Source organism: Cervus elaphus, chromosome 33 (genome assembly GCF_910594005.1).
Source record: "Cervus elaphus chromosome 33, mCerEla1.1, whole genome shotgun sequence".
NCBI lineage: Eukaryota > Metazoa > Chordata > Mammalia > Artiodactyla > Cervidae > Cervus > Cervus elaphus.
Window position 1 is genome coordinate 37,750,861 of NC_057847.1, and position 144,179 is coordinate 37,895,039.

At 35.3% G+C, this 144,179-nt stretch overlaps 1 protein-coding gene and 1 non-coding gene across 3 annotated transcripts; both read right to left on the reverse strand.

The window, feature by feature from the left end:
* Positions 1–2,914: 2,914 nt before the first annotated feature.
* On the reverse strand, positions 2,915–102,560 carry PSMD14 (proteasome 26S subunit, non-ATPase 14). 2 transcript variants are annotated; one of them, XM_043894240.1, is made up of 12 exons: positions 102,268–102,560; positions 94,010–94,139; positions 91,695–91,746; positions 46,290–46,361; positions 45,951–46,070; positions 43,874–43,944; positions 42,735–42,885; positions 28,651–28,758; positions 22,290–22,364; positions 16,138–16,263; positions 5,774–5,836; positions 2,915–3,330 (listed from the first exon to the last, which is right to left on the reverse strand). In XM_043894240.1, exons 3-12 carry the CDS (start codon positions 91,740–91,742, stop codon positions 3,232–3,234), a joined length of 933 nt encoding a protein of 310 aa, XP_043750175.1. In that variant the 5' UTR covers positions 91,743–91,746; positions 94,010–94,139; positions 102,268–102,560; the 3' UTR covers positions 2,915–3,231. The 2 variants fall into 2 exon arrangements, with proteins under 2 accessions (XP_043750175.1, XP_043750176.1); XM_043894241.1 differs by lacking the exons at positions 91,695–91,746; positions 94,010–94,139; positions 102,268–102,560 and adding an exon at positions 65,570–65,602.
* Positions 102,561–121,915: 19,355 nt separating this feature from the next.
* Positions 121,916–121,997, reverse strand: TRNAL-CAA. Its single transcript has one exon. It is a non-coding gene; the product is annotated as a tRNA-Leu (tRNA).
* Between the last annotated feature and the right edge of the window lie 22,182 nt (positions 121,998–144,179).

The window sequence follows — 144,179 nt, forward strand, 5'->3', positions numbered from 1 at the left end:
CTCGTGCCTTCCTCCCAGAGTGTATCTGCCTTCCCCTCGCCCCCGCCGCTCCCGGAGGGAAAGGGCACCCGGGACACTGGGTGGGTCCTGCGCTTGATAGCGAGGGGTTGCCAGACGCGACCTGTGCCTATGCGGGCGCATTTGGAGAGCGCCGCCTGGGTGGGCCCAGCGGTCAGCGTCCAGACCGGACTGCGCCCCCGTGGCGGTTCGGGCGCCTCGGCCGCCGTGGGCATCAGCTGTGGCCTCCACCACGGCGCCGCAAGCAAGGTCCGATGCGGGCGGCCCAGGGCTGGAAGGGTTGATGACCAGATGTCCCAGACTCAAGCCGAGATAGTTTTCTAGGAGAAAAATACAGCCAGACCCCATTTTCCTTTAAAAAGCTTCATAAACAAGCAGGGGCTTAATTACTAAGGTGTTGGGAGGTGGGGGAAGGAACCGTGGCTATGACATTATTGATGCTTTTTTTCCCCCCTCTTACCTCTATCGCCATTTCTCCTGAGAGCCTTTTGCCCTGTTTTGCCTACTGTTGCTTTCTCCTTTCATTAACTTCTTTGTCCCCGAATGCCTTTCTTTCCACTGTTTCCAAGGTTGCCCACCTCTCACTCCCTCAGTGGGACAGAGCCTTAAGTGTGTAGCAAAAAAGGAGAGACTCTACCTGGGCTCTTAATCAGGTTTTTTTTTATTCCTAGTACCCTGAGTTGGCTTTTTTAAAAAATGAAGAATGCGAAAATGACATGTTAAAGTTCAGAAGAGGGAGAGTGCACCTTTCTCGGTTTTTAAGGCATTGGATTAGAAGATAAAACAGGAACACTCACTCAGATAATCAGGACTGCATTCAGTGATTCCTCAATACAGGTTTATGCCTTTAATATGCATAATCAAGAAGGAAAACTAAGGTTTTTCTCAGGACCAGCACATCTGCTCTTGCCTCATACTTCTGTAGAGCTGGGCTTCTCGAACTTTAAAAGTTGCATACGATCCACACCAGGATTCTTGATTCTGATTCAGTAGGTCTGTATGTATGATGAGCTCCCAGAAGACCCAGGTGCTCCCGGTCCAAGCAGATCACACTGAATAGTAAGGCTGGAGTTTTTGATGCCCCCATACTAGTCTAAGAGGAAAGCAGGACATCTGAGGCAAGTTTTGGTTCTAGCGCAGCAAAATCCATAAATGTGCTCATATAAGCACACATGTACACACACACACCTGAAGTGGCTTATAGAGCTTGTGGTTAAGTAAGTTGTTTCAACGCCTGCTTAGGCTATCAGGCTGCTGCTGCTGCTAAAACAGATGTGCATTCCAAGACAAAGGTGTTCACAAAGCCTCTTTGGGCATCCTCCTTTTGATGGACTCCAAATCTATAAAAAGTTAGGGTTTTTTCTAGAAGGGATTTTGGTAAGGTTTTGAAATTGGGACTGTCTCCAACATGAATCAAGTGGGAGAACATGGTATGTGACTGTGGGAAGTCCAGGAAGATGAAGTGACCAAGAACAAAAGGCAGGCCTTGTATAATAAGCCTTCTCAGTCATTTTATTCACTTAGGAGCTGTTTTTCAGGGGGGACTTAAGTGAAAGAGAAAGAAAAAAAAGTTTCCAATGGAATGTTGAGAACAGCCCCTCGATTACTGAGACCTTCTTCTGAGGGCATATTGTACCATAAAAATCTTTACTAGCTTTCATGAACAGTATCTGTGAAAGAAGTCACAGAACCTTATTTATGTATGGGGGAAAATCATGTATGAAAAAAAAACCCAGCTTGCACACGAGTTTAAAGCAGGCAAAAGGAAAACTTCTACTAACTTCAACTCTTATATTTTAATTGTAAATGGTTAGCTGTTATAATCCCAACAATTAATACATATTACATGTCCTACATAAAATATACCATCACTGTCTTTAAAAGAAGAAACCACAGGACAATCAAGAAATGCTCAAAACACCTCTTATTCCACCAAAAATGAGACTGTGAAACATACTGGGATTTTAAGCCATTTCCACTTAAGTTTCTAGCAACTTATCATTAGGCTACCAAGGAAAGCCTAGGATTATTCAAATGGGACAGTAATTTGGTTCATCATATTATTCATACCACCTCCAGCAGAGGCTAAGTCTCAGTTCTAAATCCCCAAGTAAACGCCCTTTAATGAAGCCTTAGAAACATTTTTAGCGTATTTTCACAAAGGGAGAGACAGAATGAAATGTTATTTGTCTCCACCCTTTTTGCACACTTCTTGGAGCACCTGGTGAGGTGATGCCCCATGAATGAGCACTAATGAGAACAATCACTTATCAAGTCAGAAACTGGTTGCAATCTCTCTGCAAACTGCCATTGGTCAAAGTTTTGTCTTTATCAGGAAACTGGGTCCATCTCAGTTAATTTGAGATGAGAGAGAACAATGACAAACTTATTGCTTATGTACCCAAGATATTAAATTCACATGATGGCTTCATTTCTCCTTTTGCTTTGAAGACATTACACACCTTCTACAGCTGTCTCAGCTAAAGTCTAGCGAAGTATGCAGCAGGCAACTAACTCCCAGACAATCTCAACAATGTTGGTGGAATGTACCCTTTAAAAAGAAAATCACAGAAGTCTAAATTTAAATTGCCTCCCTTTTCTTCTTGTATTACTTATCTGAAATACTGGAAGTATAATGTGTTAACAAGATATTGAGTATACAATATTAACTTGTGACAAATACTTTTAATATGTCAACATTTTTCTGGGTTACTCACTTATGAGGTAGCCACTCATTAATGGCAGTCATTTTACCTTTGTGAAGTTTTGTTAGCATACTGATATTTTGTGTTATCTTAAATTGCAAAGGGAAACGTATCTTTGTGTGAGATATCTAGAGCACTGTCAAATGTTATTCTGTCAATTCCACCCAGTGCCAAAAAGACCTCAGGAGACATAGATTGTAAATGTATTTTATTTTGTAAGCAACAATCAAAATATATTTGTGTTACTGATTTCTTCAAATATTAAACGGGATCTTAACAAAATTTGTCCACTTTGATGTATTCTTATACAACTTTGGAATCTGCAAAGACCCTGACTAAAGAAACAGAAGTAATTGCACAAAGGAGACTGAAGGTGTTACAGTGCTGCAAATGATGCCAGATGTCTTACTGTTAACCAAACACACCTTCGGAGGTCCCTTGATTTTCAGCATCAGGAACAACAGAGGACTATACACTGAAAGTATCACTAAAAGCTTTTTCCATTACTTTATTTAAATACAACAGTATCCAACATAGCTGCTAAACACTGGACAATATTTGAAGTCATAAGTACATCCACATGTTCCTCCAAATGACGTTTGGGGTCCTAGAAGAAAAAAGGAAGAAGGAAAGGAAAAAAAAAAAGACAAGAACCATATTACTGGTAGATGAATTGCTTAGATTTTTTTTCAGTAGCTGATGAAATCGGTAAAGAAAGCCAAACTTAAATGTATATATATATATTTTAAAATTTTCTTTTCCTAATATGCTATTACATTTTCAGGATTACTAAATCTGTTAAAATGTTAAGGAGCTGATAAAATAAATGAAAGGCTGATTTACACAATGTTATGATTGCAGCAGAAATTATAAAGAGTCACAAGGAATTCTATACAGTTTGAAATCATCTGATAAAAAATATTAAGAGTATTTTATATGTATGTATAAGCTTGATTATAGGTGTGTATTTTCTGCCATTCACATATATTCAATGTCTGAGAGGGTACTTTGCTCAAAGCAGACACATACCAATAGGTAAGAGTTCAATGTGAATCTCATCACTTCCTCTATAATTTTAATTTAATTTCTATATGACTTTAATATTTCACAAATAGTACTTTAAATCAGAAATACTCTTGGATCAAAAGTCACTATTAGTAACTTAAAAATTTAAATACAAATTGGATCAATTCTAAAATGTTAAGAATATTTCATGTAGCTATTTTGAAAAAATGTATCACAGAAAAGAATATAGGTACAATCCGTTAACGTAAACCTGATCAAATCTGATTTTGAAATATGAGTTAAAAATAAGGCTTAAGGTTGCACTGTAATAAAGGAAGTTAAATTAAAATGCTTAATATACATTTATGTTTAAGGCAGACCTGATTGAAATATTTCAGCTAAAAACTTGAAAGCTTTGAAATAAAGGGTATACATTGTACAAAATAAAAAATTCTCAATTAAAGCATTATTTTCTTATATGCATTGCTAAAATACCAAGAATCCTAACTTAAAAAAAATGTTCACCACTGAAATTACTTCTTGGCTGTTGCTTTCTGAACTACAATTTCAATACGTTGATTTCTCTAAAACACCCAGAGGTACACCACGCTACAGACAATTTCAAATAAGTAGACCATAATACTAAATTTTCTTTAGTTAAAAAAAGCAAGCCTTAGGGCATTTTAGGTGAATGAGTCTAACACTGGCGAGAGAAAAAGACACTGGTCTGATTATATTATAGCCAGTTTTGCCTTTGCCACGCACTAGGCCAAACTAGTGAAGTATGATATTTTAAAAAATGATTGTGATGATTATTAAACTTTGCAATTATATATATTTTCAGTTTCATTTTTGATTTACTCCTTTTATTTGCTGCTAACTGTTAAACTGAATCTACATCAAGAAACTACAGCATCAGAGTCATTTATTCAAGAAATAGTTACTGAATGCTAGGTTCCAAGGTGGTGATCTAATATTACATATTAAAATAAAATATGTAGTGGGAAAAGACAACAAGGGTGACTGTTATCACACAGGATGAAAGAATAAGATGAATTATATCTCATTTTGGTTTTGGAGGGTTTCTACTGTTATTTAAACCATGATATTCAGAATGCAGTGGGATTTGACTTCGTCAATTATGATATTTAAGTTAGAACCTTTGCCCCTACTGCTCTATTGGAGTAACTGGTTTTGCGGCAAATTGGTAACACACTTCCCGCAGTTATCTACATTACTTCTTGTGGCAGCTGGGTGATTCTTAGAGATTTCCCATCCAAGAATGGTCCTGGCCCAAACCTACATAGCTTGTGAGATGTGATGGGATCAGAGCATATGGTAGGATGGCTGAAAGCAAAGACAGCTTAGTGTCTTGCATCTGAAATATCAAGATTCTGCCAACATCAGCAATATGATAACCATGTTCCATGAAATGAAAAAATGTAATCAACATTCTTTAAAAAACAGTCTAATTAATCTGTAGATTCTTTTAATTGGTTGGTGTGTTCCCCCCAAACCTTCAGAAAAATAGGAACTAAAATATATATTTCATCTTGGTAAAGTGAAAGAGCAAATACTTGAAACCCTTTCTCTTCACTCAGTAAAATCCAACAGGGCTTTAAGCTTTCTCAAGAATATTACCTATAAATTGAAGTCTACATATTGACAAATTATATATCATTTAAAAAACTGTTATGTATGAAATAAACCCACCATTCTATTATCTTCAAGGATAATATTATTTTAGATAAAAACAATACTTGGAAAATTAACTCAGGATGCAAGCTTCCTAATTTATTTCTACTATTTTCACTAAAGATAATCTCTCATAGGTATATATTTGTGATTTACTTCTCTATAGATGGCAAAAAGACTCTGACATCAAATAATTCAGTGACCTTTAAAATTAGCATCACATTTACATGACAGAAGAAAAATGCAGAGTGAAAACAGGGGAGGAAAAAAATCATACAGGCTCCAAAATAGTTTTAACTCTCAAGAACATGTTATTCTGTGACTACATAACCTATTACAGTACACCTTACCTGCTTGCCAACATTCTTTATTGCCAGCTGTTCAGGGGTCATCTTATCTTCTTCTTCTACAGCCTGTGAAGGAAACACAAAGGACAGAGTTTCAAATTCTAAATGTGCTTTTCCCACTGCAAAATAATCAAAGATGATGATGATCATTAATTTTCATTCACGACTCTTTTATTCAAGCAATTTATTGGGCAAAAAAGCAGTTCTGCTAATCCTTCAGGGTAATGAAAACTATCACCACCATCATTTTGAAAACAGACTTAAGAAATTTGTCCAAAAAAACCCCCCAAAAACTGAAAATATCAAATTGGATCACCAAATGGAAGTGTTAACCATTTGAAAACTGTTATGGAATTATCTGATGGATGGCTAAATGGGAGGAAGGAAGAACCTAAGGCAGCTGCTTGTGGCACTGGGGTACTAACTAGTTTGTCTTCTTTTCCTACTTTCTCTATGTTTCTCCCACAATTTCCTATTATTTTTGTCTCTTTTTTCTTGTTGGCCAAACCCCCGCATACCCAGTATCTATTAGGAGGCTTCCCAGGTGGCACTAGTGGTAAAGAACCTGTCTATCAATGCAGGAGACATAAGACACACAAGTTCAATCCCTGGGTTGGAAAGATCCCCTGGAGGAGGGCATGGCAGCCCACTCCAGTATTCTTGCCTGGAGAATTCCATGGACAGAGGAGCCTGGCAGGCTACAGCCCATGGGGTCACAAACAGTCAGACACGACTGAGCGACTAAGCACAGCACAGCAAAGCACTTAGGATCAAAGGACCTGCTGCTGACTTTTGATCCACACCTAACAGATCATATAGTATCTTCCCTTAATACTTTCACATATTTACATCTCTAAAAGTAAAATATGTACTCAGAAAAAATTCTCATTTCTCCATATGATTTTTCATAATCATGAAGAAATAGAGTAATCTGAGGTGTTCAACACCAAAAAATTACTTGAATTAAATGCCAAATCAAGAAAAAATTAAATCAATCAAACCATATAAACAAATCACTTTCTACTATTTTCATAGTCAGCTACAAACTTTTATGTGTATGATCATAAATTCTCTAGAATAATTTTGAAATAATTACAGCATTTATATTAGCTACCTCTCTTGCCCTCTACCCTAATAGTGGCACCACCACATAAACTATTGAGAATTCTAAGTTTAAGGAACCTCCTTCTTAACAGTTTTGAGTATGCCACTGCCTGATACTAGGACTCTGCATCAGGTGAACTCCTAATCTATGATTTATTCATAGCATTTTAATAAATGGAAAATGAAGAAAATTTAAGTATCATCAATCTTAAGAAATAATACCACAGCACTTAATATGGTTACAAAGCATGGGGGGTGGGCAGTGAGAAGGTAGGGGTAGAAAGCAGGAAACCAAAATCCCAGTGAGGGTTAGATTTGGATACTCTAAACTTAATAATCTCACAGCTGCCAAATTTCTTCATGTGTGAACAATGAACATGTAGGAAATGCAATCATCAGACATTTCCCATAAACTGGGAAGTTTGGCTGCATTTCACACCTTCTTAATAGTTTTGTAAACAGAGAACTTGAAAATGAGCAAAGATGGCAAGTATCTAATTTTATAAATGGACAAACTATCTGGAGAATTTTCCCCAGTAGAACCAGCCTAAAGAGAAAAGATGGTGAATAAGTACTGTATCTATCTACTGATTATTACAGGATCCTTATTTACAACACATCATTAGGAAATATATTTATGACTCATAAGACTGAAAGAAGAGAAAATAAGTTAATAACACTCCAAATCCAGAATTCCCTAGACAGAGAATATGTTCATTTTCAGAGTCAGATGTCACTCATTATTCTCAGCTAGCTAAAAAAAGGATCTCCAAAACTGTGTCTCCCATTATCTTAGTGTTTTACATACATGCAAACACTGGCAACACATAAAAAGTTTGTCTTTCTAAATTACCTTTACAAATCATGACACTGTATCTTACCAATCTGAAAACATTAGATGAATGGAACAATTCACATAAGTTTGTACTCTATATCCATTCAGTGTTAGTTGTTCCATGCCAACAATAGTACTTTACAGTATTGGAAGGAGGTAAGGGTTTTGGAATTTGGCTCAAAATACCAATCCATGTACAAAACAGTTATTATGCAGTATTCTGGAGTGTTGCAAATATCAAAGATGGCAGACATGCAAAGATGAAAGTAAAAAACCACTTAAAGCATTGATCTTATTTGAAAGGTTAAACAGAATATAAAAATAAAAAGAATATAAAAAGCTCTCACTCAGTTTTTAAAATCTTTTATATCATTTAACCACTTTACCAATTAGTTTTTCCATTTCCAATAATTAAAAGAGAGAGTTCACAAACTCTTTGAGAAGTGCAGATGGTAAAAAGTACTCCCAGCCATAGATGCCATCTGGAAAATGAGGAGCAGCTGTAGATTTAGGCATATACGAAGGTTGCAAACCCCCATGACAAAAGAGTAAGCACATCTCTTACATTCTGAGATAGATCAGATCATCACAACAAACCCCTAAATATTTTCTCCATCTACCTAAGTTACCTTTATCACTTTACCATTCTGGGCAAGACCAGTTCGTCTTCATTCTGGCTAGTCACCAGGAAAAATTAAGAAATGGTACCAGCAGAAACAAATGAAATTCAGGCACAGGCAATGTCCTCACTAGGGGAACTTCTGTGTTTATGGCAACTTCTGTGATTTGGCATCAAATTTTGCTTTTGCATTCGTGCTCTTCGGTTTACTCAACCAACAAAAAAGCACTGAAAATGTTTGTGGCTATTCACACTTGAAACGTTTTTAACAGTTTATCAACAAAGACCCCCAGATGGCTATCCCATCATGCACGGTCTGCACAGTTCTAAGAAATTCCTGGAATTTGGTCTGTAATGTTATCACAATCCCCTCAGATGTACCCCTATCTTAAAGAGGCTTTTACCAAACCCATTAATCTCACTGTCTTTTTTCTGGTAATGGTCAAATTTCTCAAATGGAAAACCTCTGTTTTAAATTTGACCATTTTAATTTTCCCTTTGACAAACATGGATTGGATCCTGGGCACTTCATTAATATGATTTTAAGGATCTCTCCACCTTGTAAATTCCAATAGATTCCATTTACCTGGACTTTCTGAAGACCTTTTCTAACACACCCTCTTCTTTTTTAATTCTTTAACCTCTGCTTTTATGACATATGTCTCTTATTTCACTTTATTGTTGTTCAGTCACTAAGTCGTGTCTGATTCTTTGCGACCCCATGGACTGGAGCATGCCAGGCTTCCTTGCTTTCACTTTCTCCCAGAGTTTGCTCAAACTTGTGTCTATTAAGTTGGTGATACCAACCAATCATTCCACCCAAGCCCATTTCTTGGGCTTCTTTTTTTCCCGTTGACATGTTTGCTGTATTCACTCTATAACATGCCATGCTCACATTTAAGCACATGCTTTATAAAAAATCACGTGTATGGTATATTATTTCATCATTAAACAATCTCTGCATAACTGCCAGTGAACATAACATTGTACTTTTTTCTTGATTTTTATACAGTCAATGAATTGACTATTTAACTGAATTAACTATTTAACTATTATGGGTTATGAGGATTGAGAGTAAGTTTAAAGAAATGGCTTTTAGAAAACATACTTGGGAAAGCAAAATTAACAAACATGAAACAATTAGAAAACTCTCTGAGAAAGTATTACAGATGCGAATATGGAAAACAAAAAAGTGGGTTTCCTACAGTCACTAGTAATTAAACATTAACATATACATAGTAATTTACAAAATCCTTAAAACAGTCCAGTGAAATAATCAATCTACATTTTACATAAAGAAATTAGGCACTATCTCCTTCCTATATGTTAATTACATCAATATTTATACTATAAATTTTCTTTCTAACTCTCCTTTTGAAAATGCTTTCATGCATGTCCTCAAAAGTAGAATTTTCAATATTTTATATATTAGTAAATAACTATTAAGTACTCACTACAAGTAAGACAGTTCTTCAAGAAGGTCACATTTGAGATTTACTCTACCTGCCTATAAATCACAAATTATAATACAGTATGAAATAAACAAAAAAGGAGTATACTCAGTGAATGATGGGGACACACAGTCAATAATAAGCCACAATAAAACTGTGACTTAAATATAGTCCTATCTATCTTCAAAGACCTCAAAGCAACATTCATGGCAATTTGGGAAATAATTAGTTTTTAATGACACAGTCTGAATAAAGCAAACCCATGATTTGTTAAATGACCCCGAACAGTGTAAATTCTTTCTAAAAATACTAGAAGGAATCCAACTTTAAAATGTAATTATATAAAACATATAAAATAAAGAGCACATGTGTGTGCCCATACAAGTGTTGTATACATAATAGAAACTGTAGTTTAGCTTGTAGAAAAAAATTTCTATGGCAGACTCTACTACTAGTTACATACCCAATATATGTCTTTTCCTTCTTTTGTAATATAGCCTTGATTTCATTAAACGCAGCTATGTTCCCAGGTAAAAGACTGTATTGTAGAGCCTTTCTCAAAGCAAAGTATGTCCACTTGACTAAGTTCTGCCAATGAGATATAATCAGAAGTGCTGTGTGGGACTTATAGAAGAAAAGGATCCTGAAAAGGAACTGATTTATCTGAGAAATATCCTTTTTGCCCCTGCATTTCTTCCTGTTGCTTGAAACTCAGATGGGATGGCTAAAGCTTTAGCAACCCAGGAATCATGACGAAATACAAAGGACAAAAGCCAATACAGGGAAAGTGGAGCAAAAGATGGAGATATCTGGGTTTGCAGTAATTTCAAAGTTTCACATGGCCTTGAACTGCAAGAGATATACACTCCTATCTTGTTTAAGCCATTGTTACTTCAAGCTAACACAATCTTAGTAATAAATAAAACATACTTGGTGCAAAAACTGAAAAAAACCCAGGATTTACATTAAGTATAAAATTCCCCTACCATCCACCTTAGAGGTAACACTGTTAACAGTATAATACACTGAGATATATGAGAGATAGGGAGGTATCACTGAAAAATGGAGGGAAGGTAACATAGCACGAACTTTTAATATTGTTACACAATTTCGTTTTATATACATAAGAGCAAGTTTTAAATATTTCTTTAAGTTAGTACTTATAAATTTCATTCTTCATAATAAATCCTTAAAAGAGAACATGTTGGCTTAAAGAGCTACATGCACTTAAAAGTGAAAGATAAAATGGGAGATGGCCTTCAACAATGTTATATATCACTTTATTTTCCCACTAGTGGCACATTCTCCCAAACCACTTTTTTTTCTATTTGAAAAGAAAAAAGAAACTACTTATATTATTAACTTTTTCTTTGAATACTTTATAATAAAGTTGAACTTTTTTTCATGTTTATATGCCACTTGTCTTCAGTGAGTTTGCCAGTTTTGTTATCAATTTATTATTGCTTTTTAAAATTATTTTGTAGGATTTATGTGTCTATTATGTACTCTTTGGATACTAGCCTTTTCTGTGTTATAGGTCTAAATACTTTCTGCTGGTCGGACTCATAACAAGCATTCAATAAATGTCATTTTTATTGGAGACAAACTTTATTGTTATCAAAATTTTAAAAGCTCACTGACATTTTTACTAACACTAAAGTAACCTTTGGGAAGCTTGACCACATCTTTACAAATATTGAGTCTTCCCTTACAGAAACAAGGGAATTTATTCACAAATTTTTTTTTTACTGTATTTCAAAAAAGTCATATATATTTATACATTTACATTTTTATGGTAGTTATTCCTAAGTATTTTGTAATTTTGGATGCTACTGTGAATTGATTTGCCTTTTATAACTCGTTTCACCATATGCAACTGCATGGTTACTGTAACCTATATAATTCTCAGTCATAATAGTTCTAATAGCATTCTAGCTTAGTTTCATATATTTCTATGTTTGATTGCAAACATATCTTATCATACTTAAATAATGATAATCTGGCCTGATTTCCTAATATTTATATATTATTTTGTTTTTCTTATCTTATTGCACTAGCACAAAACAAGACTTTCTTATTTAATACAGCTACTTTAGTAAACCAATGTAATCATATAATTACTTATTTTATGTTACATAAAAGTTGCATCCAAACTTTCTTTCCGGTTACTAAGCAGTAAGTTTTTCTACCCAAAATGTAAACTATCAAATCTCTAAATTTATAGGGCCACATGTTTGAAAACAAAGTAAATTTTTATGTTTTTATGCTATTCTTAAAAATGCCTTCTACAATTCCTTTTTTCACTGGCATACTTATTTACAAATATCTAATCAAATATTATCAGTTTTAAAATACTGATGCATCTTGGCATGAATAAACTAGTAGATTTGGAATGAAAGAGTTGTGGGTGTTGAAGTTCAGTAATTACAGAGAAATCAACGATTAACAGTCAAGCAGACTCTCAGCGTGGACTTCAGACCTGAAATCAAAAACTTGATACAAAAGAATTTAATTATTTTCTAACCTTCTTTCACTTTCAGAGCTAACTGGCACCTAACTATAATTACCTTAGTTTAAAACGCCAACCAATTAAAAAGAATACTATGAGGAACTAGTTGTATGGGCCTTTCTTTTTATATTTTAAGTGTTACTAAAAACTCCACCACATTCTCTTTCAATCACAGAGGGAATTACAGCCCCAAATTTGGACTCCTTCATATCACAGCTTACACATTGTTTTCATTTTATAACCAAACCTTACAAGTTTTTGAGTACTACAGAGATTTTTTAAAACTGTAAAATAGGAAAAACTTCTGTGGATGGGCAGCAGTAACCATAAATAGGTTATTTCCTGGCAGTGATACCAATAAGAATTTACTTAAACTTGTAATGTTACAGAGAAATGAAAACCATTCCTACAGTCTGCTGAATAATAACTTAAGTCTTAACTTTTTAATGTATAAAAGTTAACTGTTTTAAATACAATAAACAATTTCTTCTCTTTAATCTCTACAACATATACTAGAAACATTATATATATATTTCCCTATAATCTAGAACCAATGGAGATTTCTAGCTGGAACACTACATATAAATCAGGGCAATGTTCTTCAAAGCCAACCCTAATTCTGCTGGATTTTAGCTTGTATGGGCTCATCAACATTTTTTCCAAAGCTCTCCATTCTCTCAAAAGACTGGTTGTTAACTCTCGGCAAATCTTACACACTATCTCTTGGCTAATATTTTGTAAGATGTCTTTAAATTAAAAAGAAAAAAATTAATTTTTTTTTTTTGCTGTGACAACTAATACCAATTTTAACTGTGACAACTAATATCAATTTTACCTGTCTCCAAAAGCTCTAGCCCTTGCTGTCAATTTTTAGTCCCACTTAGTGAATTGTTCATTTAAATTCTATTTTTCTTTTTTGCCACACTGTGGCTTGTGGGATCTTAGTTCCCTGACCAAGGATTAAACCTGTACCCTCAGCAGTTAAAGTGTGGAATCCTAACTAATGGACTGCCAGGGAATTCCTTACTTGTTTAATCTCTTCATATCCTTTCTCAGTCTTTCAGTGCATGCATATGTGTTAAGTCGCTTCAGTGGTGTCTGACTCTGTGCAACCCTATGAATGATAGCCCACCAGGTTCCTCTGTCCATGAGTTTCGCCAGGCAAGAATACTGGAGTAGGTTGCCACGCTCTCCTCCAGGGGATCCTCCTGACCCAGGGATCAAACCCGCATCTCCTGCACTGCAGATGGATTCTTTACCAGGGAAGCCCCTCAATCTTTCTACTTCTACTTAAACTGGAAATGTTAACAGTATTAACATACTTCAAGTTACCTAGGCAGGAGAACTTTAATTCATTTTTTATTCCTTCTTCTTTCACTTTATCTATCCAACTGGCACATTTTATTTTACTAATCTGTTGATACCTCTGTTCCTACTACCACTGCTATAATCCACATAGACACTTACTACGTTTGTTTGGGTAACAGGAAGTTCCTCCTAAGAAGAATCTCCATTTCAAATCTCCTCTTACAATACTTTCTTCTATACTCTTGTTAAATTATGTTTCTAAAGTCAGGTTCTGGGTATATCATGCCCCTAATCAAAAAATAAACTATCCTGATTTTCCAGACTGTTATTTGACTTCAGTAATTTAAAAATCTCTATTAGCCCACTATTTAGCCTTTCATGTACACGCTTCTTATGTACTCTACCCAAACACAGTTTCCTAAAGATGCCCTTGCCTATTTTGTCTCCGAGTCTTTGCTCATGATATGTAGCTGGCTTGGGGTAACATTTCTTTGTATATCCAAATCTTACTCATGCTTTAAGGCCTAGTTCAAATGTTATTATTCTCTAAAAAAGCATCCTGGGTCTCTCCCAGCTGAAAACAAAAAGCTTTGAACTACAGGACTTCACCTGGACTTCTCTATGGCAGTGTTCTCTAAGTTCTAACTTGAATGGGTATACAAATTTCTTGGAAATCTTGTTAAAATGTAGATTCTGATTTAGTAGGTCAAAGAGCCTGCATTGATTACAAGTGAAACTGATGCAGCTGGTCTGTGGACAATTTGAATACTAAGGTGTTATCAAACACACCAGTTATGGTCTAGTACTCTGGTACTGAACTTTTCTTACTGCCTTTATTTTCCTAAAGATGAAGGAAGAATCCCTGTTTTCACTGAAAATTGCACAGAAGATATTCGATAAATATTTGTAACCATAACACTGTACATACAGTGTGTATATATGTTTTACAAATCGCAGGTTTTTGATCCTTTAATAGATCACAAGCTATATGTCCATGTACATAATATGTATATATATAACTGAAACAGAATGAAATCAAGTCAAATTGAGAAAGACAATAGAATGTATCACTTGTAAAAGAGTAAATATTGTTTCACAGAACTTCTGTTGTAATCCCTGGAGAAGGGAAAGGCTACCCACTCCAGTATTCTGGCCTGGAAAATTCCATGAACTATATAGTCCCATGGGTTTGCAAAGAGTTGGACACAACTGAGTGACTTTCACTTCACTTATATACACATACATACAAATACATTCCATGTATTGGGTCGAAATGTAAAATCTATTCTTTATATGGATTTTGGTCAAAAAAGTAGAAAAACATACGTTATGAGTTGAATCATGTCCACCCTAAAAGGATACACTGAAATCATAACCTTGGTTATAGTTTAGGATTATGCTGCCACAAGCCAAAGAATACCTGGGGACCAACAGAAGCGGAAAAACAAACAGAAGGATCCTCCCCTGCTAGAGGCCACACAGGGAGCAAGGCCCTGCCAATACCTTGACTGTGGACCTCTAGCTTCAAATCGTGAAGAACAGAAATCTGTGAATAAAATGTTACCACGACCACGTATATCTCTGTGTGTGTGCATGTGCTCAGCCTTTCGGTCACATCCGACTTTTTGCAACCCTGTGGACTGTACCCTGCCAGGCTCTTCTGACCATGAGATTTCCCAGGCAAGAATGCCAGAGCGGTTTGCCATTTCCTGTTCCAGGGGACCTTCCCGAACCAGGAATCGAGTCCAAGTCTCCTGTGTCTCCTGCGTTGGCAGGTGGATTCTTTACCACTGAGCTACCTGGAAAGCCCCATATATACTTTAGCGTACAATAAACATTTTTAGGAGATTCTCAAAATTATAACTTTTCTCACATCCTCATATGAAGTGGTCTCCCTTTGCTCTTCTTCTTTATATCATCCTGTTTACTGTCTTCACAGCATTAATTATAATGTATTGTGTTGTGTTTATTTGTTGACTTTGTTTCCTCGGCCAGAAAATGAATTCCAGGAGGATAGGTCTTATTTTTTACTATATCCCCAGAGCCTGGCATCTAACAGGTTTTCAATAAATACTTATTTAATGAAAAACAGGAAATTTCATAAGTTACATGTTATGAAGCACTAAATGCTATTGTTGTTCACATCTCCTCGTTCCTCCTTCCCTTCCAAGAAAAAGTCCTCTGAATAATGGAGAGATTTCAAATGTAAAAGACCATTTTACATGGTCTACAACAGGGGCTGGCTAACTACAGGCCATGGGTCAAATCTCGCTGGATGCCAGTCTTAGTAAATGTTTTACTAAGACACAGCTTCACTCATTCCTTTATGTATTTATTGTCTGTGGCTACTTTTACACTGTAACGGCAGAGTTGAGTAGTTGCAACAGACTGGATGGCCGGGATGGCCTGTTGAGCCTAAAATATTTACTATTTGATCTATGAAATAGGCCACTCTGCCCTTAACTGTTTATATAATGCCTGATATCTAATCGCACATATTCCAAAGGTTATAAGAAATAAATGTTGAAAATAAGTTTTTACCTTATTGTAATTTTTTGCTAATTCCAACATCTCTTTTACCACTGATTCATTATGTTTACAGTGTTCACTGTAGTCCTGAAGTGTCAAACCTTCCATCCAACTCTTCTTATGCAAATTTAACAACATCTAAAAAACATAAAGAAAAATTAATTATGCTTCTATACTGAAGAAATTTCCTTTATGTCTTGAAAAACAACTTCACAAACAACTTTTGGAATTAATGAATTTAAATTTAATTTTATTAATTTAAATAAACCCTAAAGAGCATCCTCCTAAATTTATATTAATGAAACTCTAAGGAATACTCCAACCCCACGGCCTTTGCATTTGCTGTCCCTCTGCCTCAAAGGCTATTTTCTTTATCTTTGTATAGCTTACCTTTCTCACTTCCTTAGGGATAGATGCCACTTCTCACCACCTTATAAAAAAGCCACTCCACCCTATCCTAAACATCTTTCTTTCCTTAACCTGTTTTATTATTTTTATAACACTATAAACAGCTGAAACTTGTGTTTTCTTGTTTAGTGCATTTCTCTCTCACTAAAGAGAAATCAACAGGGCAAGGACTTTAATTCAAAATCACCACGGTCTAGATTCTGGAATCTAGATCATAATCTGATCATAGCAAATACTCAATAAGTATATACTGAATGAATGAAACTACTATGTTATGCAAAGGATTTCTAACAGTTCATATAGTCCAGCTTTCAAATACCAAGATAAGGAGGTAAACGCTCTCATTTACTGAATGACTTTGTGTCTGTCTTTCTGAGCCTTTGTTTACACTACCTATGAATTGAAGGCTTGTAGATAATCTCCAAGTTTCCTTCAAATTCCAACAGTCTGTCTATAATTTTTTAAATTTAAATTTTATATCAGAATGAAAAGTCATAAAACTGCAAAGAAAATCAGATTCATCCAGTTTGCAATCACATCAGCAAACTAGGATCAGATCCTATTAGTGATCACAGAACTAAACACCTTAGCTCATTATTTCTCAAACTGGACTCCTAGTTCTGAATTCTTAGAAATTCGTCAATTTTCAAGTTCAAATTCCTAAGACAGTTTTTCTTGAAGTCCTGTTCTATAAATAATGTCCTTCAGTTGAGGAGTATCAGTGAATAAGAAGAGTTTTCTAAATGATTGATAAAATTACACAATACCAAAAAAATGGTAGCTACAAAATGATTGTTGTTTTCTTGCTATGAGAACCAGTATACTTTATTTAACTTTTTATTTTGTATTGGGGTATACCGATTAACAAAGTGATAGCTTCAGGGGAACGGCAAATAAGACTCAGCCATACTTACACATATAACCATTCTCCCCCAAAGTCCCCTCCCATCCAGGCTGTCATACACCATTAAACAGAGTTCCCTGTGCTATACAGTAGGTCCTAGAAGCAGTATACTTTAAGTGAGATCCACAAGGCACGAGGCTCTAAAGACACAGTCAGAAGTGAGTTTAATTCAAAAGAACTGTTTGCAGCTAAAATCAGTTCAAAGTTTTCCTTATGCTGAAGAATAAGCTACAAGTCAAAATCACCTATGAGCATTTTTAAGACACAAAAACTCCAAATTCCCTGATTCCTCCCCTAGGGCTCATGGAGGCAAGAGTAGTTTGAAAAAACCTGGAAAACTCCTGCATATGTAGCCGCAATTTCTTTCAGTGCTTCCCATCTTCGCCATGGATAATGTTTTAGAAAATACATCTTCGGGAAATTTTGGTGCAGTTGCAACTACCAATGTTATAAGACAGTGAAAGTGTTATTCGCTCAGTTGTGTCCAGCTCTTTGCGACCCCATGGACTGTAGCCCACCAGGTTCCTCTGTCCATGGAATTCTCCAAGCAAGAATACTGGAGTGAGGTGCTGTTTCCTTCTCCAGGGGATCTTCCCAACCCAGGGAATGCTATAAAGCTATATATACCAATGTTATAAAGCTACCTTTAATTAAGTGTTGAGAACAGGATTTTTGGACACTTCGAAAGCAAACCAAAAAAGTTCCCACAGAGCAGAATAATAATCCCACCCTGCCTGGACAAGGATTGCACTGGGCCCCTCAGGTAAGACTTGGAGTTAAGTATACAAGTTGGTGGGATAAGAATAAAGGCAGGGCTTTTGACATTAAGAAAGCACCTGAACTGAGCTATGCCAGGAACATAAATATACTATTAATTAATTATTTATATGTGTGCTTTTTTAATACCAAGGATGGTAGCTAAGTTTATAGGATACTATAAAAGGAAGAAGAAAAAGAAAAGTCTGATGTAATTAGATGGATATTTCCAAACAGTTAGGTGTCAGATATAAGACTGACAACATATTTATAATATATTTATGTATCTGAATGAATTTTTCAGTTTGTGTCTGAGTGGTACCCTTTTTACCCACGGCCTGTACCTAGTCTACATAAAATTAAAATAAGTGTTGAAAATGTTCTTTCAGTTATCAACTAAATCTACCAAAGCTGCTATGAACTTTGGAACAAAAGCAAACAGATGGAAGAGAGTTTTATGGTTCTGTGTCTCCCCTCAGGTCAAGGAAGAACTGGCCCCCTGCAGCACCTCACTCAAAACCATGGACCTTTGAGGGAGTTTATTGGTGGCTTAGAAGTTTTAAATCAACAGATTATCAAACTTCAGAAAATCTTACATGGCACATGCTCCCCACAAAATATAAATGAGCCAGAAAATGGAAGTGATCTGGTTGAAAAAGGGAGTATTATAGGGAGCCCTCCTATTCTACCTCTAATACACCATATGCACTAGAATCCCTTCTAAGGTAATTCTGTGGGGAACACTTTCAACTAGTAAGAAGATCTTGTTTACTACTGATTACTTATCACGTTTGAACTTCAGAGTGTATGTAGTATGCAAAGCTTACTGACTGTCAACAGTACTCCTGCTCTTTAAGACTTTTTTAAGTCTTTCTCAGAGAGAAACGCAAGAAGATTATTTGGAGGATGACCAATTGCAGTAATAAAGAAAGAAAAAAGAAGTTCAGATTATAATTTCAAAAAGCAATAGGCAGAATATTTCTAACTAGTTGACAGAAAAACTGTACTCAAGATAACCCTAAAATAGTAGAAGCTAAAGAATGGTAATTCATCAAGATGCTAGGTAATTTTTAAAGTATCAAATTTTACCCAAAAAAGATGTCCTTTTCATTATAGGGGACTGGAATGCAAAAGCAGGAAGTCAAGAAACACCTGGAGTAACAGGCAAAATTGGCCTTGGTGTACAGAATGAAGCAGGGCAAAGGCTAATAGAGTTTTGCCAAGAGAATGCACTGGTCATAGTAAACACCCTCTTCCAACAACACAAGAGAAGACTCTACACATGGACATCACCAGATGGCCAACACAGAAATCAGACTGATTATATTCTTTGCAGCCAAAGATGGAGAAGCTCTATACAGTCAGCAAAAACAAGACCGGGAGCTGACTGTGGCTCAGATCATTAACTTCTTATTGCCAAACTCAGACTGAAATTGAAGAAAGTAGGGAAAACCACTAGACCATTCAGGTTATGACCTAAATCAAATCCCTTATGACTATACAGTGGAAGTGAGAAATAGATTTAAGGGACTAGATCTGATAGAGTGCCTGATGAATTATGGATGGAGATTTATGACATTATACAGGAGACAGGGATCAAGACCATCTTCATGAAAAAAAATGCAAAAAGGCAAAATGGCTGCCTGAGGAGGCCTTACAAATAGCTGTGAAAAGAAGGGAAGTGAAAAACAAAGGAGAAAAGGAAAGACAAGCATCTGAATGCAGAGTTCCAAAAAACAGCAAGGAGAGATAAGAAAGCCTTCCTCAGCGATCAATGCAAAGAAATAGAGGAAAAATAGAATGGGAAAGACTAGAGGTCTCTTCAAGAAGATTAGAGATACCAAGGGAACATTTCACGCAAAGATGGGCTCAATAAAGGACAGAAATGGTAGGGACCTAACAGAAGCAGAAGATAGTAAGAAGAGGTGGCAAGAATACACAGAAGAACTGTACAAAAAAGATCTTCATGACCCAGATAATCACGATGGTGTGATCACTCATCTAGAGCCAGACACCCTGGAATGTGAAGTCAAGTGGGCCTTAGGAAGCATCACTACAAACAAAGCTAGTGGAGGTGATGGAATTCTAGCTATTTCAAATCCTGAAAGATGATGCTGTGAAAGTGCTGCACTCATTATATCAGTAAATTTGGAAAACTCAGCAGTGGCCACAGCACTGGAAAAGGTCAGTTTTCATTTCAATTCCCAAGAAAGGCAATTCTAAAGAATTCTCAAACTACCGCACATTTGCACTCATTTCATACACCAGTGAAGTAATGCTCCAAATTCTCCAAGCCAGGCTTCAGCAATACGGGAACCGTGAACTTCCAGATGTTCAAGCTGGTTTTAGAAAAGGCAGAGGAACCAGAGGTCAAATTGCCAACATCTGCTGGATCATAGAAAAAGCAAGAGAGTTCCAGAAAAACATCTATGTCTGCTTTATTGACTATGCCAAAGCCTTTGACTGTGTGGATCACAACAAAATGTGGAAAATTCTTAAAGAGATGGGAATACCAGACCACCTGACCTGCCTCTTGAGAAATCTGTATGCAGGTCAGGAAGCAACAGTTAGAACTGGACATGGAACAACAGACTGGTTCCAAATCAATAAAGAAGTACATTAAGGCTGTATATTGTCACCCTGCTTATTTAACTTATATGAAGTACATCACGAGAAACACTGGGCTGGAAGAAGCACAAGCTGGAATCAAGATTGCTGGGAGAAATATCAATAACCTCAGATATGCAGATGACACCACCCTTATGGCAGAAAGTGAAGAAGAACTAAAGAGCCTCTTGATGAAAGTGAAAGAGGAGAATGCAAAAGTTGGCTTAAAGCTCAACCTTCAGAAAACTAAGATCATGGCATCCGGTCCCATCACTTCATGGCAAACAGATGGGCAAACAGGGGAAACAGTGGCTGACTTTATTTTTTTGGGCTCCAAAATCACTGCAGATGGTGATTGCAGCTATGAAATTAAAAGACGCTTACTCCTTGGAAGGAAAGTTATCACCAACCTAGACAGCACATTAAAAAGCAGAGACATTACTTTGCCAACAAGGGTCCGTCTAGTCAAGACTATGGTTTTTCCAGTAGTCATGTATGGATGTGAGAGTTGGACTATAAATAAAGCTGAGCACCGAAGAATTGATGCTTTTGAAGAAGTTTTTGGAGATGCTTTTGGAGAAGACTCGAGAGTCCCTTGGACTGCAAGGAGAACCAACCAGTCCACCCTAAAGGAGATTAGTCCTGGATGTTCACTGGAAGGACTGATGTTGAAGCTGAGACTCCAATATTTTGGCCACCTGATAAAAACAGCTGACTCATTGGAAAAGACCCTGATGCTAGGAAAGATTGAGGGCAGGAGAAGGGGACAACAGAGGATGAGATGGTTGGATGGCATCACTGACTCAATGGACATGAGTTTGGGTAAACTCATGGAGTTGGTGATAGACAGGAAGGCCTGGCGCACTGCGGTTTGTGGGGTCGCAAAGAGTCAGACACGACTGAGTGACTTGACTGAACTGAACTGAAAAAAATCTTAATTCATCAAGATGCTAGGCAGTTTTTAAAGTATCAAATTTTACTACTATAAAAAGGTGTACAAATTTAACTCTGAATATCTGAAAATCCTTAAAATGCATTTCCCTTTTGACTCACCTTTATCCTAAGTTTATCCTAAGTAACATGGTACTTTTTAAAAAACACAATACAAATACAATCTAATTTATTCCTTTCAAATCTGGAAAGTTATCTAGCAATTTAGTGACAAAAGGTTATTTTATTGGAGAAGATAAATTAATCATAAAAATCACAGACCTAGAAGAAAGATTTTTCTAATTTATCATAAAACCAAGCTGGAATGTTTGTTTCCTACTTCTTCCTCTGCTTTAGCACATACCAAGAAGGTAAAACTGTCTTTCAATTTGTCCAATAAAATATTCCTTTGTTTTATGCTGCAATTCAAGAGGAATGAAAAAACTTTTGACTACAATAAATGAAAGAGGTCAACAATTTAAATTCAAATAAACCAGGTAACAGTTATATTGTTGAAATAGACATTTTTCCTCCTCAAAGGTAAAAAAGTAAAGCTCACCTTCTGTTCCAATTCGTTTTTCCGATAGTTAATAGTAATGGAGTAATAATGTCTGTTTAGTCCATGAATTAATGCCTATATAAATGATTAGAAAAAGGACAAATTAGTATTTTTCATCTAATAAAATAAATACAGCTGTTTGAAACTACTGACTCATCTGGTAGACAATATCTTTATATCTTCCTAAAAATGACTGTTTATCCAAAATAAATATTAAACTATTTTTTTTTCAGCTAAAGTTTAGGAGTGAGGTTCTGAGGTATGGGGCACACATTCTTTAAAGCATGATATAGCAGCACAAAGTCAACAGTTTTAGTAGCCTTGCTCGGAGTCAGAAACAGTTTGACTTCATCAAAATCTAACTTAGAAATTAACTATTCATAATTTATAAATAGCACATAATTTATTAAGTCTAATTTTATGATCATCTAGGCAGGGGCTCTTTCTTACTTAGAGAAAAGTCTAAAAAGCTGTAATAAAATAATTATTCCTTCACCCACAACATTAATCTGGAGTTTCCCTTTTTAATTCAGTTCTAATATATTAAAAATAACTGTCTGCACATGTCTCTAAATTAATAAAATGGAATCTGTTCTGTACTGGGTCTAGTGACAGGCACTCTCACTAAGCAGTACTTATAGATATCATTTGGATTAAATTTATATTTATTATTGTCCCTGTTAATCTTTCATACTGCTTGTGTTAGTTTTACTACTTTTATCTAAATACTGTAATTGAAAATCAGGTAGGTAGCGCCTTTAAGTTCAAAACTGGGAATTTCAGCAGAAAAGTTAATCTCTAAAATATAGACCTGTCTGTGTGCCCATTTGGCTAAGTACTTTCCACTGTACTCGATCACTGAGAAAAACAGGGAGACCATAACAAAAAATTAAGCTAATGGCATGGTTTTATTAAGAAACAATAACCCTGCATGTGCTGGAAATGTTTCACAATTGCTTAAATAACTTAGCAGCAGAGGTTCAAATGAGGTCCAGAACAGTTTCTATGGACTCCTCAATCAGCCTTCTAAAACATTAAAGCTCAGAAATGTACATTGGATATATTTTCAAGTACAAAAACAAAAAGGGCTTTGGGGTTAACACTCAGGAATCTAAAGATAAACTATATAGTTAGATTTGTATAGTGTAGTCTTAAGGTGTTGATGTAAAAAAAAGGGGGTAGACAGAAAACATTTGATGAGCACCTGGCATCTGCTTCTGGCATCTGTCTTCTAATCTTCACAGCAACCTAGTAAGGTAGGCTGGTTCTGTGTGTATTTCTGACAGATGAGGAAATAAGACACTAATCTCAATTTGTACTAGTTTCTACCTAATAAAAGGCAAAACTAGGATCTGAGCCTAAGACTTTTTGACTCCAAAGCCCATGTTTTTTCTACCATACTATGATGCTACAATGTATCTCAGAAATTCTTCAATTCTTTGTACTCTTAAGAATGAGAATGAAAACAAAGCAGAGTCTTATTATTAAATTTTGCTAGCAAAATCACCCCACCAAATACTAACCCATTTTAGATTATGTACTGCAAAAATCCATTCTCATATTTCTAACATCTGCTATAATAAAATGGTTGACATGTGCAATTAAAGTACTAAGAGGATCTATTAAATCCTTATTCATTTCAATAATCAAGAACAGTGAGTTAAATTTCAGTGCATAATATGTGTACTACTGTGAGGGTCAAACAGTGGGGCTAATCAGTGCCTTCCTTAAACGGTACTCACCTTTATGCAAATTAGGAAGTACATCCTCTCGGTGGAAGAATTTAAAAAAAGGTGGCAGACACAGCCTGGCTAGAGAGTGAAGCTTAGGCTAGATTTCAGGTGCCAACTAACCTCTCATACAAATGCTTTTATGCGCTCCAACTGTGTAATTTTACACAGTGGCCACAGAGCTAGTAATGGTATAGCCAATAGATACAGAAGTCAGCCAAATGGGCACACAGACAGGTCCACATTTTGGAGATCAACTGTACTGCTGAAACACAGTTTAGAACTTGAAGGCACTACCTACTTGATTTTCAATTACGTTATTCAGATAAAAGTAGTAAAACTAACACAGGTAGTATGAAAGATTAGCAGGGACAATAATAAACAAATATAAATTTAATCCAAATGATACCCTCAAACTATCTTCTAATTTCACTTACTCACCTGCTGCGTCCCCCCATTACATTCATCCCAAATCATAAGTAAACTGGCTCCGTTGAGTCCTTATTCCATATAAGCCCAAAAGGTGTGGGCTCTTTTATTTAGCTTAGTGAAAAATAATTTTTTTCAAATTCACCAATCTAGTTGACACTGAATTACAAGTTGTGGCAGCATACACCAAATATAAGATTAGCTTTACCAAGGGGGAGACTAGCCTCTTTCTTGAAAGGGCCAAGTTGAAAATGCCGTAGTATATCAGGCCAACAAAGAAGTTTCATAACCAGGAAATTTTGGAAAACATCAATACCTAATTTATAAATCTACACTTAACAAAACATATGATGGATTTAGGAAAATTTAGGCAATTCTTCAGTAAAACAGGATTTTGTCGTGAAACTCATTCATTCATTATTTGAAACCTGCAACAATTTCTCACAGAAGCACTATTAAAAAGCAAGGTACTGTTCTATACTGTTTATATTGTGGGCTGTAAGCTTTCAGTGGCTGACCTGGGAAGCAAATCACCTTTTAGAGCACTGTTTCTAGGACAATACATTTTAGAATTACTAGTAGCACTTAGCTTATTTGCTTCGTGGCTATGCTGACCCTTGTTTTCTTTGCTCTAAGGTTGTCAAACTTTCAAAGAAGGGAGTTCTTCCTAGGTTGATACTCAATATCAGTCTAAGATGCTATTTATTTTAGACAAAGAGTAATCTAGAGAAGTAACTAGACAAAGAGGAGTTCTGAGATCCCACTGATTTGACTTTCAGGTTATTTCTATATTTAAGTTAATCTTAAGAGTAGAGCTTTATAATTTTGTTGGTATGATAGATCTGAAGAAAAGTACACCAATAATCATTATGGTGAAATCATACTTTCTGGCAATGTCCAGACTACTCAGGAGAAATGAGAAGTTCTAACTTCATTTGCTCACTGTGTGGAAAACAGGCATATTATAAAACACACAGCTTATGAAATGCGTAATAACCTATTTATAGGTTCTTGATAGGTTAAAAAAAAGTTTCATGCTGTTAAGGCATATTTATTTAGATCTAAAGATGAATCTGTTTGCCTTATTTTACATTGATAAACTGAGAGTGTGCTGCTAAATATCATCCATTAAATCATACCTTAAAATGAAGCTTTCTTTATATAAATATAATAACTGAAAACAAACAAAACATGCACTTTGTTCCCTGCTGGGTGAACTAGGCTGCAAATGGCAAATGCAGAAGGGAGAATCTTTGCTAAATACTTTTTTGTAAGTTTTGAATTTTGAGCTGTATATGTATATTAGCTATGCCAAAATGAATGAATCTTCTAAATATAGTATAAAAGAAGAAGCTCTGCTTACAGTTCCTACAACTCACTAGGTAACCTAGGCAAACCACAAATATGCGGGGCTTCAAGTCTCCTCATCTACAAAATGACCACGATGGTTCTTTCTAGAGCAACTGATTTACAACTGCTTAACTACTGAAAATAATGTTTTTCAAAGAGTTTAATTCTGTTAAGACAATGCAGTTGTACTCAGAGCTACACTTAAGGGGCTCACAATCCTAGTACAATGCATCTATGCATCAATAGTCAGTTAACTTCCATGCAGCTGACAACCAATCTTCATACAAACTGACCTTAAGGACTTGAAATGTTGAACAATTTTTAGTGAAATAGGTTTAATAAAATAAATGTTTGCTAATTCTCAATTCTATACATTTTGACAGTATTAGTCAAATGTTACACATACAAAATAGTATTACAGTTACAAACATTAATAGAAAACTCTACATACAGTACAGGCATTAAACTTTTCCCTCTCTATTGGAAATGACTCTGTTAATGACTTCTCTTATTTAAAACATGAAAGTTCATATAAACTTTGTCTATTAGCCTTGTGTTGTCCAACATTGCTATTAACATTGCTATTAGTGCTTAAAAGTAACATCTTCTAAAAGCAGTATGTTTCACTGCAAAAAGTTTAAGAAATAGAGAAGGAAAAACAAGAAAAAAATCCATAATCCTATTACCCAAAGGCAATCAATACTAACATTGTGGTGTAAATACATACGCACAGTTTTTAATATATATTTTTTCAAAGAGGAGAACTTGTATATGTGATTTCATAATCTTTACCTTAACGTATTTTGAACTTTCCTCAATATATTAAATAGTAGTTTACAATATAACCCTAATATTCCCCCACTACTTTAAGTATGATAGTAAAAAAATCAGCAAAGCATTAGCAAAAGCATTAGCAAACACCAGCATGAGGGCTAATGGTACCTGTCAGGTTCCTATTCCTACTACTTATAAGTTGGTTTAGGAACAAGATCCCTCTAAACACAAACTAATTTTCCTCCAAAATAAGAGGCATGGCCTTTCTGAAACGTTTCTGATCCCTGAGGTACAGATTCTGCCAAAACATCTTAAAATTCTATTATGAATATCACCATTCACGTCAAGTTCTTCTAGGTTGCCTTCCTTCCACCTTGTCTTAGAAAACTAAGAAACTGTATTAAGGTGTGCCCTTCTTCTGTCACTTTTTGGCTTGATCCCATTTGAGTGTTTTAGTACTGGAATTGTCTCAAAACTGCAAAGCACCCAGATAGATATTTTCCTGATGGGTGCTATATAAACTGTGAAATAAATATATTTACAGATTTTAATTGGAAGGCAAAACAAACTAAGAAGAAATGAAAAACAATGATGCTATAGCTGTTATATACACAGATCCCTTTAACTTCAGTTTGGAAAGCTTCATAAGGTTCACCTTAAATTACAGACTATCAGGTAAAAAAATACAAACTGGATTGATGTAAAAATAACGAGATTTTAATTATTTAATTACACTCAATTTTTTAAGGTTAAACAGCAGCATTTAAATTTAAAAGACAGTATCTGCAACAGGTGGCTGTTGACTTGCAATTAGTAGAAACTTCTGGCAGACACACACTATGCAGTAATCACAATGATCTTAGACTGTGAGATGCTACTTAACCTTTTGCAAAAAATAATGAAGCAGTATGATACTATGGGGGTTTACAAGAAAGGTCATTAGCACAGGCTAAACTGGTCCAATAATATATTCTCTTGTAACATGCAAGCATGGGCTTGTCTGTACTCAATCAAAAACACGAGTAGCTTATTTCATACTCATTGTATGTGTAGTTTTCGCTGACGTCTAAAATAATTTTTTCAAAAGCAACACACCTCAATCCTTTGGGAAAAAAAATTTTTCACTCTGATGAAGGCTTCAAATGAGTGACTGCTGAAAACTAAGCATCTGAAAGTATAAAGTTATCGAAGTATAGCCAAGCTTAACCATGGCTAACTGTCAAAACCACAACTCCCCAAAGACAACCACATCTCAGAGCAAGGCTTCAGAAGCGGAGCAGCAATAGCTACTATAATGTCTCTGTCCTGTGTGTTCTATTTAACCAAACATGGTATTTGTGTCCTTTTAATTAATCTTCAGAGAAGCAATTAACTATACAGACACAGGTTGTGGTGCATTTAAAAACATATTAAAATAATTTTTGCAGACAATAAAGATTTGTGTAAAAACAATGAGGTATGTGAACGATACAAAGAAAACACTAATCACTCAGGAGGATATTAAGTGTCTAAATAACTTTAATAATGTGGCTGACATCACTAGAAAGAACAAGATACAAACTAATCAAAAGCAGTATGTAGCTGTCTTATATGAATTGTTTTAAAAGAAGGGATTAGGCAAAAAAAAAAAAAAGAAATATTTAGTACTATTTAGGAACTGCTTCTGGGAACCCCTTAAAGTATACAGCAATTTACCACTAGGTACTAAGAGAAAAGTCTACTAACCAATCAATAATGGTACTATGATACCTAACACACTCCACTTAAACCCCATCAGCCCTTTACTACACTATTAAGCAACAAAACTGTAAGGTACTCTCAAGATTAAGGATCTACTCTGCCCCCCACAAGGATGTCCTCAAACTATGTTAGCAAAGTTTAAAGACATCACTAAAAGCAGACTCATATACAACGAATCTAACTTTTTCAACACTATTTTCATAATCTCCTTTTAAAGCACAAGAAAAATTAATTGCAAAACAAATTAAAAGACTAAGTTTTGGATCTTAAACTGGTCATTTATAACAGACTTTTAAAATGTAAAACAGTTTTAACACATAATCAAATACAGGCATTACCTGAATAGATGGCTTGTTTAGGTGACCCAGATTTGAGGTTGTTTGTCTTGGTTCATGTCCTAAGACCATCATATTAGCATTGATCAATCTGAAGGCATCGATAACAACCTGTAAAAACAAGGTGTCAGGTCATTTCTTTTTTAAAAAGCAAGTGATGATGCCAAGCAACAGTGGACAAGGCATGATCAACTTGCATCTGTTTCTGGCCTATTTCCAGAAAATCATTTAATTATAATATTAATAAAAAAGAACCCCTGCTGACTGTGCCATCAGCACACCACCCTCTATCTTGTAATGTAAGGTGACACCAATTATTGCAATTTTCATGAAGCAGTAAAGGAAAATATTAACTTTGCATCTTTATTATTGAAACACGTCATTACTAAACTTATACCAAACAGCCTTCATTGGTGTGCATGTCTGTCACCTAAATTTTACCTAATCAAAATGAATGACAAAGAGAAACTGAAACTGAAAGTGAGCACAAGCTAAGGGACCACATCGAAAGCCCAGCCCTGTCACATCATTGTACTACCGCAATACTTGAAATGACAACAAAATTACAACCAGCAAGGCAGGTGCTCCACGTATTCTCTTCTAGTCAGATACCTTTTACTTCTTGTGACTATAAAAAACTTTATACCTTGTCTGATGGCCTTAAATGTCCAAACCGCTCTCAAGAATAAGAGGCACAATACAAGAAAACCAAGGTCATCTATGCTTTAAGTTAGGAGCATGGTACAGAATGATACAGTTTTAAGTTCAAAGTAAACAAATAACGATGGGTATTCTCTTTTTGCTGGATTCAATATTTTTATAGAGAAAAACTTCCAATCCTGATATGATACAAATCATCAATTAGCTCTTACACAATAAGAGATTTAACAAGAATCACCTATAATCTGAATGCTTTTCTCTTATCTGAATGCTTTTCTCTGTTCATTATCATGGATTTAAAAGAACTTGTTAAAGGTTTTAAATATTGTTAAGCTTTATGCAAAGAACCTGGGATCTCAAGACACATGTCTCTTTTAGAGAACGTAAATCAATCACCTAGAGAATAAACTCAATACATTCTTCATATAAAAATATCTTAAAGCAGGATACAATAGTATTTCTAGGTTTGCCTTTCAAGGTGCTAAACAACTGAGATTTATCAATATTTCAAAAGCTGTTGTCAACTAGACTGTTTCTCATTTGTATAATTATTGTTTGAGGATATTGAGTAAAAAAAAAACAAAACAAAAATTTCCAAAATAAGTCAATTGGAATGTAATGGAAGTCTGAAAATTCAAGAAAGTATATTACGAAATGCTATATGCCAAGAACAAGACCGAAAGAGTCACTCTTTCTAAAAAGCTGCCACGAAGGTACAAAAGTACAAACTTAGATCAAAGCACTCTGACAAGCGACACAATCTAAGGCCTCTGTCTATTCCAGCAGCCAAATAAATAAATAAATAAATAATCAACCTTGCCTTTTGCTTTTATTTCTAACAGTTTGAATTTCCCCAAAGATTCTTCTTGCCTTAAAATAAAACCTAGTATCCCCAGAACATGCATGATTTAAAAGTTTGTGAAAACTTTTTTCTTTTTATACAATAACTGTAATTCAGCCTTAATGTTTACATTTATGTATAAATAAATATGGCCTAGGTTTATACCTCTTGCTTACACTTGATTTTTTTAATCATATTTTTCATAAAGCAATAATAAGTACTACTATCAAGCATGCTTTAATCAGATATGATCAGTCAGTTGTTTAAAAACATATCAAAGAAAAATTTTCTAACATTTTCTACTAAAAAGCACATAAAAATAAGATAAAATGTAGGCCAAAGAAGGGAAAAGAGACTATTCTGACAGAGAGAAGTACAACTTAAATAAATACAAAATTAAGAATTGACTCCCTAACCAATAGCAGTAAGTGTTTAAGAGCAAAGCATCGCTTTGGTCCAATTGTTTTTTAAAATAATTTGACTCCATTTAAAGATTTCGGTACAATTTATAGAAAAAGAACACTCCTACAAAACTATGAAAATTCCATTATTTATCACAAGATGCATTTTTATATAAAATGCCTTCAAACCAAAGCAACAAACCAGGTATTTTACAGGAAAAAGTCTCTAATATTTCTCTGGAATATTATAAACAGGTATGAAACTTCATAAAAAGGAAATGGAAATACCAGTTAAATAGATATTGTGACCAGTTAAAAACAATCTGAAATTTAAATTTTTTAATTCTTTTTAAAATTAAGAGAAAAATTCAAGAATTTAATATGCTGTTCCAACCTATGTGAAATTAAATGCTTAGACTGACAATTTCTGACTGACAATATGATAGCCAATGGAAAATGAATAACTACACCAAGATCAAAGGAATTTGCTGCCATCACTATAGCAACTGTCTTAAGGAAACTAACATGTTCAACAACCTGCAGACTAAAATTAGATTTAGTATGCAATAAAAATATAAATACGGCAATATAGTCTACATTTTAATTTCTATACAATTTTATAATTGCTTTTTTGCACTGTGAGAATAAGTTTTTCCTTCAGAAAAACTATCAAAATAGACTCATTATTAATGTCCAGTGAACTAACGAGCAATGGGTGAGGAAGGTGTTAATTATGCCACACAAAGATTCAAGGAAAAGCCCTAGTGAGCACTTGGAGGTGTGTATAAGCTGAAGGCGCTTCTCCATGTTTATGTATTTACAGCATGATGCAACAGAATGACAGCAAAGTGGTCACTCCATGGATGAGGATGGAAATCTTAGACACAATATACTGAACAAAGAACCCCCTAGGATTAATTAAGGTATGGGAGGGGGGCAGGGGCAAAATCCATTTTTTCGAGCTATATGAATTTTCTGAACGGTATTTTTTAATGTATATATACATTAAACCAGTTCAGCCTATGTTGTAAGCTTATAAATCCAAAAAGTAATTTAGCCAAAAAACTTTGCCCAAAAACTCTCTCTTTAATATGTACCAACAAAAACTTCCAAGTGAAAGTATGACATTTATTTTCAGGAATATGAGGCTAGACTTTCATAATTCCTTTCCATGCTACAGTCCTACGCACATTGAATCTCTGTTCACCAGCCTGACCACTTAATTTTTTCTGGTACAAGTGCCTTGAGACTTTTCAGAGGTCACTGCAACAGTAGACAGCTTATAACAAAACCATTAGCAGTTTGGCTAGCTTAGGGAAACCTCTTACTTTCCTTTTTTGTTTATTATCACTGCATGAATCTGCAGCATATGATAGTTTATAATTTCTCAGGCTTGTTAAATTCATGTTAAAGGTCTGTTTTCTTGTTGAATAAATTTTGTTCATATAATGCTGCCTATTTCATACACTCAGTCTTTAATAGCACCTTTGGTCTATGCGCAACTCACAGATCAAAACAGAGGACTAAAATAGGGGTTGATGATGCTATTTACATGTGTGATTCCTGCTGTCTTCTTGTTAGTAGCTTTAATATAATAGAAGACCTTGTCTGTTTTGTAATTAACACATCTTTACTGGAGAGATATTTGGAAGTGATTGCTGTGAATATACTGGTTAGTAAAATAAACACAATCACACACCACTTTCTGTTATCAGACAAATTTGTGAATTGTACACATTATACTCCAGATCAACAAACTGTGATATAACAGCCAAGTAGAAGACACATATTTATATAACCCTTTATTTTTCTGAAAATATGTATTCACTCTGACCTTGCAAATATAATTAGCTTGTGGGATGTGCAGATTTCAGTACCATGGTAGCTTTACTAATTGCAACTCTTGGAAATAGATACTAAATATTTGGAAGCTGCCAATACAAAATAAAAACTGCATCTTTTTTGTACATCTGTCTTAGCTTATAAAAGCAAAATAGTTTTAAAAACAATACCGTGTTCCATATTTATTCCAAGCACACCCAAGGGTCAAGGACCTATCATTTCATTTTAAAAACGAATCTGGTTTAGGACACAAAACAGTAATTATTTCCAGATTCAGTTTAATCCATAATTTTTTGGCTTCTTTCATGAGTATAGTACAGTTTAGCCAATATGCTATTTATTTTTAAATTCATGTTTTCATATCAACTATTAGGTCACTGAAAGACGAGACTAAATTTCTAAAGCATCAATCTATAGTTTCCCAATTTTTACATTCAAAGGAGACTATTTTTTAAGTAAAGCTTGTAAAATTATTTAATACAAAGGTGTCTGAAAGAAAAATACCTAAGTACTTCTGGCAGTACATACTATAATCCACAGTTTCTCTCCTTCTCTCTTTTGTTTTTTCAACAGTAGCTGCATTTGGCATTCCCAACTGCCCTTATTTTGAAGTCAATGACTATGGGAAGTGTTTATATATAAAATGAGTCTGGGGAAAAAAGCTTGAAAAAAAAAATTCAGACCTCAAAATCAATGCCAAACATCAAGAAAAGAAGAAAAGAGTTACAATTCAATTACCAGTTAGGTTACATATTTAAACACATATAAACCCACCACCATGTAAAGTAGGTCTCTAAATCACTATAAAAATGCTAGGTGTGGAAAGAAAAGCAACATCCCATATCAAATATCCTTTATCACCTAGAAATGACCTGTTATCAACTGCTTAGGTTGTTTCTAGATTCTTTAAAAATTAAGGATGCATGTGACTTGGGAAGTACTGCTGGGGTTTGTGACCATTTCGTTACTTCTGCTGCCATGCACTGCCAGACATCTATAAGAGAAAAACATCTTATGTCTCTTGTAAGCCCACAGCATAAAAAATTCAAAGAAATCTTACATTTTATGCCATTTCCAATGAAAAGCACTAAGAACTAAAACTGACTCATGCCAAATGCATATCACTGAATTGCTGTGATTTCTTAGTCTCAACTTTGCAACACGGAAATTATTTATAAAACGTCAATTTTAGTTCTGGAAAAGAAATTCCTGTGTGTATGTACATTTTCTTTCTTCATCCTTGGAGAATTGCTTATTGTAGCTAGAGATTTGTAGTACAACTTCAATATATTGGGAGAAAAGGGGGATGGAGTGTAACTAGCATAATGTACTTTTTTTTGACAAGTGAAGACATGCATCAAAATTCAAACAGTAAAGCCACAGCTCTGAATATATATACTTTAATGAAAACAAATCGATCTCTGGAAACTAGTATGGTGAAAGGTAATTAGACATTTTTAGATTCATGAAACTTTCTAAAAAGAATATAGTTAAGTCACGAAATAAAGTTTAGCAGAATTTTTATAGTCTATGCATGTACTCAGTATGGTATAGGTATTTAAATGCTTAAGACACTGGGGAGTCAGAAACCTGCCTAAGTTAGAGTTCTGGTTCTCTCACCTGTGAATTAAGTGAGCCAAGTTAACCGCTATTTGACTTTCCAGTATCACCATGTGCTCATGAATGATGCCATTTGATAAAATTAAATAAAACAATGTTTGTGTACCTACCACTATGGTTCTTAGTGCTACTAACTGTGGCAGTCACGGACTTGCCCAGGCTGGATCTCCTTTCAGCAGAACCTACTGCAGAGAGCATAGCTGACTCACAAACTCCAGATGCTACACTTTTGCATCCTCTGGGGGTTCCCCAGGACACATCTCCCTAGGGCTATTCCCAGTCAATGACTGGGCACACTAAAGGTACTACAAACATAGCCATTCCTACCAAATAAGGGCTTCTTCTAAAGGACAACGGTCTCAAGGACTCCCCCAACAGCCTGGCTGAAACTTTCTTAGGCATATGCTGCATGCAGTATGATGCTCTTCCTACTCAATCCTTCCTTCCCTTTCTCCTTCCACATTGTCAGACCTGTACTGCTGTCTGAAGAGTCTCCCTTTTATCCACTAAAGGTGTTTCCCCAAATAAATCTCTTGCAGAGACCAAATCCTATTCTGGCATTTGATTCTTGGAGCACTCAAACTGACACAGTAAACTATGCAGAATATTGCTACTGCAGTACAGTGTTAAAGTTTAAGACAAATTCCCCTAGGAAAATTTCTAAATAAAATAAAAAATGTAACAGCTACACTAAATATTAAAAAAAAAAAAAGACAATATGCCTAGAATTTTGGTATTCCTCTAGGATAGGTATTTCTAGAATTAGAGGTGACTAATAAACAGTGAAATTAAAAACTGAATTCCTCAGGGACTATTAATGAGCTACAAGAGACCAGCATCTCTGGGTCACTGGTTGGGTAACGAACTTAGGATTACCAAATCTATCGGTGGCTACCCTGTCAGTCAATACAAAAAGGACAAGTGACTTCAGACTCCTGTTTAGTAGACAAAAGAAAGCAACACAATTAGTATGTTTATTGACAGTTCCACATAAAGTAAAGGAATAAAAGGCTCCAGAGACTAAAAGCTCGGGCTCACCCGCGTTAGAAAGGTAGTACGGAGGGGATAAGGGAAATAAAGGATTTATATACACTTCTTGCACTTTAACATCACCTTCAAAAAAAAAAAACCACAAATACATCCTTCAAACTGCCGTTTCTCAAAAGGTACAGTCATTTTCGTAGGAAAAAAAATGTAAAACTCAATTACTTTGGTATGTGTCCTTTTTACATATTTTTACTGGGCTTATTACTTATATATTGCATAGAAATTACACTAATACTCAACAACCAAGAAGTAGGCATTGATATTCTTAATTTATGGATAAGGAAACTGAGGCTCCAAGGACTTGAATAAATTAAATGAGATGACAACCAGTAAGTGACACCACTATCATCTGTACATACACAGGATGCCAAAGCCAGTAGTCTTCACCACCAAGTTATCTGATGGAACAGTTATCCTAACACAAAAGCAAAAAAAAAGACCACTCTTAGATTCAGTTACTTCCCAGCAAGGTTTGTGTTTTATATGCCACCAAATATCCATTCCCCAGCAGAGTTCTTGGGACCCCTAATGCATATAGTACAGAAAAGATTTAATAGATTATCTATTAAACTGAAAAGCTCCAAGAAAGCATTTTTGGTTGTTGGGTTTTTTTTTGGCCACACTGCATGGCATACGGGATCTTAGTTTCCTGACCAGGGATGGAACCCGCACACTCTGCGATGGAAGCATGGAGTTTTAACCACTAGACCGCCAGGAAAGTCCATTCCCCTTTGATTTGTGTTTAATTAGGAATAAAAACTGTACACAGAAAAGCTATTTGGAATACAAAAAGTGGCAGCAGGCATCAATTGAAAAGCTTACTAGTGGTCTAAGAATAACCACTGATTATTAGAATAATGATCAATTATGACTTAGAAGAAAATCTACAACCATAGTCAATTCTACCCTCCAGAGGAAATTACAGAGATAACAACATGCTAAAGCAGATAAAACCAAGTCCTAGGCTCAGAAACATCGTCACAATTAACAAGGGTTAATATCAAATCATTTGAGTATGAAATTAAGCAACTAATATATATGGGCTATGAAAAGACCTTTTATATAAAGTTACAGGTTCCATTTTCCGGTACAACACTGGCATTAAAACAGGGAGTAGATCTTAATGCCCTGTGTGTCCACGGCATGCCTGGCACACAGTATGATCGACCAGTGTCTGTAGAATGAATGACCAGGGTTCATTCCATTGAAGATAGAAAAGCATTCAAGAGGCAAAAGAGCCAATAAATAATTTTATAGATAATGGGACATTGTTTTAAAGGTTTTCCTGCATTTTTACAGAAACAGTTGAATTCAAACTAATTTGAAGCAGATTTCTTATCACTCAAATGCATAGAATTACTAAACAACAATAAATTTGCCCACAAACTGTATTATTAATACAGAAGTCTGAAATTAAAAGAATGACATTTAGGAACTGTTAGTTGTATATCAGATTTATACATAGAATTTTAAACATAAAATTGCTTTAACATTCTTAACTGACAATTTCTGATTATATAGATAAATTAGTGTTATAAACTATTAAGTCTAGCAGGAATAGTATATGCACACTAACACCTAAAATATTTTCTTAAGACATCCTCACAGATTATATCTGAATGTTATAAAACTTCAAATTGATACTAAGAGTGAAAAACAGGGCACAAACAAAAGATAATATAGTAACTAAACTTGTTCCAAGAGTTGGATGAGTATGCTCACAAAGCTATATTAGGAATAGAAATAGAATTTTTATGTGTCCTATTTTCTATTTTTCTCTTTCAGCCTGGAAAACTAGGCAAAGAAAAGGTGTGTGTGTATACAAAATTCGAGATAGGGACTATTCAGCCCTGAAATTAACTTTTATGGGATGTTGATGAAAAGAAAATCTTATGAATAATAGCTAAATGTATTCCACTAGCTTTAAAAGACAAATGACATGACAAACTTGAACTCTAGCTCTGATTACACAAAATTCAGATTTATCAAGGCTAATGTCTATGAAACACTGGCTCACTGACCTTGTCAATCTCATGTTTCACTCATTTAAAATATGACTCTATCATCACTAACATATACAAATTACTTCCTAAACCTCACAAAATTAGCTGCAGTTTTCTTACATGTTAAGTCAGAATTGGTAATAGTTGACCACTGACATACTCATTCCTTGATTTTATTTTATAACCACTTATGAAAAAAACTATTTTTTGCAAACAATGCATGAATTTCAGGATAAGGAAAAATTTCTCCCTTAAAAGAAGCTCCAAAAAAAAAAAAAGAAGCTCCAATCTTGTGGGGGAGACAAAATTTAGGTGTGTGTGGGTGTGTGGGGGTGTGTGTGTGTGTGTGAAGTCATTTCATTCATGATTGACTCTTTGCGACCCTACAGACTGTAGCCCACCAGGCTCCACTGTCCATGGGATTCTCCCCTCCTCCAGGGGATCTTCCCAACTCAGGGATCAAACCCCCATCTGCTGCAGCTCCTGCCCGGCAGGCGAATTCTTTACCACTGAGCCACTGGGGAAATCCATAGACGGATGAATAAAACACAAAATGATTTTAATCACATCAATTCCCTCAAAGGTCAGAATTTTAGCATAATATATTGACATTCTTTTTCATCAGCATGCCCCAGAGAAATATGTTGGAAAAGCAGTAAGTGCCCAATAAAAACATCAGCTGAATTAGATGACTATTCCTAAATTAGTCTGAATGTACAAAATATAAAAAGGGAACTTTTTCATTTCTTTTGTAGTTGTTACCTTCACCTTCCTAAAATGAGCAAATTAGTAATTAATTTATACACTTATTCTTAAAATTTTCAAAAATATTCAGATTCTATTTTTAAAAATATGCTAGTCGGTTTTCCTTTTAAGTATCAATTATTTTAATCTTTAGAATAGTGAAGCGACATTTATTGCACATCTTCTACATGCATGTGCACAGTGTGTATATACACCACTTCACAATATTCATAACACTATGAGATAGTTACTAAAATCCCTGTTTTACAGATGAGAAAACTGAACATCAAGAGTATTAGATAACATACTCAAGGTCATGCTGTAAAACAAGTTAAAACTGGATTCTAATGCAGACTTGACCCCAAAGCCTGTGCTCTACTTATCCTCAGCCTTTATGAAATATAAGAAACAAAACTATTATTGAACAGTTTAAAATCTCCACCATCTTAAAACTTTCTAATAGAAAATTTCTTGGATAAGTAAACTATTTCCCCCCTTACCTTGAAAAAGACATAACCTTCTAGATACCTGAAAATAAAAAGTAAGCTCTTCTTCATTCCCTAATTCTTTCCTCCTTTATTTGTTTCTACTCTTCAAAGCCCTAACTTTTTTGTAAAACACTGATTAAAAAACAACAATAAAAACTACTCATTTTATATTCTAATATAATTCTGCGAAACATTCTAACATCATTCTGCGAAAAAAGAGTGAACAAAGAACCACTTTGAATGGTATCATTTCTACATTTTCCGCATAAAGTACAAGCTCCTTTTTTCTAAGTAATGTCCTTAAAATTTGGTCCAAGTTTCATTTACTCTGTGCAGCTTACACTGATTTCGGCCTACATTTCATTTAATTTGCATTTACTATGTTTGCTACACAATACTATTTTATTGCATGTCGATACATAAAAGGTTCTAAGTATTAGTTGAATTATTTGTCACTAGCAACCAATTCAATACTTAGTTACAGAAACAAAGCAGTATAGTATAGTTAGTTTGTATTATATCAGTATGCAGTGTAGGATTATCAGCATATAATTGGCAGAATGTTACCTGGCTTACTAGTGACACTAAATATGTATGACTTCTCAAAGAGGCTAAGACTATTTTTTATTTATTTAATACCCCAAAATCATTAGCAAATAAGCATATCAGGTACACTTAAGAAGTATCTGATGATGAGTTGATCTGAAACCAGATAAAACAACATATTTTCAGAAGCCCATTGGATATTTCCAAACGAAGTAAACAAAAAATCTTCAAGAAAGTCCAGCCAGTGTGAAGATTTATTTGGGATAAAGGGGTTTCAGTGATTTTTTTTTTTTTTATGCTTTCAAAATAGGGAATAGATACAAAGATTGTTTGGAGTCAGCAGGTAACATCTGAACATTTTATTGACAGGAATCTTGTCAAGAAAATTAGTTCTCAAAAAAAGTAGTAATAGTTGTAGTCTAGTTTCGACTTTGCACAAAGTGATTATTCTTTTTGCCCTAATGAAGAAGTATAGTCATATTACAAGCTGAATTTACTTCTAAATTCATCGAGTTCAGTTGTAGGCTGAATATACAGGATAACAAAACATTAAGCAAGAGGCTGCCACCACGCCTCTTGAAAACTGAAGATTAAAACGTTTTCATATGTGTTTTCATTATCAGTAAACTAAAAGAGAATCCTAAAAACTATTTTACTGGTAAATTTAGAGAAGAACTCAATGGTAATTTCTATACGCTTATACTCCATTTAAATTACAAATGTTATTATCATTGATTTTTCACCTGTCTCATTTAAAAATACTTGCAGGCTTACACAATATACAGAGATATGGATTATTTATCATATAGTACATTTGATTGTTTATGCTGGTTAGGGATATCACAAAAGCTGACAAACATGAGTCTGCCTAAATTATTTTTAATTAATAGAAAAATACTATATAAGAAAATCAATTAATATATAATACCTACTAAAAATAGCACACAGAACTATTGAGAACTCTGAGAAAATGTACAGTTCCTTCCTCTGACTTATGCTGAAGAGAATGACATCTACCAATGTAAATTAAGAAAAGGCCCTGCAATGACTTTGGTACCAATTTTCCATTCCCAAGTGATTCTGATTACATTGTTCATATTAAAGAGTCAGTAAACAGCTTGAGTTCTTTACTTTTATAGACCTAGATTCTTATACTTGTTCTGCTGTTTATTACATAATAGGAGGATTTGGGGCAAAGTGATCTCTCTGACTATAAATTTTTTTTTACTCTTTTATTGACAGAACAATAGAGTCTATTTCCAGAATTACCAAAAAGAATAAATGAGTTAAATTCATATGGTTATTACCACAATACCTGGCACATAGCAAGAAATTCATATAGAGTCAAGCAAAAAAATGAAATAATAAAAGGAAATCAAACTTTATGGATTGAGATTACAAAGAAAGAATCCATTTTTACCTAATCACTCAAAATCAGGGCGATAATACTAGGACTTACAAAAATTAAAAGATAAAAATATACAGGAAAGAAGTATTAAAAGAACAGAGACCCAACTTAAATCATTTATACATAGACTGTCATTTTTTAACTCTTGATCTAATCATTTTAACAGCTTTGCTAAATCTTGTACAGAGAAGGGGAAGGGCGAGTCCTATGTTATTATTATTTTTTAAGTTTATATTCTTAAATTTAATGATTTAACTAGAACACTCTGGCCATGGATTTACTAAAACTTAATTTAATTCATAGTTTTGAGACATTGAGAGAACTATAAATGATAACCAAACTCAGGTACCTTATAAATGAAGTTAAATTATTGACAAAGAACTAGATCCTTATTTGAGGTAATATAATTGCATGAATATATATATGTTAGGTACAACAAGTGATGTGAAATAATGATAGATGCTAATACTAAATTTTTTCCAAAAATATTTTTTCAAGACATATAAAACAAGACAGTGATACATGTAATTCCATAAAGTAGTCTTTGATATACATTTTAAAACACTACATTTTACCACATTACAACTGTCATGTGATACAAGTGCATTTTTTAATGAACGCACTCTTTTAACATGAGTTATGCTTAATTAGAAACAAACAATGCAACTCCACTATTATATAATACCTAAACTAGGTTTGGAAACTAAAGCTGCCATTTAAAATACTTTAAACAAGATAACCAAAACACATATTCATTTACTTACATTCTATTTTGAAAATGCTTTCTTTCATTGTATTTAACTTTATATTTTCCTTTACAAACTAGCCACTATCACAAGTTAAGTATCATAAAAAGTCACACTAAAACTACAAAACAGAATTCTAATTATATTTAAATTTAAGTTTCAGTTATTATTTATAAGTGTTGTGGGGGGGGAATTTAATCAGATAGTTATATTTCTAAAATAATTATTACTTAAATGAGTTACTTATGGGTTACTTTTTTAAAAGGTATCTTAATTATCAGAGAATTAAACTTAAGAAATACTATACTGTACTATAATTCATAAAACTAACAAAATTCAAGGATTTTCGATTCCTTTTATCTATATCAGTTAAAAAACAACACATTTAATAGAAAAAGAAAGTAAATAAGTTGAAATACAGGTATATAGCAAGCCTCAGAAGTCACCCAGTCAGACCTGCCTACTATCAGTTTCTACTATTATTTTTGTGGCTAGTTTCTGCCTCTGAAAAGCTAAATCACATCTAATAGTATCATGATTTAGAGAAGACCTCAATTTTTATTCATCATAGTAATATAATGTCAAAAAGTGTTCAACTTCAAATTCATGAGAGAAAAAAACTCCCATGTTTTAACAACCATGTTTAGTTGGTTTGAGCTGGTGAGCAGATGTAAATGTAATCTGCATTACTATCAAACTCCAGGTCTCATATAGCAAGCTAATATTTATTTTTAAGTGCTCCAAAAATTATTTGTAAAAGCTGCATAAAAAGGATTCCATAAACGTATTGTCATTTTATTTTAACAATTATTCTACACTACAATGGAAGTACATGCTCAAACAAGACACCTCAGCAGTATTTTAAAGCAGTAACCACCTAGCCAATTTCTGTATGTTCTGTAGTTTTTCTAATCCACTCTCCCTGTGGTTGAGCAAAATCGAATTGCCTCTCACATTTGCAGACAGCTCTGTGAAGGTGATAATAGAGCTGCTCCCTGCTGTCATGAGGCAGGAAATAGGAAAATGGCATATGGGGCTAGTAAGAAAGAAAAAGAAGGAAAAAAAAAAAAAAAGAACGAACGAACAAAAAAAAGAAGGAAAAAAGAAAAGAAAGAAGGAAAAAAGAACTAAACAAGAACAAAAGATTTCAACAAGAACAAATATAACCCAATATGCTTTGCAAGTTAATCTCTTTTCAGAATCATTTAGCTTATCTAATCATTCATCTCTGTCCTCACTCCCAAAATGCAAACGGTTGATACCAAGTGTTTGGGGCAAGTTTTCATTGTCTAAAATATTTGGAACATACAACTCCAGAATATGCCTGTACAATGTCTGCAAAAGAGAGCTATTAAACTAGATTTGGTAAACACTGTGCCAATCCCAAATTTACCATTTTAAAATAAAAGGTGTAGAAATGTTTATAAAAATATTAATAAAATGTGAAAAGCAGGCTTTCAGTATGATTTAACATTCTTAAATCTATGAAATAAAATTATTTAAAGATAAACACTTCTGACTGATTAAAGAAGAAACAAATCTCTAAATAGTTAAATTGCTAGTAATAATACCAAGACACATTTATTGACTTGCAAGTTTTTTGTTTGGTTGTTTTTTTAAGTAAAGAGACCAGGGTTTCATTCTGTAATTAAGAAAAGCTTTAAACAAAATAGATTTTTATTTAATGTATCTGTAAACAGAATGTGGCAGGAGATGCTAATAAAGACAGAATCCACTCTACCTTTCCTTTTACACTCTGAATGGGATCCACAACCACTGCCACAGCTCTCTCCGACAAGGCTTCAAAGCTCTGCTGAGTGTTGATATCCACACCAGAAAGCCAACAACCAAAGCCAGGGTGACTGTGATACCAACCAACAACCATCTCAGGCCTGAAACAAAGAGGGCATTTAGCCGTTCAGAATAGAACAAGTAATACATTTATGATATGAAAAGAAACAACACACTAACAGGGTATAAATCAAGAAGAGATGAAAAACACACAGGTGTGAAAAAACACCATTAGAAACACTGAATCATACACCATATTACCCAGAAAACATGGAAATGAATAAGTGTGACAAAGGAGTGCTATCATTAAGAGATGCACATTAGCAGTGGTAGATAAGGCTTTCAGTTTTTCACCTTGTTACCACACTTTCTCAGAGCCAGTTTTTACCCTTTCAGCATTCAAGTAAATATCTACTCTTTAACTCCTTAGCTCTGGGAGTTGAATTTTTCAGGCAGAGTACATTTTTAACAATGGACACCAGGATCCACTGTTGTGAAAGGATTAAATATCAATTAAACCAGCAAGAGAACTAGGAACTCAGTCAAAAACCAATTTGCACTGTTCTGCCCAGCTGCTGAGCCTTTTGCTAACATTAATTTTGAAGTTTTTTTCCACAGTAGAAGAATTTGAGCAAGAGAATGACAACTATTGAGAGATTTAATCTGGGGTAAAAAACCTGAACAATATTTGAATTCTACTTTCCCTGTCTGTAAAACTAGATATGACTACAAATATAATTCAATATTCAGAATTTTATTTAGCTGCAACTCTTGAATTTTGGAACATACAAGCTCTTTCAATTATAAGTGACTAGAGAGTAACTCCATATGCTAAACAGAGGGAAGCTACAGTCCAAGTTTACTATGGAATGGTTGAGAATTTTAACATGAGGCATTTTTCTGACTGGCAAATTTCTTTGACTCTACAGGAAAGAGATACTAGATAGGTAAGCACTAAGAGTAACACTATCACATTAACAACACAGTTTTTTTTCCCTAAGAATGATATTCATAAACATCTAAAATTCTGAGACATATTTCTGAAAATATTTCCCATTATTCCATTATATGATCACTTGAAATATTTACCTTCCTGTCTGCTTCAACATATCCAACATTTTAGCTTGGAACACTGGATCAACTGCCTCCACACTAACGCCCTGGTTTAGAAAAAATAAAAAAATGGTTAGCTTCTACAACAATAAAAAAAATTTGTATTACAAGATAATGAACAAAAAGCTACTGCCAAGAAACCTATGTACATTATTTGGGGATACCAAAATAATTTAATAGATTTTGATACCCATATTTGATACCCATGTCATTCATTATAAATCATACATCAATAAAACTTTTTAAATTGCCAAGTACCAAAAAATTGTCAAGTACCAAACTGCTGTTAATGAGTTAAGGTAATTTTTAGGATGCTTTATATGAGTTTACAGTCATGACTAATGTGTACACACACAAATACACACCCACACAAGAAATACCATATTAGTGAATCAATAGCTTCTTGTTTAGATTTGTCTAGGCAAGCATACTTCCTAAAATCATCCTCTGATAACTGATAGGCAATAAGTCCCTTCCATCTCATTCAAAGTTCTATGACTATTTGGCTATTGTTATAATCAACAGTTCAAGTCTTTTTCTTTTTTTTTTACTTCAGTAATGTAAAGACCCTGGAAGGAAAATAATTTAACAATTTAAAGAGTTCATTTTTCTTGTTTTTTTGGGTGGCTGAGCTGGGAAGGGAGGAAGTTCAGTGCTTTTTTTAAGACTTCTTGGTAGATTAGGCAATTGGTGGGAAATAACATACATTTGAAATATTACCTCAAATACAAAAGCATTCTCAAAAAATTTCCCACAAGAGACAATCTGTAACCAAGTCTTTTAAATGCTACATTATTTTGCTAGTTCAACCAAAAGAAAATTTTAGGACATGTAAGAATTAAAGGCATTCATGTCATCTCTCCAGTGATAGATTACTGTCATTATAGCTCCCTCAAGGCTTCCCTCTAACATCAGGAATTTAAGTCTAATCTACTTAAACAAACCAGTTAACATAAGCACTTCTTCCCACCAAAACAAACAGTATTTTGAATTCTAATTGAGAGTGCATCCTCAAGAACAGGGGTATGCAATCTGCTGCCTACAGGCTAAGAATGTTTTTTTACATTTTTAAAGGGTGGTTTAAAAAAAAAAACAAGAATATGAGACAGAGACATATGTCTTTACAGAAAAAGTTTGCTAACTCTTGGGCTAGAAGAGAAACTTTCCAATTCTACTACACAGAGTGAACATAGAGATCAAATATTCTATTTTATATGATCAAACAAACATTTACAAGGAAATAAAGGATATTAAAACTTAAGAACCCTTTACTATAACAGATATCCACATAAGGACATTCATCAGATAAATATACATATTCTCTTAGGCAAATGGATGAGAAGAATACGTGTGTTATTTTTTGGAAAGTCAGTAAATGGTTTTTGGTTTTGGCCAGTTTTTAAAAATCATAATACACACCTATCTACAAGTCCAATGCATTAAACAAAACAGGAAAAAAAACAACAACCCCACAAAAAACTCCCATGGGTAGATGGGTAGAGGACTTTCACAATCAGTATGCAGTATGCTTAGTCTATGACAAAATACCACAACCAGGCAAAAAGAACTAAAGTCTGTCATGGTTTCTGGTTTTTTTAAACTTAACATTTTGAATAGGAAAAGCTTAAGAGTCATACATTACCATATATAGAACATTTTTAAATGGGTGCTATTTCAAAACAGTAAGAACAAAACATGAGGACTAGACAATGTTCATGATTTAAAACTTTGAGTCTCTGAAAACTTTTGAACTAAGTATTCAAACTAATCAAACTAATATCCTACCATATTAAAATAGCATAAATCCAGTACACTATGCTAGTTAAAGCTGAAAGAACAAGTAAAGGGATTAAATGTTAGCATCACTTAGTCTGTAGACCTATAGGGAATTCATAATTCATCTACAAGATTTAACTCAATACAGTCTAAAAATTATTGTTATTAATCCTTTATAATTAATTTTTCTATCAATAAAATTACCATATGAGTTATTTTGCATAGGAAAAGAAAAAAGAAACAGTTACTTGCAGCAGGCAACCATAAAGGTACTCACTGTTCCTGACTGTGGCATAGCAAACACATCGATCACTCTGACGGTGTAATCATCCACAAATTCTCCAAGCATAAGACCCATAACTTCCATTGGAACTCCAGCTCGACCATGTTTTAACATCTGTAAAGAGGAAGATACACAGACACAAAGCCTTTGAGCTCTTCGAACACCCCTCTTTTAATTAATAACCTAATTGTGTTTCAGTGGAAATAAAACCACTCTATTTATACACGCACCTAAAACATGTATGAGAGGGTTACTACGAAAAATATTTCAATGTAAAAGACACAGAGAAAGCAGCAGAGCTCAGTAAAAGCAGTAACTCCATTCAACACTTACTTTTAACAGTGCCAGGGAAGAGATATAGACTTGTTCTGCTGTGTCCACTGCAGGAGCATCTGTAGGTGGCCCCTAGAAACAAGCATAGAAATCATTATAAATACATAGAAATTATGAGTTCAAAATTAAAGTCCCACATTATTTAAACATGATTATTTTAAAAGAGTTTAGAGAAAACATGTTAAGTATCCTTTTATTCAGCTACAGCATAAACAATCAAAACAAGCTTGCAAATATCAAACCTGTAGAAAATATCAAACTTAGCATTCAGGCAAGTTTCCAATGGATGTAATGCATGAATCTTTCAGCAATGCTAGCTCACCTCCACTACAAAATAGATACAATACACCAATTAGCTATGTTTCTTACCTCAATGTGAAAGCAAACTGCAGCTGGACTAGTATGATTAACTGAAGAACCAACACAAACAGTAAATTCTGTGAGCGTGATTTTCAGCTAAAGACAGCATGTAGATTGGGGCTTTGGGATCTCTGCCGATACTTCGGTATGGGGATGAAGTAGGGAGGCGGAGAAGACTTCTAATCCCTAGGTGAAAGAGCTGTGAAAACAACATGCTCTGCACTTCACCTGAAGTTGTTCCCTTCCCCTACACAACATCAAATTTAACAAAACTGCCTCAGATGTGAGCAAACTGGCTGAGACTGGTGTAGCTAATGGAAAAGACTTCCAAATCCTGACAACTACCTTTAAAGAAAACATTACTATTAATCTTACCTAAGAAGACACTATGTTTCTCCCTAAAGATTTTGTCTTCTTCATCAAAAGCACCACATCTTTTTTTTACTATAACATTCTGCGGCACAAAGTAATTTACATATAGTTCTTACCCTCAATATGACTACAATCTTATAAAATTAATTCTGCCCCAATCAGTGCATACAGAAAGCTTCTTGTTTTTTTAATACTGAGGATTCTGGGAGAATAAAGTGACATGTACTTTTAACTGCCAGGTCCTGTTTTGCTTAAAGTCCCCTTTCCTTAACAATAACTGTTACAAACTATTTAATGAATATGTTAGTTATCTAAACTGTAAATCAATGCTCTAACTTGCTTTTATGGCCTTGCTTATTACTAAAATTAAACAATTGCTTTATTCATTACATTTCACACTTATAGGTCTCTGTGTACTTTATGTTTCTTCTTGTCTATTTATATGCCAAATTCTGTGATTTTCTGTTTTGTTTTGTTTAAAAGCTCATAATATTTACTGGAAGCACTGAGTATAAAAAATTCCAGAATACCTTTTCTCTAAATATAAGCAACACATATAAAAATTACCTCTATTCGCTTATATACAAAGTGGTGAGAAAAATAAAATCCTTCAAATATTATGTTTAAAAATAAATACCAGATAATACATTTTAAAAAGTACCAAATTCTTCAATCTATTATCACCTAATACAGCTTTACTGCTTGCCTTTCAACTAGTTATGAAAACTCTAAGGTAAACTAAAGTGCCATAATGCCAAAACATTTGTTGAGATCATATAAAACATGGTAATTTTGTTGATATGACAATTTTATTCATCTAAGAAAGCTAAGAAAGTTTAAGAAAAAAGAGAAGATGGTAGTAAATTAGTCATCACAAGAAGTTTGGGGAGAAATAATACTTTAAGATCAAGATAATGAACATTATATTTATAAAAATTATTTTCTGATTCAGAGCAACTTAAAAACTGCTCACAACAAAAGAATTTAAAACTGGTATTTAGGTTATAGTTATTAATATAACCTTTCTCAACTTGCCAGAAAATACTTACTAAGAAAAAAAGAAGAAGAAGAATAGGGAAATAAAGCATCACATCATCACCAAAATGCACTGTCAACAAAATTCAGAAACTATTTCTCCCATCAATGAAAGAACACTGTTCTGTTCAACAGTATATAATATCCTGTACCTAGCAAAGTGCCTGGCACATGGAACTCAGTAAGAAATGGTTGGAAAAAAACAAAAGAATGAGCAAATTAAGGTAGTGCAAGTCAAAAGAACAGAAAAGAAAAATACCCACCAGTTACCCTGGGCCTGAGAACAAGCCACATGCAAGTATATGTAAAGATCCTTAGCTTCTCTCTATGGTCTTCTGCTTCAGAAACACACTAACAGAAAACCACGCATCTGGTTTCTCTATTGTATGGGTGCTATGTTTTGAGACGGCAGCCAGTATTTTCTATTGCCCCCTCCATTACTATTCTGTTTCTTGTTCTAGTTAGAACAAATTGCCCCCAAAACAACTTGGCAAGACACTGTCTATGTAAAACACTGTCTATAGGATAGATGTGTTAAGGATCTCCAGTAGCAAAGAATATCTGCTATCATTTTTCTATCATTATGCTCACTTGTTCAGAATAGCACACAACCAGGAAATGAAGGTGAAGAAAACTCCATTAAAGACTCTGGAAACTAAGCTAAGACAATTATGTAAGAAACAGTACTGCTGTAGGTCAGAGATCACCTGAGCTGAGAAAATGCAGAGCTGTGGACAACTCACCTACATTGCCTTCCGGCAAACACTCATGAGGAATACCATTCAGACAATTCAAGGAGAGGAAAGTCATTTACAAGTAGGAATCATAAACAAATTTCTAGAAAACTATTTGGCATCAGTAGATTACAACATGATTTCTTATCTTTGGAATAGAATACTGGAGGACAGACCAAGGTGAAAGCACGAAAAATAATGCAGAATTAAAATTACACTGGAGGAAACAAGGATAAAAATAACACTATCACACATTTAATTCAGTGATGTAGAATATAAACTTTAGAAAATGTCTTAGAATGCAGAATAAAAAGTTAGAGATGAAAACTATTAGAAACATAATGATACTTAAAGAGAAAGTAAGGAGATGTAAACTATGAAATACAGTTGATCCTAAGGAGAAAATAAGAAATGGAAAGAAACAATTAAGACAAAGCAAAAGAGAATTTCTTGAATTAAAAAAAAAACTCAACTTTTGTACTACTAAATGTCAATGACAATAACCAATGAAGAAAAGTGCTTATAAAAGTTTAGGTAAATCTTAACTGCATAGATAAAGCATAATTTCTAAAACCATAGAAATAGGAAAACTCAATAACCTGAAGAAAAAAATCAACTCAGGTTGACTTTGGATTTCTTTGCAACATTAAATGGCACAGTTTCAGACTTTTAAGAGAGAAACTCTGTGAAGTCAAATACATTATACTTGGTCAAAAAAAAAAAGTCTGAAAGCCTACAAATATATTACTAAATATACAAGGACTCAGAAAATATGACTCCAGCAATCTTCCTTCAAAGAACTTCTTGAAAATGATCCAGTTGAGACCCCACAAATCAAAATTAGAAAGTCAAAAATGGAGAAGCCATTATATAAAACAATCTGTTAAGACTACTGAAAGACAGTTAAAAACAGAGACAGATCTAAAAAAATACAAATAACCAGGGTTCAAAACTACAGATATTACCCAATAACTGTATAGAGCAATGGGGAGAAATAACGTATACAAAAGTCCATCTGACATATAGAAGGGGAAAAAAGAGATGTGTTTAATAAGTGTTGACTTAGACTAGTATATAAATATGGATTTAAGAGTCTTTTGAACAATTGTAAAATACCATGATAACCATTAAAATTGAATATAGACCTTACCAAATCACTGGACAAGAAAAAGCTAAGACAAAACTGACAATAAAAATCAGAGTACCAAGAAGGGAACGAAACAAAAACAGCAAACAACATAAGTTAAGACCAAATATACTGGTAATGAAAAAATATAAATGAAGTAAAAGTCTCTTATAAAAGTCTCTCATATGTGGTTTATGGAAATTCATGTATATGTTTCTTTTTATAAAACAAGCCACAATGGCCACTGTGTTTTACCCACCTCGCCTTTCTTCAGGGATGTATTACATCAATAGATTTCCTAGTAGTAAATCACTTTCACATTTCCAGGATAAATTGTTCAAGTTTTATTATTATGTTAACATTTAAAAATATGTTTATATTATTTTATATATTAGTATATTATTTTTACATAAGTGAGACTGACCAGGCATTTTATTTTTTCTGTTAAATTTGTCAGGTTTTGATATCACTATACTCAATTTATTAAATGTCTGGAAAGTTTACAACTTCCCATTTTCTATGTTCTAATAAAATGTACATATACTAAATTATATATGTTTTAAAATTTAAATTTGAACAAGCTTATTAATACAATATTTAGCTCTGAAGCTGATTTTAGAGCTTATTTTTATGACAGTTCCAGTGGTATTAATAAATTCAGGTTACCTGTCTTGAAACTAGATGGACTATTGTTCCACAAAGTTTCGTTTCATTTAGTTCAGTTATTCCCACAGAATCAGTCTATTTTATCTCGTTTTTTTTAACTACTTAATATGGAAAACATCTCACATTAAATTTCTTTCTCCATATCACATTACTACTACCCAGAGAACTGATTTACATTTAAAAACAAATCAAATCATAAACAAAACCACGATAAAAATACTGGTTAAGGGAACACTTCCTAATTCATTCTGTGAGGTCAACACTACCCCAATACCAAAACCAGACAAAACCACTACAAGATAAGAAAACTACAGACAGACCACTATCTCTTACAAACATCAGTGAAAAAATCCTTAACAAAATACTAATAGAACACAGGAGCATATTCAAAAGACTATCTATATATATGACTGAGTGGGATTAAAACTTGCAATGCAAGGATGGTTCAACAAACAGAAACTGACCAATGTAATATACCACATTAAGCAAATGAAGGGGGGGATAAATGATCATTTCTATGCAGAAAAAGCAACTGACAAAATTCAACACTCTTTCATGATAAAAACACTTGACAAACTAGGTACAGAAGAACTCTACCTCAACACAATAAAAGTCATAGATTAAAAATCCACAGTGAATATAATGTCCCATGTTGGTGAAAAACTGAAAACTTTTCCTCTAAGATGAGGAACAAGGCGAAGATGCCTGCTTTCACCACTTGCTTCCCTGGTGGTTCCATCAGTAAAGAGTTGACCTGCAATGAAGGAGACGTGGGTTTGATCCCTGTGTCGGGAAGATCCCCTGGAGAATGAAATGGAAGCCCACTCCAGTATGCTTGCCTGGGAAATCCCACGGACAGAGGAACCTGATGGACTACATACAGTCCATGGGGTTGTAAGAGTCGGACATGACTTAGCAACTAAACCACCACTGCTACTCAACATAGTACTAGAAGTTCTAGTGAGAGCAATGAGGCAAGAAAAAAAAGTAAAGGGCATGCAAACAAGAAAGGAAAAACTAAAATTATCTATTTGAGATAATATAATCTTATACATAGAAAATCCTGAAAGCATGTTAGTTACTCAGTCATTTCTGACTCTTTGCCACCCCTTGGAGCCAGCAGGCTCCTCTGTCCATGGAATTCTTCAGGCAAGAATACTTGAGTTGAGTTGACATTCCCTGAAAACTCCACCAAAAGAACCCTGAAGTCTCCATGAAAAGGATATTAGATCTAATAAGTACATTCAGTAAAGTATCAGGACACAAAGTCAATACTCAAAAACAATGCATCTCATTAACAAATAATGAACAATCTGAAAAAGAAATTACAAAAATAATTTCATTTACAATGTCATAAAAAAGAATGAGATACTTAGGAATTAAGTTAACCAAGGAAATGAAAGACTTGTACAATGAAAACCACATATACTGCTGCAAGAAATTAGAGAAGATATAAATAAATAGAAACACATCCCATGTTCATGAACTGGAAAATTTAATATTGTTAAAATGTCAAGACTACTCAAAGTGATCTACAGAGTCAAAGCAATCTCTGTCAAAATTTCAATGAAAACTTTTGGGGAAACGGAATACCTATCCTAAAGTCATATGAAATCTCAAGGAACCCTGAAGAGCCAAAGAATCTTCAAAAGAAAACAAAATTAAAAGACTCACACTTCCTGGTTTCAAAATTACTACAAAGACAGTAATAAAAAAAAAACATGGTACTACACATAGGGACAGACATAAAAACCAGTGGAACTGAACAGAAAGCTCAAAAATAAACCCTGGTGTATACAGTCAAATGATTTTTAACAAGAATGCCAAGGGTGCCAAAACAATAACTGTAAATCATATATCCAAAATACAAAGACAACTCCTAAAACAACAAAAAACCTGATTAAAAATAGGCAAAGAACTTGAACAGATATTTCTCCAAAGAAGATATATATGAAATACCACCTATTAGTATGGCTACTAACAAAACACACACACACAAAAACAGAAAACAAGTGCTGGTGAGGATGTGAATAAACAGAAAACCTTGCAACGCTTGGTGGGAATACAAAATAGGACAGCCGTTGTGAAAAATAGCATGGTAGTTTCTCAAAAATTAAAAACAGAATACTGTAAGATCTAGTAATTCTATATCTGGGTATATAACATGCCAAAAATGAAGGCAGGTTCTCAAAAAGATGTCTGTATACCAGTGTTCACAGCAACATTATTCACAAGAGCTAAAGAGCAGAAGCAAGCCAAATGTCCACCAATGAATGAATGGATAAGCAAAATGTGGTATATACACACATGGTGGAATATTACTCAGTCTTTAAAAAGAAATTCTGCAATATGCTACAGTATGGGTGAACTTTGAAGACGTTATTTTAAGTGAAATAAGCCAATCAAAAATGACAAGTACTATGTGATTCCACTTACATCATGAAGTACTTACAGCAGACAAAATCATAAAGACAGACAATATAATGATGGTTGTTAGGGGCTACAGGAAGAGGAGTATGAATGTTTATTGATGGATATTTTAGTTTAAGCCAGTTAATTAACTAGAGCTAGGCAAGGAAACACATTCTGGGTACAAACTCAACTAAACAAATAAAACAACATAAAACTGACAATATAACCTAAAATTGCTGAATACAGGCATACATTGGAAGCACTGTGAGTTCAATTTCAGACCATTCTAATAAAGTAAATATTGCAATAATTCAAGCCATATAAATATTTTGGTTTTCAAGTACATATAAAAGTTATGTTTATACTATACTGTAATCTGTTAAGTGTGCAATAGCACTGTGATTAAAAAAATGTACATACTTTAAAAACACTTTATTGCTAAAAAATGTTAACCATCATCTCAGGTTTCAGTGAGTCATAATCTTTTTGCTGGTGGAGGGTCTGAAATATTGAGAACTACCAAATCATGACACAGAGACACGAAGGAAATAAATGCTGTTAGAAAAATGGCACAATAGACGTTCTCAATGCAGGGTTACCACAAATGCTCAATTTGTGGGGACAAAAAAAACCACAAACAATTATCTGCAACGGACAATAAAGTGAAACTAGGTAAAATGAGGTATGCCTCCACTAAAAAAGAAAAAAACCTTGAAAAAATAGTTGCCTCATTTATGACAAGTCAATACCCAAGTTAACAAAATACTAAAATCTTACTGGAAACATGGGCAAAGAATATAAAGCAACTAATTACATAAGAAATAATGAAATAAATATGAAAAATGTTCAACCTTACTAGTTGACCTCCTTTAATTAATAAATGCCAATTAACACATTAAGACATTGTTGTTGCTGTTGTTCCTATCAAACAAGCTTTACAATGCCCAATTTTGGAGCGGGTGTGATAAAAGATACACTCTCAGCACTATTGGTGGGAAAGTGAATTAGTACACTCTATCAAAAAAGCAACTGAGCAATGCACATCAAGAGCCTTAAAACTGCACAAACTTTTTAACCTGCTTTTACACTACTAGAAATCATTTAAGTAAATAAACAGAGATGTTGGCATGAACCAGAACATTCATGATAAATCTTTTAATAATGCAGATAAACCTAAGAACAAAATAACAACCAATAATTTAAAAATACTGTTTAAAACTCCTTTCTCTGAGATCTCAGATGACTCTAGCCATCTTAATTAGCAATATTACCTTAAGTTAAAACTACCCTAGCCTGCTGCTATATTGAATATTTTTAACTTACAACACTGAAGGAACCTTCCCCTAATTTAAAAAGAAAGCTAATAAAAAGGAGTATGGCTGTTCAGTACATTCACTGGAGGCAGAGTTCTCTTCCGTCCTGGAGGCTAATGATAACAGAGGTAAATTACGAGCAATCACACAAGCTTCTACGTTTACCAGCAAAGTATTTAAGAGCACTGAAGGATGAGGTCTTTTTTTGACTGGCTTTTGACTATATGTAAGGGATTCCACTACAGAGCTCACTCTCAGAATCTGAGCTAGTGACTTAATATCATGATATATAGGAAGTATCCAAAAGAACTTAATAAAGCTTGGAAAAGACAAGGTACAAAACAGCCATCTTCAAATATATAAAGAGTTGTCAAAGTTCAGACTAACAGCTCTTAAAGTGCAGTCCCTAAATCAGATACATCAGCATCACTTGGCAATTTGTTATAAGTGCACATTCCTACTGAATCAGAAATTCTGGGAGCAGAGTCCAGAAATCTTGGTTTTTAGAAAGCCCTCCAGGTGATTCTGATGCCTGCTAAAACTTGAGAACCACTGAACTATGGGTAAATGGAATAAAGCTTATGGGGAGACTGAATATGGGCTCTATATAAGAAAAAGCTTCTACTGGTCCAAACTATCTAAAGAGTTCCAGTTAATGAATTCCCTGTAATTGCAGTTATTCAAACATAATTCGTTCAAGGGGGAAAAATGTTACAGAAGGGGTTCAAATATTTGATGACTAATTAAATATTTTGGGGGTTTGTTTTTAACTTAGTATACTATGAATTATCATATTGTTTTCCAAGGGAGCCATCTCAAATTCAACATCTTCAAAAATCAAACTTCCCATGTTTCTCTACAAACTAACCTTCCCAACTTATTTTAATGTTAAGTCTCAAACTAGAAACCTAGGCAAAATTTTCACTGACTCTCCTTCGGTCCTTATAGTCAATATAGCACCAAGTTTTATCAATTCTTTTGTTATTCTGCAGTATGACAGAGATATATTTTAAAATATTCATTTTTGTGAAAAGTTTCAAGGAAACACCATCCATAATAGTTCACTCCTAGTTAAGTAAGTCTAAGACATCATGAATATCCACTCTACCTCTCAAATTCATGTCTAAGAAAAATCCTGGATTGGAAAAAAATCTGTTTATCTTTGTTTAACCTGAAGTTTTCCAATTCATTCCATGGTCCACATGGTCCTCTCAGAGAAAATCTGGACTTTCCTTTTCAGGCTGTGAAATAATTTATCATTTTTTCAAATGTGAGGCAGAGATCAAGCTCAGGTTCCGAATAATATTTAAGTATTTACCATGGGTCTAGCACTGAAGCTTCAAGAAGCTTATAGTATAGTTGGAAAGACAGATTAAACACACGTTGGCACAGATTATCAGAAATAAAATGCAATTTTTGACTTCTAGCAATGTGCTCTTTCCACTATAGCATAGCATCCCGTTTTCAGATGGCCAAATCTACTTTTATTCTGGAGGCTTAGTTCTTTTTCTTTGTTTACAATTTTAGAATCCTCTGCCACCTGGAGCCATTTCCTATTAAAGAAAACAGAAATAAGTCTTGAGAATAAATAGATGTTCTTTCTACCTGAAAGTTAGTATGCCCACCGAGAACAGGGAACAACTCTGGGCTTCCCTTATTTACTGAATCTAGACAGGCACAGGGGGCTTAGCAGAGCAAAAGGCACTACTGAATTTACTTATAACACAGTATGCACACTACCATAAAAACAAAAATATGCCTTTTTATTAAAACATACTGTAAGAAACTAGTCACACATAACATTTAGGGCTGTTTTTTTAATCACAGCATACAAAGGGCTTCCCTGGTGGCTCAGATGGTAATGAATCTGCCTGCAATGCAAGAGACCCAGGTTCGAGCCCTGGATCAAGAAGATCCCCTGTAGAAGGAAATGGCAACCCACTCCAGTATTCTTGCTGGAAAACTCCATGGACAGAGGAGCCTGGCAGGCTACACTACAGTCCATGGGGTTGCAAAGAATCAGACACAACTGAGCAAATAACCCTTACACAAATGGTAGAAAAATAATAATATATATATAAAAATTGGAAAATTATGTATATAAGTTGGAAAAAAACTGGAGAATGATTTAGTTACACACTGCTATAAAAAGACATGGAACTAAAATGCACATACCCCTCATACAAATAGGGCTTCCCTTGTAGCTCAGCTGGTAAAGAATCCACCTGCAATGCAGGAGACCTGGGTTCAATCCCTGGGTTGGGAAGATCCTCCGGAGAAGGGAAAGGCTACCCATTGCAGTATTCTGGCCTGGAGAATTCTATGGACTGTATAGCCCATGGGGTCGCAAAGAGTCAGACATGACTGAGGGACTTTCACTCATACAAATAAGAAATTGAAATAATTACTTTTGCTATATAAATCCATAATACTCAAATCCTACAGGCATAACATTAAAATCACTTTAAGTAAACCTGACTCTTTTTTTTGCCACTTCATTTTTTTAATTGAAGGATAATTGCTTTACAGAATTTTGTGGTTTTCTGTCATACATCAGCAAGAATCAGCCATAGGTACACCCATATCCCCTCCCTCCTGGACCTCCCTCCCATCTCCCTCCTCATCCCACCTGACTTTTTAAAGTTAAGTTTGTTTAGAATGAGGTAGGGTGAATTCATACCTTTAAACTTACTAAGAGTATAAGTTAGCTATCTAACAGAACTGCAAAGTAAAACAGGTAATCCACAGGCACAAGTAGTGTGACTGACCTTTTATACACATATACATGAAGATCTACCTGACCAGTGATGTAATACCTATCAGGAACTCCACAAGGGCATCAAACTCTGTACAATTGAGTTTTAATCTGTTACATTTTGATCTGTTACATTTAGTAAAACAAACTGTCATCCAGGTTCACAAATTTTAAATGTGGTTAAATTAAAAAAGATATGAGTTGTTTTTGTGGGGCTTCCCCACCCGCCCCATTAGAAGGTTAAAATCTGATCCAGCGTAAAAAGCCCTGACTTTTACTTGGGCAGCCCTTGTTGACTAAGTCCTTAAAAAAAAAAAAAAAAAAAAGGCATTTACCATTATAAGAGGATAAAAACTAACACCTCAAAGTGTTACCTACTCAGGCCTTTTAACAAATTTGTTAACACTATTAGTTATATTACTCCACCTTTCTCTTAGTGTGAACTGGTATCAATTATTTAGCCAATTCTATAATGTTATTAAAATACCTGCTGATTAAACATGAACCGAAGTGTCACTTAAAAAGAAATGTAAAATAAGTAATATCACTGAACTGCAACAGTCCAAAAAAAGCTAAAAATATAAGTTACCTTGGGCAATGACATAAAACATTTCTAGACTTATTTAAAAGTTGTTTCTAGGATTAAAATATTACATGGATTTCTTTATTTTTATAAAGTGTATTTGGTCCTGCATTATAGAATTATCTTTTAGGTCTGTTAAAATGTTTTTCAACAACAAAAAAAGAACATTTTATTAACAAATGGTGACTATTCTAAAAAATAAAATAAAACCTAAGCATATATTAAATAGCTGACAGGAAATAATTCTTAATTTCTGGCATTGCAATACAGCCCTTCACAAATTCCGTCAAAAATTTTAAAATTTGATGAAACCACCACCTTCAGTTTCCTCAGTTAAAAACCCCTAGGCAGGGGGTACCTGAACAGAAAAGAAGCAAATTCAAACATATACAAACAACTACCACTGTACTGTTTATCTCTTACCGAGCAAGGTAAGAAACAACCTTTTAATACTTTAATTTTGTGAGTATTAAACAACTAGTGTGAAAAACAAGCTGCATGTAAACTACTTCTACTGCCTGAGCTTCAATGACTAGCTGAGGCAACCTGTTATAGGAGGTGTTAATTGGCAATAGGAGTACAAGTCAGAAGCATGTTCCCTATCGTCCTAACCCAGCAAGGCTAGGTCATTAAAGTGGAAATGAATTCTTTCATGTCGACTTAACCCTTTCAATGCATGCTTTCAGCTGTTTTCTCTCAATTAATTTTAAAAACTTGTTACTTTTTAGAGTTAAAAAAAAAATGTTCCAAAAAAGGTCCTTTGGCTGACAGTTCCAATGTCTATGTTATTCAGAAGAGAAGAACAGAGCAAGTTAATTGCACTGTAATATTGCAACTCTCCTCTCTGAAAAACATATAAACTAAACATATTTGCTTACTTTAACACTGAAAAAAGATACAGGATATAGTGTTTAAAATTAGCTCAGAACCATTTAGTCACATAGGGCTTTGATTTACCATTCTGTTTAAGATACATGGGCTATCTCATAATGGTAACTTAAATATCTTAACCTTGGGACATGGTAATAATTTTTTAATTTCCACAATGTTCATACAAGAATCTCCATTATGAAATGTTTTGAAACATATATAAGTTAAACACCTTTCTAATTAAGTTTCATTATTCTGATAAGGTGCAGAGTCAAAGCATATCCTGATGACTGGTTGCCAAAAAGCCAAAATTCCTTTTATGGCATGATCTCAGAGGTTTCCAGATGGCACATTAATTCTTTAAAAAAAAAAAAAAAAAAAGACAAAAAGAAGGAAAGAAGAATAATAATAGGAATGTTAAAATAATGATGCATTGCTTTTGAAATGCCATGTGTATAAATACTAATATTCCCATATAATAAGCATTATAGCCATTTAAAACTCAATTACATAAATAATATTCTAAATATTATGATTAAAAAATTAACACACATATGCTACACCTTTCACCACTGAATAATCTTGGAGGTATTTTCCTTAATAAAAATATTATCAGAGTAAGAACTAAACACTAGTAAATCTATAATGCCTATGACTTGTGATAAATCAATAAAAAACTACCAGCATGACAATAGAGACATAACTTCATCTACTGTTGTGCAGCAGAGCTCTCAAGTAACTCTAACCAACAATACACTTAACTAAAAACTTGATCAGCAAGGGTTGAGATAATAGTAGGCAATTTAATGGTTTGAAGATGTCAAAAAATGAGAATTATACCTGCTATATTCCTATACCCTAATATTTATTCCCTTCCTCCCTTTTATCATTCATCTCCTTCTTTCAAGTCTTTTGATCATTGACAAACTCAGTTCCTGCCTCTCTGGAAACTGACATTTTCCCTTAGGTCTACTGAGCTCCTCCAATATAGCAAACCTAAGGAACTATCCTGGAGTCAACATTTTGAGAATATAAAAATTTCAGTGGGAACAGGCAGTGGGGTGAGGCAAGGTAGCAGTCGGGGAAAAGGGGAGATAACATCATTACTTGTCTATAAAGCTACCTGATCAAAGTAACACAGGGACCGGTGGCCTAGTGAATAATGCCCAACTGTGACATTTCTTTCTCTTTAAGACCACTCCTGATACTCACCTTGAAACAGTTTTCACCTACTTAAAAATATGTGTGTGCAAAATATGCCATAAGCACCAACCACTTTCAGTTCAGCTCAGTTCAGTCGCTCAGTCGTGTCACACTCCTTGCGACCCCAAGAATTGCAGCACGCTAGGCCTCCCTGTCCATCACCAACTCCCGGAGTTTACTGAAACTCATGTCCATCGCGGAGAAGGCAATGGCAACCCACTCCAGTACTCTTGCCTGGAAAATCCCATGGGCGGAGGAGCCTGGTGGGCTGTAGTCCACGGGGTCGCGAAGAGTCGGACACGACTGAAGCGACTTAGCAGCAGCAGCAGCATGTCCATCGAGTCCCCAACCACTTTAGCCATTTATGAAATCCATCTTATTAGAACAGGGACCAACTGTCTCCCATTCTGGGTGACTCTCACTCTGCCCCATAGAAACGAGGAAGGAACAAGTACAGTCCTTACCTCCCTCTGTTATAAAGAGGCATAATTCACAGAGGACTGCTTAAACTTTTAATTTCCACAATGTCCATATAAGAATCCCTATTATGAAAATGTTTTGAAACATATATGAGTTAAACACCTTTGTAATTAAGTTTCATTATTTTGATAGGGTGCACTATCAAAGCATATCCTGATGACTGGTTGCCAAAAAGCCAAAATTCCTTTTATGGGATGATCTCAGAAGCTATAACTTCAAATGTTTAGGAGTGGCTAAAACATGCTATCTTTTATAATTGGACATAGGGTCCCAGAATCAAGGAGAATCTCAAAAGTCCTGAAACAGAGCATTAAGGTATTAGAACTGTTCCAAAACAGATCCTACAATTGGCTTTGACTTTAAAGCTTTTATAGGCACTGATGGCCCTTTTTCCTTTTATACTGTTCAACTATTTATGTATTTAAATTACAAAACATGTAAAATATAGTCAGTCACAAATAAACTGGTTATTTTGGGAAGCATTCATAATTAAGTAGCTGCTCATCTTCTAAAGTATAGTATGCAAAGTCATCTATGGAATATTATACACACATACAAAGAGTGCATGTTTTTTATTTATTTACTCAACCACCACAGACCTGAGAGCCCAATGCCATGTACTGGTTATACAAAGGTAAACAGGCCCCTGCCCCTAAAGGTTTTCAAACCAGAAGGCACGCAAGAAAAACTATAAAAGCACCACAAAAGCATATATTATGGATACAGAAGTCAGAGATCGATGCAAGTTCAATCCCCGGGTCAAGAAGATTCCCTGGAGAAGGGCATGTCAACCCATTCCAGTAGAATGGAGAATCCCTGGAGAATCTTGCCTGGAGAATCCCATGAACAGAAGAGCTTGGTGGGCTATGGTCCACAGGGTCACAAAGAGTGGGACTCAACTGAAGTGACTTAGCGCACAAGCACGGATGCCCTGAATAGGTTTACAAACCAGAAGGCAAGCAAGAAAAACTATAAAAGCACCACACAAGCATATATAGTGAACACAGAAGTCAGAGTTATGTATTTGATACACTCTTCCCTTATGCTAAGAACTGAAAAATATGTAGAACTTATCCAAGCAAAACAAAAAGGAGAGGAGTGGCAAGGAAAGGCATTCCAAGGAAAGAAAATAACACATTTAAAGGCAGAGAGACATAAAAAAGCCATTACCCTGCACATTACCATTCAAAACTTTTTAAAAAAAATAAAATGGGCTGAAGATCAAACCAGTCAATCCTAAAGGAAATCAACCCTGAATATTCATTGAAAAAGACTGATGCTGAAGCTGAAGCTCCAATACTTTGGCCACCTGATATGAAGAGCCAACTCACTGGAAAATACACTGATGCAAGGTAAGATTTGAGGACAAGAGGAGAAGGGCAAGACAGAGGATGAAATGGTTGATGGTATCAATGACTCAATGGACCTGAGTCTGAGCAAACTCCAGTTTCCCATACAGGGAAGCCTGGCATGCTGCAGTCCACAGGGTGTCAAGAGTCAGACACAACTCAGCAACTGAACAACAAATGGATTCTTAAGCAGCCAAACATGAGTTAATACTGCTTCTATTTCAATGGGTATTTTACTGAGGATGTGACTTTTTTCAAAGACCATTTTTAAAAGAAGTGCTTTTTCTTATCCACACTTTTGCCTTTTATGAAAAATGTTCAGCACTTCAAAATACAAATCAGTCTGGAGTTCTCTGACATGCTTAAAAGAAATACACAGTTCTAAGACAACAGAGAAGATGACATGCTTTCCATACAAAATGCTGTCATACAGTAAGTAATATGTAGTATCTCTTTAGTTTATGGAATTTGCACATATATTCTATCTGACTCAATCTTGAGGCCAGGGGCTATTTCTGTTTAACATATAAAGATCTCAAAATAAAATCTTTTTTCAGTAAGTATTTATAAAAAGCTGATTGTGTGATATCCAAGCAATGGGTACCCCTGGAAGAGAAGACACAGTTCAAGACTGGGATTAGCTGGATCACTGATCAGAGGAGCCGAGGGTTAAATGGATGCTACTGTGATCAGCTGTGAGAGCCACTAAGCAGCCATAAGCGCCAGGCTCTAGAGGCGTTAACACAGAATAGTAATAACCTTGCCTGTTTGGGGGTATCCTGCTTTATATTTTTTCAAATATGTTATTTATCTCATCTGATGAAAGAAGAGAAAAACCAAGGAACGATATATAAGAAAAAGCACCATACATACAGAGGAGAGGGAATTCAAAAAACACGTTGGTGTGAATAGGAGAGGGAAAAAAAAGGACTTGGGAAAACTCTGTGCGCTACGAACTATGACAGGCGCTAGGTATATGATGAACCAATTCCATGCTGTGCTAGTCTTTAAAATGGAGGTAGGAGACCAGACAATTATACAAGTAAATAAACCTCAGGCCATCTCCCAAATTTCCAGAATCTGACTGCCTCTTACCACCCACATAATAGCACTCTGGTGATAACTATAAACATTACATGGACATAAAATCCATACATATCTCCCCTTTAACTAATTTTGTTTTTTTATTCTTATTAGATATTATCTGAGATCTTCTTTCCTTCCTATTACCTTGTTTAATCAAGACCTGATATTACTATACAAAGTGGAAATTCAAACCAGTGCAGCTATAGTAACACTATATGTAGTCTATCTACATGGCGGGTTACACCCTGCCCAAAGAGCAACAATATAAGACTACCAAAAGCCATTACAGCAATCAGTTATTCACTGAAAATTAAGCATCCTAACATTTTACTCTCAGTGGGACTAGTGTTCTTCTCATATAAACCACTGAAGTTTATCCTCAAGTAGGGCAGAAAAATAAACTATTAGTTAAATCTGAATTTAGATAAATGAATACTTTTTAATATGTACGTCCCATGCAATATTTGGGATATACTTAAATTTTTAAAATATTTATTGTTTACCTGAAGTTCAAACTAAACTGGGCATCCAGTATTTTCCTTTGTGAACTACGACAACCCTATTCCCAAGTAACAAGTAGTTTCTGTTCTAAGACCATATTCTAACTCTCTCCCCCATTTCATGTGTTCTGTGTAGCTTAAGCCAGAGACAACTTTATATTATTACACACACCAATAGCTTTCTCAAAGTGAACTGTTACCTCTTTGTCTTCAATTAAGTAATAAAGTGCTCTTGCCAAATGGTCACTCAGTTTCCTCTTATAGGAAAAAAAAAAGCACACATGAAATTTATATCTTAATAATACACAAATCATATTTTTATTCTTATTGGAAATCAGCATCTACTTTGAAATATCTTCTCTCGCTAAATGTTAAAGTAATCATTCATTAAATGACAAATACGCTTTTCACTTTAGGTAAGAAAATATAGCTCTGAGCACATTGTACACATGGCCCTGTCGGCGTCTGCCTTGTCATCTGAGGCAGGGAACGGACTCAGCTGCTGACAGTAGACTCACCAGGCATACCCAGAGCCACACTCCTTAGTGACACTAGACTGTCTCTGCTACACACCCTTCTCACCGTGTTACGAAGTCCCCATTAAGTAAAACACTGTATAAGGGTTTGGGATTCACTAGTTCGTAACTTTGTGCAGCAATGGGTCAGTACTCTGCATACTACTATTGCTAGTTGATAGACTATCTAATAGAAGAGGCTACTATCATAACGGAGAGAAGTCCACACTAGAGAAACAGTATCCTGCACACACACAAAAAGATGCTCAATAAATAACACCTCAATCTCTTTATAAATAAATGCAATTTCGGTTTTTATTTTTTTGATCACTATCTCACCCACAAACATGCCAAGAAAGGCGTTCTGATGCCTCTGTGAGCCAAGCAGACATGAAAATGCCAAAGGCAATCCTATGCTTGTGTGGTCTCCATTAAGAACTGTAGATCCCTTCTCTCAGAAGCAGTATATCCACAAGGCCGGAAAAATGAGAGGCTAGAGAAAAGGAAGCTAACAACTCAATGGACATGAATTTGAGCAAACTCTGAGAGATAGTGAAAGACAGGGAAGCCTGGCTTGTTGCAGGTCATGGGGTCAAAAGAGCTGGACAAGACCTAGCAACTGTGAACAACAACAAAACATACTCAGAAACTAAGAAAGTGAGATAGGAAGCCAATTAGGCAGCAGACTGGACACAAGGCTTATTATTATTTAGGGAATTAAATCCGCCTTAGGCCTAAGAGTAGAAAGTTGCCTCCCTGGGCAAAAGAGAGGCCAATGAGGCAGTTAGGTGAGCAGCTGAGAAGGAATGAGAGCAAAGTGACAACCATCCACAGAGCAAACAACTAATGTTTTTTTCTAACCACTGTTAGTTTCTTTTAAAACTTATTGAGGAGACACAAAAGACTGTAGTATACTCACTAAACAGCTTATGAAATAAAACATCACTGAAAGTTAGGCTGAAGCTTCTGCATCATCCTCCTGACTTATTGCACCCTCTCCATAACCCCTGTTGTAGCCACTATTCTAATTTCTGGTGATTATCATGCATCTCCTCATACTTTCACTATGTAAGCAAATATAGGTAACATATAATATTATAGTATTTGCATGTTTTAAAATTATATATTAAAACTCAGAACATATTTATTCCTCTACTGGCCTTTTTCCTCTAGTATGTTAATGTGGATTAATCATGCAGATATTGAAGATCACCTACTTTACAAAAGCCCCACTGTTAAGCAAAGTTATGTATTTTCCTCCTGATGGACAATTAGGTTGCTTTCAATTTTTTTGATATTATAAACTACAGATCAGCAAACTGGGGCCTGTGGGAGAGCCAGCTGACTGTTTTTGAAAATGAAGTTTTGTTGGAATATAGCCAGGCACATTCATTTTGTATTATGTATGGCTGCTTTAACACTACAATGGCAGGATGAAATTGAGTGGTGCAACAGAAACCATTTGGTCCACAAGTCTAAAATATTTATGACCCAGACCTTTAAGAAAGGAGTACCAAGGGGTTATAAACAATACTGTTGTGAATGTTCTAGCAGCAACATGGGACACTTTCCATGTTGCTGCTAGAATTAGGGAATATAATTAGGAAAAGATCTCTCAGTTCGCAGGGTTAGCAAATCTTTACCATTACTAGATTTTACCAAAATGCACAAGACGGCTGTACACTACTACTAGCTTATACATGTTTATAAACCATTTGTGTTCCTTCTTCTAATATTCCTATCTTTTGCCCATTTAAAAATATCATTTTCTGGGGGAGGGGCTGGAAAAAAAAGAAAAAAAAATAAATAAATAAAAATATCATTTTCTTACTGATTTAAAGAAACAAAATACATATATTTATGACTAGTGTTTTGTCCATTATATGTTAGATATATATATCTTTCCCAATCTGTGGCTCACCACTTTGCTTTTTACATTTCTTCATGCCTCAGTTTTATCTGAAAAAAAAAAATGAAGACTGTAACAACAACCCAACTTCATATAATCGCTGAAAAGACTGAATGAGTTAATATATTTAAAATACTTAGAACGGTGCCTGGCACATGTAAGTGTTCCACAAATATTAACTACTTAATATTAATATTATCTACTTATTTTATCATATCATAAAGAAAAACAAATTTTAAGTTTCAACATAAATTTATCACTGTCCCTTTAGTATTCGTGCTATCATATTTAAGAAATTCTGCCCTACACATTTAATTTCATGTGTTCATAAAGCAATAACCTATCTTGCTTATTTAGTACCTCTGAAAGCTAAGAAAGAATAGCACTTTCTGTTAATTTGATTTCGATTATTATTCACTGTCTGCATATTTTCTTAAAATCTAAGTACAATCTAATACTGATCTCTTTAAAGTTCCAATAGAAAGGATAATCCCCTCCAGAATCTCTAGTCCCACACCATTTTTCTTATTAAAAAGTAAATAAAAGAGGCACCTGCTTACATTCAAGAGAGAGTAATAAAGGACTATATTTACATTCCCAACAGAAACAAATAAAAAATAGACAAAATTATATAAAAGAAAAGCTCGTAAGACACTGTTGATCAAGCAACAAAAGACAGTGACCTCTGAGAACTTGGAAAACAAAGGAGGTAAACCCTGCTACGACCCTAGTTTCTTGCTTTGAGAGTTTCCAAGCTGCAGTGCAGGGGGGCAGTCTACTGAACTCTCTGAACTGAGATGTTAAGAGCTGAGATACTGGGAGACCAAAGCAGCTAGAGTTATCAGCAGAGTACCACAGAGAAAATAGCCTCAAAGAGAAAAAAAAAACCCTGGGATCTTCTGAGGTTCCTCCTTGAATAATCAACTGAGTACTGATCAGTTCAAGTGTATGAGGAAACTGCATGAGGGTGGGGAAAAACACCAAAAAGATCAGAGGAATACCTACCTCTCACATAGCACTAGTAATAATGCTTATCCCCATCAGCCAAACAGGAAAACATGTGAATGCACAAGGCATTGATTAGACAGAAAGGCCTTGCCTCAACAGTGGAAAAAAACAAGCCTAAGACTAAGCACTGCTCCAGTCTCACCCAACAAGTTATAAAAGCAAAACTAGGAAGAATCAAACAGGTTCCAAATAATTTAACTGCATCCCATAACAAATATCAAGAATATTTCATAAGAATAAAAAACAGCCAACACACAAGGCAAAACTCACAATGTCAGGCCCTAGTTAAAAAAATTACCACGCATGCACAACTAGGAGATAAATCAATTAACTAAAACCAATCTAGAATAAAAAAGATGGTAAAAAAATAATAGACAAGGATATTAAAATCTTATTATACCTATCAAAAAGTTAACTAGAGACATGAAAGACATAAAAATGACTCAAATCAAACTTCTTCTAATGAATGCCACAATTCATCAGTGGCAACAAGATAAAGTATGCAGTGAATCTAGAGACACTTGGGGAGCTTTATCTTTAGGGTGTCCACAGGTGGTCAAAAAGTGAAAAAAAAAAGCTGTAAGATGAAAAATATACTGGATAGGATTAATGGAAGATCAGACACTGGACAGGAAAAAAAAAAAAAGAGTGACTTTGAAGACACAGCAACAGGAAATGAAACCAAAGACGTTGGAAATAAAATTAACAGAGCCATCAAAAACAACGGGACTACTACAAAAAGAAAAATATACGTATCACTATGATTCTTGAAAGGGTGGGAAAGGTGGTAGGAGAACAGAAAAAATATCTTTTAAAAATTTCAAACTTTGTTGAAACTTTGTGAAAATAATAAACCTATAGATACGGGAAGCTCAGTAAAACATTAAGCACAAGAAATATGAAGAAACCTACATCACTACCCATCACAACTAAAAACAAGCGATAAGAAGAAAAATCTTCCAAGTATTGCAGAATAAGGACAGATAAAGAGACAATGAAACAGATTTCAAAGTTCAGAAATAAATTCTAACATTTATGATCAATAAATCTTTGATAAAGAAGCCAAGACAATTCAACAGGAAAAGTCTTTCCAACAGATGGTGTTGAGACAACGAGACATATACATGCAAAAGCAAGATCCCCACCTCACATCATGTAGAAAGTGGATCACAGAACTAAATGTAAGAGTTAAAATCATAAAACTCTTAAGAAAAAAGGAGTAAATCTTCATGAACTCCGGCTAAACACTGATTTCTCAATACAATATCAAAGCGCAAGTGATAGGACTTGCCTAGCAGTCCAGTGGTTAAGTCTGTGCTTACAGACTTAACAGACTGCTTCCACTGTAAGGGTCATAGGTTAGATCCCTGGTCTGAGAACTAAGAACTCACATGCCACACAGTGCAGCCAAAGGGGGGGAAAAAAAACAACACAGATCATAAAAGAAGACTGATCATCATCAAGAAAGTGAAAAGACCAGAAACTATAAAACTCTTCTAGGAAAACATAGGCAGAACTCTCTCTGACATAAATCACTGCAAAATCCTCTAGGACCCACCTTCCAGAGTAATGGAAATAAAAACAAAAATAAACAAATGGGACCTAATGAAATTTAAAAGCTGTTGCACAATGAAGGAAACCATAAGCAAGGTGAAAAGGAAGCCATAAGAATGGGAGAAAATAATAGCAAATGAAATAACTGACAAAGAATTAATCTCCAAAATATACAAGCAGCTCACGCAGCTCAATACCAGAAAAATAAACGACCCAATCAAAAAGTGGGCCAAAGAACTAAACAGGCATTTCTCCAAAGAAGACATACAGATGGCTAACAGACACATGAAAAGATGCTCAACATCACTCATTATCAGAGAAATGCAAATCAAAACCACAAAGAAGTATCATCTCATGCTGGTCAGAATGGCTGCCATCAAAGTCTACAAACAGTAAACGCTGGAGAGGGTGCAGAGTAAAGGGAAGCCTCTTACACTGTTGGTGGGAATGTAAACTAGTACAGTGACTCTGGAAAACAGTGTGGAAATTCCTTTACAAACTGGAAATAGAACTGCCATACGACCCAGCAATCCTACTGCTGGGTGTACCACCAAGGAAACCAGAACTGAAAGACACATATGTACCCCAATGTTCATTGCAGCACTGTTCACAATAGCTAGGACATGGAAGCAACCTCGATATCCATTGGCAGATGAACGGGTAAGTAAGTTGTGGTACATACACACAATGGAATATTACTCGGGTACAAAAAAGAATGCATTGACTCAATTCTAATGAGGTGGATGAAACTGGAGCCTATTATACAGAGTGAAGTAAGTCAGAAAGAGAAGCACCAATACAGTATATTAACACATACATATGGAATTTAGAAAGATGGTAATGACAACCCTATATGAAAGACAGCAAAAGAGACACAGATGTAAAGAACAGACTCTGGGACTCTGTGGGAGAAGGCGAGGGTGGGATGATTTGCGAGAACAGCATTGAAACATGTATATTACCATATGTAAAACAGATGACCAGTGCAAGTTCGATGCATGAAGCAGGGTGCTGAAAGCTAGTGTTCTGGGACAACCCAGAGGGATGGGGTGGGAAGGGAGGTGGCTTCAGGATGGGGGGGACACATGTGCACCTGGGGCTGATCCATGTCAATGTATGGCAAAAACCACAATACTGTAAAGTAAGTAGCCCCCAGTTAAAATAAAGAAATTAAATTTTAAAAAGTGAAAGGAGAACCTATAGACTGGAAGAAAATATTTACAAATCATATATGGAGGATTTTGTCTATAATATGTAAAGAACTTTAACAGCTCAATACTAAAAGAAAAATAGTCGTTTTTCTTTTTTTTTTTTAGTGGGCAGCAGATCAGCATGCAAAACATATTATGTCCTTCAGGCAAACAGAAAATACCAGATAAAATACATCCACACAAGACAGAACACAGAAAACTAAAAGGACATATGTAAACATATGATTTTTTTTTCTTATTATTTAAATCTCTTTAAAAGAGATTGCTGTGAAAAATATTACAGCAGTTCCTCAAAAACTTAAAAACAGAATTAATTAATTAACTAATCCTGCAATTCCACTTCCGGGTATATACCCAAAAGAATTAAACTCATTGATTAGAACAGGTATTTGTACACCAATGTTCACAGCAGCATTATTCACAATAGTCAAAAGGTTGAAACAACCCAAATATTCAACATCAGATGAATAAACAAAATGTGGTATATCATACATGGAATATTATTCAGCCTTAAAAAGGAAGGAAATTCTGACACATGGTACAACGTGGATGAACCCTGAAGATATTAGGCTAAACAAAACAAGCCAGTCACAAAAGGGCAAATACTGTATCAGTTTAGTTCAGTTCAGTTGCTCAGTCATGTCCGAGTCTTTGCGACACTATGAACTGCAGCACGCCAGCCCTCCCTGTCCAACACCAACTCCTGGAGCCCACCCAAACTCATGTCCATTGAGTCAGTGATGCCATCCAACCATCTCATCCTCTGTCGTCCCCTTCTCCTCCTGCCCCCAATCCCTCCCAGCATCAGGGTCTTTTCCAATGAGTCAGCTCTTCGCATCAGGTGGCCAAAGTATTGGAGTTTCAGCTTCAACATCAGACCTTCCATTGAACACCCAGGACTGATCTCCTTTAGGATGGACTGGTTGGATCTCCTTGCCATCCAAGGGACTCCCCAGAGCCTTCTCCAACACCACAGTTCAAAAGCATCAATTCTTCGGTGCTCAGCTTTCTTTATAATCCAACTCTCACATGCATACATGACTACTGGAAAAACCACAGCCTTGACTAGATGGACCTTTTCTGATTCCAATTATGAGGCACCGAGAGTAGAAACAGAAAGCAAAATGGTGGTTGTCAGGGGTTGGAAGAGAGGGGAATGATGAATTATTGCTTAGTAAGAGGTACAGAGTTTCTGTATGCATGTGTGTGTGTTAGTTGTTCAGTCGTGTCCAACTCTTGCAACCCCATGGACTGACTGTCTGCCCATGGAATTCTCCAAGCAAAAATACTAGAGTGGGTTGCCATTTCCTGCTCCAGGGGATCTTCCCGATCCAGGGACCCGACATTGCAGGCAGATTCTTCACTGTCTGAGTCGCCAGGGAAGCCCTCTCTTCTGTGTGTGTCTGCATGGGGTGATGAGTAAGCTATGGAGTGGGATGCTGGTGTTCAGTGCACAACAGTGTGAAGGGACCTAACGTCTGAACCATACACTTAAGAATCGTTAAATGGGCAAACTTTGCTAACAAATATTTTAGTACAATAAAAAAAAGACTACTCAATCAAAAATAATAAAAGTAAACTACACACTTTATAACAAGTAAGACTAAAAAGTATAACAGCAATATACCAGTGCACGCTCAGTCACTAGGTCGCATCCAACTCTTTGCCACCCCATGGACTGAAGCCCACCAACCTCCTCTGTCCATGGAATTTTCTAGGCAAGAACAGTGGAGTGGGTTGCCATTTCCTACTCCAGGGGATCTCCCTGATCCAAGGATCAAACCTGAGTCTCCTGAACTGGCATGCAGATTCTTTACCACTGAGCCACCTGGGAAGCCCAACATGCCACCATGAGATACAAAATATATTATTTTAACATTCATTTGCTATAAGTAAGGTAATATAATATGACCTGAAGGAGGTAGAAATAGGAAAAAACAACAAAAGAACAAATGAGAAAAATACTATGAAAACAGTAATAGGCTGAAACTTTATTTTCTTGATTTCTCCAAAATCACTGTGGATGGTTACTGCAGCCATGAATTAAGAGACACTTGCTCCTTGGGGAAAAAAGCTATGACAAAACTAGAAAACATTAAAAAGCAGACACATCACTGTGCTGACAAAGTCCGTATAGTCAAAGCTATGGTTTTTGCAGTAGTCATTGTACAGATGTGAGAGTTGGATCGTAAAGAAGGCTGAGTGCCAAAGAATTGATGCTTTTGAACTGTGGTGTTGGACTCTTGAGAGTCCCTTGGGCTGCAATTGATCAAACCAGTCAAAATCCTAAAGGAAATCAACCCTGAATATTCTTAGAAGGACTGACGCTGAAGCTGAGGCTCCAATACCTTGGCCACCTGATACGAAGAGCCGACTCACTGGAAAAGATCCCGATGCTAGGAAAGACTGAAGGCAGGAGGAAAAGCGGGCAACACAGGATGAGATTGCTGGATGGCATCACCGATTCAACGGACATGAGTTTGAGCAAACTCTAGGAAATAGTGAAGGACAGGGAAGCCTGGCATGCTGCAGTCCATGGGGTTGCAAAGAGTCAGACACAACTGAGTGACTGAACAACAGACTGAAACTTAATTATATAAATAATTACATTAAATGCAAATAATCTTAAAATCTCAATTAAAAAAGCCAAGATTATCAGAGTGGATTAAAAACAAACAAGACCTACCTATATACTGCTTACAAGAAAGATAATTCAAATAGGTTGAATGAAGACCCGAATATATTAACAGGAAAAAGACATGGAAAGATATACCACATTAACAGCAATCAAAAGAAAGCTGGGATGCTATCAAACAATTTCAGATCACAGAACATTGCAAGAGCTAAAAGAAAACATTACATATCAATAAAGAGTTGATATGATCATCTCAAAAGATGCAGAATATGAATTTTAAAAACATCCAACATCCATTCCTGATGAAAACTTGGGAGAAAGTAAAAACAGCAAGCAGAGAACTTCTGTAATCTGATAAAGAACATCTATTTAAAACAAACAGCTCATACCACACTTGATGGTGAAATAATAAATGCTTTCCCCCTAAGATCAGGAACAAGACAGGAATGTCTACTTTTACCACTTCTATTCAACATTTCACTGACATTTACAGTCAGTCCAATAAGGAAAGAAATAAAAGGCATCCAGATTGGAAAGGAAAAAGTAAAACTGCCTTTTTTATAGACAAGGAAATCAATGAAAGAAAAATACTGCTTATAATAGCATCAAAGATACGAAATACTTGGACATAAACATGACAGGATATAAAAATTCTGTACACTGAAAACTACAAAAAATTACTGAGAAAAATTAGAGAAGATCTAAATAAATAGAGAGATAACCTGTGTTCATGGTTAGAAGACTCAATATGGTTAAGATGTCAATACTCCCCAAATTGATGTATAGATCTGATACACCATCAGTCAAAACCCCAGCAGATTTTTATTTATTGAAATTGACGTACTTAATTTTTAAGCATATATGAAGATACAAAGGGCCCTAGAATGGCCAATAACAACATTTAACAATGGCTATTAAAAAAAACCCTGGAGGACTAATACAACCTGATTTCAACATGTGTTATAGCATTCCAGTATTCAAGACTGTGCAATATTGGCTTAAAAAGATGAATAGAATGGAGATTCCAGATATAGGACCACACATATAGGGAGAACTGATTTCCAGTAACAGTACAACACAAAGGTAGAGAAAAAATAATCAACAATTGGTGCTATAACAATTGGATATTCACATGCAAAGTTGTTTTAAAAACTGAACATGATCCATATCTTGCATCATATACAATAATTAATTCAAAATGGATCACAGAACTAAATGTAAAACATTAAACTATAAAACTTCTTGAAGAAAAGAGGATATCTTTGTGACCTTAAACTGGCATAAAAGTCTTTGATATCACACCAAAGTACAATTTATAACAGAAAATTTTTATAGACTGCAAAGTTAAGAACTCTGCTCTTTGAAAAACACTAACAGAGTAAAAAAATAAGCCAACGATTGGGAGAAAATATCTGCAAATCACATATTTGATAAAGGACTTATATGTAGAATGTACAAAGAACTCAGAAAATTAATTAATATGATAACCCAGTAAAAACTGGGCAGCAAACCCGAATAAAGACCTCACTAAAAATATATATATAAATGGCAAATTAGCACATGAAAAAATGTTCAACATCATAATCATTAAGAAAACACAAACTAAAAGTATAATCAGATACTACCTTTTGGAATCGTTAAAATGAAAAAGATTAACCATAACACATACCACATATTTGCAAGGATGTGAAGGGACTGGAATTCTCACACTTTGATGGGAATGGAAAACAGTAAGTCATTTTTTAAAAGTTTGGCAGTTTTCAGTAAGTTAAACACACACTTACCATATACTGCAGCTATTCCACATCTAGGTATTTATCCAAGAGAAACGAAACATGTACACGATGTTCATAGCAGTTTTATTTGTAACAGCCCCAAATCAGAAAACACTAGAATACTTATGAACAGGTGAATAGATAAAGTGTGGTATGTCTCAGTTCAGTTCAGTTCAGTCGCTCAGTCGTGTCCGACTCTTTGCGACCCCATGAATCGCAGCACACCAGGCCTCCCTGTCCATCACCAACTCCCGGAGTTTACTCAAACTCATATCCATCAAGTTGGTGATACCATCCAGTCATCTAATCCTCTGTCGTCCCCTTCTCCTCCTGCCCCCAATCTCTCCCAGCATCAGGGTCTTTTCCAATGAGTTGACTCTTCGCATGAAGTGGCCAAAGTATTGGAGTTTCAGCTTCAGCATCAGTCCTTCCAATGAACACCCAGGACTGACCTCCTTTAGGATGGACTGGTTGGATCTCCTTGCAGTCCAAGGGACTTTCAAGAGTCTTCTCCAACACCACAGTTCAAACGCATCAATTTTTCGGCGCTCAGCTTTCTTCATAGTCCAACTCTCACATCTAGCCAATGAAATACTACTACTTAGTAATAAAAGAGAACAAGCTACTGATAACCACTCAGAGAAGAATCTCAGAATACTTATGGTAATGAAAACCAGACCAAAAGAGTATCTACTCTATAATTCCACTTGCTTAACAGTCTAGAAAATTAAATCTAATGTATAAAAGCAGGTGAATGGTTGCCTGAGGAAGAGTAAAAGGAGAGGGATTACAAAGTATCTAAATAAATTTGAGGGGAGGGAGTTGGTGGATGTTTACCATCGTAATTGCAGTGATGGCTTCATAAGTGTATGTATACATCTCAAAACTTACCAAATTACATACTTTAAGTATGCACTGTTTAGTGTGTGCTAATTATATCTTAGTAAATAAAACAAAAACAAAAGGCTTATAAATACTTCTATCCTAACTTTTTATAACTCAAAGATACTGTAAAGTTATTTAATGCCCTTCTTAGTACCTTCTCTTACAATCATTCTTAAATATAGCGACTACAAAATAAAACTCTTTTGTAAGCATAAAACTGAAAAAAGACCTACAAACAGGGTAGATAATATGATCTGTTACAGCTATTCAGCAAATTCAGGCATCATGGCAAAAAACAGCACTCATTCAGAGATGCCAATTAAAACTTTGTAAGAGGAGCTTTTCTTTCAGAAAAAAATATCAACTCCTGCTTTTTATCTACAGTGTAACTGATTTATAGCACACGCGCACACACACACACACACACACACTTTCCCCCTCTTTCTCTCTGCAGTCTCCAAATCTCCTATCTCATAATTTGCAGTTCCAAAGGCAGCTCCAAAAGTTAAGAGAAATTATGGTGTAAGGAGACAAATCTAGTTTAGGGATGCTTCATCAAGACTTGACAACTCACCACAATGTTATGTGCTTGGAGATAGCCAATATTTTAAAGTATTTGCTGAGTGCTGTATGACTTTACAAAACATTTTTAAATCCTCTCATTGTTTTATTTTTAATTGATCCTTAAAACAATGAAGCAGTCAAAGAGGTATAATCACACTTCCATAGAACATACAGATAGGAACAGATACACATAGGAAAATAAACATAGATAATTTAAATAATTGCAATCTACATGTCAGGTATATTCGGAACCAAATCTCTTGGCCCACAGTCCAATCCCTTTGATTCAGTGTATCATTTCAATGATTACAAATACTAAAATTATTATTACTTGCTGCCCAAAATCATATGCAGAGGCAGTCCGGAGACTTTCACTATGAACAAAAAATAACCATTTGCACCAGGTAATTACTATAAACTCAGTAAATAAGGAAGATGCTGCTGCTTATGAGCAATCTGATAAACTCCCTCCCAAACTATTTTGGAATTAGAAAACTAAATATGAGGTTTATGCCTCACTGCATAGTTTAAAACTCAGGCTCACTTTCCCTTGTGAAATGGGGCAAATCACACCCACAGCCCTGGTTATTAAAGGGTTAAACGGCATAAACATACCCTGCACATGTACAGTACCTGGCACGCAGCTGCTACCATCCCACCTACTAGTTTTAATGACAAATTTATAATATTTAAAATACCAGTGTCTATCAAAAAATAGCAATTCTAATTTTAATACAATGTGTATATATGCTTTAGAAATAAATATCAATATTAAAGCTAACTAAATTTAGATATAACAAGGCTAATACTTTGTTTTTCCTTTAACTGAGTTTCACTCACATACATGCCATTTAGGTACTCAGAATAAAAACAGTAACAAAAAACCCCCAGCACACATCCTTCATAGTATACAGACAAAGAACATGCCTGAAATTGGTTCTTAATCTGTATACTTGTATACCTGTTAAAATTTTGATTAACTTTAAAAAATTAAACTAACTTTTCTGTAAAGAACTTTGAATAAGAAAACAATTCTTATGACAGTGCAAAGTGTTAACAACAGATTTTAAATTTTATGAAAAGTGAAGTCAAGAAAAACTTAAAATACACTTATTAATAGTTGCCAGTGTAATAGCTACCAGTGTATTAAGAACGTAAAAATCACCTGTGGTCAAGAACTCATACTGCAAAAAGTTTACTTTTTCAATATACTTCTAAAGATTTTTTTTATAAGCAATATCACTGAAAATACTAAAGAAAAAAGTTATATCTAAACTCATAATTATGCTTCCTAATCCATGTAATTTTATGGCTGCTTCTAAATAGTATCAGCATTTTTATTTTCCTGTTTTCCACCAATATTCAAATATATTATAAAATATTCAAGCACAGGCAATGTTGTATTAAGACTGTGATCTTGCTTAAATTTAACCATTGGCTGACAGGCAAGGCACCATGTTAAGAGCTTGAAATGTACAATTTTGCCAGCTGATATACAAAAGTTCTAAATTAGCATATGAAAAGTAATCCACAGATGGCTATGTACAATTCACAGAAGGGAATAAAAGGTAGAGATTGTCTGTACTTACAAACCTGAAATGAGCTAAGCAAAGCCTTCTGAATGTTCTGCCACAATTTAACATTAAACATCAGCCTCTGGAGTTGTTATGGTCTCATTATTAAAACAGTAAGTAACAGTGAGGCTATTATCTACTACACCTAATTTGAGCTCCTAATACCATTCTTGAATCTTTTACATAAATTACTTCTAATAATCACATAATCCTACAGAGTGGATACTACTGTGCCTGCCATGTAAAAATGAGGAAGCCGAGGCTCAAAGTCAATCAATGTCTCCAAGGTGATCAAGGTAAGTGGAAAAGCCTAAATTCAAAGCTGCCAGTGATGTAGTAAATATCCTTGTGAAAACATTAAGACAGAAAACAAATTAAGCATGTATTGACAGAGGACTGGTTAAATATATCATGGTTCATACATAAAATGGAATAGCAAACAACCAGTTAAAGAAAAGGAGGCACCTATATACACATGTATCAATATACACAAGGGGCCAATCTCCAGAATGTACTATTAAGTATTGGGTTGGCCAAAAATCTCCTTCGGTTTTTAAGTAAAAGACAAATTTTCATTTCACCATGCTGAACAAAGTATTCACCGCTTTGTTCCACTACCTTTTGCCATTTTTCAGACAACTTCATATTCTTATCTTCCCAAGCAAGACTTTTTATCTTTTTGAGCAAAGAACTGTTCCAGGTGCCTTTTACAGTCTTCCAAGGAACTGAAGTTTTTCCATTAAGAGAATTTTGTAAAGACTAAAACAAATGGAAATCTGAAGGTACAATGTCTGGTGAATACAGTGGGTCAGTCAGAACTCCCCAGCAGTTTATGCCTAGCCATCAAAGAAATAAGAGGTCCTGTTTTATCCTGATGCAAGAATGCGTTTTCTTCTGACTAATTCCAAATGCTTTTTGTTGAGTTCTGCTTTCATTTGGCCTAATTGGTAGCAGTACTTGTTGGAATTAATCATTTGGTTTTCCAGAAGGAGTTCCTAATAGAGGACTCCCTTCCAATCCTACCATATACACACCACCACCTTCTTGGATGAAGACTGGCCTTTGGTGTGGCTGGTAGAAGTTCATCTAGCTTGCTCTACTATCTCTTCTGCTTCACATTATTGTACAGTAGCCACTTTTCATCATCCATCATAATTTGTTTCAAAAACAAACATTTTCACTACATTTAAGTGGAGAATCACATGTGGAAATACAGTCAGGAAGGTTCTTTTCACCTAGCTTACGTGGAAGCCAAACATCAAAGCGATTAACATAACCAAGCTAGTAGCAATGATTTTCAACACTTGATATGCATATTTTAAGTATGTTGACTCTCTCCTGCATGGTATAACATTAATTATTCTCAATTAAAGCCTCAGTTCGATCACTATCAATCTCAACTGGTCTACCTGACTGTGGAGCATCATCCAGCAAGACATCTCCAGCTCGAAACTTCACGAACGATTTTTGACACCTTCAATCAGTCACAGCACCTTCTCCATACACTGCACAAATCTTTGCTTTTTTGCATTTCACTTGCATTTTTTACCTTTCTTGAAATAAGACATAAGATGCCTAAAACGTTGCTTTTTCTTCAATCTTCAATATTAAAACAGCTACACAAAAATTCACCTATTTTGATCAGCTTTTTTTTAATGCACACTGATATGACAGCTGTCACAATACAATCTAACAAAATTGTTTCAAATGAAGTTGAAGACAACTAAGTGCTACTAGATCCATCTTATGGGGGAAAAAAAGATGTTTCTGGCCAACCCAAATATACATACAACACTGTTTAATACAGTAGCCATTGGCCATATGCAGGTGCTTAAACTTTAAACTATTTAAAATCAAATTTAAAATTTAGTCCTTCAGTCATACCACTCATACTTAAAGGGCTTAATAGCCACATGGCTCGTGGCTACCATACTAGGCAGCTAGATATAACACATTTCTATGCTCAAGGAATGTTCTATTGGACAGCACCGATATAGAATATTTTTGGAAGAACAGAAAGAAATTAGTAACAGTTCCTAGGGAAGGGGAAAGAAAAGCATGGACATATTTCACATATGCACAGTTAACTTCTTAACTCTGTAACATGTCAAATATCACCTATTTTAAAATAATGATTTGCCTTTTTTAAAATACCTTGTTTGGTTCTCAAAAGAATTGCATGATTTATGCTACTCAGAAGCATAAAAGGCTCAGAAGTTCTAAGGCATAACAGCTGGAGGGTAAGGGACAGAAATCCTCTCTCCTAGACTGCCTAGAAATGCTCCTGCCCACTACCCTAACTGTACGAACTGTTCTTCTATTCAAAATACTATTAGAGACACCGTGCAAAAAAATTACAGAGCTGCTATTTCTGAGGAATTAAGGAACAGGGACAGAAAAAAACATCAGGGAAAAAAATGCTTACAAGGTATGAAAGAGTAACTATGGTCAAAAGGCACAGGAGAAAGTTCTGTTCTTTTGGGAAGAAAGGTACAGGTAATACCGCCACACCTCTTCTCTTCTTACACTTCTGTTTAAAGCTCTATAGAAGAGCACTTAACAGTGACGGTCTCGGTTCTACTTTGAAGTCACTTTTTTCCCCAAATGTCCTATTTCTTCAAATGACACAGCACACTGAACAACTGAATTGTTACATGCCTCAATTTTCTCACCTGTAAAACAGAAACCTGTTGCCTAATCAACGTTATTCACTTACTACTGGACATTTTTGCCTAGGAGAGGGAATAGTCAAACCTTTGAGAACAAAAAGGTACAGTGGTCAGATACTCCCAAATAACAACCAACCAAACATTATAATTGATACTTTTCTCTCATCCGGAGACAGAGGATCAGCTCAGGGAAGCCGAAGGACCTGGGGACAATTCAAATATATGAAAATCTACCCTGGAAGAAAAATAAATAGGAACAAGATCCCAAACCATCCACTTTCCTGCACCCTGACACAGCATTCTCACTCTCTTCCTCTTCCGGAGAGCTCAGCCGTTGCTGGGTCTAGCCTAGGTCCAGAGCATGCCTTTCACCATTGCCCAAAACATACTGCCTTTCACAATGAGTTTAGGCAGGTCAGAGATCTGTGCCAGGGTAAACAGAAGGGCAAGCTGGTGTCCACAAAGGGAAAAGGGCATAAATTTGTCCCCACACAGACTGGTGACCAGGAAGTCTGCCCAAATTTCAGGAATCTGGGTTTATAGGGAAAGAAAAGCAAGACACAGTCCTCTGAGACAGGAAAATCATTCAGGGACTCCAACAGCTAATCATATCCACAAGCATTCAAGGAAGTCAACTCACTAATGAAAACATCCTATAAAATATAAGACCAAGCAAGGAAGACACAGCATTGTAAAGAAGGATATATGACAATTATTTCCAGAAATTTATATTTCCAAGTTATTATTAAATTTTTAAATATAATAATTATCAATATATAAGTTAAATCCTTTAAAAATATATAGGACAGATGTTAAATTCACTTCATATGATTACTACATAGAAACACTTAATGTGGCCTTAGACTACTATACATTTACTGAGGGGAGTAAACATCTGAAAATGAGTTCATATTAATGGAAAAGTGCAAAGAAACTTGTCAACATGTGCCAGTTCCATGGCCCACAGGCAATGAGCACCGCCTGCCTCTGCCAGTCAGATCACCAACCAACAGTACTGTGAGGCCATGAAAGAAGCTGTTCATACTCTGGTTTAATCTCAGCACAGGCCAGAGCAGCAGATTAAGCAGAACTTTACATCAGTGGCAGGTCTCCCAAGTTCTCTTGATGCCACAGAATTCATAAGTGGGATCAGTATGTTCTAAAAAAACATGGTACTGCAAAGGGAAAAAAAGGTTCCACAGCATCAAGCAGTATAATACTTGAAACCTCATCATCAAAGTGACAGTTTTCAAGTGCCATTTATGATGCCCTAGTCTGGAAACATCCCAGCTAACCCATCTGATCAACAATTTCACAGATGGAAGCACTTGATGGCTAATTGGCAAGTCTATTATTCAAATAAAACAGCTCTCTGTACCTCTTCTTTCATTATTACAAGTCAAGGTACAACAAGATTGGTCATTCAAATTAGCTTAATAGAAATCTCTTTCCCAAAATAAATTTTTTAATGAAACCACACATTTTAACAACTAGCTTAGAGTACTAATCAGTTTCTGAACAGTAAGGAAAGTGTTTTATAAACTAAAAGGAGTAAGAAACGTAAATCTTCTTTTAAAAGTTGTACTGTTTGTTTCCTCTGTCTTTATCAATGTCAAGATACAGTCATAAGGACTAAAATGAATAAAATAGTTACTCATTCCTTAAATATTTTAAAAACATAGGCCATGTAACAAACATCATCATAAAGAAAAATCCTCTCAAATATTTTAGGTTTCCTAAAAAAACTGTAAAGCAGGCATCTTCTCTTCATCTACATTTTGCCCAATAAAAATTCCAGACTGTTAAGGCTTTCTAATTTATGAAGCAAGTAGCTTAATGTTATATGAAGCAAGTATCTAACATCGTAGATATTATCTACCTAAGGACACGGTGTTGATGCAGAATAGGCTTTGGCCTCAGAAAGACTTGGGTTCCAACTCTAGCTCCACTTCCTGTTAGTTCCAAGACTTGACCCAATAATATGGAAATAACTATCCCTATCCATAGAGGATTGCTGTGAAGATTAAATGAGGAGATTATATACACAGAACACTCACATTAAATCATGCAAGCCCTCAGCATTCGTCCATTTAGCTCTCACCCCTTTCTCCCCCCTACTTCTATAAATTCCAGAGAAGAATCCTGATACAACTGTCAAAATATGTGCATTCTCTTTACAGGTCCATACATTTGCTCCAATCCCATTGAAACCTACATTCCCTATTCAGATAATCTGGCTATCTCCCTATATTCCTACAATTTTCAGACCCCAAGGCAAGCACCATGGAAGAACCTTGTAGAAAGACTGAGCTATAAAATATTTGAAGACCTCAGTTTCTACCTGTAAAGCAGAAACTAGGAAATGCATATAATAATCAGAACCTGCAAGGGGGAAGGCCATCGTAGTCAGAAACTCTGGAACGAGTTACAAACCGAAGTAAAATCACAATTATCTCCTTATAGTGATACAGCAATATAATAGTAACAAAAAAGTATTTTTTTAGGTAATAAAACAATAATTTCCCATGAAGTAAAAGAACATCTTTTCTATAAAAGAGAAAGGGGTGTTTTTCCAAAATTATATTCTATCATTCTGTCTACTTTTGATAAGCATTTTGCTTCTAATTACTCAGGTTCTTGTGTTTAGAACACTACAAAGAACTGACAGTTAACAGAGAGATACCACAGGCAGGTAAGAATGTAATCAGGTGAAAAGATAGGAAATGTATATACAATGAAACAGAAAAGTACAATTATCCCAGTCATCACTTAATTTTTTATTGTCCCTAAGCCTTCCCACTGTGCTCAACACAGGCATTCATTCAGTCTCCTCGAGGGAAGAGCGTGTGAAATCACTGACGACAGTCTGAAAACAGCACTGGAGGCTGCCCAGTAAAGACTATCACCAGCTCTTGGGGCGTACTTCCAGGATGCTCAACCCAGATAATAACTCACGAAGAACCACCTTGAACGTATGTTGTGGGATAGAACACTGGCAATGACTGTCCAGATTTTAAGTGAGCATGATACCTAAAGAACTGTCCAAATGATAATACGAACTAAAAAATTAGAAATCACGTTTACGCAAGTTTAAGACTGGAAGCCCGAAGATCAGTGTACCAAATGAGCAAGCTGACCAGTAAATCAAACATGTAAAATGATGCTCAGGGTAAGGAAGGAAAAGATATAAATTGAATTTTTATGATCATAACATCCCACACATTTGGAATATTAAGATATTACTATAATATTTTATTTTCCTATACTAGACAAAAGCATCTTCTCTTATTTCTCACTCTATATACCCTTTCTATCAACAGCAGTATCAGTTGTCATGGATCTACCATATCCTTGACTTTAAAAATCTTAACATTTTGTTTTTCCTCAGAATTTTGACTTTTTATTTCATCAGAATGTGATCAATTCTGGAAGACAATTTCACTGTAATTGAAAACACATCTCTGCTCCCCTTATGTTCTAAGGAATTCAAGCAAAGTCATTTATGGTAATTTCATATTGAAATAGAAATTTAACATTCACAAATGTCAAAGACCTTTCCCCTTGAAAGACCAGTCACAACTAGAAAGTTCAAACAAAACAACACAGATTAACCACAGTGCAACTACCAGAAATTTGTTTCCCTTTTACTTGAGAACACCCAAGAACAGATTTGAGACTTCTCAGGAGCATCACATTTTTCATAGGGTTTAATATCCATGCAGAAGAATTACATTACAATGACACCTAAAAAGAGTATGCTCTAATTAGCTTGCTTTTGACCTGACCTCTTTTTTAATTTTCTACAGTAGAAACATCAGCTCAAGTACATGAATAATGAGGAACTATACTTTTTAAATAATAAAATTATTACATCAAGAGCAGGAAATGAAGAGGATCACATGTGTTTTGTACTTTTACTTTGTTTCTAAAGCAAAATCACTATTTATCTGTAGTTAAGCAAAGAAATAAGGCAATTCAAATTTATTGACCCTTTAACTCAAATGGTAAAGAATCTGTCTGCAATGCGAGAGACCTAGGTTCAATCCCTGGGTCAGGAAGCTCCACTGGAGAAGGGCATGGCAACCCATTCCAGTATTCTTGCCTGGAGAATTCCACGGACAGAGGAGCCTGGTGGGCTACAGTCCATCAGGTCACAAAGTCAGGCATGATGAGCGACTAACACTTTCACACTTTACCTACTTCTTAATAGGAAGAAAAATGACCAAATTAATCTATCAATGTTTACAAAGGCTCTTTGTAAATGTTCAGAGGATCACATCAGGACAGATACTCAAAGAATCAAATGGGGGTAAAACATAACCAGAAGCATCCATCAGTATATAAAAACTGTCAATACAGACAGGTTAAAGAGCTCAGTAACATAAAGAACTCATAAAAAGCCTTTTGTAAACATCTGCTCATTTTCAAGCTACTGCACCAGCAATAAACAAAAGTTTTATTTCAAATGTGACAGGTGTAAACATCAACTGTACACTCATTCCTGCCTTAAGTCTCATCTTCAAGAGTATCCAGGTTCTTTAAAAATGGAAGTATGATGAGCAAAACTCCTGTGCTCAGACATCTCTAACAACTTCCCAAGTCACTTGGAAGAGAATTTCCTACAAGGCCCTACATGATCTAGTCTCTGGCAACCTCTAAAGTGTTACCCTCTTCAACTCCAAGATTAAGAGAGAATATGGAACATCTAAGTAAGGCATGAAAATAAAATTAAAATGAATTTCTGATTTTGTTTTACTTGGCAGCTTTTAAAAGAAGTTTAACTAAAGGAAAATGTTATTTAATGTTATTCACTGAGTTGTTCTTTTCCTTTATTGTTGTTCTTATTAAAAAGACAGAACATTATTTACGAAGTGGAAATTCCTTTTGTCTCCCTCCCTTCTCATGAACTTGATGTGGGTTATTCAGACGTGTGGTATACAACATGGTAGCCACTAACTACATGTGATTACTCAAATTTAAGTAAAATTAAAAATTCACTTCTTCAAATCATACTGGTACATATCATGGACTCAACATGCAGCTGTGGAATTTAAGTGACTTAAAATTCAGTGAAATTAAAAATTCAGTTGTTCCAGTCACATTTCAAAGGCTTAATAATAGCCATGTGTGCATGCTAAGTCACTTCAGTCATGTCTGCTCTTTGCAACCCTGTGGACCATAGCCTGCCAGGCTCCTCTATCCATGGAACTCTCTAAGTGAGAATACTGGAGTGGGTTGCTGTGCCCTCCTCCAGAGGATCTTCCCAACCCAGGGATCGAACCTGCAACTCTTAACATCTCCTGCATTGGCAGGTGGTTCTTTACCACTAGCGCCACTTGTGAAGTCCTTAATAATAGCCACATATGGCCAATAGCTATTGTATTAGCACATACAGCACATTTCCTTCACAGCATAAAGTTCTATTGGACAGAGATGCTTTAGAACTTGTAATACTTTTACCTTTAAAAAAAAGTTATTCTAAAAACAAAATAAAAAAAGTTATTCTGTTTTAAGAATTAACATAACGCTTTCATAGTGTATGTATATATCTACAACCTGAAATTTTCTCTTAATGTTTGTATTATGCATACTGAGATATAGAATCTAGTTCACTTTAACTGCTATATAATATTTCATCATAATGCATTTTGATACTTAAGTACTTTGCAATTTTTCAATAATCCAAACTGTCACACCCAGACCAACCCTAAGGAAAAAAAGGCTTCCATGAGAATTGTTGCTTCCTAAGCCTTCATTAACACTTCACAAGTGTTTGTTTAAAAAAAATTAATCTAACACTTGTTTTATTTTCATAACATAAAATTTACCATTTTAACCACTGTTAAGTGTACAATTTCATGGCATTAAGTACATTCACACTGTTGTACCATCGTTGGAGAAGGCAATGGCAACACACTCCAGTACTCTTGCCTGGAGAATCCCAGGGACAGAGGAGTCTGGTAGGCTGCTGTCCATGGGGTCACTAAGAGTCGGACACGACTGAGCATCTTCACTTTCACTTTTCACTTTCATGCACTGGAGAAGGAAATGGCAACCCACTCCAGTGTTCTTGCCTGGAGAATCCCAGGGACAGGGGAGCCTGGTTGTCTGCCATCTATGGGGTCGCACAGAGTCAGACACGACTGAAGCGACTTAGCAGCAGCAGCAGCAGTACAATCATCACCACCGTCTACAGAACTTTCGTCTTCCCAACCTGAAACCCTGTACCACTAAACACCAACTCTTCATTCCACCACAACCCCCAACTCCTGGCAGCCACCATCCTACTTTTTGTCTCTATGAATCAGACTAGTAACTCATTTAAGCGAAATCATAAAATATTTGTCCTTTTGTGACTGGTTAATTTCATTCAGAATAATGTCTTCAAGGTTCACCCATGTTGACGCATGTGTCAGCCCTTTTTAGGTTGAATAATAATCCACAATATTAATATACCACATTTTGTTTATCCAGTGAGCCATCAATACCTTTTGGCTTCTACCTTTTGGCTATTACAAATGCTGCTGCTATAAAGTGGCTGTACAAATATCTATTTGAGCCCCTAATTTCAATTATTTGGGCTATATACCCAGATATGGAATTGCTGGATCATATAATTCTATTTAATTTTTTGAGGAACCACCATACCATTTTCCACAGAGGTCACACAATTTTACATTCCTACCAGCAATGCACAAGGGTTTCTCTATACTCTCACCAACAGTTGCTTACTTGCTACATTTTTTGGATAATAACTATCCTAATAGGTGTGTCTTCCAAAATTATAAAGTTTAATTTTCATAGGTAGATCTTTAATCTACTTGCTATAGATTTTTGTGTACAGAATTAGGTAGGAATTTAGTATTAGTTTTCCTTCCCATAAAGCAAGCCACCTGCTTCAGCATCATTTAATGAATAGGCCACTCCTTCCCCATTAATTTTTAATGCCATCTCTACTATAAATCAAGTTTCCGTATATACATGTGTCTATTTCTGGACTTTCTATTCGACTATACTGATCTACCTATCTCTGTCTTGGGCAGACTCCAGGAGAAGGTGACGGACAGGGAGGCCTGACGTGCTACAGTCCGTGGAGTTGCAAAGAATCAGACACAACTTGGTGACCGAACAACAACCACCTATCTCTCTACCAGCAAAACACTACTTGAGTCACACAGCGCTAAAATATATTTTGATATTTGGTAAAACAAAATTTCTTTTTCCTTTCTAAGAATCTCTTTGCTATTCTTGCGGGTTTTTTTCTCCGATATAAATTTTATATTCAGTTTTCTAATTCCACAAAAATTCTGGTTGGTATATTTATTGGAACTGCATTGAATTTACGATTAACTGGAGAGAACTGGCATGTGATATTGAAACTCATCATTCATGAAAATGGTGTTATTTCTTCATTTATTACAGTCATTTCCCCCATTACTATATTAAATTAATCCCTTCTATAAAATGTTACACTAAAACCTATACGATAAATAATTGAAAGAACATTTCTGCTCCAAGACTCATAACAGAAACCAACAAATAGTTATTGGTTTTAAATAAAAAATCCATACACTGTGGATTTGGGAGTTATAACAAATAAAACAGATCATATTCAATTTGTGAAGCTTTTTTTAAGTCTAGTCACCCAGAATAACCCTTCAAAATGTATCTTACATCTCACCACTTTCAAAAAGCTTTTTCTGACCACCCCCTATAGTATTTTCCCTTATTTTTGCATCAGAAGTTACTGAAGTCAGTGTTAGAAAGATACAATCTGGTAACTTACAGGTAAAACATATGCTTTTAGTTTGTGTTTAGTTGGGCCTATACCATGTTTCTTAAAAACTAGAGACTAAAAAAATTCAAGAATTTCACACAAAAGTCATAGGATTTCTGACTTACAGGTTGTTATGTCTCTCTCTCTCAGAGAGATTCCATTCAGAGAGATTCCATTTCCATGCTTCCTGGGTTACCAGGGCAAACAAATCACACACTGATCCTTAAAGTTTCTGTCTAAAAGTGACCTGTTAATTTCCAATTCACACTCAACTGGCCAAAGCAAAATCACAAGCAGACCAAATTCAAAAATGATGGAAAGGCATAATCCTACTATGTTCCTAGAAGGATAAAAGCCAATAATATTTCATATAATTGATGACTTTAAACTCTTTCCTCCTACCTAGTCTCCAAACTACCACTAGAATTACTTTTCAAAAACACAGGTGGAATTATCTCACAGCTCTGATAAAAAAATAAAAAGTCTTCATCAAAGTACAACAATTGGAGAAAAAGTCAAATCACTAAGAATGGCATTCAATACCTGTTGAATGCCTGTATCTAATCTACTCCAAACTCCCTTACCAGCTTCCTTTCCCACTATTTCCCCTCATATCGCTTACTCTCCTGGCTTTTCTCAGTTATTTCTTTGTTATAATACAAAATTTAGTTCAAGCATCATTTCCTCAATTCAGTCTCACTTTCCCTTTTTGTGTAAAAACTTAAATACCATATCCTATAAAAATCACATTATTTATAATAAGCACTAACATTTGCTAATTCGAAGTAGTTAATATGTGCCAGGCCCTTAAAACATAACTGCTATATGTCTACTAGATTGTTAGGTCCCTAGACTAAATAATGATATTCTCGTTTACTTTGGTATTCCCTATAGCATACCAACCAACATATTAAAAAAGTCAAAACACTGGTCTAAAGAATTCAAATACAAGATAATGCCACTGACATTTTACTCCAGTTTCATTTACTTTTAAGCTTATCTTAACTCTTTCTAAAGTTAAAATTGACCAACAGACTTAAACTTTTATTTAAATTTGTTTTAATATGTATTTATTGGGCTGCACCAGGTCTCAGCTGTGGCATGCAGAATCTTTCAGTTATGGCATGAACGGGCATGTGGGATCTAGTTTCCTGACCAGGGATTAAACCCAGGCCCCCTGCATTGGGAGTGCAGAGTCTTAGCCACTAGATCAGAAGGGAAGCCCCTAAACTTGTGGGTGGAATTCCCTGGTGGTCCAGTGGTTAGGACTGAGCTTCCACTTCAGGAAACACGAGTTCGATCCCCCATCAGAGAACTAAGATCTGTAAGCCACGTGGCAAGGCCAAAATATAGATAAATAAAATAAAGTAACTATTATTAAGTTATTTTAAAAGAAACTTTTAGAGACTGCTGACTATGCTTTGGCTATGCCCATCTCTTGGGTTTAGTCTTGACTGCTTTTGGAAATAGCTTAGTTGCCAAGACCTAGGTTGGGATAGTTATAAAGACAATCAGGTAGTCTAAGGAGAGCAATAAATGCTTTTAATACAATCATCTCACATCTTTCAGTAATTTCAAGTTCATAAGCACTGTAGCAAAGAAAATAAAAACGTATTTGAAACAAAAAGCTATTCATTTACAAACTGTAATAGTTCTAACAAAACATCTGTTTTTGCTTCACTACTGATAAGTTATACTGAAGTAGGGTATTATGGACAGATTTAATGATTTTAGCCTGCTACTGTTCAAATAATAACATTTTAAAATGTAATATTAAAAAAAAACTTTAAGTTGTCTTATAAGGTATACATACCATAATGAAAAACTAGGAAAAGTAACAGGATAAAGCTAATGGAAGAAAGATTCAAGAAAGACACTGTGAACAATGCAATATATTAAAACAGTGAAAAGAGAACTCAAAGTGATGGCTCACTTGACAATTTGAACAATTCTAGTACAGTAATGGAGGAGGCCAGAATATAATCTCATCACTCAATGGAAGTAAGGAGGTAGAATACGTGAGCCTAAGCTATTACTACAGGAATTCTGGAAATGAAACATTTAATGGCAGGATGCAGTGCAGTTTTGGGGGGATACAGGACATTTAAATATCTTTGTAACAGAGAAAAAGGTCAGTGGAGATGAGTAAGGTTTCAAGACAGGATGGGATCAGAGAATAAGTGAAAGGATTGGCCAGGGAAAAGAGAAATGTCATTTCTAGTCAAAGAAAGCTGAGTCAGTAGGATGGATGGAAAACTTACTTCTGCTACAATGTCAATGTTTTAAAGGGCCATCGGCAAGGTTAACAGCAAGTAACCTGCCCCTATTTATGAAGAAATTCTGACTTTTCCATTTTATGGTAAGACAGTAACATTTCCCACTTATTTTTGGAGGGATAAAACAACTTATATCTCCTTTTCTACTTTTATTGGCTGCTACACATTATCAAATGGAAATGAGCTATTATCAATCCAAAGAACTTTGACTTTTTATTAAAACTAAATAATACACTTGGGACTTCCCTGGCACTCCAGTGGTTAAGACTCCCTGCTTCCACTGCAGAGGCGTGGGTTTGATCCCTGGTCAGAGAACTAAGATCCTGTATGCCATGCATGCACAGCCAAAAACAAATTTTTTTAATAAACAATACTTAACTTTTTCCACTCCTTATTACAAAATAATACACAACACTTCATTTTGTTGAAGTAACAGCTAGAACAAGGGCAAAATAAAATTTTAAGAAAAAATATAATTATTGAACACCTAGTATTTGACAAACGAGGTTATCACAGAAATAAGAACCCCATATATCATTCTTTTGAAAGTCTGTCATCTAATCAGAAAAATGAAACACATGAAGTAACAGATTCTCAGACAACACAATTTTAAGTTCAAATAAGAATACAAATTGAGGAGGAACACGTGCTGATGAAATTATCCAAAACCAAGGCCAGGTTACTGAACCAACTCTTAGTGTTCCGCTCAATGCAAAGGTCTGCAGTGGTCACCGAGGTATGTTGTAAATCAATTTGTGGTCCGTCAAACCATCATTTCATGTCCAGCAATTTCCAGGCATGGATTTCTGGCATGGATATATAATTTACTGCATCTAATACTTACGGGAAAAGTTATTTTGGTATTTAAATTTGAAGCAACTTCTCTTAAGAATTCCAGTAAGGTAATACCTTTACCTACATGTAATTTGCAGGCTAATGTGAAGCGTCTATACACCACCTCAGTTCACTTTTGACACTTTTATATACTTAAACAATATTATTGCTGATTTTAGAATGAATCAGAAAATTCTAGAAGCTATCTATAATGTTTGCAAAAGTATGAAAGCAGCTTTAGGGGCCAAGTTCAGAGAAACTTAGACCTCTTAAGCAAACATATTACAAAGATTTTAGAAAAATGAAGAATCATAAAGAAACATGCTTACAGAAAAGGAACATGAGAAATAGCCAAAACTAACAAATGGTCTATACAAGGATAAAATACAGAATCATAAAATGATTTCAACATCCTAAAAGGAAAAGGTTTATTAGTCATCAAGCACAATGGGCCTAACACAGAATTCTTGTAAAAGTGCCTAAGAAACATTGAAAATTTCATGAAATCTCAAACATGACTATTTCTCACACAAAATATTAGACTACTATGAATAAAGGAAGACAAAGTCATTGATAGTGATACAGAAATATGGGAAAGTTGATCACTAAAAGGGTTCTAAAGGTGGGTTAGAAAAATACTCCCAAAATGTCAACATAAAATAATATATTACATAAAAGTCTCACATAGTCATCTTTTTTGTGACTGGAAGACTGGGAAGACAATCACTGTAGAATTCAAAAAAAGCAGAAATTTCTTCTTCAGCTGAAAGCAGACAGAATATCCTAAGATAGAAATCTATCTGGAGGCTATTTGCCTCAACTGTACAGAACAACATAAAAGATAATATTAAAACTAACTGAAAACTAATTTAATTTTAGCAAGAATGTGAAAGAAATCATATATACCAAATTTAAAGGAAAAAGAGGTATTACTTATTCATCCATGTATCATAATTACTAGAAGGAATTTATCAGTGTTAAGATCGTACATACATTCTATGGGTTTTCTGGATCTTGCCAATAGTATGCAATGTTTACTTTTTCATGTGTTACTTTTAGTCTACATTGTAAACCAGAAATAGGATATTATGAGTCTCTCTTTTTTTAACCAAAAGGCAAGTGTGATTATCTTGCATATCTCAAAAGTTTAAATCAAAGCAGAGAAAATTCTTATTCCTAGGAGAAAATTAAATTAAGATAATAGAACATATTCTCACAAGTTATTTAGTGTTGGTATACAACGCCCAGCAGTAAGGGAAGCTTCTCACCATAAGGTTATCTATGAGAATTTCTTGGGAGTGATTTCTTTCTGTTTGGATAACTCGTGAAAGGCTTGTAATTAACACACAAAGAAACACTCAGTCCATATACTAACCTGGCCCAGTCCAGGCATACCTCCTCCAAGTCTAAGAAGTCTGTCCATACTTCTAGAAAACAGAGACAAAGAGAAACGTTCCTGAGCACAAAAGTGTTGACTCAGTTGCTGTCTATGTAATTCACCTCCAGTCACTCAGTATGTCAAAAATATTGGTGGTAATTACAACCCAACATCAGACTTCCTGTTAATTAACACCACATATTAATTCAAGAAGCTGTCTTCCATGCTAATTAACAGACCTTATTTTACTGCTTTGGTTTTGGGTTATCCCCAGTTTTAAAGACAAGCAATCTTAGCATACTTTCAAAACTTTGCTATCATTAAGTTAATTATATTTTCTTATTGTTATCTAATAAAGTACCTGAATGAGGAAAAAGTGCCTGAAATGCTTATCATATGTATGATTGAATCTCCTTCAATTTGTCCAGAGTGTACAAATAAAAATCCTCACTTTTAAATTAAATTTTAACATCCTCATTAGGAAGTTCTGTGCTAATTAACTTACAGCTTGTCAGTTATCATCAAAACTACATGTGAAAGACATTGTGAGCAGATTATGGATCTCTGAATTAGCATCAAAGGCTGTAAAACACACTCATTATCCTAAACGAAATATTATAAAGTAAACATTAAATGCATTAGGATAGTGTTCTAGAATCCACACAGATAGTTTGCATTATATCAGATACTGTGAAGATATACACCATTTTCACCAAGGAAATTCGGCTGCTGGTCTCAATTTTAGAGTAAATCAATACAAAGAAGATTAACTTTGAAATGTCGATCTGATTTTTTTCATCTCTGGAGTAACTACAGAAGATACTCTTATAAGCTCAAAATTTTCACAGAAGAAATCAAAGGAAAAAATATCAAGGGTACTAATATGGCCACAAATACACAAAAAGGAGTAATCAAATTATAAAAATTAATATTAGTACAACTAAATAATAATGAAGCAATTTCTTCTACTTGAAAACTGCTGCTATGCCTTAAAATTCCTCTTCTTCCTACATGTATGTATTAGAAAATGGTATCACTACAAACTATATTTGAAACTAAACAAACATTAACAGATTAATTTAGTCACTTATCCACTTTGTTATACTAGTTAGAACAGCTCTACTAACTCTAACTTATAATCATTACACTATTGCCTAATCATGTTTGTTGAAACTGCTAACAATTTAATCCTGCAAATATTTAACACTGTTAATACTGCAAACTTCATTCAAATCCTAATTTAGAAAAGTGCCCAAATGATACAACAACCATGCAATCTGTACAAAGTGAACATACCACCATAACCACCACCTAGACGAAGAAAGAACCTTACCAGCACCTAAGAATCTCTTATGTTCCCTTCCTATTCTCCAACACCCTGCAAAGGTAGAATTCCAAGGTCTAACAGCAAACCTTCTCAGGGTTTTTGAGTTTTATATAAACAAAATAACATGTTTTGGGTCTGGCATCCTTCACTCCACCAGTTTGTGAGACTGATAACAGATAAACTCTCTTTAAAAAACAAAAAGGCACATAAGAAAACTTGATAGTCCAAACAAAACTTCCACTTCACAATCTTAACTAACACTCCTAACAGCAACATTTACAAATAAATTCTCCATTAAATTCTCATTAAAATTTCATAACTCAAATATGTCATTCAATACACAGTACTTTTTAATGGCTGTTGACTGAAAACAAAACAAAATAAAGCCCTGTGTATTTAAAATATAAAAGACATTTATTCCTCTGCAAAATACTATTCCCTTCCAAGAAAAAAAAAATTCTTTTGGATCAGTGCAAGCTTACTAACATAAAGAACAAATGGGGGAAAAAATTTAGACACTTTATATATTCCAGGCCAAAGTAAATTCCCAGCTGTGTTCAGTTTATCTATTCCCCCTGTGTTGTTTCTGATGACTTTACACAGACTCCAGATGCTGTGAATATACATGAGCTATGTGGGGAGCAGAGGGAAAGAAAATCTGGCAGGTCAAACTTGTGTTTTTAGCAAAATGAGATGTCTCAGCAAACAGAAAAAAATATTTAGCAAACTAAAACATTTAAGATAAGATAATAAGGTTTAATAAAAAACCAACATTTGGAAATGCAATATATTGAGAAGTGTTCTAAATTACACTACTTTTAAGAAGTTTATAGAAAGCAGACAAGAACAAAAATGCTACTTGTGACTTTCAAGAGTTCTTAAATCTGGGCTTTTGATCTGTGTTAAAAGTAACACATTTTCATAATATTGTTATAACAATATCCTGAAAGAATAAATAAAAGTAAAATACATTCTTAATTCTTACCTGGTCAGTAGCTACAGCTCTTGTGGTGTTAAGCTTCAATTTGCTGAGTATGAAAAATTTCTTAATTCAAGTTCTTGTTAATACTGGCAGGTATAATTTTTCTGAAGGCTTTTTTTTTTGCCCCTCTCTCCTAAAAAAAAAATTAATTAATTAATTAAATAAGATATAATTATTTTGAGAACTAAGGAGGGAAATATATCAAGCAAAATTTCTAAAAACAAAATAGAAATCAAAATTGATTTTTAATTATAATGTCCTGAGAGTACAGAGTGAAATACCACCCAAGGGAGCTATATATAGAGCATAGTGATTATCCCTGTATCCAAATTTTGTTCCTAAAGTTTTTTTTGAGCTGTTCTAATTATATGTAAAGATTGCTATCTCATGACTTTCAGTCTTTCTAGAGGAGTTTTAAAGAACAAAGAAGATTTATTCATTTTTAAATAGAACAAAATTACCATATAGGTTCATTGCACATTATTAGAAATCTGTAATACATTATGGAATCTTAGTGGTTAATTTCCCTGTATCTTTAAAGTTTGTTATTTCATTATCCTAGGAATTACTCTGACATGTCCTAATCAATAATTCTCAACTATGCCAAAAAAGACTAAACTAAGGAGAAAATGGAGGATCACCCCAAAAATGCAATAGAGAAGTAATCACCCCAAATAATGCAACAGTGAAATACGTTATAGCCACTGCATCATCTTTCAGTCTTTATGGTGATGCCCAAAGCACTGCTTCATCTTTCAAAAAGATACAAAATACCAAAGATACCATCTTTGTAGTCTTTTTTGTTAGCTTTCATTGAACTAGTACTTCACAATCCCTCATATTCTTCCCCTAACAGCAAAGAGAGAACTGACAGAGAAAAAGTTTCACAATTATTAGAGATTCACGAGGTGAATGTAAAAAAAAAAAAAAACCAGCACTCTAATGATGACAATAAAATTGACTAAACCAAGGTTTCTCTGGCACTACTGACAGTCAGAACCAAGGAATTTTTCTGTTGTAGAGGGCTGTCTTGTGCCTTACAGGATGTTCAGCAGCATCCCTGGCCCCTACCCACTAGATCCCATAGCAAGTACAGCTGTGATAATCACAACTGTCTCCAAAAAAGGGAACCTTCCTGCCCTGTTGGTGGGGATGCCAACCGGTGCAGCTATTATGAAAAACAACATGGAGGTTTCTTAAAAAACTAAAATTAGAACTACCATATGATCCAGCAATCCGACTCCTGGGCATATATCCGGACAAGATGACAATTAGAAAAGATACATGTATCCCAATGTTTGTAGCAGCACTATTTACAAAAGTCAAGACGTGGAGGCAACCCAAGTGCCCATCAACAGATGATTGGTTCAAGAATATTTCACACACACACACACACACACGAATATTACTCAGCCATAAAAAATAGAATGAACCACTGCCACTTGCAGCAACATAGATGGACCTAGAGATTATCATACTAAGCAAAGTCAAACAGAGAGGATAAAAATTATGTCACTTATATGTGGGATCTAAAAAAATAATGCAAATAAATCTATAGGCAAAACAAAAACAAACTCACAGACACAGGAAAGAAACAGTCACCAAAGGGGAAAGGGGGTGAGGAAGGGATAAACTATGAGTATGGGATTAACAGTATAAACTACTATTCAGAAAATAGGCAAGTAACAAGGATTTGCCGTATAACATGGTGAACAATGTTCAATGTCTTATAATAACACATAATGGAAAACAATCTAATACAAATGTGTGTGTGTGTGTATAAAACTGAATCACTTTGCTGCACACTAGAAACTAACACAATATTACAAATCAACTATACTTTAAAAAAAATGTCTCCAGACATTGCCAAATCATTCAGGTAAAATCACCCTATATAAACAACATCTTAGACCACTGGCAATACCCTAGATAATTTTCTCAAACTTAAAATCCAAGGAATGCTGGAAACTCTGGAGTTCTTCAAAAAGTTCAACACAGAATTACCACATGACCCAGAAATTCTACTCCCAGGTATATATCCAAAAGAACTGAAAACAGGTATTCAAAACAAGTACATGTACACCCATGTTTATACCATCACTATTCACAACAGCCAAAAGGTGGAAAGAGCCCAAATGTCCATAAAAGAAGGAAAAGATAAAACAAATTCTATATATACATACAGTGGAATATATGGAATGTTATTCAACTATAAAAAGGTACTAAATATTGATAAATGTTAGAGTGGATGAATCTCAAAACATGCTCTGTGAAAGAAGTCATGTGCAAAACGTCATATACTGAATGATTCCATTTATATGATGTATCCAAAATATATAAATCCATAGAGATAAAATGCAGACTGGTGATTGCCAGGGGCCAGGGAAAGGAATAAAATGGAGAAACTGCTTAATGGATAGGGGATTTTACTTCAGAAGAATGGAAATGTTTCAGAACTATTAATATATACAGAGGGTAGTTGTACAACATTATGAAACTACTAAATGATTGGAAAAGGTTTTCATTCCAATCCCTAAGAAAGGCAATGCCAAAGAATGCTCAAACTACCGCACAATTGCACTCATCTCACACACTAGTAAAGTAATGCTCAAAATTCTCCAAGCCAGGCTTCAACAATACATGAACCGTGAACTTCCAGATGCTCAAGCTGGTTTTAGAAAAGGCAGAGGAACCAGAGATCAAATTGGCAACATCCGCTGGATCATCCAAAAAGCAAGAGAGTTCCAGAAAAACATCTATGTCTGCTTTATTGACTATGCCAAAGCCTTTGACTGTGTGGATCATAACAAAATGTGGAAAATTCTTAAAGAGATGGGAATACCAGACCACCTGACCTGCCTCTTCAGAAACCTGTATGCAGGTCAGGAAGCAACAGTTAGAACTGGACATGGAACAACAGACTGGTTCCAAATAGGAAAAGGAGTACATCAAAGCTGTATATTGTCACCCTGCTTATTTAACTTCTATGCAGAGTACATCATGAGAAAACGCTGGGCTGGAGGAAGCACAAGCTGGAATCAAGATTGCCGGGAGAAATCAATAACCTCAGATATGCAGATGACACCACCCTTATGGCAGAAAGTGAAGAAGAACTAAAGAGCCTCTTAATGAAAGTGAAAGAGGAGAGTGAAAAAGTTGGCTTAAAGCTCAACATTCAGAAAACTAAGATCATGGCATCCGGTCCCATCCCTTCATGGCAAATAGATGGGGAAACAATGGAAACAGTGGCTAACTTTATTTTGGGGGACTCCAAAACCACTGCAGATGGTGATTGCAGCCATGAAATTAAAAGACGCTTACTCCTTGGAAGGAAGGTTATGACCAACCTGGATAGCATATTAAAAACCAGAGACATTACTTTGTCAACAAAGGTCCGTCTAGTCAAGGCTATGGTTTTTCCAGTGGTCGTGCATGGATGTGAGAGATGGACTATAAAGAAAGCTGAGCACAGAAGAATTGATGCTTTTGAGCTGTGGTGTTGGAGAAGACTCTTGCGAGTCCCTTGGATTGCAAGGAGACCCAACCAGTCCATCCTAAAGGAGATCAGTCCAGGGTGTTCATTGGTAGGACTGATGTTGAAGCTGAAACTCCAATACTTTGGCCACCTGATGCAAAGAGCTGACTCACTGGAAAAGACCCTGATGCTGGGAAAGATTGAGGGCAGGAGGAGAAGGGGACAACAGAGGATGAGATGGTTGGATGCCATCACCAACTCAATGGACATGAGTTTGGGAAAACTCCAGAAGTTGGTGATGGACAGGGAGGCCTGGCGTGCTGCGGTTCGTGGGGTCGCAAAGAGTCAGACACGACTGAGTGACTGAACTAAACTGAAATGATATTAAACTGTTCACTTTAAAATGGCTAATTTTGAAAAGAATGTAAGAATATATATATGTACATAACTGAGTCACTTTGCTGTACAGCCGATTGGTATAAATTACTATTCAACTATACGTGAATTAAAATTAAGAAATAACTAAAAAAAAATTTTAAGTTAATTTTGTGTTATGTGAATTTTACCTCAAAAATTATTTTTTAAAGGATCAGTGAGTTGGACAATGAATTTCTAAGATCAAAAAGGAAATATGAAATATCCAGTTAGTATTCAACAAGAAGGACTCTTTACATACTTTAACAAGAACCTGTTTTGCAAAAGAGCTGACATATTCTGTTATCATTTATGATGCTGATACAGTTCAAATGTGGACAAATGCTGAAGTGTACACGAAGGTGAGTAAAAGGAAAGAACACAAATTAAAAAAAAAAAACAAAACACTGGACTAACTATCTGGTGTTCATAAATCTAAAAGAATGTTTTATGAGCAAAGATGATGGTTATCCCTGCTTCAGCAAAACTACAAATTTACTTTAAAAACTATCTTATACAATTAAAAATTATTGCATCAGGGAAGATGAAACAGTTCCAGGGATGGATTATAGTGGTGATCACACAATGTGAATGTACTTAAATGCCACTGAACTGTAAGCCTAACAAAGGTCAAAATGGTAAATTTTATTACATGCATATTTTAACACACATACACACACACACAAAGTATTGCAAGTACCAGTAGAACCAAAAGAAAACATAAGCTAAGGCCTCTGAAGAGACGTTATTAAAAACATGTAGGTTCATGTATGATGGATGATGAACAGCTAATTACATTTAAATGATGTCATCCATTTCAGGTACATATACATTCAAAACCAGGAAAATACAGAACAAAACTCTGCATGCGCTATTTTTAAATTTCATTAACATTTCTAATACACTTTTTTTTTTTTTTTACTATTCCTTTATTTTTACTTCTGTAAATTATTCAAGATCTGACTTAAAGGTGTAAGAAATTTTAAAAGATCTACTGGACCCAGGTGGTAAATGGTGATGACAGTTTTTCTTAGTGTATTAAGGTTAAGAGCTTAAGAGTCTAGAGTCTCAGTGCCAGGATTCAAACCCTGGTTCCAACACGTTTTAGCTCTGTGTCCTTGGGTCGGCCACCTCTCTCAGGCTCAGTTTTCTCATCTGTAAAATGGGGATAATGATAATATCTATCTCAGAATATTAAAGATGACAATGAACATAAATAACATTTAATAACGCTTGGCACATAGGAAGTAAACAATGACTGCTAGCTGCTGTCATCAGCTGCTCATCCTATGAGCATAGCTACAGCTCATTCAACACAGGTTCTTCTTTCTAAAGAGTTTGACCTTTAGTAAATTTCAAAACACTGGGCATATTTCACAGTAAAAAATGAATCAATCACACTGAAGAGTAGGGACTTGTTTTTTGCAGAACTTAGCAAAGGGGGTCATAAAATTTAAGTTGTTACACTAGAACATAAAAGAATACTTACTAAAAAAGAATATTTAAAATACTCAGAAATAAAAGCAATGCAAAATGTCTATGAATCAAAACTAAATTTTCACATTTATCAAAAAGAAAAGGACTCAAGAGCTCGTTCATGATATTATTAGCTAAAAAATTATCAGATAATATGAATAAAGTGTTTATGCCTAGCATGTCATATATAATGTCTAGAACTCTGGTAAAAAATAGTACAAAATAAGTATCAGTACTTTCATAATCCTCATGATTTTCCACTTTTTCACCTCCCAAACTGAGCTAACAAAATCATGAAGCCCTTATCTGGTCGAGTTTTTCTTCTGTTTTCCAGTTCATTTTTTCATTTTTACTTCTCAACCCATGCCGCACTTATATACTATTCTCAGACGATAAATCCTTTACTCCATATTTGTGATCTCACTGTATTTCTAATTCCTCTACTCTCTGATTTGTGGAAAGTAATTAGGAATTTCTTTCTCTCACTTTCTTCAGGGCTTTCCTCAGTTAAAGTTTAGTCAACATTAAATTTAATTATATAAATAAGATTTGGAAATCAAGATTTCCCCCCCCCCATTTAGAACAGTAAGGATAGAATTATTGTAAATATCTTGCACTATCTCCTAATTACAGCACCAAAACAAAACATTTATTAAATAGTTCCTAGTATATAGGGCTTCCCTGGTGGCTCAGAGATAAAGAATTTGTCTGTCAATGCAGGAGACCCAAGGTTCAGTCCCTGGGTCAGGAAGATCCCCCGGAGAAGGAAATGGCAACCCACTCCAGCGAAATCCCATGGACAGAGGCGCCTGGCAGGCTACAAAAAGTGGGACACGACTTACAAAAAGTGGGACACAACTTACTAACAAATAAGGGCTTCATGACCGTTGTATATAAGATGATACAGAAATAGAGTCACTAACGAATTTAGTGACTTGCACCAAAAGAATTCACCCTCTACCTGAGAGGAATGATACAAACCCAAGAGAAAAAGCATAAAGTGAAAAGATTCAGCTGGAAAGGCTCTGGAGGCAATCAGACCTAGATTTGAATCCCGGAGTCTTCACCTACCCTCTCTGTATATGACGTGAACAAGTTCCCTTCTTCTAAACTCTAGATCTAGACTCCAGACCTCACCTTAAAATGAGAGTAGTATCTTTCTTGCAAGTCTGCTGTAAGAAAAAAAATACAAGAACCTAACATAGTACCTGAGACATTCACAGATACTCAGTAACTGTTATTAGGATTCTCTTAGAGCCAGAAGAGAGTATTTAATCCAATTCTCACTTTACAGAGGGGGACACCAAAATATCATAAAAACATAATGAGTGTCAATTGAGTGCAACAAACTGGGTATAAGACAAGTTCACGAGTAATAATCACAAGTGTTTAGGTAAGGCTTTCACAGGTGGACAACAACTAAGGAAACAAACATTGCTATAAAACTAAAAACAAATTTTAAGCACAACTGCTTTGTGTTACTGATTTTCAAACAAGGGTTCTGAAAATAGATATTAAACACAAGGTTTACAAACAGGTATAAAAGTAAATTAAACCCATGTCAGACAGGTTAAAAATTCAGCTTTTCAATTAGAACAATAATATAATATTCATCAAGCATCCTAGGAGGAAAAAAATCTCCCAAACTCAACAGGTGAGGCTACATTGAAAGATCATGTCTTCAGAACTTTCTCCTGTTGGCCACATGTAACTTTGTTCTGAAACAAAATCAAGACAATATTCAGGTTTTTCTCGAAACACCACTTCACTAAATGCATCCTGTAGTTAATTTTCAGCCACCATATATCTTAATCTTTTCAAATGCACAGTAACCCACTTAAGTTTGAATGTTTAAAACATACCCAATTTAAACTTTAAATGAGCCAGTTGGTAGTTTTATAGGACAAGACTAGAAGACTACTATATTAATCATCTGCATTACAACTGTATTCCGTTTTTTCTGTTATTTCACCATTATCAGTGGCTGTCGTGCTTACTCACAAACATCGAGTCAGCAGGACTAAGTAATTTTGTGGGCAGTGGAAAAAAATAATTTTCACTCTAGAAGTACATTTCTTGCTCATTTTTAAAACCTCTTCCTTACCTTTCCCATTAAATCTTTTACCAACTTTTGGATAGCATTTTAATTTCAAGAATTTTTCCTTCGATCACTGGATTTATTTCCAAACTTTTTCAAGAACTTTACATTTTTCTTCTTTGACTGACACAATGTAGTGTCCCCAAGAAAACTGAGTTCCAAGATGTAACACACAGTAGCAGATCTCGACTTTACCGAAAACAGGAAATGTAATCAACTCATCAACAACTACTCAATTAGGACAAATTGAAAGTAAGTTCAAACGCAGAGCAGAAATAACCGCACTTTGTTTTTAAGAGTTTCAAGGTTAAAAACCAGTGCAACTCTGGGTTTTGTTTGTTTTTGAAGGGAGATAAAAACCTAAAACTAAAAGAAAATGGGTCAAGGCCTATCCTTGGGAGAAGTGATAAAGCAAACATGCAGTCAACGGTAAAGTTCATTTTATTCTCTCACCCTTGTTTCCTGTCTAGTGGGAAGTTTTTCAACACAGGGGTAACTTTCAACAGAACACAAACAGTGGCCAAAACCAAGGATTCTCCCTCTATAGGGAGCAGAGGTTCCCAAAGTCTGGTGAATTCAGCGGAGCAGAAACGCCCGGAAGGAAACTACATCCAGACCTAACTTAATCAGAGACCCGGGAAGCCAGCGAGGAGGACGAAGGAACCTGGACTCCACCCTCACCGCCCGGGGCCCCAGCGGCAACTCGGCTGGGCAACGTGACTCAGGAAAGCACGGGGCTAGCAGCGGCCTACCGCGGCTGCCTCCGCGGACATCTGAGGCCTGCCTTCACAGGCTTACCTGAAGGCGGGCGGAGAGGGAAGTCGCGGTCTGGACCCTTGTCTTCCAGGAGCGATGACGCGGCGACAGCGACAGCAGCAGCTCGGACTGGGCCCGGCTCCGGCTCGGCGAACCGGCGATGAATCAGCCCGATTCCATTCAAAAGAGTCGCCCGGGCCTCCGCTGCGAAGCACTTCCGGGTTCACTGCTCCTCTTCGGCTTCCGTTCCTCCGACGGCCAATTGGAGACGACTCGGGAGTCGGGCAGGCGTCCCTGGAGTAGCGCTCGCGACAGACGGAGCGGGCCAGCTTCTTGACTGCAGGCTTGGAGGGCGAGGCGGAAGTTAGCGCCGGACATCCTCGGACATCCTCGCTGCTCCGCCCTCACGTCTGCCTTCCCCGCTTCTCGGCGCTCTGCCCGCCCGAGATCCGAGACGCTGGCCTGCGCACCCTGGGAGGTGACTGGATAGGAAATGGAAGTGTAGGAATGCGAAGTCCAGAACTCCTCTCGTTTTGGTGTTCATCGCGGCCGGCCCTACTTCAAAACGAAAAGGTTCAGTTGAACTAAACTTAACGTGGTTACCTGAGAAGCAAGAGAGAAAAGGGAGAAGTGTGAAAACAGTGGAAATCGGTCGGTCTGATGTTCTTTTCCATAGTGCAGTCTATTCATCTTCTTGTCTTTACCAATTTGTGAAGATTGAATTTCAAGGAAAACAAACATTTCCTTAATAGCGAAACCATCTGTTGTAAGCCCAATTTACAAAACTTAAGAAATCATTTACTCACATTTCTCCTAGTAATTATCAACAATAACGTTTTACCCATTAGCTCCCCTGCTAGGTGTTGAGAGAGCAAAACCGCCCGAGAAATGACTATTGACAAGTTTATGTCACAATTCAGCACAGGCTCTGTTCAGGGCAGGACGTTTACCAAGCCCCTCTCACTTTGTAAGATATGTTCTAAGTAACTAGCATCTTTAAAGCATTCCTAAATCAAGAAAGGTGATCAGTCTACTGGATAGGGGGAAAGGAAAGATTGCAACATCTGAATCCAAAACTGTTTGAGTGGCACAATTATACAGAATTTCCCACGCAAAAATCGCTATCTAAAAAATCGGAATAGACCATCTCATTTATAAAGAAGAAATAGCAGCACAGATGTAGAGAACTAAAGGATGGATGCTAAGGGGGAAAGGGGAGAACAGAAAGGATTGAGAGATAGGGTTTGACATGTATACACTATTGATACTATGTGATGACACTTAATAGTCACAAACTTTCCAAATTTATTTAAAAAAAAAAACATTAATCCGCACATCCATGAAGCTTGATAAAGTCTAAGTGGGATAAATTCAAAGAAATACACATCTGGACACATTATAATTAACCTGTTGAAAACGAAAGTCAAGGAGTGAATCTTGAAAGTGTCAAGAGAGAAGCCACTCCTCACATAATCCTAAATAAGATTTATAAACAACCAAAACTACTGAAGCAGAAAGCAGTGGGATGACATGTTCAAAATGCTGAAAGACTGTCAGCTAAGACTTCTGTATCCAGGAAAACTATCCTTCAAAAATGAAGGAGAAATTAGTACATTCCCCAAATGCATGTATAAACAAAAATAACAACAATTTGTCACTAGGAAACTTGACATACAAGAAATTCTAAAGGGAGTCTTTCAGGTTGAAATGAAAAACTAGACAATAACTCAAACCCATATAAAGGAAACTTGTAACTATATAAGTAATTATAAAAGTATAAATGTATTTTTTGTTTATAATTCTTTTTTTCCCATTTAAAATACAGCTGCATAGTAATTAAAAATCTTTGTTGATAGGCATATTATGTATAAGGATCTAATTTGTATCATAATTACAGTACAAAGGAAGCAAGAGGGAATGAAGCTATATAGTAGCTAAGGTTTTGTATACTATTGAAATTAAACTGGTATTAATCCAAGCTGTATTGTTCTAAATTGGTACTTGTAATCCCCAGTTCAGTTCTGTAGCTCAGTCGGATCTGACTCTTTGGGAGCCCATGGACTGCAGCATGCCAGGCTTCCCTGTCCATCACCAACTCCTGGAGCCTGCTCGAACTCAAGTCCATTGAATTGGTGATGCCATCCAACCACCTCATCCTCTGTCGTCCCCTTCTCCTCCTGCCCTAGGAGCCACCGCTAAGACAACAACGTTTACCCATTAGCTGCCCTGCTAGGTGTTCAGAGAACAAAACTGAGTAATGCCTAGAACAACCACTAGGAAGATACTCAAAAAAATATATCATAAAAGAAATGACAAGGTAATTCAGTCATGTCTGACTCTTTGCAACCCCATGAACCTCAGCACGCCAGGCCTCCCTGTCCATCACCAACTCCCAGAGTTTACGCAAACTCATGTCCATTGAGGCAGTGATGCCATCTAACCATCTCATCTGTCGTCCCCTTCTCCTCCTGCCTTCAATCTTTTCCAGCATCAGGGTCTTTTCAAATGAGTCAGCTCTTCGTATCAGGTAGCCAAAATATTCGAGTTTCAGCTTCAACATCACTCCTTCCAATGAACACCCAGGACTGATTTCCTTTAGGATGGACTGGTAATTAAGGGTACAAAGGTAATTAAAAGGTACAAATAAGTATTTAACATAAAAGGTGGGAGTAAGAGGGAATAGAAGAACAGAAAAATATATGACATTAAGAAAACAAATAGCAAAATGGCAGGCACGAATACTATCTTATCAGTAATTACATTGCTAGTGCTAAGTCGCTTCAGTCGTGTCCGACTCTGTGCGACCCCACAGACGGCAGCCCACCAGGCTCCCCCGTCCCTGGGATTTTCCAAGCAAGAACACTGCAGTAGGTTGCCATTTCCTTCTCCAATGCGTGAAAGTGAAGTTGCTCTGTCGTGTCTGACTCTTAGCAACCCCATGGACTGCTGCCCACCAGGCTCCTTCGTCCATGGGATTTTCCAGGCAAGAGTACTGGAGTGGGGTGCCATTGCCTTCTCCATAAGTAATTACATTAAATGTAACTAAATAAATGCATCACAAATGGATTAAATATTCTAATTAAAAGAGATTTGTAGAATGGGTTTTAAAAAAAAAACTATATGCAAGCCACAAAAGACACATTTTAAAGACAACATTTTGAAACTAAGAGGATGAAAAGTACATTTACCATGCAAACAGTAACGTAAATGGTTTGACCACTTTGAAAATTGTTCTGGCATTGTTGGATTTTTGGGGGAGGGAGGGGTGGCAGCAGGCTACACAGAGACCTAGGCAGTGAAAGAACAGAGTCCTAACAACTGTTACCTCTAGGGAATTCCCATTCTGGCATCTTTTTTTAAAAAAATGAAGTTAAAAAGTACAATTACCAGAGAACTCCTCGGTGCTCCAATGGTTAGCATTCAGTACTTTCACTTCTGTGGCCCAGGTTCAATCCCTGTTCAGGAAACTAAGATCCTGCAAGCTAAAAAAAAAAAAAAAAAATGCTATTTGACCCAGCAGCTCCACTTTACATATTTACCAAAAGTCAATAAAAACATTTGTCCACACCAAGACTTAAACATACTAGTTCATAGCAGTTTTATTCATAATAGCCCCAAACTGGAAATAATCCAACTGTTTCCCAACTGGTAAGTGGATAAAATGTGGTATGTCCTTACAACACAATAATGTTCAGCAGTAAAGAGGAAACCACTTATATATGCAACAACATGGATGACTTTCAAAAACATCATACTGATGGAAAAGAGACACAAAAGAGTACATATTGTAAAACACAATTTTAATGAACTCTAAACAAATGGAATCACATACATAGTGACAGAAAGCAGATCAGTGATTCTCTTGGGGGTTCAGTGTGGAGTTAGATGCTGCATGGGGTGTGAAAGAACTTTTTGGGTGGTCAGAAATATTCTATTTCTTTATTGTGGTGGTTTATCAAAAATCATACTGTACACTTAAGTACATTTTATTGTATATAGTTTATACTACAATATAGTTGATACAAAAGAGAAGAAAATCCTCAAATTTGTTATTTAGTCATACCAAAGTATGACTTCTGTCTAAAATGTCCTTTCTTCCATCTCCCATCCCCATATTTTACCCCAGTGGTTGAAGTATGATCAGTAAATAACAGTCACATTGCTTACCCTACAGTCCTACTCTATCATCCTTATTTTACTTGTTTGCCTTTGGCATCTAAATTTTAAGCTTCTTGAGAGCAGTGGGTAGGGCCTAGCCATCATAGATACTTAAATATTGAATGATATTTATTCAAGTAGTTTGCTTGCTAAGAATACTCAAAAGGATCAGAAATATCTAAAATCTAATAGCTCCTCTTGAAATTATCAATTCTTTAAAGTTAAATAAACAACAAAATTTATAGAATTCAGGCCACATATCTGATACAAATATTACATCTAATGCTTAAAGCATTCATTGTTTGGGTTAGTCCCAGTGTGGCTATATAGTCCCACTGTATGCACAAAATTGTGAATTGTTTGATATGTTTCCTAAAATCATATATTGCAGAAGTTTACCTTATTAGATATATAATATGCCTGTGTCAGAGAGAAACTTTTCCTGCTCCTTTGGTATCTTCTGAACCTGACAGGTTTGTCAAATGAATGAAAAACTCTGGCTATTAGCATTACTACATATGTTCAAAATGCATGAACCTTATTATAAAAATTCCTTCCTTTTTGTAAACAGCACTACATGCATATACATATAATTCCTTTCATATACAAAGTCTAACTATGTGTCTAACAAGAAGTTGTAACAGTAGGTTTTCAGATAGCCTAAATTTACAATCATGAATATTAGAAAAGAGCTATTGCAAAATGAAACTTTAAGAAATGTTTGGAAAAATTTAAGAAACATTGTTTTCTGTTCAAAATTCAAAATCAGTTTTAATTGTTATACCTAATTATAGTGTTTGAATTACAGTTTTGAATATTATAAATAGATCTAGCACAAGAAAAAGGAAAAATAGGAAAATATTTACTTTTTGAAGTACAGTGATTTAATGTATAAAGCCAATAGAATAATTGTTACTTCTGCCAGATGGTATTTTACATTTTGATAAAAAGATATATTCTTAATCATATATGTCAAGAAAAATGGACCATATGTTGTTAAACACTTCCAATTTGTAATTTAATTTAAAAGGCACTACTGATATTGCCATAATTTTTTTTGGTGATGTGGCCTAAGTATCCTTGGTGTCAATAAAATTTAATTTTCTCAAGTAATTTCCTTATTGTTCTTTGTTTGAGCAAATAACAAAGATTTTTTTTAGCACCTACAAAGAAAAGATGCCATGAAAAGGATAAATCAGCATTCAGAGTACGTATTCAAGTTACTACTGGGTAAAAAAGCATAACCTCTGTTTCCAAGAAGCCTCTAAAATTTAACTTACTGCATTCTAGCAAAGTAAGTAAAATACACAGGATAACTCAAATGATTCCAAATTGACATCCCTTAAGTTCAGAAACCAAATATATTGTTAAGATTTTTAAAAAGCGGGGAGGAATTCCTTCGGGGTCCAGTAGTTCGGACTTCACCCTTCCACTGCTGGGGGCACAGGTTTGATTCCTTGGTCAGGATAGTGAGATCGGGCAAGCCCTGCACATTGTTGCATGTGTTAGTTGCTAAGTCGTGTCCAATTCTTTGTGACCCTATGGACTGTAGCCTGCCAGGCTCCTCTGTCCATGGGATACTCTGGGCAAGAATACTGGAGTGGGTAGCCATTTCCTTCTCCAGGGGATCTTCCCAACCCAGAAAGGAACCCAAGTCTTCTGCATTGCAAGCAGATTCTTTACCACATGAGTCACTAGGGAAGCCAGTGTAGCCAAAAAAAAGATTTAAAAAAGTGATAATTTGTATTACAAAGTAATTTTGATCAATACAAAAGGGTTTCTGATGAAAGAAACTGTATGGAAGACACAGAAAATAACATTTGATTTATAATGGGTAAAGGAAATTGATACTAGATGAGTATTAAAGGTTTTGTATGGATTTTTTTCCTCTGCCTTTTGAAAAGGAAATTTGTTGGTCCTTTTTCCTCTGCCATTTTCCATCCAATTCTCCTTTCGTTCTATAGGGCTTTATGTACTATTTTATTCTGGCTGAAAGTTTTAATTACCATGTACATTCTGAAGACTTGCAAATTTCTATTGTCTGTCTTTTCCAGGTTTTTTTTGTTATTGTATTACGGGGATGACAGAGGATGAGATAGTTGGATGACATGAGTTTGAGTAGGCTCCAGGAGTTGGTGATGGACAGGGAAGCCTGGGGTACTGCCAGGGGGTCCAGGGGGTCGCAAAGAGTTGGACATGACTGAGCAACTGAAATGAACTGAACTGATTACTATATCACCATTTATCATTCTTGAGTTGATGTGCATTTGGATCGTTTCTAGTTTTTTTGTTTTTTGCTATTATGAACAACGCTGCTATAAACATTCTCTATATTCCCTGGTCTCTCTAACCAAGAGATTCTCAAGACTATATACCTACAAGCAAAATTGCTGGGTTCAAAGGCATGCATGTTGTCAATTTTAACTTGATAATGTCAAATTGTAATCCCATTTAACGTTCAAACTTTCTTGCTGCTCTATGTCATCACTAGTATTTAATTTTGTTGGACCTCTTAATTTTTGCCAAGCTAATGAAAGTACAGTGATGTATCATTTTGCTTTAATTTACGTGTTCCTGATTACTAATAAAGTTGAATATCTTTCAAGTGTTTGTTGACCATTTATATTTACTCTTTTCTGAAATGCCAAGTCATGACTGTGGCACATTCTTTACTATGGAGTTCTTATTAAATTTGTTTTGCATATTTTCAAACTCTTCATTTTTCACTTCAGTAAAATGAAACCTGAAGAGGATACTTTGCATGACAAAGGTCCTGTTGCCAGTTAGTAGCAGAACTAAAATTCATAGTAACCAGTGATTTTTTTTTTAATTTGGTGGAAAAGCAACTGATATGCAATTAACGTCACTTCCTTCTGTGTTATCATTTTATTTTTCTAAAGTGTTAAGAGGTATAATTTTAGATGTCTGTGACACTTTAGAATGTATGTGACTACCTTCTTTCTAAAACAGGCAGATGCATGGGTTTAGCAGTCCACTGAGATTGGAATGCTGCTCCAAGGAGACGACACTCAACAGGGAAATTTGAAAAGTCATAGATCTGTTCATAACATTGGCAAATAACAGAGGAAATTGGTGAACAACTATCTTGAATATCTTGAGGATACAGTGAGGGAAGTGTATCATGTAATTAATTCTTCCAGATAAGTCTGGTCTTTCTACTCACTGTGATCTCTACTCATTGTGATTAATTGATTAAGAGGCAAAATCAAAATACAGTGTATTTCTCAGTGTTTTTCATGAATACCACGGGTGGTACACAAGATGATTTTGGACATCTGTGGACATCTTTTATATTAATGGATATATATTTATTTTGATGTATACTAGAAAAATACATAAAGAGCATATCAGACCTTTAATTTAATGACTATTATTGCTTAAGAGAACAATTTCTTCTAAAAGCATCTATTTAAGGAAAAATATTAAGTAAACAATGACACAAATAATAAGTGGATATGGCAAAAATTATGAAAATGGCACAAATATAACCAAAATTTGGGAAACCTGGGACAATGATTATGATCATAGATAAATCTGGGTTGATAAATTAACTGCATTACTTCCTGTGTGTATGAATCTGGGAAGATATTTACTTTCCTTGGCTGTACTGATTAGTATATGAGTTGCTTTAGCAAAGACCAAAATAGTAATAGCTTAAACAAGTTATCCAAAATCGCTGCAGATGGTGACTGCAGCCATGAAATTAAAAGATGCTTGCTCCTTGGAGGAAAATCTATGACCAATCTAGACAGCATATTAAAAAGCAAAGACATTACTTTGCCTACAAAGTTCAGTTTGGTTTTTCCAGTAATCATGTATGGACATGAGAGTTGGATCATAAAGAACGCTGAGTGTCGAAGAATTGATGCTTTTGAACTGTGGTGTTGGAGAAGACTCTTGAGGGTCCCCTGGACAGCAAGGAGAGATCAAAACAGTATCCTAAAGGAAATCAATCCTGAATATAAATTGGAAGGACTGATGCTGAAGCTGAAGCTCCAAAACTTTGGCCACCTGATGTGAAGAACCAACTCATTGAAAAAGACCCTGATGCTGGGAAAAATTGAAGGCAGGAGGAGAAGAGGATAACAGAGGATGAGATGGTTGAATGGTATAACTGACTCAATGGACACGAGTTTGAGCAAGCTCTGGGAGATAGTGAGAGACAGGGAAGCCTGGCATGGTGCAGTCCATGGCACTTCAAAGAGTCAGACACAACTGAGCAACTGAACGACAGCAAAACAAGTCATCACATTTCTTTCTATCTCGCCTGAAGATCACAGTAGTGAGGGGGTCAGAGTGGCACTGCTCCATGAGGTTCTCAGGAGCCTGGGGTCCGTCTCCCAGCTGTGCCTTCATCCTCTCATATCATGGCATGTAGGAAAGGGAAAGAGGAATTAGGGGCAAGCAGCTTTTAGTTGAGAGCTTGAACTAGAACTTACACATAATCACTTTTGTTTACACTCTAATGGCTAACTGCTAGAGAGACTGTCATCTCTAGTGGGAAGGAAGAAGACAATGGACATCAAGCATCAAAGAACAATGAGGGAAAGTCCCCAGTGGTCCAGTGGTTAGGATTCTGTGCTTTCATTGGTGAGGGCCTGGGTTCGATCCCTGGTTGGGGAACTAAGATTCCAAAAGCACATGGTGCAGCCAAAAAAAAAAAGACAATGAACACTGAGGGATGGAAAACAAGTGAGCAGAGTGCTCTAGTTCTTCCAGTTGTCCCAGTTCACTGCCTGAAGAAAATGTCCAAGTCTCAACACAGGAAGAAAAGAACTCAGGTGAACCCAGAGGCCTACCAGAATTGAAGAAACAGAGGTGAGAGTCTGGGGAAGCCAGGCTGCTAGAGTTCATCAGGCAGAGAACTAGAGAGGAGAGAGATACACAGGGAGAATGCCAGAGATCTAGAGTGACCACCTTGAATATGCAGCTGATTGGTAATCAGTACATGCATGTGGCTGGGGAAAGAACCGTGTGAAAGAATTAGAGGGTAGAGTGGTTCATAAGGGCCAGGTAACAACAATAATAAAAGCTAAAAACCTCATAATTAAAACAGCATCAGTAAGAGCACCAAGAATGGTATGTTTCAGTAATGGGGAATGACTAGCCATATGTGAAAAGCAGGTTTTGGTCCTACTTAAAAAGCTTAAAAGCAGGACCCCAAAGGATCAAAATATTTCTAAGTAACAGAATCAGATTTAATGCTGGGTTATCAGTTCTCTCCAAGCTGATTCTTAAATTCATATGGAAATGTAAAGGACTTAAAATAACCAAAACAACTGTGGGAAAAAAAGAAAATAAAGGTAAATTATTTATACTACTTGACTCTAAGACTTATTACATGGCTGCAATAATCCAGACCGTGGTATCTGACAGTTCTACAATCAAATCTTGGTTCCATCTTTTACTTACCTTGGGCAAGTCACCTAATCTCTATAAGCTTGAGTCTTCTTCTTTATAAAATCAAAATAATATTAACAACCTGGTAGGATTATGTGACTAAATGAAATAGTGCGTATGATGCACTTAGCATAGTACTGGGCCTATAAAAATAATGTCAGCTTTTACTATCACTCAACCCTAGGTTCTATAAGACAGGGACTGTATCTGTCTTGATTATCACTGTATACTTTAGGGTCTTAGAAGGAAATTGAGATTGAACTACCTCAGGCAAAGAGTTAACAAGAAAATAGTTGACATGGACTTAAAAGTCCAACACCATCACTTTTCAAATGATGAGCATGAAATTTAGAAAATTCAGGTTTCAAGCCCAGGGGCTTCCCAGGTGGCACCGGTAGTAAAGAATCCACCTGCCAATGCAGGAGACATAAGAGACGGGGGCTTGGTCCCTGGGTTGGGAAGATCCCCTGGAGGAGAGATGGCTACCCATTCCAGTATTCTTTCCTGGAGAAACCCATTTACAGAGGAGCCTGGTAGACTACAGTCCATAGGGTTACAAAGAGTTGAACATGACTAAAGCGACTTAGCATATAGCACACAAGTTTCAAGCCCAGGTCAATCTTTTCTAATGATTCACACCTTCTCTCTTCTCAAATACTTTGGCTTTAGAACATCTTAATATTTATTTACATATTTACATAGGACTTTAAAAGCAGATTTGTAACATTTTGTCTAGGATAGTACTTAGAATTAAGCATATTCAACTTGGAAAATATGGATAACCAAAGAGTATGGTATGATAGGTAGAATTATCCAATAGTTTAAACTTCACTTCTAATAATCCCAAATTCAAGGAATAGATAATATTAATTATAAGAAAAAGCTCTGGTTTCAGAATAGTATATTTAGAATAGCCATGGTGGCCTATAAGCTGAATATACAAATGTGACCCTGATGCTGGGAAAGATTGAAGGCAGTGGGAAAAGGGGTTGACAGAGGATGAGGTGGTTGGGTGGCATCACCGACTCGATGGACATGGGTTTGGGTGGACTCTGGGAGTTGGTGATGGACAGGGAGGCCTGGCGTGCTGCGGTTCATGGGGTCGCAAAGAGTCAGACACAACTGAGCGACTGAACCGAACTGAAGCAAATGATATATGATATTGAGTCATTTTGCACAGAATTTTGTTTATAAGAATTTCAAATTTAAATATCTAGTGACCACTATTTCACATCTATAGAGTCTACCTGTTTCACTTTGTAGCAAAAAAAGCAAAAACACAAAAAAAATCAAATCCTGCTTATCATAGTTTAAATCCCAACACAAATGCCCCCAAGCAAATCCTTAAAATCATTACCCAATCCATCTGACCCCCTTCTAATGGTTTTACATATTCCTGAGTCTGTTTTTAAGATCTCTTCATTGTTTTTTGCTTCAAAATATGCATGTTTTGTTATTAACTTTGCATAAATATTCCCAAATTTTTACTTTCTTCAGTGAGTTGAAACTGGCAAGTAATGTAATTTTGCTAGCATACACAGGAAAAATGACGTGGTAATCCACAGTTAAAAGCTGACTTCATCACGCATGATGGCTGATAAAGAATACATTTAATTTTAATCTTAAAAATTTATTTTCCATTTTGGTGGATGACCAATCTTCATCATATTTTCTCTCCTCACCCCCCAAAGCTGCCTGCTCCTTTCCATATAGTGTTATGCTTCTGGCCATTTTCACAGGCACATGCGGTGCTTTTAGGGTATATCTCTCTCTCTCCTTACCACTACCTACAGTTACAGAGTTCACCACAACCTCCATCTTTCTCATTTGTATTCTTCTTAACCTCCCCCTCCCCATTCTTGTTCAAGAAAGCATATGCAAGGATGTAATTTCTTCCTATTTTTGCCATTGACTAGGCCCCTTTTAGAATCCTATATCTAGCTTTTATCACATTTCAAGAAAAAGAACAAACAACAATAGTAATTGTTTTAATAATAGAAAGCATGAATAAAGATGAGATTAATTTGGGGGTTTTAACCTAGAAAATAAAACTAACAGGTGAATTCAATTGAATGTTATTTCGAGAAGAATACTGAATGTTCTCTATTCCACAGAAGATATAGCATGACAGTTTTGAAGAGCTTCATTAGCTATAATCAAAGAAGGCTTTATCATTGGCAACAATAGTATCAAATATTTCAGTTCTTTTAAATTAAGAGGTACAGGGAGATACCCAATTTTTTGACTGATAATGTCCTATCTTCCATTTACTATTTGGGGAGTTTATAAGTGAATTAAACTAAAGTATCTCTCCTAAAATTGTTAGGGTAGAGAGTGCCCAAAAGGAAGAAGAGTGAAGACCTAGTAGCTCAGTGTCTCTAGATTATGGCTTCTTTTTATTTTTTAATTTTAAGTGATCACTTGAGGACGCTATTTATGTGTATTCTCACTCAAGGCAATTGGCTGTATCAGATCACTACTAAAAACCCAACTGCTTTTCTACACCAGGATTCAAAGAAATAAAATACTGTCATTTATTATTTGTTTCAATATGCACAATGTTTGCATAAAATCCATTCTCTTCTTAAGAATTAGAAAAAATTTTTTTTTCTTAATTTTATAAAATCCAGAAACTTATACTTAGCTCCTGTTTTAAGAGAAAAATATTAGTGAACCATTGGTTAGGACTTACATAAAGTTCTGAACTTTTTATAAAATAAATTTGATCCACTTAGAAATAGGAAAATTAAATAAAAAAATGTGTTAAATATCAGAAAATACTGCTCCAATTAAGCTTCAAAAGCTTTCTTAGCCTCTAATGACATAGCTTAAACAAGATTATCTTTGTTGGATGATATTAATTGGATCTATAAAGAGTCCTATTACTGGAGTATAACTATTTTTGTAATGAACTTATTTGTAAATTAGTTCACTATAAACTTGTTAATCTTTTTTTCTTAGCATTTTGTGATAGCATTGTATAATTATTGTGTATTTAATAAATTAAGCAATAACCTTAATTAAGCTTTAAAAATGTTAGTGTAAATAAATGAATTCCAAACAATTTGGGAAAAAATAAACTAATTCATGAAGAGGATTTAATGTTCATGAATGACAAGAGTTCTCTGTAGGTAGATGGTAACATTCGCAATAAATCTCAGCCGTTGAGTACAATGTTCAAAGTACAAATAATTTTATTAAGAATTAAATAAACACAGATTACTTTTCCCTACTGAGAAAGAATTTTTTATTTCACATTTCAAAACATGATTGGACCATCAATACTTACAAGAGCAACTGAAATATTAATCATTCTGATAAAAAAACTTAAATTAATATTCACATGCAATGCAACATCAAATCACGTATGTACACATATGTATAAATGTTAATTTATGTATATTTATAAGAAGTAACTTTATGAGACTAGCATGTTAAAACAGCTTTCTAGAGTTGTGATACCAACCATGGTATCTGTGCTATGCAATTACCTTGAAGGTGACATCTTTTTTATAATAAGATATTTTGGACATTTGGCATTATGCCAATTTTCATTAGGCTGTGTGTTGCTAATGAATTTTTTAAAAAGATTTATTTATTTATTGTCATTTTTTACTTTCTGACTCTAGTGGTTCTTCGTTGCTGAGTGTTGGCTTTCTCTAGTTACAGCAAGTGTGGGCTACTCTCAAGTTGTGGTTCACTGGCTTCTCATCTCAGTGTCTTTTCTTGTTACAGAGCACAAGCTTCTCCCCTGCTGAGAAGCACAGGCTTTAGGCATGCAGGCTTGGCTCAGATGGTAATGCGTCTGTCTACAATGCGGGAGACCTAGGTTCGATCCCTGGGGTGGGAAGATCCCCTGGAGAAGGAAATGGCAACCCACTCCAGTACTCTTGCCTGGAAAATCCCATAGACGGAGGAGCTTGGTGCAGGCTACTGTCCATGGGGTCGCAAAGAGTCGGGCAGGACTGAGCGACTTCACTTTCTTTCTTCAGTAGTTGTGGCTTGTGGGCTCACTAGTTGTGGTACACAGACTCAGTTGCTCAGGGCATGTGGAATCCTCCTAGATCAAGGATCAAACGTGTGTCCCCTGCATTGCAAGGAGGATTCTTAACCACTGGACCATCAAGTAAGGCCTCTAATGATTTTTTTTTTTAACGAAATGTGTTTATTAGGAGGATAAACTCCAAATAAACACAAGTAGTTGTCTTGCGCACTTGACAACTGCATAAGAAAAAGATACCTTAACAGAGTCCACAGGATTTTGCTTACACTATAAAAGGAGTTTTAAGGCAGTTCTAATGATCCCCTGGAGAAGGAAATGGCAACCCACTCCAGTACTCTTGCCTAGAAAATTCCATGGATGGAGGAGCCTGGTGGGCTACAGTCCATGGGGTCGCAAAGAGTTGGACATGACTGAGCGACTTCACTTTCACTTTCTTTCAATGAATTTTAATTGTTTGGAAGAATTTTTAAATAACTCTAAAAGAAACACACTCATTATATATTTCTTTGCAAAGTCTATTCCATTTTTCCTAACCTACGTATTTTTAGACAGTGCTAATAAGTAAGTAAATAATCAATAATGGGACACATGAAAAAGACTCAAAACTACTAAGGACTAAACAAACTGAAAAAATCAATAGGCTATTTTATTACTGAAAAAGAGGGTTTATTTTAATGGCAATATAGTGTTTCTTTAATCTTAACAAAGGGATAATAAAAAGAAACAAAATAAACAACAAAACAGCACAAGTCTAGAGCAGATTGTGACTTTGTGACTTTAACTGCTCTGGGCCTTAGTGTGCACAACTAAAGAGTGTTTTTCAACTTCTTCCTCTTCTTTATCTGACTCTAGTACAAGAACATTTTGTCAGATAGAACCTTACATGGAGCATCAGTACATAAAACAGAATAATGCCGAACTGCTCTGTTGATATGGTGGGTGAGAAAACCTGGCACCCTCTGTAAATTTGTTTATGTTATTTTTTACTGCATAAAACTTTCAAAGAAAGCTTGCTGATTTTGCTTTTGCTTCTGGGTTGCATATACTCAACGCAGAAAGAAAAGGATTTCACAGCATAAAAAAATTTTAAACAATCATTCTTCCTTCTTCAAACACTTTTACATTTAAATTATTGATCAACTGGATTTCACTTTTGTGTAAGGAGTAAAGTAGGTCTCTAAATTCTCATTTCTTTCAAGATTACTACCTAACTGTTCTTCACTTTATTAAGTAATTTGTCTTTATCTTACTGATTTGAAATGTCACACTTCTGTAATAAGTTCTCACATATCATCAAATCTATTGGCTTCCCTGGTGGCTCAGTCAGTAAAGAATCCACTTGTAACGCAGGATACATGGGTTTGATCCCTTTGTGAGGAAGATCAGGGAAGACCCCCTGGAGAAGTAAATGACAACCCACTCTAGTATTCTTGCCTGGAAAATCATGGTCGGAGCAGCTTGGCAGGCTACAGTTTATGGGGTCACAAAGAGTCTTACACGACTTAGCAACTAAACCACCACTGTTTCTATTTTCTAGTACTTTAGTTTTAGGGATGAGTCTATCTCCACTGACTGCCAAGAGCAAATTTTTTTTTTTCTAAACTATGAAGATTTTCAGTTTCATATACTAATTGTTAACATTTTGTATATCTTTTCATGCCACATTTACTATTGTTTATTGCTACCTGTATAAAATATGCTGATGTCTATTGCAATTGTAATCAAATAAAGACATATATAAAATTTTAGCATTAGTGGTTAATAGCATGAATTCTAGAGCCAGAATGTGGACAATTATGCTACTTGTTAAACAGGGTTGTTATGAGGATTAAATGGCTTAATATTTGTAAAGCATTTAGTAAACATTATGTGTTATTATTATAGTTATTGCATATGACCTATAAATCAATTGAGTTTGTATATGATATTTGATCTTTTTCATTTGTTACTCTTAAATTTTAACATAACAATTTAACTTATCAATGTCTACATTTAGTCTTTTCCAAAACTACATCTCTAACTCTCTGATTCTCTGACACCATCTGAGTGTCCTACAATTCAATACTATTCTGATACTAACTACCCTAACTACCCAGAGTTAGTGTTGGATTTTACAAGTTTAAGGACTCAACCTCATAATACTGCTCTCACTCAAACATCAGGCCTAAGTACCAAGTCCCTGGTACCAGACAGTCCACATCTGTCTAACTTGGCTGCAAATTCCAGAGTTCCTATTACCTCTTCTCCCTCCAAGGTTTGATAATTTGCTAGAATGACTCATAGAACTCAAGAAAATGCTATGCCTGTAATTCCAGCTTATTATGAAAGACACAAAGGAATAGGCAGATGGAAAAGTACTGGGTGGGGAGGGCACCGACCTTCCCTGTCCTCTCCAGGTATGCCACCCTCCCACCAACTTGATCTGTTCATCATTCTGGAAGCTCTCTAAATTTCATTGTTCAGGAGTTTGAAAGAGTTCAGTATTCAGCCCCTCTCCCCTCCCTGGAAGTCAGTGGGTGGGGGTGCAAGTTCCTACTAATCGTTTGGTCTTTCTGGTGACCAGTTCCATCCTGAGGCTATCTAGGGATCTTATTCTAAGTTATCTCATCAGCACAAACTTAAGTGTGATATAAAGGGGCTTATTATGAATGACAAGGGTCACTCCTAGCACTCAGAAAGTTAAAATGGAGCCCTGTGCCAGGAACCACGGACAAAAGCCAAAGATATTTCTTATTATGGGACTTCCCAGGTAGCTTAGTGATAAAGAATCTGACGCCAGTGTAGGAGACACAGGAGATGAGGGTTTGATCCCTGGGTCGGGAAGATCCCCTGGAGGAGGAAATGACAACCCACTCCAGTATTCTTGCCTGAGAAATCCCATGAACAGAAGACCCTGATGGGCTACAGTTCATGGGGTTGCAAAAAGTCAAACAGGACTTAGTGAATGCGCATGCACATATTGCTTATTACACCACAATAGTAGGTATTCTATGTCATTTTTCCTTCCTGAGCTCACACAGGACTAAAGTTCCCAGCCCCTTAGGAGTTGGCCAGGGAGATCTGATGCTTCAAGTCAGTCAACTATGAGAAGAAGTGACGTGTTTTGCTTCTCGGCTGAGGCAGTAAAAAGCCACTGTGCAATTTTCCAGTTCCTTTTCCCCCTGCAGCAGCAAATGTGGATGTCTTGTGGTAAGAAACTGGAGCCAGAAAACCAAAGAAGATGAGATTGCTAAGTGACACATGAATGATAGCTGCCTTGAAGAATTACATCAATGATAGTGACCTTTGAGTGACAGAGAAATAATCTTCTATGTGTTAAACCACTAAGATTTTATTTTATTTTATTTTATTATTTTTTTTAACCACTAAGGTTTTAGTTCTTGTTTGTTACCATAACATAAACATAGCCTCTTTTGTCTAGTGTCTTTTTTTTTTAGTGTATATTCCTTTTCTATAATCTCCTTCTGGGGACTGTGACTGGAAGCCTTATATCCGAATTCCAGCAGGAAACAGAAACACATTCAAAAGATACCATTAAAAGATAGTTTAATCAAAGATCTGGGCAGGAATTCAGTTGAAGTACCTGCCAACATAAAGGTATTACTCTCCCTAGACTTGAGCAGCAAAGGGAGGTAGTAGTAACCAAAGCTGAAATGAGTGTTGCTCTGGGGGATGGGCAGCCTGACAGGAACTCTGACCTTAGCAGAATTCACACAGTCTCAAGCTAAGACCAGCCTCCAGATGATTTGGTCTTTAGGAACCAGTCTCCTAGGGCAGAAAGCAGGGTGAAGAGGATGAACAGCAGAAAATATTCAGCACACCTCATCAAGTCATTCCAAATCTTGCTGTAGAATACTGAATTAAAAAATGATACCTAAGGAGGACTTTCATGGCCAAACTACATCTTGACAATCACCCTGAAAATCATAAGGATCGAGAAAAATGCACTGACATTAGGGACCGTCCTGGGATATGGTTCTTTGGTTCCTCAACCAAAAGAACTATGGACACTTTCTCTGTGATTAGTGCATGAGAATCTGAAAATTAACACTTTAGAAATAAAAACATTGAATGGATATATTTATCAATAAACTGAGTAAAATTCAAAATAATTTTGGATACCCCGCAAATGTTTTTACCCTAGTTTATTATGTGTTCTTTCAGTTCAGGAATCTAATCTTATCAGTCTTTATAACCCTAATATTGAGTACAGTTTTCCCTATTGCCTATCATATTGATATAAAGTAAATCTTTAAGAGAGAATTCCTTGCATGATTCTAATCACATTCTTGTGTTATTTCTTTTTACTTTCCACATTGACCTATACATTTACACGGATCTCTAAATCATTACTACAACATGTTAACTTTCAATGTTATGCTCCTATTTTATATGCCTTTTTGCTACTTCTTTGTCCTTTTATACCTATCACCCTGTTCCAGATCTTACTCAAAACATCTTATATCTTCCCTTATCTAATCATACCCCATCTAAAACATTCCCCTTCAGTACTTGTTCAGTTTTCACAATAACTATTCTTGATTATCTGTATTAAAGATTAAACGAATTAAAGGAACTAAATATCTACCATGGCCCAGCCATGTTACATATGGTTTCATACAATCGACATTATTCTTTATATAAGAAAACATTATATTTATGTTTGAACATGCCTGTGGAAGAAATTATAGAGATATATGTCAGACCAAATAATGAGCACACATAATAAACTTTTAATAGAGATGATTTCTCTGGAGCTGGTACAAAGCACCAGAATAAGCAAGTATGCGCTTCCTTGAGCTTTGTTTATACAGTGGTTATATGTTTTGAATGTCATTTAAATTAATTTTCCTACTAAGTATTTTCTTTTGTAATTAATCTCTTGTCATGTAAGCTATAGTTTGTTAGATTATAAATAGAGATTATATATTTTTTCAATCACATTAATTCCCCAGAACCTAGTTATGTAGAATACCTACTTAATAAACATTTATTGGTTAATTATAAATAATCAGAAAGTCCAATTTTCCTTACAATGGGCTAATTTTTTGAATATATAGTGATGTAACCACTTTCATCAGAGAAAAGAGAATTCCACATATTAATAATTTTTAAAATGAGCTCTGAACATAGGAAGACCATTCTTCATAAAATGTGTGTATATAGTAAATATCTATAACAATATTCAATAAAGTTTTTTCTTAAATTCTATTTGTATTGATTTTCCATTTTATATCGCCCATATCTTTACTATATATGCTGATATTACCTTCATAATTTTCAACCTCTTCCTTATTCTGTGATGTTCATTAATATAAATTATTTTGAAATTCAGCAAATAATTTTCAGTTTAATCTCTACAATTTAAAATGACATTTTTTTAAGCCTTTAACAAAACCTCTAAACGTAGCCAGTTTCATATTGTTCTTATCCAATGAAAAAACACTTACCCCCAAACTACCACCCTTTGCCACTAGATGGCGCCTATGTCTAAGTAACACTCTCTACCCTTTAAGTTAAACTATTTGGAAAAAACCCTGTCTTCCTTTGAGGTAAATCCCATAAGTGAATTTTCAGGTTTGGTGAAATTTATCTCCTTAAGATTTAAAGAAAAGTTCATTTTAAACAATAAAGATTAAGATCTTTCTAAAATGGGCTTTCAATCTTATCCATTGAGTTGGTGATGCCATCCAGTCATCTCATCCTCTGTTGTCCCCTTCTCTTGCCTTTGGTCTTTCCCAGCATCAGGGTCTTTTCCAATGAGTTGGCTCTTTGCATCAAGTGGCCAAAGTATTGGCGCTTCAGCATCAGTGCTTCCAATGAATATTCAGGGTTGATTTCCTTTAGAATCGACTGGTTTGATCTCCTTGCAGTCCAAGGAACTCTCAAGAGTCTTCTCCAACATCACAGTTCAAGGGCATCAATTTTTTACTGCCCAGTCCTTTTAATTGTCCAGATCTCACATCCCTACATGACTACTGGAAAAACCATAGCTTTGACTATATGGACATTTGTAGGCAAAGTAATGTCTCTGCTTTTTAATACACTGTCTAGGTTTGTCATTGTTTTTCTTCCAAAGAGCCAACATCTTTTAATTTCACTGAGAAATGCTGTGAGCAGGATTCTAACCTGAGCAGGGAGACCCCATTGGATTTTGAGTCCAATGCCTTGCCTACCCAGCCATCACAGCTCTATTTCCAGATATCACTTCTTAAAAGCAACTGCTAGCAGCAAATGTTCCCTTTCCCCCAACTTTGTTTTAAAGTACAGCTACTTCTAATGTTAATAATCAAATAAAGCAGGCAGATAGAATTATTAGAATTGGGTCAAATCCTATTGATGAATTGCATAGACCTTTGCATGTTTTATAGAATTTATTTTGAATACTTTATGACATTTGTTTTGAGTACTAAATTTTAATAATTGACACAGCTTCAGTTCAGTTCAGTTCAGTCACTCAGTCGTGTCCAACTCTTTGCAACCCCATGGACTGCAGCACGCCAGGCCTCCCTGTCCATCGCCAACTCCCAGAGTTCACTCAAACTCATGTCCATTGAGTCAGTGATGCTGATGCCATCCAGCCATCTCATCCTCTGTTGACCCCTTTTCCCCCTGCCTTCAATCTTTCCCAGCATCAGGGTCTTTTCCAAGGAGTCAGTTCTTCACATCAGGTTGGCAAAGTATTGGAGTTTCAGCTTTGAAACAGCTTAATAAGTGATATATTTTAATATATATACTATATTTATAAATAACAGTTAAGTTCTAGAGCATTCAAAATTTTGTATACTATTTACTGTATTAAGACTTCCCTTGAGTTCTTTCTCCTTTTAATTTTAGCACTAATATTATTGATCCCATTAAGGTGATTCCAGGCCTAAGAACTTATTTCATAAAAGTAATTTAGGTCTAATTTTTACACTTTGGAAAAGTATTTTCCTGTGTCTATTAAAATAAATTTTGTTTATGAAAAGGAAATATCTAATGAAAATAATCAGTTCAGTTCAGTTCTCAGTCATATCCGACTCTTTGCGACCCCGTGGCCTCCCTTTCCATCACCAACTCCCGGAGTTTACCCAAACTCATATCCATTGAGTCGGTGATGCCATACAACCATCTCATCCTCTGTCAAACCCTTCTCCTCACGCCTTCAATCTTTGCCAGCATCAGGGTTTTTTCCAAGGAGTCAGTTCTTCACATCGGGTGGCCAAAGTATTGGAGTTTCAGTTTCAACATCAGTCATTCCAATGAACACTCCTTTAGGATGGATTGGTTGGATCTCCTTGCAGTCCAAGGGACTCTCAAAAGTCTTCTCCAACACCAAACTTCAAAAGCATCAATTAGTTGGTGCTAGTCCAACTAATAAATATTTACTAACAATAAAGTCATTCTTAAACTTTAGTATGATTCAAAATCAACAAGAGGTTTTGCTACAATTGTATACAGATGCCAAGACTTCACATGCAGAGATTGTATTTCACTTGGTATGAGGTGGAGACTGGGACCCTCTATTTTAAATAAACATCCAAATTGATTTTTTTATCTCTCTGTGTTTCTCAAAATTCTCAGTTGGCACTAAAGAATAAATTCTCATCTGAATGGAGTTTCATTTGCGTGTTCAACATAAAGTTGAGTGTTTTATTTATGGTTTAAAATTAAGGCATGTTATACAACTGTAACTTAGAGGAAGGAAAATAGTTTTCACATCAAAGCCTCTTCCCAAAGTACAGAAATACTGGAAATTCCATTTAATACTTATTTTCTCAATAAATAATGTTTGAAGGCATCTCTTCATAGTCCAAGTCACATATAAAGATCTAAACTAAATCTAAACTAAGATCTAAACTAAAATCACTTCAGTTTATTATTAGTAAGATTTTCTAATATGCAGTTATGAAAAATCAATGAAAATTAAGATATTAATCTGTTTTTTTTAAAAAACACTGATCTTTACTTTTTAAAAAAGCATTCTTTCTAAAAATCAACTTATGCCTTTCTTACCTTGTAGTAACACTTTTCCATGCCTTTTAAGTGACCCTGTTTTGAGCAGTGTTAACACTTCAGAAAAATCTCCAGATATGTGTCATGTATCTTTTGGTCTACTTTAATAACAAAACAGAGTCTCCTTGTTATCCTCACTTGTTCAACCAATGTACATTCTTGCCCCTATGTTTATACAGTACATTCATTAGTGGTTTTTACTTGTCTAGTCTTTTGGGCCATAAAACTAGAGTTTATTATCCTCCAGGTGATGAATCTTCTTATTTACAAATTAATTGCAGATCATGTGTGGGCAGCAGGATTGCTGATCCTGCCTAACGAATACATTTAGTGTTTAATTTTTTTCTGTTGCTATTTTCTCATTTGAAGTGGGTAGACCAAAACCAATTAATTCTATTCCAGTTTTTCAGTACTTTGTTGCATGCTTCTTCTGTCACTACAGATGCTTATGATTCTTAATATATGGCTTTAAATAACATCGATATTAGAGATGTGCTAATATTAAACTACATGCTCCTGATAACTGCATCTTTCAGGTAAACCAGAGCTGCTAATTACTCTAAGAAGTTTTACGTTACATATTCATAATTTGAATTACTTTATCTTCAACAAAACTGCTTATATTTAGATTGCTTTAATAATAATCATAATCATAGAACTAGAAATTTTTTAGGAATATTTAAAAACAGCTCAGAGACTATAGTTGTTAGTTTAATGCAATTTTATCAGAGCATAGTTTTGTGGGTTTTTAAAATATCTGAATATAAAATTAAGAAATAGGGATATTCTAGATGTGGAATTTAGTAGGTTTTTGTACTCAATATCTAATTAATCAAAATATGTAAATGAAAGAAAGAAAAAAGGCAACCATGTATTTTTGAAGACAAGCATAATTGAGGCTATTATAAAATTTCTGGTGATTTTAAAATTTGTGATGAGATTTTAGAACAAGCGGAGTGAGTAGGAAGGTAAAACCAAATTTGAACAGGTAAATATTTACGTAAATATATCATGACACGAGGATGAAACGGTTGGATGGCATCACTGATTCAATGGATGTGAACTTGGGCAAACTCCAGGAGGTGGTGAGGGACAGGGAAGTTTGTCATGCTGCAGTTCAAGGGGGTCTCGAAAAATCGGACACAACTTGGCAACTGAACAACAAGAAGACACAGCTATTACTCTAACACCACAAGCATCTAATGTATTAGAAGTAGCTTCATTTTTTACGTTAAAAAAACTGTGACCCGGTTTTATATCATAATATTAGTCTAATGATGCTTCAGTGACCCCAACCTTAACACAGTAACAGACGACCAGGTAGTGTGTGTGTTATTTGCTCAGTCATGTCTGACTCTTTGCAACCCCACAGACTGTAGCTTGCCAAGCTCCTCTGTCCCTATGATTTTCCAGGCAAGAATACTGGAGTGGGTTGCCATTTCCTACTCCAGGGTCTCCCACATTGCAGATAGATTCTTTACTATCTGAGCCACCAGGGGAACCCAACATAGTAACAGACAACCAGGTACCTCCTCTCAAATTATGTGACATTAATAAGCACTAGATATTTGAAACATAAAGAGGAGTAAGTGTGATATAAATTTTTAATAAGCATTATATTTCTAGTAGTGTGCTAGGCCTGATTGTATAGGTTGTTTCATTTAACCCTCAATTGTATACATCTTTTACAGATGAAGAAATTGTAATTTAATCCTGACTTCTCAGCTTTCCTGTTCTCAATTATATATGCTCCAGCAGAAGTAAGCATTACCATCACTAGAAATATTAATACTAAAGCTGTGTTTAGTACTTGAAGAGATTCAGGCATCAAAGGGGTGCTTGAACTGGATGAATTCAAAATTCACCCAGTTCTATGATTCTATAAACTTAAGTAACATTACTCTGTTTTAGCCTTACAAAACCATATAGCAGGGAAAAAAACCCACCAGGCATAAACCATGTTCTGATGCCCATAGAGAGGCCACATTCATGACAATCTGTCGTAGTGAGTTTGGAACTGATTACTTACACAAAATTAATTATTTGTCCTTAAACAATTGTCCACTTCATAGTAAAGTAATCACCTAATACATAAAACATGAGAAAGAATTGGCTTGGAAGGACTCCCCCTACCGCAATTTTTTAAGCAGTCAGCTTTATACTCTCACCTACAGAATGAGCAGAGGTTAGAACATTCTAATTCTATTTCTCTGTAGGACACCAAAAATAGAAGCAGTTTGCGTTGAAATAGTACTGTGACTAAGCCTAGCCTCACTGTTGCATGTTTCTAATTGCATGCACTTCAAGGTTGGAGTTTTTTTAGAAAGCTATTAAAAGTTAGGAAAGTAGGCCCTACAGTATGACTGAGGGTTTAGTTTTAAAAAATTCAACTACTTAAAATTCATTAGTATTTAAGGCAGTGTTATTTTTCACTACTTTTAACTTCATTCCTTTTCATTTTTATAAATAGTCATACAAATAAGTTATATGCTCATGTGCATCGACTTAAAAAAATAACCTAGAAAAAAAAGATGGCCAATTGCAAAAAAAAATAGAGAGGAACTAAAGAATATTTGATAAACTTTGTCTTACTTTACTATTATCGCTTGGTGATTTTACATGATAATCTGTGCTTGAATCAACTCCAACGGCAAAGAATTCTTGTGTTTGCTCCAATGAATTGAAAAGAAAGTTTGGTGTTCCTGTTTTCACATATGTTTATATCTCTTCTGCAGTGAAATCACTTTTTTTGTTGGGCAAGTAGGTTCTTAGAGTCAGTCTCTAATTTCTCATCAGAGACAATTTTAACCTCTATGTTTTTTATTGTGGTAAAATACACAAAACATAAAATTCACCATTTTAGTCATTTCAAGTGCATAGTTCAGTAGCATTAAGTAAAGTCACACTGTTGAACAATCATCACCATCACCCATCTCTACCATCCATCCTTTTCTTTTTAACCCTTATTGCTACAGATGCAGAATTAGACCATTGCTACAGCTTTTCTGACCTCCATTTTACCTTTCTTAGCAGGTTTCCGCAAGACAAATTTGCCAAAGTCCTTCTAACCTAAATGCTGTTTGTCTGTATTTGCTATCGACAGATACTAGTGGCATGAGGTAGCTAAAGAAAACGATGGTATTAGCAAGTATGGGCCAACACAAATTGTGAGCAGTCATAAGAATGTTTATAGGCTCAAGGATGTTCTGAATTTTCTGCAAAATTACAATCATATATTTGAAATAAAGAATTTTTAAAAGAATCTCTAAAACTAAAAGCTAAACTAAATCTATGAAATCCTGTAGCACAAACTTTTTCTGCTAGAATATGAAATATAGCACACAAGATATGAACTTATATGATATTGCAGATAAAATCTATGAAAATATCAATTCTTTGTACATTAATTATTTGTATATTTGAACATATTACCATAGATATTGAGTTTCCAAAATAGCTTCATACAGCTGTTCTTAAAACGGGTGTGTAAGATAAGACCAAACTCACTTTTCCAGTATATCTATTAATTCCATAATTTAGTCATCAATTGAGCCTTAACATACATCACGTGAAAATAAGATGATTGAGATCTGTCAGTATTGATGTACATGTAGGTGGTTCCTTTATTATAATTTGAGAAATGCTTGCAAGCTCTACTGGTGAGGGATTTCACAAGGAGAGAGAGAAGAAAGATATAAGATGGCAAAGATCAGTCAAGTTGTGCAGTCTCGTGAAGGGATCATGTACAATAGGTTTTAGACAAACAAGGCAAATTGTTGGCCTATTTAAAGACGAGGTGCTATAGTACAGCATTTGAGTGCAAATTATTTGGTATCTTAAAAGCTATTTCTTGTTATTTCTTTTCAGTCTAAAGTGACTGACAACACTTCTGAAATCACTTGCTTCCATTTGAATGGCATTTCATTAAAAATCCCAAGCTAGGATCCCTCTTATTCCTTTATTAAGTACTGCAGTCTACATCAAAACTGTCTACAACCATGAGTTGTTTGTGTATATGTCTTTATATTAACTGCCTTTCGATTATATTGAGAAAATCACTTTTGTTTTTCAATTACTTATTAGATTCTAAAAGAAACAGTTGTCAGAAATAAGTTTACAGTAGTGAATGGCTGCCTCAATAGGTGTAAAATCAATTTTGCAATTTTTATTTAAGAAAAGGGACCTGCCATACTACCCACTGTTCCTTTGCTTATCGATTTTTGGTAGTGATGGTATACCTAATTCCAAAGAGAAAATTTTGTTTTTTAAAAAACAAGATAATGTACTTTACTACGAAGTCAAGCATAGCATGAGATACGTTGACATTTTTCAGGAAATGAGTTTCTTTCAGCCTTCTTTCTTTATATGTCTTAATTTTCTCCCTGAAATGATATGCTCATCTCTTCATCCTACAAGTAAATCTATTTCAGAATCAAACTTCACAGTGGGAAACCAGTGATTGAACATATTTAGTGTGAAGATGGAAAAATGACAAAGGCTAGAGAGAAAACGAAAGGTCCACCCATGCAAGTAGATGTTATGCTAAACTAAAGTTTATAATTTCAAGCATTTATACCCTTTACATCTCTCTTAAGGTCAACTTCTGCACTTCAAAATTAATGACTAAAATAGCATGAGCAAAAACACTAGGTAGATACATTGTCTGATGGGGTTATACTGATGCCAACCCTCATTTGAAGTAAAAGAACCACTCCTGATTTGCGAATATTAAAGCAAGGCCACAGAAGGCACTTAGGTTCTTGCTTAAACTCATCAGACATTGCAATGAATTTGCCACTTGGAAGATTTTGATGTAAATAATGACTGGAGAAATATAGTGCTAGCAAATACTCAGAAAATAATTTACAATTACGAAAGGCAAAGAATGAACGGCCTGCCTTTGAAAACAAAACTGTTGCATTGAAGTGTAGCCAACTAGGCAAAAACAAACGGTTGCGGGGGAACCCCGTCAAAGTGGGTAAGTTATTTTGGGTCTACCTGAGGCGGGACAAAGATGAGAGAAGCCATTTCAGAGCAGTTCTGTTTCTGCCTCTTTTGTTCTTGCCAGGGTGCCCATTTTTAAAGTATTCAAACAAAGAACCACAAACCGCCAGCCACACCATAATACCAGCTTGTGTTTACATTTCCAGCTCTCCGGATCGTGATCCTCTTCAGTGCACACAGAGCGAGTGCTCGCGTACACGCGCCCGTCCGCCATCAGGAGGACTGAGACTGTAAACACAAGCTGGTATTTTGGTGTGATCACGCTAATATGGCGGCTTGTGAGGTCAAGGGGTGGAAGGTGAATTATGGATCCAGAATTGCCTTGCTTTTGTCAGTTTAAGTCAGGCTGCTTACGCAGTAGCTGCTTTTCCAGTTTGAATAATTCAGCTCTTTTAAAGAAATGAAGACCTACCTTAAATAATTAGAGGGACTACACTGGAGAACTGTCTTCCCAGGAAAGTAGTGGAAGCTCCATTCCCCAGAAGCTATAAAATTACACCATGAAAGTAACAGTCTGGTTCAGAACATAACCATCTGTTGGTCATGGCAAAAAGTGTTGGGTAAAGTAATCCAGTGTCTTGATAGAACTTCCTGTTTCAAAAGAAAACCATTTAGGTGGCTTGTTCTACTATGAAAAGTTCATTTAGCCAAGAAAACTAGGGGGAGAAAGTTGTTTAATCGTTCAGTGTACCCTATAGAAAAATGAACCAAGTTTAGATGTAACTCAGAATATCTTTTTTCCCATCTTGCTGTTAAACATAAATTAATTTTTGCAGTCTAGTTACAATTAGATAATATATCCTTAACCAAAGTAAGGGTTAGATGGGATCTTCAAGATTATTTGGATTTTGAAGTATGACAGAAATATCCTCAGTACAAAAAATACCAGGAGGATATCCCAACTCACCCCAACAAGGACAAGAAAAAGATCAGTTAAGAGCAGATTTGTTGGAGTTCAATTCGTATAGAAACACAGGCTAGCTAACAAATAGATAAAATTGTTTTCATAGTTTCATTAATTTCTTCAAACTGGTACAGGGAAACAATCCTTTCAGTCTAAGCTTTTTTAAAATATAAATTTACTAAAATCATCAGTATTAGAAAGATAAATGGTGGTTTCAGTAAATGGGATGCATTTATCTTGCTCTTGGCTCTTTTGAGTGAAGGTTACATGAGGACTGGTTGTATTTCTAGTGAGTACAAATCAGTGATTTCTGGTGAAATCTCCATTCCTGGGGACTTCCTGAGTGGTCCAGTGGTTAGGAATCCGCCTGCCAATGCAGGGGACATGGGTTCCATCCCTGGTCCAAGAACTAAGATTCCGCATGCCTCAGGGCAACTGAGCCCAACAACAAGTACTGAAGCCCACAAGTCTAGAGCTGGTGCTCTGCAACAAGAGAAGCCACCACAAACAAGAAGTCAGCGCACCGCAACTAAAGAGTAGCCTCCACTCACTGCAGCTAGAGAAAGTCCACTCACAGCAATGATGGCCCAGTGCAGCCAAAAACAAGTAAATACATAGATAAAACACATTAAACAATTTCCCTTCCTGCTGACAACAGACATTTGTTTCAATGTCTAGTACTCAGTTTTATCTGAAAAATAGTCCTAAAGTAGAATTCAGTTATCAAACTATGCTTGCTGTGCATATTTGTTGTTCTGAAATGGAAACAGAAATGGAAAACAGAAAGAAAAATTTCCTCTTTATATGTGAAGTTATTTCTAGTTCATTAGAAACAAAGCTCAAAGAAGGGAAGTTTCTCATCTTAAGGTGAACAGGCCAATAACAATACTTGTATATAATAATTTTTATGTATGTTTTCCAGTTGTTCCATAGAGAACAATCATTCCTGTGACAACACTGAAATTGCTAGAATTAAAAATTTCAAGGTGGGACTTCTCTGGCAGTCCAATGGTTAAGACTCTGTGCTTCCCCTGGAGGGGACACAGGTTCAATCCCTGGTCAGAGAACAAAGATCCTGAACTTTTTTCAGGTAATCCCTCAGTCCATTATAATCTTAAAGCTTTCTATAAGCATGAAATTATCAGCCAATCGTATGTTGAGATATGTGAAATTCCCTTCTCTTAAAAGCCATTTCTGACTAATACAGAACAATTGACCATTTCCTCTCTTTCGTGTGCATGAGTTCATATGCAATAATATATATAATGGATGTATATAAATATCTATATAATAAGAAAACATAAAAATAACTAGAAAAATTGAATAATCCATGTTAGCTTATTTTAGGTGAATTCATTTCAAATTTATCCTGTCTATCCTATTACACCATCAACTGTTTTAAATTGAGCTACATTTAAATGAAAGTTATAGTTCCCACAGCATCATTTATTCTGCTGGCCTCAGTCAGTAATGACAACAGTGTTGATGAAAAATGGAGGTGGAGGGAGGTATGATCATAGAATGTAAGGAGAGGCCAATGTCCTGAAGAACTATAAAGACCTCAGTAGGAATTTCCTTATTTTTACACATCATTAACATATCTCTTATTACTTGGTCTGCAAAAATATCTTCATTTTCCATTGATTTTATAAATACAGTTCTTTTAGCAGGAAAGAGCTGTAGATTTAAAGAATAAAGAAAATAATCAGTGAGGAGAAACAAACAAAAAGCCACACTATTTCTTGCTGTATTATTCTGCTTTAAGTGTTTTTTACCTGCCTCTTTCTTCCTTGGAATGTTTCAGTAGAAAAATGAAGGTAGCTTTATTTTCTACTTCTTTGCTAAAATGTTTCTCTTCTTGGAAAAATGCTTGGCTGTTTCTACATTTGAATAGGTAGAGCAGAAAAGGGTAGCTATCACTAGATTTTCTATCATCTTATTAGTTTAATGCCTTTTAATTTAAAATACAGTGATAAGTTGTATGAAATGATTATTTGGTTAGTAGTTTTTCTACTGACTAGGTCAGATTCTGTAGAAGCTAATGGGACAGGTGATGCTTTAATTTTCTTCTTAATAATCTTATGTTAGAAGTCAGCTCAAAATCTCACTGAATGAGATAACATCAGGCCCCAATCATAAAAAATTTCCTCTTTTCAAGAAAAACACCTGTTCAGATTGTTAGACTTCAGAGAAAATAATGAGAGGTTTGGTTTAGACGTTAGAAGCTTTGAAAAGTGGAGATCAAAACCTGTAGCAGAAATCTAAGTGAGAGTTTACATTCAGCAAGCATAAGTTTAAGCACTTACAACATTTAAAAATTTACCTTCGGGCTTCCCTGGTCATCCTGTGTTTTAAGAATCCACGTTGCAATGCAAATAACACTGGTTCGATCCCTGGTCCAGGAAGATTCCACATGCCAAGGAGCAACTAAGCCTGTGCACCATTACTATCGAGCCTGTTCTCTAGAGTCTGGGAACCACAACTCCTGAGCCCATGTGCTTAGAGCCCACGCTCCACAGCAAGAGAATCCACTGCAATGAGAAGCCTGAGCAGTGCAGCTAGAGAGTAGCCCCCTCTCACCGCAACTAGAGAAAGCTGGTGGAGCAACAAAGACCCACCACAGTCAAAAAATAAACAAATAAATCTTTAAAAAAATAAACATTATAAAAATATATAAAAATTAAAATATATATATATATAAATTAAAATGTACCTTTTTTGGAAGACAACTTCTCATTATATGTCAGAACTTCTCTTTCCTATTCATTATTTAAAACATTTCTCATAGTATGGAAACAAGAAAATAATTCTTAAGAAAACATTAGAGTATACGTATACAAGTATATGTAAAAGTAGAGATTAAGAAAGTGATGAGTAATGCTTTTGTATTTGTATTTGAATTACAAAGGCATGGATAAGATTTAGTTTCGGCAATAAATAATGTCATGTGTGAAGCAGGCAAATATACAGGAAATAATATATCACAATGGAATATGAATTAACAAATGTTAATACCTACTGGGATTAAAGCAATGTAAGATGGATTTAAAGAAAAATATAATACTGTGAGAAGTTAATCAATATAAGACAATCAGATAAAATCCTAACATGATATATATCTACTCATTCAAAGAAATATTTAAGAACTATTCTATCTTTAAATCTTCATAGGAATGATCAGCTTCATTTCCCTCAACTTTATCAGGAGGGACCAACACTCCAGATTCTCTGGTAGTTTCAATACTACATGATGGATTAAATAGAAATTTGTTATTTTGCCTCTAAAGAAAGAGAGGGGCTTCCCTGGTGGCTTAGAGGGTAAAGCGTCTGCCTGCGAAAGAGCCCCTGGAGAAGGAAATGGCAACCCACTCCTGTACTCTTGCCTGGAAAATCCCTTGGATGGAGGAGCCTGGTGCAGGCTACTGTCCATGAGGTCACAAAGAATTGGACGTGACTGAGCGATGACGTGACAAACAGAGGGACATAATCTGTGCAAAGCATTTTCTAGGCATATCTTTATTTTTTTTTTGCTTTTTTATTTTTTAAGAGATTTTTGTTTACTCTTTGTAGCCTTGTAATGGGTGGGATGTGTGAAGAGAGGAATGTCAGAAAAGAAAGAGATGTAGAGAATAGCTGTAAATATTTTAAATTATACTTTAACCATTGCTTAACAAGGAAAATTTCTCAGTATGAAAAAGTATTATTTTTTAAAAAATCACAGGTTTTATTTAATTATTGAATACATAAATGCATACCCATTGTTAAAAATTAAAACAATACACCAATAAAGTAAAATATGAAAACAATATACCAATAGAGTAAAAAAATCAAAGCACTTCTCAGCATCTTTAAAATGTATCATTTATTATCACTATACCTCCCTATCCTAGAAGTAATAAGATTTAAAGTGTGGTGCCTATCAATTCAGAACATATTCTTATGCATTTACATCACATAAATGGTTTGGAGTTTTGTTTGGTTGGTTTTGTAACTCTCAGCAATATATCTTGTATATTTTTCTCTATACTTATATGTAGCTATACCTCTTTCTTTTACTATTTATTTATTTTTGGCCATGCTACGTGGCTTGTGGGATCTTGGTTTGCTGATCAGGGATTGAACATGGGCCCTTGGCCAAATCCTAACCACTGGACCACCGGGGAATTCCCCACACCCTTCTTTTAAAACTGCTGCATAGTGTTCCAAAGCACAGATGTACCCCACTTTATTTAAATGTGCCACTGTTTATGGCAGGTTATTTCAGTTCTTTCAAGTATTTTCTGTTGAAAACAATGTTGCAATGAGTAGTCTCTTTTACCTATCTTTGAGGGTATGTTTATTTTATAGAATAGGTTCAAAGAACTGGAAATGCTGGATCAAATGCATATGTATTAAATTTTATAAATACTGCCAAACTGTTGACCATAATGAATGAAAATGCCAGCTAAACACTTTAAACTGTAGCTTTAGAAACAACAGTTTTGTAGAGATTCAAAAAATCAAAGGGCCCATTTTGACCATTATATTACATGGTTAATTCATCCAAGCAACAAATATGTATTGAGTGCTGCCGCACCTCAAGTGCAGGTTAGTGGTGGGACAGTAAGTTTCAAGGTAGAATAAACATTGTCTTCACCCTTGAGATCATAGTTCTGACAGCAGGGTCCTATGATGTAATTTTCTCTTTGTCTTACAAAAAAGGAAAGAATGTTTGAATAAAATAGAAAATAATACCTAAATTGATTTTTCAAATTGAAGTAGGCATCTTACATTATTTCCAGTTTATGCTTATATGTGCGTGCGTGCTAAGTTCCATCAGTTGTGTCCGACTCTTTGTGATCCTATGGACCATAGCCTGCCAGGCTCCTCTGTCCATGGGATTCTCCAGGTAAGAAAACTGGAGTGGGTTGCCCTGCCCTCCTCCAGGGGATCTTTGCCACCCAGGGATCAAACCTGTGTTTCTACTGTCTTGCATTGGTGGGTTCTTTACCACCAGCACCACCTGGGAAGTCCCACTTATATGTGCATGTATTGGCAATTCTATGCCCAAGAGAGCAAGGAGGCCACTTTTGAACATAAAGTGAAAGTGAAAGTGAAAATGAAGTTGCTCAGTCGTGTCCGACTCTTTGCGACTCCATGGGCCGTAGCCTACCAGGCTCCTCCGTCCATGAAATTTTCCAGGCAAGAATACTGGAGTGGGTTGCCATTTCCTTCTCCAGAGGATCTTCCCAACCCAGGGATCGAACCGAGATCTCCTGCATTGCAGGCAGATGCCTTACTGACTGAGCCACTTTTGAACATAATATCCTCCAAATGGGTTAATCTCTCTAGATCCAATGCAAAGAAAGTTTAAGGAATATTTAAAACAAACAGACATCAACACACTTGGATAGCCTATTAGTTATGCACAGTCAAAGTTATCAGTAGGTGGAAAAATGCAGTGAAAACAAAACATGGAGCCCATTGGAAGGTTTTCAAGGAGTGAAGGTTGTTTAATCAGATAGAGACAAGTAAAGCAGTGAAACCTGAGAACAGGCCTTCACTTGCACCAAAATAAAATCATGGCAAATAATATTAGCAGTTGGAAAGAATATTTTTTAAAATTTGAGCAAGATTAATTTACCCATTTATAATATGCAAATACACTGCTTTCTTACATAAAGGTTACACCACTGAGCTAAGACTGGGGAATAAACTAATGTGGCTTTCCACATATGTATATACACATTTATCAGAATCATTCACAAATGATTAAACAAAAAAACCACTTTACTTCATTCTTGCTTTGTACCAAAACACATTTCTTATGATTGGATCTAAATTAATTGACAGATTTGTGTTATATTTTTGAAAAGTGACATTTATTCTTTCTCAAAAATTCACAGGGTTTCCCTAATGGTTCGGTGGTTAAGAATCTGCCTTGTAATGCAGGGGACAGGGCTTCAATCCCTGGTCTGGGAAGACCCCACATGCTGCAGTGCAACTAAGCCCACGGACCACAACTGCTAAGCTTGTGATCTGGAGCCCGAGAGCCCCAACTACTGCGCCCATGTGCTGCAACTGCTGAAGCCCGTGAGCCTAGAGCCTGTGCTCCGCAACAAGAGAAGCCACTGCAATGAGAAGCATGTGCACCGCAAATAGAAGTTGCTCCCACTCTCTGCAACTAGGGAAAAACCCTTGTGCAGCAACAAAGATCCAGCACAACCAAAACTAAATAAATCTTCAAAAAAATTCTCATCTCATATCTATCTATCTAAGTTGCACACACATGCACACACATAACAGTCAGTGCCTCATAATACTGAAAGCAAAGTTTTTAGTCTCAGCTCTTCCCGACTGCCCTTTTACTAAAAATTTCTTAAGTTTTATATTACAGACTCCTTTTTCAAAGCTTTGAAGATGCCCCCTTTCAAAATTCAGTTTTTCATAACTAGAAAATAACATTGAAGATGACATTTTATTTTCAAAACTTGAGTCTTTGAGGACAACTTTGAATATATGGCTCTAAAATTAATCCTCAAAGTGATGCTTAAAAGTACATTTAAAACTCTGAATTTCTGTGCTGCAATAAAAAATGAATGAGTATAATTTTAGTAATATTTTATTGTATGCTTGTAATAGCCCTAAATGGTGCACATAGCATAACTGATGTATTTCTAATATATTAATTGCTATTTATTAAGAGGAAATAAGAGTAAATTACACAACTGTGCTATTTGGTTTTATGTTCAAATGTACATAAATGTGTCAGTATCATATAATAAATATTTGCATTAACTCACTAACAAATAATACAGTTTAAAGTGTTAGGCAACTTATTCTGAGATAAATTCATAGGCTCACAGTGTTGGAAGCACTCATCAGGCCTGTCACTGATGTTCAAATGACAGTTTTAACCAGACTCATAATTACCTACTCTTTTACTTATAAAGTAGAATGTTTGCATTTCCAGAAATAGAAATTTTTAAAGCTTTCTTTAAATTCATCTGTATTGTTTCCTGGACCTAACAAAAACTCTTCTTTATAAAAGTCACAAAAAATAGTCTGTTTTAATAAACATCTTTTTATTATTTAGACATGAAAAACCCCTGGTCAGCATCTTTTCTCTGAAAATAATACAATTGAATACCAATCAAGTCACACCTTAGCCTTTTAAGACTGGTTAATGGCAATTCCTTAGCTTTTCTCAAGGACCTGAAATACATCTTTAGCTTTATTTTTCTTTATTCAACTCTCATAAATTTCTCCACATCCTTTAAAAATGTGATCCAAAACAGGAAGTCATTTTCAAACAAAAGTAAAATTAATATTTGACAAGAGGAGACACTGTCTTTTGATAATCTAAGGTTATTCAGGAAATCATAAAAAATGTTTGTTTTCTCCCACATTGTTGACCATTTGGACTTTGTCAACAAACCTTAAAGATTTTTCTTCTGTCTTTTTTGCCTAGACACTCATGTCTAAACCTATACGGCACTGAATAGTTATGAGCATTTGCTTCTTCTAAGCATCATTTTTTATATGATCATTATCCTGAATTGAATTTTATTTTTGGGGGATTCTAGTCACTGCAATTACTTTAATATCATTTGAAAAGTTGTACAGTATAGTTTTGACTATTTAGAATAAACAGAAAATATGTTGACTATTATGGGGCCCAAAAATAATCCCTTAGCCCTCTCTTGGTAAGGCCTTGAAACAACTTGCTCATCATTCTAAAAGAAGAATGACTGAGAAGATATTTTCCTCAGTTATTAATGAGAAGAATATATATGATGGGATCAAATGTCTATGTATTTATTTGGAAAAAAATGGTAGAAAATAGAAAAATCCTGTAAAAGAAAGAGTGATAGGGTAGGAGCTATTATACTTTTCCACATATTAAAAGCTATATTAAGTATACTGTGGAGAAGCATATATACATTTTTTTGAATTACCAGATGCTGGGTTCAATGTGTTTGGCATTTATCATCTATATCATTGAATCTTTACAATAATCACATTTTAATAGCGAGGAACCAGAGACTTAAAAAATATATCTAGACAATGTGGTAGACAGTATCATTTATTTACAAGTCTTCATTTTCCCCAAGTTCTTGACCTGTGAAGGCAATATACTTTCCTTTTTAAAAATTGTTTTAAATTTATGTTTATTTATTTGGCTGCATCATATATTAGTTGTGGCATGCAGGATCTTTAGTTGCAGCATATGAACTCAGTTGCAGCATTCAGGATCTAGTTCCCGCAACAGGGATCAAACCAGGGCCCCCTACATTGGGAGTGTGCAGTCTTAGCCACTGAACCACTTGGAAAATCCCAATTATTTTCCTTTTCTATTCACTTAGGGCTTGGCCAGGTGATTTTTCTTAGACCTGTTCCATTGGATGAGATTTAAGAAGTGTGACTAAGTTTTCACCAGCCATCTTGAACTCCTGCCATTTATCATGAGAAGAATATGTTCTAGGGAGCTGTTACTACTTCAGCTTGAAAAGAAGTGAAACAGTCATAAACTTGACCTGGAGCCCAGAGCAAAGTACATTTATGTTCAGCATAACACTGCAGTGTTACAGTTGACCCAGATACCTATGAGGGAGGAATAAATGTTTGTTGTAAGTCACAGAGGTTTTGGGGGAGTCTTTGTTACACATCACTATTGCAGCCTAGCCTGAGCAATATTCTCAGAATCTCACTAATAAGGATCATGGTAATACAGATAAATGAAACAAAAGATAAAATCTGGACCTAGATTCCAAGATATCCAGTAACTTAGTGAAGAAAATGTGGGTTTCTCAAAAGTGGCATAGAGACATTAACAAATGATTTGAGGATAAATATGGCTAGATCTCTACTTACATCTTAAAAAGAAAGTTTAAATAGCTTAAAGATTTAAATGCAAAATATGAAAACATAACTATAGTTAGAGTAAAACAGCAGAATTTTTATTACTAATATCACAGAAAATGTCTTTCTAATAACGATACCAAAGACTTTGAATTCAGTGATATCTTGTAAATTTGATGACATACAAAACTGTATGACAACTAGCTGAGCCACCAGGGAAGCCCAAAAATTACACAAAAAAGGTAAGAAGACTAAAGATATACTGAAAGACATACATATCACAAACAAATAATCATATTTTCAGTCTTTAAAGAACCATTTATAAGTCAAAAACAATAAGATATATACTCCAAAAAGAGGAAGAATCAGATAGAATAGGTAACTCACAAACACAGAAATAACAAAAGAGCATAACACATGAGAACCTGATAAAAATAAACCATAAACATATGAGAACATGACAAACTTCAGTTCAGTTCAGTTCAGTCGCTCAGTCGTGTACAAATCTCTGCGACCCCACGGACTGCAGCATGCCAGGCCTCCCTGTCCATCACCAACTCTGGAGTTTACCCAAACTCATGTTCAGTGAGTCGGTGATGCCATCCAACCATCTCATCTGTCATCCCCTTCTCCTCCTGCCTCAATCTTTCCCAGCATCAGGGTCTTTTCCAGTGAGTCAGTTCTTCACATCTTCAGTTCTTCACAAAGTATTGGAGTTTCAGCTTCAACATCAGTCCTTTCAATGAACACTCAGGACTGAGCTCCTTTAGGATGGACTGGTTGGATCTCCTTGCAGTCTAAGGCACTCTCAAAAGTCTTTTCCAACATCATAGTTCAAAAGCATCAATTCTTCTGTGCTCAGCTTTCTTCATAGTCCAACTCTCACATCCATACATGACCACTGGAAAAACCATAGCCTTGACTAGACGGACCTTTGTTGGCAAAGTAATGTCTCTGCTTTTTAATATTCTGTCTAGGTTGGCCATAACTTTCCTTCCAAGGAGTAAGCGTCTTTTAATTTCATGGCTGCAATCACCATCTGCAGTGATTTTGGAGCCCCCCCAAATAAAGTCTGCCACTATTTCCCCATCTATGTGCCATGAAGTGATGGGACCAGATGCCATGATCTTCGTTCTCTGAATGTTGAGCTTTAAGCCAACTTTTTCAGTCTCCTCTTTCACTTTCATCAAGAGGCTCTAGTTCTTCCTTACTTTCTGCCATAAGGGTGGTGTCATCTGCATATCTGAGGTTATTGATACTTCTGGCAATCTTGATTCCAGCTTGTGCTTCTTCCAGCCCAGCGTTTCTCATGATGTACTCTGCATAGAAGTTAAATAAGCACGGTGACAATATACAGCCTTGACGTACTCCTTTTCCTATTTGGAACCAGTCTGTTGTTCCATGTCCAGTTCTAACTGTTGCTTCCGGACCTGCATACAGGTTTCTCAAGAGGCAGGTCAGGTGGTCTGGTATTCCCATCTTTTTCAGAATTTTCCACAGTTTATTGTGATCCACACAGTCAAAGGCTTTCGCATAGTCAATAAAGCAGAAATAGATGTTTTTCTAGAACTCCCTTGCTTTTTGGATGATCCAGTGGATGTTGGCAATTTGATCTCTGTTCCTCTGCCTTTTCTAAAACCAGCTTGAACATCTGGAAGTTCTCTGTTCACATACTGTTGAAGCCTCAGTTGGATAATTTTGAGCATTACTCTGCTGGCGTGTGAAATGAGTACAATTGTGTGGTAGTTGAACATTCTTTGGCATTGCCTTTCTTTGGGACTGGAATGAAAACTGACCTTTTCCAGTCCTGTGGCCACTGCTCTGTTTTCCAAATTTGCTGGCATATTGAATGAAGCACTTTCACAGCATCTTTTAGGATTTGAAATAGCTCAACTAGAATTCCATCACCTCCACTAGCTTTGTTCGTAGTCATGCTTCCTAAGGCCCACTTGACTTCACATTCCAGGATGTCTGGCTCTAGGTGAGTGATCACACCATCGTGATTATCTGGGTCGTGAAGATCTTTTTTGTACAGTTATTCTGTGTATTCTTGCCACCTCTTCTTAATTACTGCTTCTGCTTCTGCTAATCAAATCACTTCTGCTAATCAAATCACTGCTAATCAAATTCTGGAAATTAAAAGAACAATAAAACACCATTACCTGCCTATCAGATTATAAAAGATTTTTAAAATAATATTAACATATAGTATTGGGAAGGCTTGAGAATAAAATCACCATGACTTTTTGGAAGACAGAGAGGCAGTATGTATCAAAAGTCTTAAAATTATGCAGACTTATTGATCTACCATTTCTATTTCTTAAAAAAATAATGTGTCAAATGTAAAAAGATGTTTTAGAATATTTATTGTAAAATACTGAAAATTAAATATTGATCAAAGAATTTCCATGGAGGCCCAATGGCTGAGACTCCATACTCACAATGTAGGGGACCTGGGTTTGATCCTTGGTCAGGGAACTAGATCCCACATGTTGCAACTAAGAGTTTGTGGGTTGCACCTAAAAGATCCTGTATGCTGCAATGAAGATCAAAGATCCTGCATGCTGAACTAAGCCCTGGCACAGCCAAATAAATAAGTAAAATAAAAATAAATATTAAAAAATGTTGATGAATGGAGGACTGATCACATAAATTATGGAAAATTGTGAAATAAAATGTACATTTCAATGGCAAGCACTAAGAATTATGAAGATGTGCATTTATGGATATAAAAATACAGCAGTGATTATAAATTAAAAGAAAAAAGCAGGGTATAAAACAGTGAGTATAGTGTGATCTCATTTATAAATATATGAAATACATATGAGTAGAATTAATTCGTGAAGAATAAGCAAAATGTGAATAGTTTTTTTTTTTCTGGATAATAGGGTTATGGCTGATCTTCAAAAAAGAAAGTATTTTTCTCTATAACATTTGAATGCTTTTTACAGTGAGATTATAGTCAGGAATAAAATACTTTCCTTTTGAAAAGAAAAAATATAAAAAATAGGAGTATCTTCTACTACAAATGTGGCAAAAAGTCTACAGAACTCCAAATGGGTCATATCTATTGTTTCTTCCTTGTCTAGGTCCTCGTAAATTATTTATAGAAATTCTATCTATACTAACAATTACTTTTTCATTACTTCTTTAAATTTCTTTTCAGAACATGATAGGTATTATATTCTGTAGTGATTTTTATTTTAGAGGATCTTCACAATTTCTATTTCCTTAAACCATGTTTATATGACTAAAAAAAGTCATACAAATTAAAAAATTATATTAAGTAAAATTAGAATATTTATACCTAAACCAATAATTTTAGTTGAACTGACCAGTTACTTTAGGATTATCTTTAAAGTCAAGAAAATTAAAAATCAACCATTTCTTTCAGTTATTTAAAGAAAAAACAATTAGGAAATAGCCTTCAATTAGACAAATTAACTTTACAAAAGACAGCAGTTATGCAATATATCCATTTATGAAATATAACTTTACATGTCTGTATATCAGTCTATAGTTATAGATATATAATTAACATATAACTATAAATATATAAAATCGGGGGGTAAGCTAATAAATTACAGGGCTTGTGTAGTACCCATTACTGAAGAAAATTACAATACTCTACTGAGGAACATATATTTTTTTGAAAAGCGTTCTTATATGGGAAAATGGCAATATTAGAAGGGTGTCCCACTTAATTTATAAATTTAATGTAGTTCTGTTTAGAATTTCAGGAATATTTTAAAATCCAAACTGCCTAAAGAAGACTAAGTTTTAGTAAAACAGAAAAAAGTTCTCTTTCCTACAGAGTCTGTTCCTATTTCCCAAAGACAATCATTGTTAATAATTTTTTTTGTCTATTCTTCCAGAAATTTTGTATGTATATGTAAGGCATGTGAGCTTCCCCAGTGGCTCAGCGATAAAGAATCTGCCCGAAATGCAGGAGATGTGGGTTCCATCCCTGGGTTAGGAAGATCCCCTGGAGGAGGAAATGGCAACCCACTTCAGTGTTCTGGCCTGAGAATTTCCATGGACAGAGGAGCTTGGCGGACTACAGTTCATGGGGTCACAAAAAGAACTGCACACAATGACTGAAACAACAGTATGGCACATCGTCACACACACATGGGCAAGCGCACACACTTACATGCTCTGACTTTTTTTTTTCCCCTAGTAGTGATAATATTATACACACTGTTCTACAACTTGCTTTTTTCACTTAATATATCCTGGGCACTTTTCCATAGTAAAACATATGTTCTCAAGTGAATTTTTTAACTTAATAAAGTAATTCTGAAGAAGATAATAAATTAACAAGAATAACAAAGAAAACTTTCAGAAAAAAACTACTTTAGAGGAACCTGCAACACCAAATGTAAAAATGTATAATCAAAATACTGTGGGAATTCCCTGGTGGTCCAGTGGTTAAGGCTCCTCACTTTCATTGCCGAGGATGCAGGTTCAATTAGATCCCACAAACTGCAGGCATGGCCAAAAATATATATAAATAAATAATATAAAGAAACATACTATTAAATATATCTACAGACCTATGTGGACCCTCAGATAAAATAATCAAACAACACACACACACACAAAATGATAAATAAAAAAAATTTTTAAATAAAAATTGTGATAAAAGTGGACGAGTTATCAGTGGAGCAGAAATTAGTCTAAGGACTGGACCCTGGAACATAAAAGCTATCAATTTGATTCAAAAAATCTTTGCAAATCAGTCAATAGTGAAGAAGTATATTATTCAATAATATTCAGAGGCAATTGCTTAACAACTGGAAAAAATGATCAAATCCTCACTTCACATGATATACTAAAGTAAATTACAAATTGATTAAAGCACTAAACGCATGAAATAAAAACAAAACGCAAAACAGAAATAAAACAAAGTCATCAAATATATAAGAGAAAAATATAAGAGAATAATTTTGGTGAGGAATATTTTTTAAATGTGATAAGCAAGGATAGAAACTTTAATAACATTCAAATAATTAATAATTTTAAAATGAAGTCAATAACAAAATATGATATTAGATTGGAAAAATACTTGTGAAATATATAGCACAGAGTCAGTATCCTTATTATTAATATATGAAGAACTATCATAAATTAACTTAAAAATAGAAACATCCTGAGAGAAAAATGGGTGAGGCATAGGAAAAAGCAAGCCATATTGAAACAATATAAATAGCAAATGAAGCATGAAATATATTGTTTTTCAAATAACCAAAGTAACAAAAACTAAAAGAATAAAAATCTTTTTCATACATCGAATTGTCTGTGCTTAGTTGCTCAGTCATGTCCAACTCTTTGTGACTCTATGGACTGTAGCCCACCAGGCTCCTCTGTCCATGGGGATTCTCCAGGCAAGAACACTAGAGTGGGTTGCTATGCCCTCCTCCAGGGGATCTTCCCAACCCAGGGATCAAACCCAGGTCTCCTGCATTGCAGGCAGATTCTTTACAGTCTTAGCCACCAGGGAAGCCCATACATTGAATTGTGTGTGTGTGCTAAGTCACTTCAGTTGTGTCTAATTCTGCGATGCTGGACTGTAGACCGCCATGCTCCTCTGTCCATGGGATTCTCCAGGCAAGAATACTGGAG

What these genes read in the sequence shown, in the direction of transcription:
- PSMD14 (XM_043894240.1), bottom strand. Translation starts at nt 91,742, where the DNA reads ATGGACAGACTTCTTAGACTTGGAGGAGGTATGCCTGGACTGGGCCAG. An exon ending in ATGTTGAAGCAGACAGGAAG is followed by an intron (nt 42,886 to 43,873) that starts GTAAATATTTCA and finishes TCTTTGTTTCAG; the next exon opens with GCCTGAGATGGTTGTTGGTT. An exon ending in TAAACAAGCCATCTATTCAG is followed by an intron (nt 22,365 to 28,650) that starts GTAATGCCTGTA and finishes TCATTTATATAG; the next exon opens with GCATTAATTCATGGACTAAA.